Consider the following 144,179-nt stretch of genomic DNA (forward strand, 5'->3'; position numbering starts at 1 on the left):
CGAAGAGTCGTCGTGGAAGATCGCGACTCCTCTGATATTCGAGATGAGTCTGGCGAGAGAAAGATTATAATGCAGGAGAAGAAATACCAGATAACGTCTTCTGTTTTAAGCGGGCCCTCAGGTTCCTGTCCTGGTTGTAATGCGGTGTATTATTCTTTCATCCTTGTCATGTTCTGCAATTACTTCGAACTCTACATATTGATTTTCCTTGACCATGTTTGTTGATACCTTACATGCTTAAGCGATAGCTGGTTTCCTATGCTAAGGAAGACCTGGATTTGTCACACTGGATTCTGACCATAAGTAAATCTAAAAAAAAGTATTGGCTACTTAAGAGAGCACAGCAACGAGAAAACAAGTTTAGTAGGCGCACTCAACAGTGCCGATTGTAAATGTAATTTCGCGACGTAAAATTAAATTTCGAAGATTTAAGTTCCAAAATCCAGATATTGTTATGAGGCGTACGGTAATGGAAAGCTGCAGATTTATCTTCAGCAGACCGGGCTGTTTAAGGTGTACGTAGTGCACGGTATACGCGAGTTTTCGCATTCTGGCCCCGTTGGAATGCGTCTGCAGCGGTTGCGATTGGACCCGTCACCTCAATCTCAGCAGCGCAACACCGAAGCTACTGGGCTACCGCAGTGCGTTGCGTCCCGCGACCAGAAACAAACATTGGCGTACGTAACACTGCTTTTCAACACCCTAGAAATATAAAACACAAACATAGCAGTTTCACTCCAATGCTGCATGAACCACTGCACGAACAATTGCACGAACCAAGGTTCGTAGTTTCATCGACTGAATCAACTGCAGTAAACATTCGCGTACTCTTTAAATTAGCAAGAACTGGGTCACGCGCGCACGGGCAAACGTGAACAGATCTCATTCAATGACCGCGAACACTCGCTGTCACAGCGTTGGTGTGATGAAGGGCGCTAACAGGGCGGACGGAACGCTTCTGCTGCCTCTTCCTTCGAAGCGTGTCCAAAACTTGAAATTTCGCTATCTGAGCGCCCCCCAGCTTTGCATCCATCGGAAATTATCTCCAAGACAGAGCGAGGGTGGCGCGAGACCGGGCTAGAGCAACGGCCGGAGGACAAGCGCGCTCCACTAGCGCCTCCCACCCCCGGCTTGCGCGCATTTTATCACGTGACCTCCTATAAATACTTGACTTTGGGCGCCCATCCAGCCCGGTTCATCCTCGAACACTTCCTTTAATGCACGCAGCCAACGGCGCGGGACAGGATCTTATCGCACTTTATACGTAAGCTCACGGCAACACCGACAGATATATTTCGACGCTTGTGTCCCTGTACTTGCTATCGCAAAATTCGCAATAAACAGAAAATTTTACAAAGGACCAACAACGCTGCTTCTCAACGTCGTGATACAGCGGTGAACGATATTTCTGGAAAATGCGTTGCTAAAGCTCCGCCAAATGACTACGCTCGCATTTGGCGATAGCGGAACACATCATCATCATCATCATCATCGGCCTGGTTACGCCCACTGCAGGGCAAAGGCCTCTGCCATTCTTCTCCAACAACCCCGGTCATGTACTAATTGTGGCCATGCCATGCCTGCAAACTTCTTAATCTCATCCGCCCACCTAACTTTCTGCCGCCCCCTGCTACGCTTCCCTTCCCTTGGGATCCAGTCCGTAACCCTTAATGACCATCGGTTATCTTCCCTCCTCATTACATGTCCTGCCCATGTAATGAGGAGGGAAGATAACAGTCGCAAGGAATTGCGGAGGAAATACCTGAGTTCTGGCAGCTTCAGGTGCACTAGATTATTCAGTAACATCGGCGGCTTTATAGTTCCACCTTACATCAGAGCAAACTGCACTCGACAGAAGTCAAGGGCAGCCGCACCGTTATAGCTATGCAGATTAAGCACAATTACGCCGCGTCTTCACACTTCGAGCACGCTCCAACAGCCCAACGATAGATATTTCAAACGTAACCACACTCGGACGAGCAAATTTTGCTTCTGCGAAGTGAACGTAGCGGGCATTCCAAGACGCGTGTTAAATTCATGGCTGTTTCATTCGTGAACATCGCTTAAGTGACGAAAAATTATCAGTGAGCAAAACAGTTTTTATTTCAACGCGAGGAAAGAAAACCGAAGCTAGCGCAACTGTTTTGCTCAGTTGTACAGATACAAAATGATCCAAAGCCGAAGCCGTCAATAGCATGACGCCATTTTGCAGTTGGGCTGCACCACGCGCGAGTACGTTGTCGTTGAGTGGTTTTGAAATCGCTGCGTTAGGCGCGACTGCAACCAGGCGTTGCGGCAAGTTACGGTGGGAACTTCTGTCCGTGCTGTGTGATTGCGACGAGAAGGACCGCCGCCAGCAGCGGCGTGTCGCCGGTTTCGTCTTGGCCGACATCGAGCAAGTGCAGCTTGCCGGACCGTCACAAGCACCCGAAGTGTTGCGGCTTGCACTGCGTCTTTCATTGTGATATGAGAGATCGCAACGCACAGAGACGGTCAGATGCATACGAAAGACTACCAGTGGGGAGTGACCTGTGCCATATTTCTCTTAACGTCTCAGGTAAGCATATCAGCTTTTGTTCCGAGTTTACAAACGGCGCGTACACTCTTAGGCAAAGTTACACCCTTTGGCTTGCCCCTTCTGCCACACAACAATAATCGTTATCTGCCTTGATGTGTTTCCTTTAATTAACGCTGCGAGCCCGGTACTTCCCAGTAACGAACGGCACGCGCGTTATCTGCATAGAACAGTTTACACCCTTTGGAGTGCCCCTTCTGACAACGCGCGTGCCGTTCATTACTGGAAAGTTCCGGACTCGCAGCGTTAAAGAAAGGAAACGCATCAAGGCAGATAACGATAATCGTTGTGTGGCAGAAGGGGCAAGCCAAAGGGTGTAACTTTGCCGAAGAGTGTACTCGGCCCGTCCGGTATGGCTTAAATTTGCGCCCTGTTTCTCTTGGCAGTTTACAGACGTTTCTTAGACATGCGTGCGCGTATGTATGCGAAAATACTACTGGCAGACAGAAGCCTCAGGAGAGCATCTGAAATTATAGCAAAGCTGTACTGCCAGGGGAAACGCCATTCTTAACGACTCTAGTGATGAATAGTCTGTCGCATCGAAAAATTCATAGAATATCAAGTACTGCGTAGCTTGAAGTCTAGATACAATAGAAGCACCAGTGTAACTTTAACTGGCGAAGATAGGTCGTCGAAAACATTGGAGACAGCTTGTGTATTCTGAAGATTTACTAGCGCTTTAGGTATGTTACCGCGAATAATAAAAGCGCTACAATGCTCTATTGAGCTTGAGGCGACGTGGCAGCACAGTTATTTTCGTAGCGGTAAGGCGGCTGCATTCATAAGCGAACAGACGCAACGCTTTAAAAGCGCTGAAACAGAACAAATTTATTGTGCATTTGGCTGCAAGTCGGAAACACCTTAGCTCACAATCTAAGCCGATTTATAAGTGTTATTATTTTTATGTAATCTTTATTTTCACACTTGTCAATATTTAAAAGCGTGAATTTGCTGCAACCTTTATATAGTAAATCCAACCAGGCTTAAGAAACCTGGCTGTGTTATCTGGAAAATTTGTAGTATTGCTACTGGATTTTCAATTCTGAGTCCGGTGTTTTATGAAAAAAAGGGTCTCTTTAGCTGTAGTCTTATGTTAGTGCATATATTTGGCAAGCAGAAATGAGTTGATTGCAAAGTTGTACCTTTGCAAACAACTCCCAGTGAGCTGCATATGAACCCAAGTTTATTCTGTCTTCGCTATTGTAATGTGCATATAAATTTTTAAGTATATACAGCTGTAGTTGGCTTACTCGCTGTAGCGTATTTTGTAAAAGTAGAAGGCTATGATTATTTTACTGTTTTCATGCAGAAATACCTTTTTTCTTGTACCAGGAAACGCTCACAGCATTGAATGAAATGAAGTGTGGTGTATAATTCTACTAATTTGATAAAGGAAATTTCGTCTGCCTTGTTACAGAGATTAGTTTACTTTCTTTTACTAAACAATGCGTTGTCTCCTCTGCTATTGCTGTTCTGTGTATTTTTGTAATTTTGAAATGTACTTTATTTTAGTTATTCAAGAAATGGCAACAGCCAGAAGTCGCCATCTTATCCAGCACGTTATGGGTGAGACAGATCGCAGCAGGCACTTTCCCATATTTCATTAGCATATGATGCTATTTGTTGTAATTTTTGTGCCCAATTTTCTTGCCTTTATTCATTTTAGCACTATTGTGCAAATGGTAATACTTTTACATTGAGATAGAGTAATTGCCCAAAGGCGAGACATGGCTGGAGTAGACGACACACATAAGCTTCCTTTGTGCGTATCAGTTTTGTGCAGTTACTCTGTCGTTATCTACCAACAAGGCCAAGTTCTTCATCAGCTACATTTGATAATTCTCCGTTATTACAATTTCATTGATACAACATTGAAAGTACAGAGGTACACAAAAAGACAGAGACTTGGAATGATGAAGAGCCATAGAACATGGAGCATCGCTGGAGGCAATGTTTCAACAAAAAGAAGGAGATAAGTTTTCTTCTCAAAACGTTGGCTCCAGTAAAATTTCTTGTTCTATCACTATTTACGGTTAAAATACAGCATTATTGCTCTTGCTGAAGTATTATGCATTATGGAATAAAAATTAACAGGGTCAGATGTCAGGAATGTGAAATTTCTTGTGTATTCTAATGCTAGAACGAAAGCCAGAAAAACAACGTGTAGAGAACCACATTGTTATCTTTCACTACCCAGTTTGGCCAGCTTCATTCAGAGCTTGCACTTTGTTGCATTAGCGATCACTGGAATTTGCTAATTAAATTAGCTGCGTTATTTACTTATGTTTAGAGATCTTGAACTTGTTTTAATGCTGCTTAACATAATGCATGTAAATATATACAATGACATATTAAGAAGCTTGCAGTTGACTAGCAGGTCACTTGATGGTATAAGCTCAGGTTTCCACTGAGATTCCCTGCACAAATCGGATGCATTCTTTTTTTGTCATTGCTTAGATTTTCATAAACATAAGTACCATTTCTTCTTTGTCGACGTTCTTGTTGTGTTGTAGGACCTAACTTTACCTTTATTGGTAGTCATATCCATGTTACCAGGGACAGCAGCATTTTTCTTCTAAATTGTGACATGGTAGGACTTAGAACATTTGTGCAAATTTGCTGCAGGTACACCCTTGTGGCTCCCGCCCCTGCATCATACCACCGTATCCTGACTACGTCCGTTAGGGAGTTGGAAGCCTTTGGCGGCTCCTGCCACTGCGTCCTGCCACCACCATGTCCTGACTGCATCCATTAGGGAGTTCGAAGCCTTTGGCGGCTCCTGCCACTGCGTCCTGCCACCACCGTGTTTCAACTAAGTCCACTAGGGAGTTGGCAGCCTTAGTACTGATGCCAAGCAGGCTGAAACCGACAGAAAGATTAAGGTAAGTACATGTAATTAAGTGGCAACTGTTTTTTAGTGAAGTGGCTTGTAGCCATTCAGCAAAGAAAGAATTAACTTCGAAGCAGTGTAGACTCTCTGCTATCGGTGAAGGAATGCTCAAGTCCATGCATTTTATATGCAAACTTCTTAATCTCCTCCGCCCACCTAACTTTCTGCCGCTTCCTGCTACGCTTCACTTCCCTTGGAATCTAGTCCGTAACCCTTAATGTCCATCGGTTATCTACCCTCCTCATTACATGTCCTGCACATGCCCATTTCTTTTTGTTGATTTCAACTGAGATGTCATTAACTCACGTTTGTTCCCTCACCCAATCTGCTCTTTTCTTATCCTTTAACGTTACACCTATCATTCTTCGTTCCGTAGCTCGCTGCGTCGTCCTCATTTAAGTAGAACCCTTTTCGTAAGCCTCCAGGTTTCTGCCCCTTACGTGAGTACTGGTAAGACACAGCTGTTATACACTTTTATCTTCAGGGATAATGGCGACCTGCTGTTCATGATCTGAGAATACCTGCCGAACGCACCCTAGCCCAATCTTATTCTTCTGATTATGTCAGTCTCATGGTCCGGATACGAAGTCACTACCTGTCCTAAGTAGATGTATTCGCTTACCCCTTCCAGTGTCTTGCTACCTTTCGTAAACTGCTGTTCTCTTCCGAGACTGTTAAACATTACTTTTATCTTCTGCAGATTAATGTTTAGACCCCCCCTTCTTCTCTTCCTCTCCAGGTCAGCGAGCATGCAGTGCAGTTGGTCCTCTAGGTTACTAAGCAAGGCAATATCATCAACGAATCGCAAGTTACTAAGGTATTCTTCATTAACTCTTATCCCGAATTCTTCCTAATCGAGGTCTCTGAATACCTCTTGTAAATACGCTGTGAATACCATTGGAGAGATCGTACCTCCCTGCCTGGCGCTTTTCTTTATTGGAATTTTGTTGTTTTTTTAAGGAGGACTATGGTTGCTGTGGAGCCGCTATAGATATCTTTCAGTAATTTTACACACGGCTCGTCTACACTCTGATTCTGTAATGCCTCCAGGACTGCTGAGGTTTCGACTGAATCAAACGCTTTCTCGTAATCAATGAAAGCTATATATAAGGGTTGGTTGTATTCCGCACATTTCTCGATCGCCTGATTGATAGTGTGAATATGGTCTATTGTTGAGTAGCCTTTATGGAATCCTGCCTGGTCCTATGGTTGGCGGAAATTTAAGGTGTTCCTCATTTTATTTGCAACTGCGTTAGTAAATACTTTGTAGGCAGCGGACAGTACGGTGATCTGTCTATAATTTTTCAAGACTTTGGCGTCGCCTTTCTTATGGATTAGGATTATGTTAACGTTCTTCCACGGTACCAGTACGCTCGAAGTAATGAGGCATTGCGTATACAAGGTGGCCAGTTTTTCTATAACAATCTGCCCACCATACTTCAACAAATCTGCTGTTAGCTGATCCTACCTAGCTGCTTTCAGCCTTTTCATAACCCCCAAGGCTCTCTTTACTTCTTCCGGCGTTACTTGTGGGATTTCAAATTCCTCTAGGCTATTCTCTCTTCCAATATCGTCGTGGGTGCCACTGGTACTGTATACATATCTATAGAACTCCTGAGGCACTTGAACGATCTCTTCCATATTAGTAATGATATTGCCGACTTTGTCTCGTAACACATACATCAGGTTCTTGCCTATTCTTAGTTCATTGTTCACTGCTTTCAGGATTCCTCCGTTCCTGAGAGCATGTTCAATTCTACCCATATTATACTTCCTTATGTCAGCTGTGTTACGCTTGTTGATTAACTTGGAAAGTCTTTCAGTTCTATTCTAGCTGTAGGGTTAGAGGCTGCCATACATTGGCGTTTCTTGATAAGATCTTTCGTATCCTGCCACAGCTTACTGGCATGCTGTGGAAGGGTGTTACCACCGACTTATATTGCGCATTCCTTAATGATGCCCATAAGAACGTCGTTCATATCATCAACACTAAGGTCCTCTTCCTGACTTAAGGCTTAATACCTGTTGTGTAGGTCGATCCGGAAATCCTCTATTTTCCCTCTCAGTGCTAGCTCATTGATCGGCTTCTTATGTACCAGTTTCTTTCGTTCCCTACTCGAATCTACGCTAATTCGAGTTCTTACCATCCTATGGTCACTGCAGCGCACCTTGCCGAGCACGTCCACATCTTGTAAGATGCCAGGCTTAGCGCAGAGTATAAAGTCTATTTCATTTCTAGTCTCGCCATTCGGGCTCCTCCCCGTCCACTTTTGGATTTCTCGCTTGCGGAAGAAGGTATACATTATCCGCATATTATTCTGTTCCACAAACTCTACTAAGAACTTTCTGATGCCATTCCTAGAGCCTATGCCATATTCACCCACTGACTTGTCTCCAGCCTGCTTTTTGCCTACTCTGTGATTGAAGTCGCCCATCAGTATAGTATATTTTGTTTTTACTTTACCCATCGCCGATTCCACGTCTTCATAGAAGCTCTCGACTTCCTGGTCATCATGACTGGCTGTAGGGGCATAGACCTGCCACCCTCGAGACTGCAACCGAAACCTGCCACCAACGAGACCTGCTAACGAGACCTGCCACCCTCTCGTTAATGCTATGGAATTCCTGTATTTTACCAGCTATATCCTGTGTTCCACCCCGCCGCAAAGCTCCTGCTCCTGTTTCTGATTTTGTGTGGAGGAATTTTGTAGGCTTTTCTCCTCAGGCCTAATTACGCCTCCCGGCCTAGTTACTTCATGCTCTTTCACCGCACGGTTTTCCGCGTCAAAACACAGCGCCGAGGAAATCGGAACAATTTCCTGCAACGGCCTAATTATGCCTCTAGAGCTAGCTACTTACTCCTCTTTCTCTTCCTTGTGTTCCGCGTCGTAACACAGCGCCTATCCTCTTTCTGATCTTCTCTCGAGGAAACTGGTGGGATTTCCTCCTCGAGCTAAACTGCACTTCCCCAGCGAGCTACTTTCTCCTCTTTCTCCGCGCTGTGTTCCGCGTCGAAACGTAGCGCCTGCTTATTCTTCCTGATTTTCTGTCGTGGAAATCTGACGGATTTCTTCCTCAGGTCTATTTACGCCTCTCGACAAAGTTACCTTGTCCTCATTCACTGCACTGTGTTGCGCGCTGCCACAAAGCTCCTACTCCCCTTTCTGATTTTTTGTGTGGAGGAAATCAAAATGTGCAATAGCGCAAGCTCTTGGGCCAGATTGTGCATGATGAACTTGAAAAAGGGGGTACGTTTTCAAAACCTAGTAGGCATGAGCATTGGAGCAGTTTTTGAATTGCTGTACTGTTATTTCGAATCAACCCTGGTCGAGTTTAAGGGCCGCGTATTTTTACAAAAGAAAGGAATTTGTACAGGGTCTAGCGTTGCCCCAGTGCTATGGAGTATTTTCTTGCCAAAAATTCGCAACCTCATTGTCACATCCTTGAGCAACGATTATGTGGTCCGTGTGTTTGGATATGTTCACAATTTTTATATTTTTAAGGCTTTCACCAGAGGACATAGCAGATAGTATAGCACAGGGTATTTTATCTGGTTTTAAAGAATGTTCTCGCGGTTTAAATTTCACCTACGAACTGCCAGATGACAAAGGAATTCGATTCCTCGACCTACTACTGACCTTTCATGACAATGACCATGTCTGCTGGATGTTTTCACCCCGGACTAAAAAAGCACTAATGCCGTATGATTCCAATCAGTCTAAGCTAGTCAAGAGGGGTGCAGCGGTTGGATGTCTTCTGGACGCAGGGCAGAAGAGTTGCTGCCACCGCATGGCGTTTAGCCTGAAACAGCAGGTCGAGAGGTTGCTGGCAGCAGGTTTCCCTCTCTCAGTCATTAAGGCTGTTGCTGAAGCCAGTTCGCGGAAAGTAAAGGGTCTAGCAAGGCAGAAATCATCAGCATCAGAACGAAGAAGCAAATCGAAGTGACACCATACATTCATAAAATCTCCCCTCAGCATTAAGAAGTCGGCAAGGTGTAAGCGTTGTCTTTTCTGTACCTTGCGAATTGGCTAGCTTGTGCGGGAGGGTTGAAAACGAGGGGTAGAAGAGAGGGGGCTTGTAAAGCTAAACACGTGGCACCCTTCATCAATTGCAACACTGGGGTTGTTTACTGCATTCCGTTGGCTTGCGGTAAAGCCCTTGCAAGAACATAACCTATCCTTAAGCAGGGCCCAGGCAAGCAATTTGGCGGTTAATTACCGTGGCTGCAATAAGTGCAATAAAAGTGCGCCATTAATCGGTCGTGTGACCATTTTAGGGAAGCAAGAGGCCAGATACAAACGCGAAATCTTAAAAGCTTTTCACATGGGAAATGGCAAAGAAATTTCTGTCAGTGATACATCTTTGTGTTTAACAAACAAGGAACATGCTTACCTATGGAGTAGGTAAAATATGATTAATAAAAAACTGACATTTATGCAAAGGCTTTGGGAGGAATAGAAGATGCGCATGCGTCGGCAGTTTTCACATGGTAATGTATCTTCGAGTGTTATCTGTGCACAGGTCTTGGGAGGAGTTGGAAGTTGCGCATGCGTTGGAGGTTATGTGCGGCAATGTAAATTTCAATAAAGTACAGTTGAAAGTCCAGCGTCCGTCCGTGTCTAACAACTTTTCCATGTTCGCGCGTCCTTCGTGTTTCGCTGGTACCCCCTTTTTCAAGTAAATCAGCAGGATTTCCTCCTCTGGCCTTATTATGCCTCCCGGGCTAGCTACTTCATCCAATTCCTCTGCACTGCGGTCCTCGTGGCAACACAGCGCCTTCTCCTGTTTCTGATTTTCTGTCGAGGAAATTGGAAAGATTTCCTCCTACAGCTAAACTATACCTCCCGAGCTAGCTACTTCATCCTTTGTCTCTTCACTTTGTTGCGCCTCGTAATAGAGCGCCTACTCTTCTTTCTGATTTTCTGCCGAGGAAATTGGAAGGATTCCCTCCTGCAGTTAAACTATACCTCCCGAACCAGATACTTCATCTTTTTTCTCTACACTGTGTTACGCGTCGAAACACAGCGCCTGCAATTTTTTCTGGTTTTCTGTCGAGGAAATCAGAACGATTTGCACCTCCGGCATTTTTACGCCTCCATTGCTAGCTACTTCGTGCACTGCACTGTGTTCCGCGTCGCCACCGAGCTCCGGCTCCTCTGTCTGATTTTATGTGGAGGAAATCGTAAGGATTTGTTACTCTGGCCTAATTACGCCTCCCGAGCTAGCTACTTCATCCCATTTCTCTGCACTGTGTTTCGCGTGGCAGCACAGCGCCTGTTGCTCTTTCTGTTCTGCTGTCGAGGAAATCGGAAGGATTTCTTGCACCGGCCTAATTACGCCTCCTGATCCAGCTAATTCATCTTCTTTCACTGCACGGTGTCTTACGTCGAAACACAGCGCCTGCTACTTTTTCTGGTTTCCTGTGAAGGGAATTGGAACGATTTACTCCTTTAGTTCTCTAACACCTCCCGATCTAGCTGCTCGCCCTGTTTCTCTACACTGTCTTTGGCGTCGCCACACAGCTCCTGCTCCTGCTCCTGATTTTCCGTGGAGGAAATCAGAAGTGTTCCTACTCTGGTTTAACTACGCCTCCCGGGCTAGCTACGTCACCCTTTTTTCTCTGCACTGTGTTCCGCATCGTAACACAGCGCCTACTCCTCGTTCTGACTTTCGGTCGAAGAAATTGGAAGGATTTCTTTCTCCAGGTAAACTACACCTCCCGATCCAGCTGCTTCATCTTCTTTCTCTGCATTGTGTTCTGCGTCGACAAACAGCGCCTGCTACTTTTTTCTGATTTCCGGTGGAGAAAATCGGGAGGATTTCTTCCTAAGGCCTAATTACGCCTCTCGACCTAATTACCTTATCCTCTTTCTCTGCACTTTGTTCACGTGGCAACACAGCGCCTGCTACTGTTTCTGATTTTCTGTCGAGGCAATTGGAAGGATTTCCTCCACCAGCTAAACTATGCCTTCCGAGCTAGCTACTTCGTCCTCTTTCTCTGCACTAAGTTCCACGTCGCTACACAGCTGCTGCCCCACTTACTGATTTTCTGTGGAGGAACTCATCAGGATTTCCTTATTGTGCCTAAATACGCATCCAGAGCTAGCTACTTCTTCCACATTCTCTGCACTGTGTTTCGAGTGGCAGCAGAGCGCCTGCTATTATTTCTGCTTTTCTGTCGAGGAAATCGGAAGGTTTTCCTGCACCGGCCTAATTACGCCTGCCAATCTAGGTACTTAATATACTTTCTCTGTACTGTGTTGTGCGTCGACAAACAGCGTGTGCTACCCTTTCTGATTTCCTGTGGAGGAAATCGGAACGATCTGCTCTTCCGGCATTTTTAAGCCTCCAGAGCTAGTTACTTCTTACTCTTTCTGTGCACTGTGTACCGTGTCGAAACATAGCGCCTGTAAACCTTCCTGATTTTCATTCGATGAAACCGGTAGGATTTCCTAGTCCGCCATGAGTACACCTACCGAGCTGCTACAACAACCTTTTTCTCTGCACTGAGTACCGCGTTCTCACACAGCTCCTGCCGCTCTTTCTGATTTTGTATCGAGGAAATTGGAAGGATTTCCTCCTCTGGCCTTCTGACACCTCTCTATCTAGATACTTCAACCTGTTTATCTGCACTGAGTTCCACGTCGCCGCACAGCTCCTGCTCCTGTTTCCGACTTTCTGTGAAGGAGATAGAGAATAAAATTTTTGTGTCAAAGTTGAGGGGAGTTTTCGTTCCCAGAGGAGTGGGCTAGCCTGGCCTCTGCTTCGGCGCGATGCTATCAGCCCGTTGTGCCAACCTTATCAGGTATTGCGGGTTGGACGTTTTTGTCTTCGTCTCCCAATCTTGCTGTGAAGGAGCTCGAATCAGAAGGATTTTCTACTCAGACTTAATGACGCCTCTGGAGCTAGCTGCTTCGTACTGTTTCTCTGCATGTGTTCAACGTCGCCACACAGCTCCTGCTCCTGTTTCTGATTTTCTGTGAAGGAAGTCAGATTTCCTCCTGTTGCAGCTTCCACGGGGCGGCCGGACGAAAGGTTTACGGCATGAGGCCTAAACGGCCGGGGCGCGCAGCGCCGCAAGAAAGAGCCGGACTGCTTCGGTTGGGGACCAGACAAGTATTCAATGTTTATTTCTGAGGAGGCAACTTACAGGAGGCAACTTACAGGAGGCAACTTACAGCGTTTGGCGCTGAGTGGCGCCCTGATGTAAAGACCCAAAACCGAAACCAGAAGTTACGTATACCACACCTCCTCCAGCTAAACTATGCCTCCCGAGCTAGCTACTTCGTCCTCTTTCTCTTCACTCTTTTCAAAGTCATCACACAGCTCCTCCTCCTCTTTCTGATTTTCTGTACGGCAAATCAGAAGGATTTCCTACTCTGGCCTAATTCACCTCCCGAGCTAGCTACTTCGTCATCTTTCTCTGCACTGTGTTTCGCGCGGCAGCACATCGCTTGCTACTATCTCTGATTTTCTGTCGAGGAAATCGGAAGGATTTCCTGCACCGGCCTAATTACGCCTCTCGACCTAGATACTTCATTCTCTTTTCACTTCACTGTGTGCCGCGGGACAACACAGTCCCTGCTACTATTTCTGGTTTTCTGTTGAGGAATTTGGAAGGATTCCCTCCCGTGCTAGCTACTACGTCCTCTTTCTCTGCAATGTTTACGAAGTATCCACACAGCTCCTGCTCCTCTTTCTGATTTGCTGTGCAAGAAACCGGAGAGATTTCCCACCCTGGCTTAATTATGCGCCCCGAGCTAGGTACTTCATCCTCTCTCTCGGCACTATGTTTCGCGTGGCAGCACATCGCCTGCTGCTCTTTCTGATTTTTTGTCGAGAAAATCAGAAGAACTTCCTGCTCCGGCCTAATTACGCGACTAGAGCAAACTGCTTCACCTTCTTTCTTTGTACTGTCTTGTGCGTCAACAGCACCTGCTACTATTTCTGATTTCCTGTGGCAAAAATCGGTAGGATTTCCTCCTCAGCCTAACTACACCTCTCAACCTAGTTACCTGATTGTTTTTACTGCATGGTGTTCTGCGTCCAAACACAGCACCTGCTACTTTTTCTGGCTTTATTTCGAGGAAATTGGAACGATTTGCTCCTTCGGCATTTATACGCCTCCAAAGCTGAACACTTCATGCTGTTTCTCTGCAATGTGTTCCGCGTCGAAACATAGCGCCTGCTATTATTCCTGATTTTCATTCGATGAAGTAGGAAGGAATTCCTCACCTGCCAACGGACCAAGGTCATCCTGTTTCACTGCACTGTGTTCCGCGTCGGGACACAGCTCTTGCTCCTCTTTCTGATTTTATGTGGAGGCAATAAGAAGGATTTCCAGTTCTAGCGTATTTACGCCTCCCTAGCTAGCTACTTCATCATCTTTCTCTGGACTGTGTTCCGCGTCGTAACACAGTGCCTACACTTCTATCTGATTTTCTGCCAAGGCAATTAGGAGCATTTCATCTCCCAACAAAACTATACCTCCCGAGAAGGCTACTTTATCCTCTTTCTCTGCACTTTGCTCCGCGTGGCAACACAGGGCCTGATCCTCATTCTGATTTTCTGTGGAGAAAATTGGAAGGATTTCCTACATTGGCCTAATTACCACTCTCGATCTAGCTACTTCATCCTCTTTCTGTTTACTGTGTTCCGCGTGGCAGCACAGCTACTGCTATATTTTCTGATTTTTGGTCGTGGAAATCGGAAGGGTTTCCTGCACCGGCCTAATTACGCCTCTCGACCTAGTTACTTCATTCTCTTTCACAGCATGGTGTTCCGTGTCAAAACACAGCACCTGCTGCTTTTTCGGGTTTTTGGCCAGGAAAAAAGAATGATTTGGTCCTCCGGCATTTTTACACCTCCCGAGCTAACTACTTCATCCTCTTTCTCTGCGCTGTGTTTCGCGCCGACACACAGCTCCTATTCCTCTTTCAGATTGACGTGTGTGCTTATCTTTATCGGGCTACCATGTTTCGCCGCCTAACAAATGTTATCGCACAGCGCAGGACGCGCCTGCATCTAAGAGAAGTTTCTCGAATGTTGTCGATGGTTCCGTCCACTGTCTTTCACCGCAACTTATGTAATCTGATTGCATGTATGCGCGACGCGAATGGTGTGGAACTTTGTGGAAGACCCTCGGGTCCGAGCGGGTAATCTGGAACATTCGACGACTTATCTATAAAAGCTGACGCGCTTGACCCGGTGATCAGATTTTCGACGATCGCGGACCGTGTTCGCCGCTATCGTTGTGCTATAAGTGTAGCCTGTTTTTCTGCGCACAGGTTCGCCCAATAAAAGTTAGTTTTGTCTTTCACAGTATTGCTACTGTGCTCTTAACTTCCCCACCACGTGGCATCTGGTGGAGGTGCTTTTCGTTCATGTACCGGACGCTCCTGACAAGCCGTGATGCAAGCCCGGACCGCAAAGACAGCACCAACGTAGTCCCTGACCATCGAGCAATCCACCGTCTTCAACAACTGCCCCCGGAGCACGGGCTTCTACCGGAGAAGACCAAGAAGATTGTGACCAAGGCAACCCTAATGGGAGCCCCAGCGTCCCCCATCGTGCTGCAGCAGCTCAGCGAGCCTCCGACGTTCCGCGGTTCAACGTTCGAGGACCCGGAAAGCTGGCTTGAGACATACGAGAGGGTCGCTGCTTTTAACAACTGGAACAGCGACTACAAACTGAGACATGTCTTCTTCGCATTGGAAGATGCTCCCAAGACGTGGTTCGAGAACCGAGAAGCCACCTTAACGACCTGGGAGCTGTTCCGAAGCGGTTTCCTGCAGACATTCGCAAGCGTCGTACGCCGAGAACGAGCCCAAGGGCTATTAGATACCCGGGTGCAACTACCAAATGAGACCACCGCGATTTTTACAGAACAAATGAACCGCCTATTCCGCCACGCCGACCCGGAAATGTCTGAGGAAAACAAAGTCCGCCTATTCATGCGTGATGAGAAGGAGGAACTTTTTGCCGGAATGGTACGAAGCCCACCGAAGACCGTCGACGAGTTTCTTCGCGAGGCCACCAGCATCGAGAAGACACTCGAGATGCGAAACCGGCAATTCGACCGCCGCACTCGACATACTCGACATACTACGCCGGAGTTCAGTCACGCGTAACCGACGACCTACGCGAGACTATACGAGCTGTCGTGCGGGAGGAGCTACAGAAGCTGTTCCCATCATCACAGCTTCAAGTCGCTTTGATTGTTGCCGCCGTACGTGACCAGGTCCAACAACAACTCGGAGTAGCCCCTGAACCGCCGCAGCCTCAGCCGCAAGCAAAGAGCTACGCCACCGTCGCCCGCCGTCAAGGTCCCATTCCACGACACGCCAGGGCCCCGTAACGCCGCAATTCCGTCGACCACCACCACCACCGCCAGCACGCCCACCCGTCGCCCAGCGCAGCTACCCGAGGAAGACAGACGTTTGGCGCGCTCCTGACCACCGCCCCCTCTGCTACCACTGCGGAGAAGCGGGTCACGTCTACCGACGAGTCCCGTACCGGAAGATGCGACTGCGCGATTTCGCCGTCAACGCTCCGCGCCCGCAGCAAGGCGAACGCCCTCGCGATATCGCCGGCTACCTCGCCGCTACCCAGTGGAGCTCTCGACGACCGTCGCGTTCGCCATCACCAGGCCGGTACCTGTCGCCGCAGCGCCGACCATACACTGGCCGGGGCCGGTCAGCGAGCCCATATCCGGAAAACTAAAAGCAGCAACCGATGGAGGTGCGGTTGCTGTTCGTCGAACTGACGAAGATCCTCCGCCGCCGACGAAGACACCGAAAAAAATACCTCGACGACATAACGACACGCCACCGTCCCGACGAAGTCTGGAAGCAAAGAATACGACGACGAAAGACGACCCGACGACGCGACGTTCCAGCTTCAGTTCAACACGACGCAGCCGTGATCCGACGCCAAGACCTAACTGCAACGCTAGACAAAGAACCACCGACCTCGACGTGCTTCTCGACGGCCACGCAGTTACGGTCTTAGTGGACACAATGGCCGATTACTCCGTCATGAGTGGACACATCGCCGCCCAGTTGAAGAAAGGTAAAACTGCATGGGAAGGCCCTCAAATTCAAACCGCTGGAGGACACCTCATTACGCCGACTGGAATCCGCACGGCAAGAATAACCGTTCATGACCGGACTTACCCTGTCACCTTCGTTATCCTCCAACAGTGTTCACGAGACGTCATTCTCGGCTTGGACTTCCTGAACCAACACGGCGCAATCATAGACCTGAAGTCAAAATCGATGACGCTGTCGAAAGATCAATCGGTACCGCCGGATAGCTTTCGTAGTCAACACGCCTTGAGTGTTCTCGAAGATCAAGTGAGCATCCCACCTCGCACGAGCATTGTTATTTCGGTCGGCACCGAAATATCCGCTGACGTAGAAGGCGTCATCGAAGGCGACCAACGTCTACTGCTCGACCGTGAAATTTGCGTCGCTAGAGGAATCGCTCGACTGCATGGAGCAAACACGAAAGTGTTGCTGACAAACTTCAGCCAGGAGTTCAAGCACATCAACAAGGGCACGACGATCGCATACATCGAGGAAATTCTGGAAACCAGCAATGCGTTTGTCCTCTCGGATTCTGGCGCATGTACTCCGGCGACCGTAGTTCCCGAACCAGACTTCGACATAAATCCAAGTCTCCCCATGGTTAAGCAACAACAGCTGAGAAGCTTACTTCGACGATACAAAGAGTGCTTGTCGACGTCATCAAGGATTCGACAAACGCCAGTCGCAAAGCATCGCGTAATAACCGAGGAAGGTGCTCGACCACTCCGCCAGAGCCCTTATCGAGTTTCTATGCGAGAACGTGAGGCTATAAGGCACCATGTGGACGAAATGCTGTGCAACGACATCATCCAGCCGTCCAAAAGCCCGTGGGCATCTCCTGTAGTCTTGGTGAAGAAAAAGGACGGAACCCTACGTTTCTGCGTCGATTATCGTCGTCTAAACAAGATCACGAAGAAGGACGTATACCCCCTCCCACGAATAGACGACGCATTGGATCGGCTCTGCAACGCTAAATACTTCTCGTCGATGGACCTCAAGTCTGGCTATTGGCAAATAGAAGTCGACGAAAGAGATCGCGAAAAGACCGCCTTCATCACCCCAGACGGCCTCTACGAGTTCAAGGTTATGCCATTCGGACTGTGTTCGGCGCCTGCAACGTTCCAGCGCGTGATGCACACCGTTTTAGCAGGATTGAAGTGGCAGACCTGTCTCGTTTACTTGGATGACGTCGTCGTCTTCGCCGGAAATTTCGACGATCACCTCAGGCGACTTATTACAGTACTAGAGGCGATCCAGTCATCAGGGCTTACTCTGAAGCCAGAAAAATGCCGCTTCGCTTACGATGAGCTTCTGTTCCTAGGCCACGTGATCAGCATATCTGGTGTCCGTCCAGACCCGGAAAAGACAGCTGCCATCGCACAGTTCCCGCAACCCATCGACAAGAAGGCAGTGCGTAGATTCCTTGGCATGTGTGCCTACTACAGGCGCTTTGTCAAAGACTTTTCACGCATCGCTGAGCCGTTGACACGTCTAACTAAATGTGATGTTGAGTTCAAGTGGGAAACGCCGCAGGCCGAAGCATTTGAACAACTCAAACGACGCATGCAGTCTCCGCCGGTACTTGCGCACTTCGACGAGTACGCAGATACAGAAATCCATACTGACGTCAGTAGCCTAGGCCTCGGTGCCGTTCTAGTCCAGAGAAGAAACGGAGTCGAACAGGTGATAGCTTACACTAGCCGGTCTCTGTCAAAAGCGGAAGGCAACTATTCCACGACCGAAAAGGAATGCCTCGCCATCGTTTGGGCTGCAGCTAAATTTCGGCCTTATCTTTGTGGCAGGCCATTCACGCGTTGTGTTGGCTAGCGAATATAAAGGATCCCTCAGGACGACTGGCGCGGTGGAGCCTCAGACTACATGAATACGACATCACTGTAACCTGCAAGTACGGACGGAAACACTCCGATGCCGATTGCCTATCACGCGCTCCCATTGACCGGCCGCCGCAAGATGACGAGAATGAGGACGCCTTCCTTGGAATAAAAAGCGCGGAAGACTTCGCTGAACAGCAACGGGCAGACCCGGAGTTAAAAGGCCTCGTCGAATATTTGGAAGGGCACACCGACGTTGTGCCCAGGGCATTTAAGCCCGGATTATCTTCCTTCGCGCTTCAAAACAATCTACTCGTGAAGAACTTCTCACCAGTCCGCGCGAACTACCTTCTTGTTGTTCCGTCGGCGCTACGTCCAGAAGTACTGCGCGCCCTACATGACGATCCAAACGCCGGGCACCTCTGAATCTCCCGGACGCTATCGACGATACAGGACAGGTATCACTGGCCACGCTTGATCATCGACATCGTCCGTTACGTCAAGACATGCCGAGACTGTCAGCGACGCAAGGCACCACCCACAAGGCCAGACGGATTACTACAGCCGATCAAGCGTCCTTGCAGACCTTTTCAGCAGATCGGGATGGACTTGTTGGGACCGTTTCCGTGCGTCAATAACCGGAAATAAGTGGGTCGTCGTGGCGACGGACTACCTTACCCACTTCGCTGAAACTAAAGCCCTGCCGAAAGGCAGAGCAGCCGGAAGGACAAAATTTTTCGTCGAAAGCATTCTCTTGCGACATGGCGCCCCAGAAGTCCTCATCACCGACAGAGGAACGGCCTTTACAGCGGAACTCACCCAAGCCATTCTTCAGTACAGTCAGACAAGGCACAGGAGGACAACTACTTACCACCCACAGACGAATGGTCTTACGGAGCGCCTGAATAAAACCCTCGCCGACATGCTAGCTATGTATGTCGACGTCGAACACAAGACCTGGGATTCCGTCCTGCCGTACGTAACCTTCGCTTACAACACGGCGGTGCAAGAAACAACACAGATCACGCCGTTCAAGCTAGTATACGGCAGGAACCCGACGACGACGCTGTACGCCATGCTGCCGCACGTCACTGACGAGGAGAATCTTGACGTCGCTACTTATCTCCAGCGCGCCGACAAAGCCCGACAGCTCGCCCGCCTGCGGATCAAGAACGAACAGAGAACCGACAGCCGACGCTACAACCTCCGACGACGCTTCGTCGAGTACCAGCCCGGCGACCGTGTTTGGTTATGGACCCCGATACGCCGACGAGGACTGAGTGAGAAGCTACTGCGACGCTATTTCGGACCCTACAAGGTCATCCGACGTATTGGCGCACTGGACTATGAGGTCGTGCCAGACGAAATTTCGCATTCACAACGGCGCCGCGCACGATCTGAAGTGATCCACGTCGTGCGTCTTAAACCCTTTTACGGACGCTGACGAACTTCTTATTTTGTTGTTTTCGTTGCTACCAGTGCTTTTTCTTTATTACTTTCGTAGGAGTAGGTGAATTGTCTCCGGTCAGAAAAATGTGTAGATCCGCCTCCTTGCCATGAAACTTCACAAGGATGTCAGCCTTGCCTTCGACTTTTTTCAGTTCCCCGGAATAGCTTCGCAGAAACACTTGCGACGGCTGCACATTAACCGAAGGCAGAAGCTATAGGAGCCGCGACTTGGCAATGACGGAGATGCTTGCCCCCGTGTCCACTTCCATGCGGAGCGGCTTGCCGCAAACGTCAACGGTGACGGTGAAAGGCGGAGGTGGTTCGGCGTAGTTAATATGCCACATGTCGCAGACTTCTGAAGGCGAAACTGCAACGGCATCTTCATCCACCAGCCTAATTTGGACTCTAGAGGTAGCTACTTCATACTGCTTCTCTGCAATGTGGTCCACGTCGCCACACAGCTCCTGCTCTTCTGTCTGATTTTCTGTGGAGGAAATCAGAAGGATTTCCTACTCTCGGTTAATCGCTCCTCCCGAGCTGGCTACTTCAGAATCTTTTTCTGCACTATGTCTAGCGTGGAAGCACACTGCCTGCTACTCTTTCTGATTTTCTGTCGAGGAAATCGGAAGGATTTCCGGCACCGGCCTAATTACGCCTTTCGACCTAGTTACTTCATTCTCTTTCTCTGCACGGTGTTTTGCGTCGAAACACAGCGCCTCCAGCTTCTTGTGGTTTTCTATCGAGGAAACCGGAACGCTTTGCTCCTCCGGAATTTTTACGCCTTTAGAGCTAATTACTTCAGCCTCTTTCTAAGCACTCTGCTCCGCGTCGCCACACAGCTCCTGCTCTTCGTTCTGATTTTCATTGGAGGCAATCAGAAGGGTTTCCTATTCTGACTTAATCACGCCTCCCGAGCTAGCTACTCCATTCTCTTTTATTGCACCGTGTTCCGCGTGGACACACAGCGCCTGTTAGTTTTTCAGGTTTTCTGTCGAGGAAGTCGGAAGGATTTCAACCTTCGCCATGAGTACATCACCCGAGCTACGTACTTCATCCAGTTTCTCTGCAGTGTGTTCTGCGTCGCCACACAGCTCCTGCACCTCTTTCTGACTGTCTGTGGAGGAAATCACAAGGATTTACTACTCTGGCGTAATCGCGCCTCGCGACCTAGCTACTCCATCCTCTTTCTCTGCACTGTGTTCCGCGTGGTAACGCAGCGCCTGCTACTCTTTATGAATTGCTGTCGAGGATATCGGAAGGATATATTTCTCCAGCTAAACTATGCCTGCCGAGCTAGGTACTTCGTCCTGTTTAACGGAACGCTGTTCTGCGTCGCCATACAGCTGCTGCTCCTTTTTCTGATTTTCTGTGTAGGAAATCGGAAGGATTTCCCACTCTGGCCTAATTACTACTCCTGATTTCTCTGCACTGTGTTCCACGTCGTAACACAGCGTCTATTCCGCTTTCTGATTTTCTGTCGAGGAAATTGGAAGGATTTCCTCCTGCAGCTAAACTATACTTCCCGAGCTAGCTCGGGAGGCTTAATCACGCCCACGAGCTTGCTAATTCGTCCTCTTTCTTTGCATTGTGTTCCGCGTGGTAGCACAGCGGCTGCTACTATTTCTGATTTTCTGTCGAGTAAATTGGAAGGATTAGCTGGAGGAGGAAAGGGTGATTTCCTCCTCCAGCTAATCTATACCTACCGAGCTATCTACTTCGTCCCCTGTCTCTGCACTGTGTTCCGTGTGGCAACACACTGCCTGCTACTCTTTCTGATTTTTTGTCGATGAATTCAGAAGCATTTCTCCCTCCGCCATGAGTACACCAACCGAGCTAGTTACTTCAACCTCTTTCTATGTTCCGCGTCCCCACACAGCTCCTGCTCCACATTCTGATTTTCTGTGGAGGAAATCAAAAGTATTTCCTACTCTGACCTAATTTTAGAATTAATCTGTCAGCATGTTCCACTCCAGAGCGTTTATTCTTATAATCAAGCCCCCTTGTATAACGCGTTCCGTAATGTGCTCTCAAATAGGAAGAGACGCCTTTTTCGCAACGCTAAACGGAAGAAAAAGCCTGCGCATTGGCTTGCATATAAAAATGCTGCCTCTAACTACTCAATTACTGCTAAAAATAATAAGCACAAATTTTTCAGCAGAACCCTGCTATTACTATTAAAAGCCAATCCAAAGCGCTTTTGGAGCGTTGTAAAGTGTAAACGTGAAAATAATATTGCATTAACACAGGCTTGTAGTCAGGTTTTCAGCTATCTTTGCGCAGACGTCTTGAACAACACGTTTGTGGAATCATTTGCGTCTACCGCGCCTAACAACGAACGCCTCGTCCTAGAGCGCTGTGACTTTCCTCCTATCGACCATATTATATTTGATGCAACAGGAATTAAAAAATAATCGGAAAATTGAAAACCACTTCTTCCTGCAATGTCGATGAAATTACAACCAAATGATTAATTAGCACACTTGAATATTCGTCTATCATATTGGAATATCTATTCTCGCAATCATATACCTTCAAAAAGTACCTCAAAAAGTACTCAGTAATCAGTACCTTCAAAAAGGGTGATCCTAATGATATGAATAATTACCGACCCATCTCCGTCTTACCCATATTTTCAAAAGGCTTGGTGAAGCTTATCCATTATCAGCTTTGCTCGTTCTTTAATTTAGACCAATTTATTTGAGATTCTCAATATGGATTTAGAAAGAACAAATTGACCGAATTAGCTTTGCTTAAACAGAAAGAATTTATTTTGTCCGAATTTGGAAGAACTTTGTACTAGTTATTTATGTCGACTTTTCTAAAGCATTTGATTGTATTCATCACTTAACTTTGCTGAAAAAACTAGAAATTTATGGAATCCGAGGGCATTTTCTTGAACTTGTCAAATCATATCTCAGTTTTCGACAGCAGTTCGTTCAAATCGAAACGTATCGTTCTGAATCAAAATCCATAGTTAAAGGTGCTCCTTAGAGAAGCATTCTTGGTCCGTTTCTTTTGAACATTTACATCAATGATCTCACTAACCTCTGTACTAAACCTAAATATGTTTCGTATGCCGACGACGCTTGTATATTTCTATCTTCTCCAGATTGCCATATCTAACACAATGACGCGAATTCTCTCCTTACCAAGCTTAAAACCTGGTCAATAGTAAACCATCTATACATAGATGTTAAAGGGAAGCTGAAACACTTTTCGAAAAGAATGAGTTCTTCACGGCATTCTACAGTTTTGAGTCCCCTGAACACGAATATCTGGTTATAAAAGGGCGGAAACAAACGCAAGCGGCTGTTTTTTCAAGAAAACGCGCACAAGCGCCTCAGGGCATCGCGCGAACCCCGCTGTTGCCCGTGATTGGTCGGGGCCATTGTGACGTCAATCGCGGCAGTCGCCGGTCGGCGCCACCGCATGCCGCCGTTTCAGGTACGTAGCACGCTGTTCTGTTCTGGCTTCATAGCTGAGTTGTAAGCATTATGGAACGTTCTCGCTGTTTCGGACAGCTTGTATTTTCGCCGTGCATGTTCGAACCGACAGCTGATACGGATAACGATGGCGGCAATGGCGGTAACGGTGGCAACGACGATGCTGAGTGTGCGAACAGCGAGAGCGATTTGTGCTCCTTCTCGCGCGTTGGAAATCTTAGCTGGTACGTATGTTTTTTTTCATATAGCTGCACGTTCCAATGACGGGAGAAAAAAATGCGCTAAAGTGTCACTGGGAACTTGCTACTGGAAGAATGCCGAAGCACTAACTTCTCATTAGATTGTAAACACGGGTGCAATTCCGCGATGTCATGCACCTTGCCGCTGCTTGTCTAAAGTCCCGTCGTCTTTTGAGTGTTGATACACGATCGCGAACATAAGTGGCGCGTTTCAAACCGCGCACATGCAGTGCTGCGAGGTACAATTACGGAAGTTGCTTATCATACACATCCAGAGATGGCCAGAGGTATTATATGTGCAATATTCATACTATGGTTCGACGACTTTGCGATTGGTGGCTCGATCAAGAATCGGTATGCGTGCTTCATGCTAGTGTTGACATAAAGATATTAGGCAGTTTTAGCACCGCCGTGTGGTTAACGCGATAACTGCAACCGTACGTCGAATGTCACTAGGCAAGCCTATACTCCATTTCATGCCTCATGTGCAACGCTGTGGAAACTACGCACAAAGTCCGGTCACCAAAATTTATTACTGCGCGCGTTTCCGTCTATGCTTCGCAGCGTGCCAGCGGCGTTTGCTCGCGCGAGCATGCACGTGAACCTGCCGCGATGGGCAGCTTCACGAAAGAACATTTTACGAAAATCGCAAAAGAAAACAAACGTGAGCGGCGGCAGATCTCTCGTAGCGTCGTTCAGTAAAGCGCAGGACGGAAAGAGGCATGCCAGTACATGCCAGCACGCCGGTCCGGCAGCTCAGTCGCCGCGAATGACGTCACTCTCGCTGGTTCTCTCCTCTGGCAACTACCTCACCCGGCGCTTCGGGATGCGATGGGGGCGTGTCCGCGGGGGTGAATTAGAAAGCGATTTCCGCCCCTTATATTAACAAAACGAAGAAAAAAAATTCGGAACCGTAAATTATTAGGTCTGTTCTTCCCAATCCCAGCAATTCGTGGAAATTGAAAACCGTTTCAGCTCCCCTTTAATAAGACGAAAGCTGTAATACTTAGACGTAAATCAAGGCAGCTAAATTCTCATGTAAGCTTAATTTATGTAGCGCCACCAATATAAATCACAAATAATATTAAAATTCTGGGTTTTACAATTTCTTAGTGCATGCTATGGGATGGTCGCATTGATGCTGTTCTAACTAAGTTAGCTCGAGCAGTCGGCATTATTTCCTATTAGGGATCATATCTCCCGTATCAAGTAAAGATGCTGCTTTATAATACCCTGTTTTACTCTCATATTAATTACTGTTTCTTGGTCTGGGGCACAACCCAGTATACAAATTTCCAAAAGCTCTTTATACTTCAAAAAAAGCTTATAAGAGTACTTTTTAATCTACCATACAATAGTCAATCGCAAGGTCTTTTGTCCGAAGCATACATATTAGCAGTAATCAATCTTTACAAGTATAAGCTAGCACTTGCATTCCAGCGCGAACTAAAATATCATCTTGAATCTCTGCATTAGTTGTTACTGAAAAAGAGCACTGTGTTTTACCCTACCCGTCATAAAGAGGAGTGGATTGTACCAACTTCTACAACCACAATGAAAAAGTTATCCTTCACACTTCCAACTCTATTAAACAACTGTAAAAAATCCGGGACTGTCCTACTTAAAATATCTAAACGTGAATTACGACAGCTTCACTGCACACATCCTTAGTAACTCCACCTGTATTCCTATAATGTGTATACTTAATCCTGTGTTTACTGTACAGCATTATACCCTCTGCACTTGTTGTATTGATTGTAGTTCTATTTTCTTTGTTTCTATTTTGATTTCTTTTATGAAAGGATCCTGGTATTTTTGACTCTGCTAAATTGCGAAGAGATTACACGTATACATGTGCGTGTCCTTCCCTGCTTTGCTGTTGTCCTGTAGAAGGGGGCTGCGGACCTTTGTCAAGCGGCCGCTTACAAGCAGCTTTTACCCACAACCTTCTCCATCATCACGATGGAAATAAAAAAATATTATTATTATATAACTCTGGCATGCTTCCGCTAGATTGGAAAACCGGAAAAATGCACAAATCAGGTGACACTCATAATCATTTTAATTATAGACCAATTTTTCTCACCTCACTACTTCGTAAAATTATGGAACATGTAATCTACATGCATCTCATTAACTTCTTTGACTACAATAATTTCCTTACTCCTCACCAGCATGGGTTTAGAAAAAAGGGCTCTTGCGAAACACAGCTTGTAACATTTACAAGCGATTTGCAATCTATAACTTTGACGCGGGCTTCACGACGGGCTGTATATTTTTGTATTTCGCTAAGGCATTTGAAAAGATCTGTCATGCTCTACTTTTACACAAGCTAAGCATTTTAAACATGGACCCTGCACTTAATTGGATCTGTAGCTTTCTTACATCGCGCATCAGTTTGCTTCTGCTAATGAATCTAATTCATCGATGTCTGCTCAGGCGTCCCTCAAGGATCTGTCCTGGGCCCACTTTTCTTTCTTACATACATTAATGACGTACCTACAAATATTTCATCAACGAATATTTCATGCAGACGATTGTGTCATATACCGGAAAATTTCCCATGACTGTGATTGAACAGCTCTACAAGCTGACTTCAATAAGATAACTGATTGGTGCAGTACGTGGAAAATGCAACTTAACATTAAGAAGTGCAAAACTATGAGAGTTTCTCGTACTAACTCTTGTTCTCCTAAGTATTCTCTCATAAATATACCACTCGAACGTGTGACTTCGTATCGTTATTTAGGAGTGACCATAACTAACAATTTGTCTTGCAAATTGCTTAGTGATATTATAGTGTCCAAAGCTAACAGCACTTTAGGGAACCTGCGCCGAAACTTTTCTCGTGCACCATCACCATTAAAAGAATTACTGTATACCACATACGTTCGCTCGCAACTTCAGTATGCTTCATCAATATGGGATCCCTGGCATACAACACTAATACATACGCTGGAAGCTATACAAAACCGCTCAGCCCGTTTCATCTCAAATAACTTCAATCGGACAGCAAGCGTAACACATATGAAAAGTTTCTTAAGCCTGCCTCTCTTAGAGCTAGCTAGCTCCTTCTTCCACATTCTCTGCACTGTGTTTCGAGTGGCAGCAGAGCGCCTGCTATTATTTCTGCTTTTCTGTCGAGGAAATCGGAAGGTTTTCCTGCACCGGCCTAATTACGCCTGCCAATCTAGGTACTTAATATACTTTCTCTGTACTGTGTTGTGCGTCGACAAACAGCGTGTGCTACCCTTTCTGATTTCCTGTGGAGGAAATCGGAACGATCTGCTCTTCCGGCATTTTTAAGCCTCCAGAGCTAGTTACTTCTTACTCTTTCTGTGCACTATGTACCGTGTCGAAACATAGCGCCTGTAAACCTTCCTGATTTTCATTCGATGAAACCGGTAGGATTTCCTAGTCCGCCATGAGTACACCTACCGAGCTGCTACAACAACCTTTTTCTCTGCACTGAGTACTGCGTTCTCACACAGCTCCTGCCGCTCTTTCTGATTTTGTATCGAGGAAATTGGAAGGATTTCCTCCTCTGGCCTTCTGACACCTCTCTATCTAGATACTTCAACCTGTTTCTCTGCACTGAGTTCCACTTCGCCGCACAGCTCCTGCTCCTGTTTCCGACTTTCTGTGAAGGAGATAGAGAATAAAATTTTTGTGTCAAAGTTTGGGGGGAATTTTCGTTCCCAGAGGAGTGGGCTAGCCTGGCCTCTGCTTCGGCGCGACGCTATCAGCCCGTTGTGCCAACCTTATCAGGTATTGCGGGTTGGACGTTTTTGTCTTCATCTCCCAATCTTGCTGTGAAGGAGCTCGAATCAGAAGGATTTTCTACTCAGCCTTAATCACGCCTCCGGAGCTAGCTGCTTCGTACTGTTTCTCTGCATGTGTTCAACGTCGCCACACAGCTCCTGCTCCTGTTTCTGATTTTCTGTGAAGGAAGTCAGATTTCCTCCTGTTGCAGCTTCCACGGGGCGGCCGGACGAAAGGTTTACGGCATGAGGCCTAAACGGCCGGGGCGCGCAGCGCCGCAAGAAAGAGCCGGACTGCTTCGGTTGGGGACCAGACAAGTATTCAATGTTTATTTCTGAGGAGGCAACTTACAGGAGGCAACTTACAGCGTTTGGCGCTGAGTGGCGCCCTGATGTAAAGACCCAAAACCGAAACCAGAAGTTACGTATACCACACCTCCTCCAGCTAAACTATGCCTCCCGAGCTAGCTACTTCGTCCTCTTTCTCTTCACTCTTTTCAAAGTCATCACACAGCTCCTCCTCCTCTTTCTGATTTTCTGTACGGCAAATCAGAAGGATTTCCTACTCTGGCCTAATTCGCCTCCCGAGCTAGCTACTTCGTCATCTTTCTCTGCACTGTGTTTCGCGCGGCAGCACATCGCTTGCTACTATCTCTGATTTTCTGTCGAGGAAATCGGAAGGATTTCCTGCACCGGCCTAATTACGCCTCTCGACCTAGATACTTCATTCTCTTTTCACTTCACTGTGTGCCGCGTGACAACACAGTCGCTGCTACTATTTCTGGTTTTCTGTTGAGGAATTTGGAAGGATTCCCTCCCGTGCTAGCTACTACGTCCTCTTTCTCTGCACTGTTTACGAAGTCTCCACACAGCTCCTGCTCCTCTTTCTGATTTGCTGTGCAAGAAACCGGAGAGATTTCCCACCCTGGCTTAATTATGCGCCCCGAGCTAGGTACTTCATCCTCTCTCTCGGCACTATGTTTCGCGTGGCAGCACATCGCCTGCTGCTCTTTCTGATTTTTTGTCGAGAAAATCAGAAGAACTTCCTGCTCCGGCCTAATTACGCGACTAGAGCAAACTGCTTCACCTTCTTTCTTTGTACTGTCTTGTGCGTCAACAGCACCTGCTACTATTTCTGATTTCCTGTGGCAAAAATCGGTAGGATTTCCTCCTCAGCCTAACTACACCTCTCAACCTAGTTACCTGATTGTTTTTACTGCACGGTGTTCTGCGTCCAAACACAGCACCTGCTACTTTTTCTGGCTTTATTTCGAGGAAATTGGAACGATTTGCTCCTTCGGCATTTATACGCCTCCAAAGCTGAACCCTTCATGCTGTTTCTCTGCAATGTGTTCCGCGTCGAAACATAGCGCCTGCTATTATTCCTGATTTTCATTCGATGAAGTAGGAAGGAATTCCTCACCTGCCAACCGACCAAGGTCATCCTGTTTCACTGCACTGTGTTCCGCGTCGGGACACAACTCTTGCTCCTCTTTCTGATTTTATGTGGAGGCAATAAGAAGGATTTCCAGTTCTAGCGTATTTACGCCTCCCTAGCTAGCTACTTCATCATCTTTCTCTGGACTGTGTTCCGCGTCGTAACACAGTGCCTACACTTCTATCTGATTTTCTGCCAAAGCAATTAGGAGCATTTCATCTCCCAACAAAACTATACCTCCCGAGAAGGCTACTTTATCCTCTTTCTCTGCACTTTGCTCCGCGTGGCAACACAGGGCCTGATCCTCATTCTGATTTTCTGTGGAGAAAATTGGAAGGATTTCCTACACTGGCCTAATTACCACTCTCGATCTAGCTACTTCACCCTCTTTCTGTTTACCGTGTTCCGCGTGGCAGCACAGCTACTGCTATATTTTCTGATTTTTGGTCGTGGAAATCGGAAGGGTTTCCTGCACCGGCCTAATTACGCCTCTCGACCTAGTTACTTCATTCCCTTTCACAGCATGGTGTTCCGTGTCAAAACACAGCACCTGCTGCTTTTTCGGGTTTTTGGCCAGGAAAAAAGAATGATTTGGTCCTGCGGCATTTTTACACCTCCCGAGCTAACTACTTCATCCTCTTTCTCTGCGCTGTGTTTCGCGCCGACACACTGCTCCTACTCCTCTTTCAGATTGACGTGTGTACTTATCTTTATCGGGCTACCATGTTTCGCCGCCTAACAAATGTTATCGCACAGCGCAGGACGCGCCTGCATCTAAGAGAAGTTTCTCGAATGTTGTCGATGGTTCCGTCCACTGTCTTTCACCGCAACTTATGTAATCTGACTGCATGTATGCGCGACGCGAATGGTGTGGAACTTTGTGGAAGACCCTCGGGTCCGAGCGGGTAATCTGGAACATTCGACGACTTATCTATAAAAGCTGACGCGCTTGACCCGGTGATCAGATTTTCGACGATCGCGGACCGTGTTCGCCGCTATCGTTGTGCTATAAGTGTAGCCGGTTTTTCTGCGCACAGGTTCGCCCAATAAAAGTTAGTTTTGTCTTTCACAGTATTGCTACTGTGCTCTTAACGTCCCCACCACGTGGCATCTGGTGGAGGTGCTTTTCGTTCATGTACCGGACGCTCCTGACAAGCCGTGATGCAAGCCCGGACCGCAAAGACAGCACCAACGTAGTCCCTGACCATCGAGCAATCCACCGTCTTCAACAACTGCCTCCGGAGCACGGGCTTCTACCGGAGAAGACCAAGAAGATTGTGACCAAGGCAACCCTAATGGGAGCCCCAGCGTCCCCCATCGTGCTGCAGCAGCTCAGCGAGCCTCCGACGTTCCGCGGTTCAACGTTCGAGGACCCGGAAAGCTGGCTTGAGACATACGAGAGGGTCGCTGCTTTTAACAACTGGAACAGCGACGACAAACTGAGACATGTCTTCTTCGCATTGGAAGATGCTACCAAGACGTGGTTCGAGAACCGAGAAGCCACCTTAACGACCTGGGAGCTGTTCCGAAGCGGTTTCCTGCAGACATTAGCAAGCGTCGTACGCCGAGAACGAGCCCAAGCGCTATTAGATACCCGGGTGCAACTACCAAATGAGACCACCGCGATTTTTACAGAACAAATGAACCGCCTATTCCGCCACGCCGACCCGGAAATGTCTGAGGAAAACAAAGTCCGCCTATTCATGCGTGATGAGAAGGAGGAACTTTTTGCCGGAATGGTACGAAGCCCACCGAAGACAGTCGACGAGTTTCTTCGCGAGGCCACCAGCATCGAGAAGACACTCGAGATGCGAAACCGGCAATTCGACCGCCGCACTCGACATTCTCGACATACTACGCCGGAGTTCAGTCACGCGTAACCGACGACCTACGCGAGACTATACGAGCTGTCGTGCGGGAGGAGCTACAGAAGCTGTTCCCATCATCACAGCTTCAAGTCGCTTTGATTGTCGCCGCCGTACGTGACCAGGTCCAACAACAACTCGGAGTAGCCCCTGAACCGCCGCAGCCTCAGCCGCAAGCGAAGAGCTACGCCACCGTCGCCCGCCGTCAAGGTCCCCTTCCACGACACGCCAGGGCCCCGTAACGCCGCAATTCCGTCGACCACCACCACCACCGCCAGCACGCCCACCCGTCGCCCAGCGCAGCTACCCGAGGAAGACAGACGTTTGGCGCGCTCCTGACCACCGCCCCCTCTGCTACCACTGCGGAGAAGCGGGTCACGTTTACCGACGATGCCCATACCGGAAGATGCGACTGCGCGATTTCGCCGTCAACGCTCCGCGCCCTCAGCAAGGCGAACGCCCTCGCGATATCGCCGGCTACCTCGCCGCTACCCAGTGGAGCTCTCGACGACCGTCGCGTTCGCCATCACCAGGCCGGTACCTGTCGCCGCGGCGCCGACCATACACTGGCCGGGGCCGGTCAGCGAGCCCATATCCGGAAAACTAAAAGCAGCAACCGATGGAGGTGCGGTTGCTGTTCGTCGAACTGACGAAGATCCTCCGCCGCCGACGAAGACACCGAAAAAACTACCTCGACGACATAACGACACGCCACCGTCCCGACGAAGTCTGGAAGCAAAGAATACGACGACGAAAGACGACCCGACGACGCGACGTTCCAGCTTCAGTTCAACACGACGCAGCCGTGATCCGACGCCAAGACCTAACTGCAACGCTAGACAAAGAACCACCGACCTCGACGTGCTTCTCGACGGCCACGCAGTTACCGTCTTAGTGGACACAATGGCCGATTACTCCGTCATGAGTGGACACATCGCCGCCCAGTTGAAGAAAGGTAAAACTGCATGGGAAGGCCCTCAAATTCAAACCGCTGGAGGACACCTCATTACGCCGACTGGAATCCGCACGGCAAGAATAACCGTTCATGACCGGACTTACCCTGTCACCTTCGTTATCCTCCAACAGTGTTCACGAGACGTCATTCTCGGCTTGGACTTCCTGAACCAACACGGCGCAATCATAGACCTGAAGTCAAAATCGATGACGCTGTCGAAAGATCAATCGGTACCGCCGGATAGCTTTCGTAGTCAACACGCCTTGAGTGTTCTCGAAGATCAAGTGAGCATCCCACCTCGCACGAGCATTGTTATTTCGGTCGGCACCGAAATATCCGCTGACGTAGAAGGCGTCATCGAAGGCGACCAACGTCTACTGCTCGACCGTGAAATTTGCGTCGCTAGAGGAATCGCTCGACTGCATGGAGCAAACACGAAAGTGTTGCTGACAAACTTCAGCCAGGAGTTCAAGCACATCAACAAGGGCACGACGATCGCATACATCGAGGAAATTCTGGAAACCAGCAATGCGTTTGTCCTCTCGGATTCTGGCGCATGTACTCCGGCGACCGTAGTTCCCGAACCAGACTTCGACATAAATCCAAGTCTCCCCATGGTTAAGCAACAACAGCTGAGAAGCTTACTTCGACGATACAAAGAGTGCTTGTCGACGTCATCAAGGATTCGACAAACGCCAGTCGCAAAGCATCGCGTAATAACCGAGGAAGGTGCTCGACCACTCCGCCAGAGCCCTTATCGAGTTTCTATGCGAGAACGTGAGGTTATAAGGCACCATGTGTACGAAATGCTGTGCAACGACATCATCCAGCCGTCCAAAAGCCCGTGGGCATCTCCTGTAGTCTTGGTGAAGAAAAAGGACGGAACCCTACGTTTCTGCGTCGATTATCGTCGTGTAAACAAGATCACGAAGAAGGACGTATACCCCCTCCCACGAATAGACGACGCATTGGATCGGCTCTGCAACGCTAAATACTTCTCGTCGATGGACCTCAAGTCTGGCTATTGGCAAATAGAAGTCGACGAAAGAGATCGCGAAAAGACCGCCTTCATCACCCCAGACGGCCTCTACGAGTTCAAGGTTATGCCATTCGGACTGTGTTCGGCGCCTGCAACGTTCCAGCGCGTGATGCACACCGTTTTAGCAGGATTGAAGTGGCAGACCTGTCTCGTTTACTTGGATGACGTCGTCGTCTTCGCCGGAAATTTCGACGATCACCTCAGGCGACTTACTACAGTACTAGAGGCGATCCAGTCATCAGGGCTTACTCTGAAGCCGGAAAAATGCCGCTTCGCTTACGATGAGCTTCTGTTCCTAGGCCACGTGATCAGCATATCTGGTGTCCGTCCAGACCCGGAAAAGACAGCTGCCATCGCACAGTTCCCGCAACCCATCGACAAGAAGGCAGTGCGTAGATTCCTTGGCATGTGTGCCTACTACAGGCGCTTTGTCAAAGACTTTTCACGCATCGCTGAGCCGTTGACACGTCTAACTAAATGTGATGTTGAGTTCAAGTGGGAAACGCCGCAGGCCGAAGCATTTGAACAACTCAAACGACGCATGCAGTCTCCGCCGGTACTTGCGCACTTCGACGAGTACGCAGATACAGAAATCCATACTGACGTCAGTAGCCTAGGCCTCGGTGCCGTTCTAGTCCAGAGAAGAAACGGAGTCGAACAGGTGATAGCTTACACTAGCCGGTCTCTGTCAAAAGCGGAAGGCAACTATTCCACGACCGAAAAGGAATGCCTCGCCATCGTTTGGGCTGCAGCTAAATTTCGGCCTTATCTTTGTGGCAGGCCATTCACGTGTTGTGTTGGCTAGCGAATATAAAGGATCCCTCAGGACGACTGGCACGGTGGAGCCTCAGACTACATGAATACGACATCACTGTAACCTGCAAGTACGGACGGAAACACTCCGATGCCGATTGCCTATCACGCGCTCCCATTGACCGGCCGCCGCAAGATGACGAGAATGAGGACGCCTTCTTTGGAATAAAAAGCGCGGAAGACTTCGCTGAACAGCAACGGGCAGACCCGGAGTTAAAAGGCCTCGTCGAATATTTGGAAGGGCACACCGACGTTGTGCCCAGGGCATTTAAGCGCGGATTATCTTCCTTCACGCTTCAAAACAATCTACTCGTGAAGAACTTCTCACCAGTCCGCGCGAACTACCTTCTTGTTGTTCCGTCGGCGCTACGTCCAGAAGTACTGCGCGCCCTACATGACGATCCAAACGCCGGGCACCTCTGAATCTCCCGGACGCTATCGACGATACAGGACAGGTATCACTGGCCGCGCTTGATCATCGACATCGTCCGTTACGTCAAGACATGCCGAGACTGTCAGCGACGCAAGGCACCACCCACAAGGCCAGACGGATTACTACAGCCGATCAAGCGTCCTTGCAGACCTTTTCAGCAGATCGGGATGGACTGGTTGGGACCGTTTCCGTGCGTCAATAACCGGAAGTAAGTGGGTCGTCGTGGCGACGGACTACCTTACCCACTTCGCTGAAACTTAAGCCCTGCCGAAGGGCGCGCAGCCGGAAGGACAAAATTTTTCGTCGAAAGCATTCTCTTGCGACATGGCGCCCCAGAAGTCCTCATCAGCGACAGAGGAACGGCCTTTACAGCGGAACTCACCCAAGCCATTCTTCAGTACAGTCAGACAAGGCACAGGAGGACAACTACTTACCACCCACAGACGAATGGTCTTACGGAGCGCCTGAATAAAACCCTCGCCGACATGCTAGCTATGTATGTCGACGTCGAACACAAGACCTGGGATTCCGTCCTGCCGTACGTAACCTTCGCTTACAACACGGCGGTGCAAGAAACAACGCAGATCACGCCGTTCAAGCTAGTATACGGCAGGAACCCGACGACGACGCTGTACGCCATGCTGCCGCACGTCACTGACGAGGAGAATCTTGACGTCGCTACTTATCTCCAGCGCGCCGACAAAGCCCGACAGCTCGCCCGCCTGCGGATCAAGAACGAACAGAGAACCGACAGCCGATGCTACAACCTCCGACGACGCTTCGTCGAGTACCAGCCCGGCGACCGTGTTTGGTTATGGACCCCGATACGCCGACGAGGACTGAGTGAGAAGCTACTGCGACGCTATTTCGGACCCTACAAGGTCATCCGACGTATTGGCGCACTGGACTATGAGGTCGTGCCAGACGAAATTTCGCATTCACAGCGGCGCCGCGCACGATCTGAAGTGATCCACGTCGTGCGTCTTAAACCCTTTTACGGACGCTGACCAACTTCTTATTTTGTTGTTTTCGTTGCTACCACTGCTTTTTCTTTATTACTTTCGTAGGAGTAGGTGAATTGTCTCCGGTCAGAAAAATGTGTAGATCCGCCTCCTTGCCATGAAACTCCACAAGGATGTCAGCCTTGCCTTCGACTTTTTTCAGTTCCCTGGAATAGCTTCGCAGAAACACTTGCGACGGCTGCACATTAACCGAAGGCAGAAGCTGTAGGAGCCGCGACTTGGCAATGACGGAGATGCTTGCCCCCGTGTCCACTTCCATGCGGAGCGGCTTGCCGCAAACGTCAACGGTGACGGTGAAAGGCGGAGGTGGTTCGGCGTAGTTAATATGCCACATGTCGCAGACTTCTGAAGGCGAAACTGCAACGGCATCTTCATCCACCAGCCTAATTTGGCCTCTAGAGGTAGCTACTTCATACTGTTTCTCTGCAATGTGTTCCACGTCGCCACACAGCTCCTGCTCTTCTGTCTGATTTTCTGTGGAGGAAATCAGAAGGATTTCCTACTCTCGGTTAATCGCTCCTCCCGAGCTGGCTACTTCAGAATCTTTTTCTGCACTGTGTCTAGCGTTGAAGCACACTGCCTGCTACTCTTTCTGATTTTCTGTCGAGGAAATCGGAAGGATTTCCGGCACCGGCCTAATTACGCCTTTCGACCTAGTTACTTCATTCTCTTTCTCTGCACGGTGTTTTGCGTCGAAACACAGCGCCTCCAGCTTCTTGTGGTTTTCTATCGAGGAAACCGGAACGGTTTGCTCCTCCGGAATTTTTACGCCTTTAGAGCTAATTACTTCAGCCTCTTTCTAAGCACTCTGCTCCGCGTCGCCACACAGCTCCTGCTCTTCGTTCTGATTTTCATTGGAGGCAATCAGAAGGGTTTCCTATTCTGACTTAATCACGCCTCCCGAGCTAGCTACTCCATTCTCTTTTATTGCACCGTGTTCCGCGTGGACACACAGCGCCTGTTAGTTTTTCAGGTTTTCTGTCGAGGAAGTCGGAAGGATTTCAACCTTCGCCATGAGTACATCACCCGAGCTACGTACTTCATCCAGTTTCTCTGCAGTGTGTTCTGCGTCGCCACACAGCTCCTGCACCTCTTTCTGACTGTCTGTGGAGGAAATCACAAGGATTTACTACTCTGGCGTAATCGCGCCTCGCGACCTAGCTACTCCATCCTCTTTCTCTGCACTGTGTTCCGCGTGGTAACGCAGCGCCTGCTACTCTTTATGAATTGCTGTCGAGGATATCGGAAGGATATATTTCTCCAGCTAAACTATGCCTGCCGAGCTAGGTACTTCGTCCTGTTTAACGGAACGCTGTTCTGCGTCGCCATACAGCTGCTGCTCCTTTTTCTGATTTTCTGTGTAGGAAATCGGAAGGATTTCCCACTCTGGCCTAATTACTACTCCTGATTTCTCTGCACTGTGTTCCACGTCGTAACACAGCGTCTATTCCGCTTTCTGATTTTCTGTCGAGGAAATTGGAAGGATTTCCTCCTGCAGCTAAACTATACTTCCCGAGCTAGCTCGGGAGGCTTAATCACGCCCACGAGCTTGCTAATTCGTCCTCTTTCTTTGCATTGTGTTCCGCGTGGTAGCACAGCGGCTGCTACTATTTCTGATTTTCTGTCGAGTAAATTGGAAGGATTAGCTGGAGGAGGAAAGGGTGATTTCCTCCTCCAGCTAATCTATACCTACCGAGCTAGCTACTTCGTCCCCTGTCTCTGCACTGTGTTCCGTGTGGCAACACACTGCCTGCTACTCTTTCTGATTTTTTGTCGATGAATTCAGAAGCATTTCTCCCTCCGCCATGAGTACACCAACCGAGCTAGTTACTTCAACCTCTTTCTATGTTCCGCGTCCCCACACAGCTCCTGCTCCACATTCTGATTTTCTGTGGAGGAAATCAAAAGTATTTCCTACTCTGACCTAATTTTAGAATTAATCTGTCAGCATGTTCCACTCCAGAGCGTTTATTCTTATAATCAAGCCCCCTTGTATAACGCGTTCCGTAATGTGCTCTCAAATAGGAAGAGACGCCTTTTTCGCAACGCTAAACGGAAGAAAAAGCCTGCGCATTGGCTTGCATATAAAAATGCTGCCTCTAACTACTCAATTACTGCTAAAAATAATAAGCACAAATTTTTCAGCAGAACCCTGCTATTACTATTAAAAGCCAATCCAAAGCGCTTTTGGAGCGTAGTAAAATGTAAACGTGAAAATAATATTGCATTAACACAGGCTTGTAGTCAGGTTTTCAGCTATCTTTGCGCAGACGTCTTGAACAACACGTTTGTGGAATCATTTGCGTCTACCGCGCCTAACAACGAACGCCTCGTCCTAGAGCGCTGTGACTTTCCTCCTATCGACCATATTATATTTGATGCAACAGGAATTAAAAAATAATCGGAAAATTGAAAACCACTTCTTCCTGCAATGTCGATGAAATTACAACCAAATGTTTAATTGGCACACTTGAATATTCGTCTATCATATTGGAATATCTATTCTCGCAATCATATACCTTCAAAAAGTACCTCAAAAAGTACTCAGTAATCAGTACCTTCAAAAAGGGTGATCCTAATGATATGAATAATTACCGACCCATCTCCGTCTTACCCATATTTTCAAAAGGCTTGGTGAAGCTTATCCATTATCAGCTTTGCTCGTTCTTTAATTTAGACCAATTTATTTGAGATTCTCAATATGGATTTAGAAAGAACAAATTGACCGAATTAGCTTTGCTTAAACAGAAAGAATTTATTTTGTCCGAATTTGGAAGAACTTTGTACTAGTTATTTATGTCGACTTTTCTAAAGCATTTGATTGTATTCATCGCTTAACTTTGCTGAAAAAACTAGAAATTTATGGAATCCGAGGGCATTTTCTTGAACTTGTCAAATTATATCTCAGTTTTCGACAGCAGTTCGTTCAAATCGAAACGTGTCGTTATGAATCAAAATCCATTGTTAAAGGTGCTCCTTAGAGAAGCATTCTTGGTCCGTTTCTTTTGAACATTTACATCAATTATCTCACTAACCTCTGTACTAAACCTAAATATGTTTCGTATGCCGACGACGCTTGTATATTTCTATCTGCTCCAGATTGCCATATCTTACACAATGACGCGAATTCTCTCCTTACCAAGCTTAAAACGTGGTCAATAGTAAACCATCTATACATAGATGTTAAAGGGAAGCTGAAACACTTTTCGAAAAGAATGAGTTCTTCACGGCATTCTACAGTTTTGAGTCCCCTGAACACGAATATCTGGTTAAAAAAGGGCGGAAACAAACGCAAGCGGCCGTTTTTTCAAGAAAACGCGCACAAGCGCCTCAGGGCATCGCGCGAACGCCGCTGTTGCCCGTGATTGGTCGGGGCCATTGTGACGTCAATCGCGGCAGTCGCCGGTCGGCGCCACCGCATGCCGCCGTTTCAGGTACGTAGCACGCTGTTCTGTACTGGCTTCATAGCTGAGTTGTAAGCATTATGGAACGTTCTCGCTGTTTCGGACAGCTTGTATTTTCGCCGTACATGTTCGAACCGACAGCTGATACGGAAAACGATGGCGGCAATGGCGGTAACGGCGGCAACGACGATGCTGAGTGTGCGAACAGCGAGAGCGATTTGTGCTCCTTCTCGCGCGTTGGAAATCTTAGCTGGTACGTATGTTTTTTTCATATAGCTGCACGTTCCAATGACGGGAGAAAAAAATGCGCTAAAGAGTCACTGGGAACTTGCTACTGGAAGAATGCCGAAGCACTAACTTCTCATTAGATTGTAAACACGGGTGCAATTCCGCGATGTCATGCACCTTGCCGCTGCTTGTCTAAAGTCCCGTCGTCTTTTGAGTGTTGATACACGATCGCGAACATAAGTGCCGCGTTTCAAACCACGCACATGCAGTGCAGCGAGGTACAATTACGGAAGTTGCTTACCATACACATCCAGAGATGGCCAGAGGTATTATATGTGCAATATTCATACTATGGTTCGACGACTTTGCGATTGGTGGCTCGATCAAGAATCGGTATGCGTGCTTCATGCTAGTGTTGACATAAAGATATTAGGCAGTTTTAGCACCGCCGTGTGGTTAACGCGATAACTGCAACCGTACGTCGAATGTCACTAGGCAAGCCTATACTCCATTTCATGCCTCATGTGCAACGCTGTGGAAACTACGCACAAAGTCCGGTCACCAAAATTTATTACTGCGCGCGTTTCCGTCTATGCTTCGCAGCGTGCCAGCGGCGTTTGCTCTCGCGAGCATGCACGTGAACCTGCCGCGATGGGCAGCTTCACGAAAGAACATTTTACGAAAATCGCAAAAGAAAACAAACGTGAGCGGCGGCAGATCTCTCGTAGCGTCGTTCAGTAAAGCGCAGGACGGAAAGAGGCATGCCAGTACATGCCAGCACGCCGGTCCGGCAGCTCAGTCGCCGCGAATGACGTCACTCTCGCTGGTTCTCTCCTCTGGCAACTACCTCACCCGGCGCTTCGGGAAGCGATGGGGGCGTGTCCGCGGGGGTGAATTAGAAAGCGATTTCCGCCCCTTATATTAACAAAACGAAGAAAAAAAATACGGAACCGTAAATTATTAGGTCTGTTCTTCCCAATCCCAGCAATTCGTGGAAATTGAAAACCGTTTCAGCTCCCCTTTGATAAGACGAAAGCTGTAATATTTAGACCTAAATCAAGGCAGCTAAATTCTCATGTAAGCTTAATTTATGTAGCGCCACCAATATAAATCACAAATAATATTAAAATTCTGGGTTTTACAATTTCTTAGAGCATGCTAAGGGATGGTCGCATTGATGCTGTTCTAAGTTAGCTCGAGCAGTCGGCATTATTTCCTATTAGGGATCATATCTCCCGTATCAAGTAAAGATGCTGCTTTATAATTCCCTGTTTTACTCTCATATTAATTACTGTTTCTTTGGTCTGGGGCACAACCCCGTATACAAATTTCCAAAAGCTCTCTATACTTCAAAAAAAGCTTATAAGAGTACTTTTTAATCTACCATACAATAGTCAATCGCAAGGTCTTTTGTCCGAAGCATACATATTAGCAGTTATCAATCTTTACAATTATAAGCTAGCACTTGCATTCCAGCGCGAACTAAAATATCATCTTGAATCTCTGCATTAGTTGTTACTGAAAAAGAGCACTGTGTTTTACCCTACCCGTCATAAAGAGGAGTGGATTGTACCAACTTCTACAACCACAATGAAAAAGTTATCCTTCACACTTCCAACTCTATTAAACAACTGTAAAAAATCCGGGACTGTCCTACTTAAAATATATAAACGTGAATTACGACAGCTTCACTGCACACATCCTTAGTAACTCCACCTGTATTCCTATAATGTGTATACTTAATCCTGTGTTTACTGTACAGCTTTATACCCTCTGCACTTATTGTATTGATTGTAGTTCTATTTTCTTTGTTTCTATTTTGATTTCTTTTATGAAAGGATCCTGGTATTTTTGACTCTGCTAAATTGCGAAGAGATTACACGTATACAAGTGCGTGTCCTTCCCTGCTTTGCTGTTGTCCTGTAGAAGGGGGCTGCGGACCTTTGTCAAGCGGCCGCTTACAAGCAGCTTTTACCCACAACCTTCTCCATCATCACGATGGAAATAAAAAATATTATTATTATATAACTCTGGCATGCTTCCGCTAGATTGGAAAACCGGAAAAATGCACAAATCAGGTGACACTCATAATCATTTTAATTATAGACCAATTTTTCTCACCTCACTACTTCGTAAAATTATGGAACATGTAATCTACATGCATCTCATTAACTTCTTTGACTACAATAATTTCCTTACTCCTCACCAGCATGGGTTTAGAAAAAAGGGCTCTTGCGAAACACAGCTTGTAACATTTACAAGCGATTTGCAATCTATAACTTTGACGCGGGCTTCACGACGGGCTGTATATTTTTGTATTTCGCTAAGGCATTTGAGAAGATCTGTCATGCTCTACTTTTACACAAGCTAAGCATTTTAAACATGGACCCTGCACTTAATTGGATCTGTAGCTTTCTTACATCGCGCATCAGTTTGCTTCTGCTAATGAATCTAATTCGTCCATGTCTGCTCAGGCGTCCCTCAAGGATCTGTCTTGGGCCCACTTTTCTTTCTTACATACATTAATGACGTACCTACAAATATTTCATCAACGAATATTTCATGCAGACGATTGTGTCATATACCGGAAAATTTCCCATGACTGTGATTGAACAGCTCTACAAGCTGACTTCAATAAGATAACTGATTGGTGCAGTACGTGGAAAATGCAACTTAACATTAAGAAGTGCAAAACTCTGAGAGTTTCTCGTACTAACTCTTGTTCTCCTAAGTATTCTCTCATAAATATACCACTCGAACGTGTGACTTCGTATCGTTATTTAGGAGTGACCATAACTAACAATTTGTCTTGCAAATTGCTTAGTGATATTATAGTGTCCAAAGCTAACAGCACTTTAGGGAACCTGCGCCGAAACTTTTCTCGTGCACCATCACCATTAAAAGAATTACTGTATACCACATACGTTCGCTCGCAACTTCAGTATGCTTCATCAATATGGGATCCCTGGCATACAACACTAATACATACGCTGGAAGCTATACAAAACCGCTCAGCCCGTTTCATCTTAAATAACTTCAATCGGACAGCAAGCGTAACACATATGAAAAGTTTCTTAAGCCTGCCTCTCTTAGAGCTAGCTAGCTCCTTCTTCCACATTCTCTGCACTGTGTTTCGAGTGGCAGCAGAGCGCCTGCTATTATTTCTGCTTTTCTGTCGAGGAAATCGGAAGGTTTTCCTGCACCGGCCTAATTACGCCTGCCAATCTAGGTACTTAATATACTTTCTCTGTACTGTGTTGTGCGTCGACAAACAGCGTGTGCTACCCTTTCTGATTTCCTGTGGAGGAAATCGGAACGATCTGCTCTTCCGGCATTTTTAAGCCTCCAGAGCTAGTTACTTCTTACTCTTTCTGTGCACTATGTACCGTGTCGAAACATAGCGCCTGTAAACCTTCCTGATTTTCATTCGATGAAACCGGTAGGATTTCCTAGTCCGCCATGAGTACACCTACCGAGCTGCTACAACAACCTTTTTCTCTGCACTGAGTACCGCGTTCTCACACAGCTCCTGCCGCTCTTTCTGATTTTGTATCGAGGAAATTGGAAGGATTTCCTCCTCTGGCCTTCTGACACCTCTCTATCTAGATACTTCAACCTGTTTCTCTGCACTGAGTTCCACTTCGCCGCACAGCTCCTGCTCCTGTTTCCGACTTTCTGTGAAGGAGATAGAGAATAAAATTTTTGTGTCAAAGTTTGGGGGGAATTTTCGTTCCCAGAGGAGTGGGCTAGCCTGGCCTCTGCTTCGGCGCGACGCTATCAGCCCGTTGTGCCAACCTTATCAGGTATTGCGGGTTGGACGTTTTTGTCTTCATCTCCCAATCTTGCTGTGAAGGAGCTCGAATCAGAAGGATTTTCTACTCAGCCTTAATCACGCCTCCGGAGCTAGCTGCTTCGTACTGTTTCTCTGCATGTGTTCAACGTCGCCACACAGCTCCTGCTCCTGTTTCTGATTTTCTGTGAAGGAAGTCAGATTTCCTCCTGTTGCAGCTTCCACGGGGCGGCCGGACGAAAGGTTTACGGCATGAGGCCTAAACGGCCGGGGCGCGCAGCGCCGCAAGAAAGAGCCGGACTGCTTCGGTTGGGGACCAGACAAGTATTCAATGTTTATTTCTGAGGAGGCAACTTACAGGAGGCAACTTACAGCGTTTGGCGCTGAGTGGCGCCCTGATGTAAAGACCCAAAACCGAAACCAGAAGTTACGTATACCACACCTCCTCCAGCTAAACTATGCCTCCCGAGCTAGCTACTTCGTCCTCTTTCTCTTCACTCTTTTCAAAGTCATCACACAGCTCCTCCTCCTCTTTCTGATTTTCTGTACGGCAAATCAGAAGGATTTCCTACTCTGGCCTAATTCGCCTCCCGAGCTAGCTACTTCGTCATCTTTCTCTGCACTGTGTTTCGCGCGGCAGCACATCGCTTGCTACTATCTCTGATTTTCTGTCGAGGAAATCGGAAGGATTTCCTGCACCGGCCTAATTACGCCTCTCGACCTAGATACTTCATTCTCTTTTCACTTCACTGTGTGCCGCGTGACAACACAGTCGCTGCTACTATTTCTGGTTTTCTGTTGAGGAATTTGGAAGGATTCCCTCCCGTGCTAGCTACTACGTCCTCTTTCTCTGCACTGTTTACGAAGTCTCCACACAGCTCCTGCTCCTCTTTCTGATTTGCTGTGCAAGAAACCGGAGAGATTTCCCACCCTGGCTTAATTATGCGCCCCGAGCTAGGTACTTCATCCTCTCTCTCGGCACTATGTTTCGCGTGGCAGCACATCGCCTGCTGCTCTTTCTGATTTTTTGTCGATAAAATCAGAAGAACTTCCTGCTCCGGCCTAATTACGCGACTAGAGCAAACTGCTTCACCTTCTTTCTTTGTACTGTCTTGTGCGTCAACAGCACCTGCTACTATTTCTGATTTCCTGTGGCAAAAATCGGTAGGATTTCCTCCTCAGCCTAACTACACCTCTCAACCTAGTTACCTGATTGTTTTTACTGCACGGTGTTCTGCGTCCAAACTCAGCACCTGCTACTTTTTCTGGCTTTCTTTCGAGGAAATTGGAACGATTTGCTCCTTCGGCATTTATACGCCTCCAAAGCTGAACACTTCATGCTGTTTCTCTGCAATGTGTTCCGCGTCGAAACATAGCGCCTGCTATTATTCCTGATTTTCATTCGATGAAGTAGGAAGGAATTCCTCACCTGCCAACCGACCAAGGTCATCCTGTTTCACTGCACTGTGTTCCGCGTCGGGACACAGCTCTTGCTCCTCTTTCTGATTTTATGTGGAGGCAATAAGAAGGATTTCCAGTTCTAGCGTATTTACGCCTCCCTAGCTAGCTACTTCATCATCTTTCTCTGGACTGTGTTCCGCGTCGTAACACAGTGCCTACACTTCTATCTGATTTTCTGCCAAGGCAATTAGGAGCATTTCATCTCCCAACAAAACTATACCTCCCGAGAAGGCTACTTTATCCTCTTTCTCTGCACTTTGCTCAGCGTGGCAAAACAGGGCCTGATCCTCATTCTGATTTTCTGTGGAGAAAATTGGAAGGATTTCCTACACTGGCCTAATTACCACTCTCGATCTAGCTACTTCATCCTCTTTCTGTTTACTGTGTTCCGCGTGGCAGCGCAGCTACTGCTATATTTTCTGATTTTTGGTTGTGGAAATCGGAAGGGTTTCCTGCACCGGCCTAATTACGCCTCTCGACCTAGTTACTTCATTCTCTTTCACAGCATGGTGTTCCGTGTCAAAACACAGCACCTGCTGCTTTTTCGGGCTTTTGGCCAGGAAAAAAGAATGAAAAAAGAATGAAAAAGAATGGTGCTGCGCTACAATTGCCATTGAATGTGTTCATGTCATACGGTCTTTGTTGCTTTTGTCGGGTGATGTAGAAACTAACCCTGGCCCTCCCGGTATTGAAGACGTAATGTCTGAATTAGGAAAGCTAGCTTCTGGCCAGTCAAAACTTATTACCGAAGTACTAGACCTAAAAAGCAAGTTACTAACAACAGACAAAACCCTATCGGATTTAAGTAAACGCATGACTGACTTAGAAAGGCATTACAAAGCCATTTCAACACTACGAAGTGACCTTGATACCATAAGAATAGATGCCACCCAAATGGCAGGTCAGATCGCACGCCTTGCTACCCAGATGGATGATAACGAAAACAGGTCACGCCGTAATAATCTAATATTTTATAACATCTCCGATCCTAACCCGAAAGAAACATTTGCAGAATCTGAAAAAATCGTCATCCGCCACTGCACTGAACACTTGAACTTCGTCATTGATCCCAACCAAATTGACCGTGCGCATCGCCTTGGACGCCATACAGAAGGCCGCGCTCGGCCACTTATAGTAAAATTTAATCATTTCAAAACTAAAGAGTCTCTACTTTCTAATGGCCCTAAATTTAAGGGAAGCAATTTCAGCGTCGGAGAAGATTTCCCTCAACCCATCAGAATTGCTCGTAAAAACCTTATTGCTTTCGCTAAATCGCAATCCACGTCCTATTCTCTCCGCTTCAAAACATTACATATAGGTACCAAACGATACGTGTTTGACCATTCCACAGAGTCTGTTAAGGAAATATCGTAGCAATTGCCCAGTCATCAACATGTGCCTTCCCATCCTCGGCCCGCCCCGCGATCAAACTTGTTCCTTTCCGCTATTTTCACTAACATACGGAGCTTCATGCCAAAACGTGACATTATTTCTAATCTGGTTTCGTCATCTTGCAGTAACCTTCTAATATTAACGGAAACATGGCTTACAGGAGACGTAACGGACAGCGAAGTGCTCGCTGAACTACCGAATTTTCAACTGTTCCGAAACGATCGCAAGGGCACGAGGGGGGGAGGGGTACTCGTCGCCGTAGACCAAAATATATCATGTACATCTGTTAACACTATGTCCGACCTTGAAATCCTATGGCTTAAATTCCATGCCGCACCCTATTCAATTTTACTTGGCGTTTGCTATAAGCCCCCTCATAGTACTCCAGACTTCTCTTTCAAACTGAATAACATCTTAAGTGAAATAACCACCAAACACCCCAACATGCATGTAATTCTATTTGGAGACTTTAATTTTCCTAATATCGATTGGTCAAGCCGGCCTGCACCAACGGCTACATCAAGGGAATCGAACGAGTTCCTTGAGGTATGCCTCAACTTTAACTTATCGCAAGTGCTCACAGAACCAACCCGTGTCACCAATAGCTGCCAAAATATTCTAGACCTTGTCTTAACAAGTAATCCTGAGAACGTGTCATCCATCGCGTATCTTCCCGAAATCAGTGACCATAAAGTCATTCATGTCGACTTCGTAATTAAACCCGTTTTCACCCCGACTGTTAAAAAGACTATTCGCTTGTATGAAAAGGGCAATTATGAAGCAATTAATCATGAACTAACGCAATTTTACCCCAGTTTTGCAAGTGCCTCTCCTTGTCATACCATGGGTGAAAATTGGCAAATTTTCAAAGAGAAACTAAACAATTTAGTTGCCAAATACATTCCCCAAATTAGCATTCATTCCAATTCAGCACAACCCTGGTTCAATAAAGCACTGAAGCGATTAGAAAACAAGAAAAAACGTCTCTTCCGAGCAGCTAAGTCCCGTAACACCCCTGACGCATGGAAAAAATACAAAGCCGCTGAAACTGCCTATCTGGAAGCCATACTTCATGCCAAACGCTCATTCTTTTATTCTGATGTGCCAAACATGCTTAAGAACGACCCAAAAAAATTCTGGCAAATCTTAAGCCCACACGACACGCGAACTATTACCTTATCAAATGAATCAGGTGATTCCCTAACCGACGCTGAATGCGCTCACTTGTTTAACGCAACCTTTGCATCAGTGTTTACTCAAGAAACTGAAATGTCATTTTCTATTCATCATGCGAACTTTCAATGTACCATGCCACCTATTACATTTTTTCCATCCGGCATTACATCCCTCATAGACAATATCAAACTTTCATCGGCAGCTGGTGTGGACGATATTACGTCTAAACTTCTAAAAAACACTAAACATATTTGTGCAGCATATCTCTGTCTTCTATTTACACAGTCAGTTTCAACAGGCGTGCTGCCTCCAGATTGGAAGCACGGAAAGGTCGTTCCAGTTCACAAATCGGGCAACAAACACTCCCCATTAAATTATCGCCCCATCTCATTAACCAGTGTACCCTGCAAAATCCTTGAACATATCATCTACACACATATCATGGACTTCCTTGATGCCAACCATTTTTTTCATCCTGCGCAGCATGGCTTCAGGAAAGGCTTTTCCTGCGAAACACAACTAGCTATGTTCGTTCACGACCTGCATGTAAACCTTGACTCTAACTTCCAGACTGACGCCATCTTCCTAGATTTCGCCAAAGCTTTTGACAAAGTTCCTCATGAGCGTCTACTACTAAAACTTGCCGCATTACATCTGAATACCAATATCTTAGCATGGATTAAAGAATTCTTAAGTAACCGTTCACAATCAGTCTTTGTCAACAATCAAGCATCTAACTCTACCCCTGTAACCTCAGGCGTACCCCAAGGGTCAGTCCTTGGTCCACTACTATTTCTAATTTACATTAATGACCTACCAATGCATGTATCTTCTAACATCCGCATGTTTGCAGATGATTGTGTAATTTATCGTAAAATTAGCAGTGTTTCCGATAACACGTCCCTTCAAAACGACCTGCGAAGTGTACAGGAATGGTGTAACCTTTGGCTAATGGAACTAAACCCTAACAAATGTAAGACTGTCTCCTTCCACCGCCGCAGAAATCCACTTGTTTTCTCGTACCAAATTGCTGACGTCAACCTTGAATTAGTTCCTTCCTACAGATATCTCGGAGTAACCCTGTGTAGTGATTTAACCTGGGAAACGCACATTAGGAACAACATTTCATCTGCTAACAAAACACTCGGGTTTTTAAAACGCCACTTGCGCCACGCCCCCCAACATGTAAAATTACTAGCCTATCAGTCTCTCGTCAGGGCGAAATTAGAATATGCATCCCCCATTTGGAACCCTCATCAAGTATATCTCATCAATCAACTGGAATCGCTTCAAAATCGAGCTGCAAGATTTATTCATTCTAAGTACTCCTACAACATCAGTATATCCGCACAAAAAACAGAATCTGGCTTATCATTGCTTGCATCTCGCCGCCGCATTGCTAGTCTTTGTCTTTTTCACAAGTTCTTTTACAGCTCACTTGGCAAAGCACCATACATTCTCCCCCCGGCACGCATATCCAGCCGCACCGGTCACCCGCAACAAGTCGCGCGCCCACGTACACGCACTGTCACTTTTTCGTCTTCTTTCTTTTTTCGTGCAGCAACTGACTGGAACGGCCTTTCCAACGACATCACAGTCATAACCTGTCCTAGCACATTTTTAAACACCGTAACAAATTATCTTACCCTGTAATAAAATATGGCCTTCAATTTTTTATGTATGTATGTACCCACCCCTTATGTAATACCCCTTCAATGGGGCCTTTAAGGAAATAAAATGAAATGAAATGAAATTTGGTCCTGCGGCATTCTTACACCTCCCGAGCTAACTACTTCATCCTCTTTCTCTGCGCTGTGTTTCGCGCCGAAACACAGCGCAACGCTAACTGCAACCTAACTGCAACGCTAGACAAAGAACCACCGACCTCGACGTGCTTCTCGACGGCCACGCAGTTACGGTCTTAGTGGACACAATGGCCGATTACTCCGTCATGAGTGGACACATCGCCGCCCAGTTGAAGAAAGGTAAAACTGCATGGGAAGGCCCTCAAATTCAAACCGCTGGAGGACACCTCATTACGCCGACTGGAATCCGCACGGCAAGAATAACCGTTCATGACCGGACTTACCCTGTCACCTTCGTTATCCTCCAACAGTGTTCACGAGACGTCATTCTCGGCTTGGACTTCCTGAACCAACACGGCGCAATCATAGACCTGAAGTCAAAATCGATGACGCTGTCGAAAGATCAATCGGTACCGCCGGATAGCTTTCGTAGTCAACACGCCTTGAGTGTTCTCGAAGATCAAGTGAGCATCCCACCTCGCACAAGCATTGTTATTTCGGTCGGCACCGAAATATCCGCTGACGTAGAAGGCGTCATCGAAGGCGACCAACGTCTACTGCTCGACCGTGAAATTTGCGTCGCTAGAGGAATCGCTCGACTGCATGGAGCAAACACGAAAGTGTTGCTGACAAACTTCAGCCAGGAGTTCAAGCACATCAACAAGGGCACGACGATCGCATACATCGAGGAAATTCTGGAAACCAGCAATGCGTTTGTCCTCTCGGATTCTGGCGCATGTACTCCGGCGACCGTAGTTCCCGAACCAGACTTCGACATAAATCCAAGTCTCCCCATGGTTAAGCAACAACAGCTGAGAAGCTTACTTCGACGATACAAAGAGTGCTTGTCGACGTCATCAAGGATTCGACAAACGCCAGTCGCAAAGCATCGCGTAATAACCGAGGAAGGTGCTCGACCACTCCGCCAGAGCCCTTATCGAGTTTCTATGCGAGAACGTGAGGCTATAAGGCACCATGTGGACGAAATGCTGTGCAACGACATCATCCAGCCGTCCAAAAGCCCATGGGCATCTCCTGTAGTCTTGGTGAAGAAAAAGGACGGAACCCTACGTTTCTGCGTCGATTATTGTCGTCTAAACAAGATCACGAAGAAGGACGTATACCCCCTCCCACGAATAGACGACGCATTGGATCGGCTCTGCAACGCTAAATACTTCTCGTCGATGGACCTCAAGTCTGGCTATTGGCAAATAGAAGTCGACGAAAGAGATCGCGAAAAGACCGCCTTCATCACCCCAGACGGCCTCTACGAGTTCAAGGTTATGCCATTCGGACTGTGTTCGGCGCCTGCAACGTTCCAGCGCGTGATGCACACCGTTTTAGCAGGATTGAAGTGGCAGACCTGTCTCGTTTACTTGGATGACGTCGTCGTCTTCGCCGGAAATTTCGACGATCACCTCAGGCGACTTACTACAGTACTAGAGGCGATCCAGTCATCAGGGCTTACTCTGAAGCCAGAAAAATGCCGCTTCGCTTACGATGAGCTTCTGTTCCTAGGCCACGTGATCAGCATATCTGGTATCCGTCCAGACCCGGAAAAGACAGCTGCCATCGCACAGTTCCCGCAACCCATCGACAAGAAGGCAGTGCGTAGATTCCTTGGCATGTGTGCCTACTACAGGCGCTTTGTCAAAGACTTTTCACGCATCGCTGAGCCGTTGACACGTCTAACTAAATGTGATGTTGAGTTCAAGTGGGAAACGCCGCAGGCCGAAGCATTTGAACAACTCAAACGACGCATGCAGTCTCCGCCGGTACTTGCGCACTTCGACGAGTACGCAGATACAGAAATCCATACTGACGTCAGTAGCCTAGGCCTCGGTGCCGTTCTAGTCCAGAGAAGAAACGGAGTCGAACAGGTGATAGCTTACACTAGCCGGTCTCTGTCAAAAGCGGAAGGCAACTATTCCACGACCGAAAAGGAATGCCTCGCCATCGTTTGGGCTGCAGCTAAATTTCGGCCTTATCTTTGTGGCAGGCCATTCACGCGTTGTGTTGGCTAGCGAATATAAAGGATCCCTCAGGACGACTGGCGCGGTGGAGCCTCAGACTACAAGAATACGACATCACTGTAACCTGCAAGTACGGACGGAAACATTCCGATGCCGATTGCCTATCACGCGCTCCCATTGACCGGCCGCCGCAAGATGACGAGAATGAGGACGCCTTCCTTGGAATAAAAAGCGCGGAAGACTTCGCTGAACAGCAACGGGCAGACCCGGAGTTAAAAGGCCTCGTCGAATATTTGGAAGGGCACACCGACGTTGTGCCCAGGGCATTTAAGCGCGGATTATCTTCCTTCACGCTTCAAAACAATCTACTCGTGAAGAACTTCTCTCCAGTCCGCGCGAACTACCTTCTTGTTGTTCCGTCGGCGCTACGTCCAGAAGTACTGCGCGCCCTACATGACGATCCAAACGCCGGGCACCTCTGAATCTCCCGGACGCTATCGACGATACAGGACAGGTATCACTGGCCGCGCTTGATCATCGACATCGTCCGTTACGTCAAGACATGCCGAGACTGTCAGCGACGCAAGGCACCACCCACAAGGCCAGACGGATTACTACAGCCGATCAAGCGTCCTTGCAGACCTTTTCAGCAGATCGGGATGGACTTGTTGGGACCGTTTCCGTGCGTCAATAACCGGAAATAAGTGGGTCGTCGTGGCGACGGACTACCTTACCCACTTCGCTGAAACTAAAGCCCTGCCGAAGGGCAGCGCAGCCGGAAGGACAAAATTTTTCGTCGAAAGCATTCTCTTGCGACATGGCGCCCCAGAAGTCCTCATCAGCGACAGAGGAACGGCCTTTACAGCGGAACTCACCCAAGCCATTCTTCAGTACAGTCAGACAAGGCACAGGAGGACAACTACTTACCACCCACAGACGAATGGTCTTACGGAGCGCCTGAATAAAACCCTCGCCGACATGCTAGCTATGTATGTCGACGTCGAACACAAGACCTGGGATTCCGTCCTGCCGTACGTAACCTTCGCTTAAACACGGCGGTGCAAGAAACAACGCAGATCACGCCGTTCAAGCTAGTATACGGCAGGAACCCGACGACGACGCTGTACGCCATGCTGCCGCACGTCACTGACGAGGAGAATCTTGACGTCGCTACTTATCTCCAGCGCGCCGACAAAGCCCGACAGCTCGCCCGCCTGCGGATCAAGAACGAACAGAGAACCGACAGCCGATGCTACAACCTCCGACGACGCTTCGTCGAGTACCAGCCCGGCGACCGTGTTTGGTTATGGACCCCGATACGCCGACGAGGACTGAGTGAGAAGCTACTGCGACGCTATTTCGGACCCTACAAGGTCATCCGACGTATTGGCGCACTGGACTATGAGGTCGTGCCAGACGAAATTTCTCATTCACAGCGGCGCCGCGCACGGTCTGAAGTGATCCACGTCGTGCGTCTTAAACCCTTTTACGGACGCTGACGAACTTCTTATTTTGTTGTTTTCGTTGCTACCAGTGCTTTTTCTTTATTACTTTCGTAGGAGTAGGTGAATTGTCTCCGGTCAGAAAAATGTGTAGATCCGCCTCCTTGCCATGAAACTTCACAAGGATGTCAGCCTTGCCTTCGACTTTTTTCAGTTCCCCGGAATAGCTTCGCAGAAACACTTGCGACGGCTGCACATTAACCGAAGGCAGAAGCTGTAGGAGCCGCGACTTGGCAATGACGGAGATGCTTGCCCCCGTGTCCACTTCCATGCGGAGCGGCTTGCCGCAAACGTCAACGGTGACGGTGAAAGGCGAAGGTGGTTCGGCGTAGTTAATATGCCACATGTCGCAGACTTCTGAAGGCGAAACTGCAGCGGCATCTTCATCCACCAGCCTAATTTGGCCTCTAGAGGTAGCTACTTCATACTGTTTCTCTGCAATGTGTTCCACGTCGCCACACAGCTCCTGCTCTTCTGTCTGATTTTCTGTGGAGGAAATCAGAAGGATTTCCTACTCTCGGTTAATCGCTCCTCCCGAGGTGGCTACTTCAGAATCTTTTTCTGCACTATGTCTAGCGTTGAAGCACACTGCCTGCTACTCTTTCTGATTTTCTGTCGAGGAAATCGGAAGGATTTCCGGCACCGGCCTAATTACGCCTTTCGACCTAGTTACTTCATTCTCTTTCTCTGCACGGTGTTTTGCGTCGAAACACAGCGCCTCCAGCTTCTTGTGGTTTTCTATCGAGGAAACCGGAACGCTTTGCTCCTCCGGAATTTTTACGCCTTTAGAGCTAATTACTTCAGCCTCTTTCTAAGCACTCTGCTCCGCGTCGCCACACAGCTCCTGCTCTTCGTTCTGATTTTCATTGGAGGCAATCAGAAGGGTTTCCTATTCTGACTTAATCACGCCTCCCGAGCTAGCTACTCCATTCTCTTTTACTGCACCGTGTCCCGCGTGGACACACAGCGCCTGTTAGTTTTTCAGGTTTTCTGTCGAGGAAGTCGGAAGGATTTCAACCTTCGCCATGAGTACATCACCCGAGCTACGTACTTCATCCAGTTTCTCTGCAGTGTGTTCCGCGTCGCCACACAGCTCCTGCACCTCTTTCTGACTTTCTGTGGAGGAAATCACAAGGATTTACTACTCTGGCGTAATGGCGCCTCGCGACCTAGCTACTCCATCCTCTTTCTCTGCACTGTGTTCCGCGTGGCAACGCAGCGCCTGCTACTCTTTATGAATTGCTGTCGAGGATATCGGAAGGATATATTTCTCCAGCTAAACTATGCCTGCCGAGCTAGCTACTTCGTCCTGTTTAACGGAACGCTGTTCTGCGTCGCCATACAGCTGCTGCTCCTTTTTCTGATTTTCTGTGTAGGAAATCGGCAGGATTTCCCACTCTGGCCTAATTACTACTCCTGATTTCTCTGCACTGTGTTCCACGTCGTAACACAGCGTCTATTCCGCTTTCTGATTTTCTGTCGAGGAAATTGGAAGGATTTCCTCCTGCAGCTAAACTATACTTCCCGAGCTAGCTCGGGAGGGTTAATCACGCCCTCGAGCTTGCTAATTCGTCCTCTTTCTTTGCATTGTGTTCCGCGTGGTAGCACAGCGGCTGCTACTATTTCTGATTTTCTGTCGAGTAAATTGGAAGGATTAGCTGGAGGAGGAAAGGGTGATTTCCTCCTCCAGCTAATCTATACCTACCGAGCTAGCTACTTCGTCCCCTGTCTCTGCACTGTGTTCCGTGTGGCAACACACTGCCTGCTACTCTTTCTGATTTTTTGTCGATGAATTCAGAAGCATTTCTCCCTCCGCCATGAGTACACCAACCGAGCTAGTTACTTCAACCTCTTTCTATGTTCCGCGTCCCCACACAGCTCCTGCTCCACATTCTGATTTTCTGTGGAGGAAATCAAAAGTATTTCCTACTCTGACCTAATTTTAGAATTAATCTGTCAGCATGTTCCACTCCAGAGCGTTTATTCTTATAATCAAGCCCCCTTGTATAACGCGTTCCGTAATGTGCTCTCAAATAGGAAGAGACGCCTTTTTCGCAACGTTAAACGGAAGAAAAAGCCTGCGCATTGGCTTGCATATAAAAATGCTGCCTCTAACTACTCAATTACTGCTAAAAATAATAAGCACAAATTTTTCAGCAGAACCCTGCTATTACTATTAAAAGCCAATCCAAAGCGCTTTTGGAGCGTAGTAAAATGTAAACGTGAAAATAATATTGCATTAACACAGGCTTGTAGTCAGGTTTTCAGCTATCTTTGCGCAGACGTCTTGAACAACACGTTTGTGGAATCATTTGCGTCTACCGCGCCTAACAACGAACGCCTCGTCCTAGAGCGCTGTGACTTTCCTCCTATCGACCATATTATATTTGATGCAACAGGAATTAAAAAATAATCGGAAAATTGAAAACCACTTCTTCCTGCAATGTCGATGAAATTACAACCAAATGTTTAATTAGCACAGTTGAATATTCGTCTATCATATTGGAATATCTATTCTCGCAATCATATACCTTCAAAAAGTACCTCAAAAAGTACTCAGTAATCAGTACCTTCAAAAAGGGTGATCATAATGATATGAATAATTACCGACCCATCTCCGTCTTACCCATATTTTCAAATGGCTTGGTGAAGCTTATCCATTATCAGCTTTGCTCGTTCTTTAATTTAGACCAATTTATTTGAGATTCTCAATATGGATTTAGAAAGAACAAATTGACCGAATTAGCTTTGCTTAAACAGAAAGAATTTATTTTGTCTGAATTTGGAAGAACTTTGTACTAGTTATTTATGTCGACTTTTCTAAAGCATTTGATTGTATTCATCACTTAACTTTGCTGAAAAAACTAGAAATTTATGGAATCCGAGGGCATTTTCTTGAACTTGTCAAATCATATCTCAGTTTTCGACAGCAGTTCGTTCAAATCGAAACGTATCGTTCTGAATCAAAATCCATAGTTAAAGGTGCTCCTTAGAGAAGCATTCTTGGTCTGTTTCTTTTGAACATTTACATCAATGATCTCACTAACCTCTGTACTAAACCTAAATATGTTTCGTATGCCGACGACGCTTGTATATTTCTATCTGCTCCAGATTGCCATATCTTACACAATGACGCGAATTCTCTCCTTACCAAGCTTAAAACGTGGTCAATAGTAAACCATCTATACATAGATGTTAAAGGGAAGCTGAAACACTTTTCGAAAAGAATGAGTTCTTCACGGCATTCTACAGTTTTGAGTCCCCTGAACACGAATATCTGGTTAAAAAAGGGCGGAAACAAACGCAAGCGGCTGTTTTTTCAAGAAAACGCGCACAAGCGCCTCAGGGCATAGCGCGAACGCCGCTGTTGCCCGTGATTGGTCGGGGCCATTGTGACGTCAATCGCGGCAGTCGCCGGTCGGCGCCACCGCATGCCGCCGTTTCCGGTACGTAGCACGCTGTTCTGTTCTGGCTTCATAGCTGAGTTGTAAGCATTATGGAACGTTCTCGCTGTTTCGGACAGCTTGTATTTTCGCCGTACATGTTCGAACCGACAGCTGATACGGAAAACGATGGCGGCAATGGCGGTAACGGCGGCAACGACGATGCTGAGTGTGCGAAATTGTTAGCCTGTCGAATTGAGAGTAAAGGAACGCTGTGTACAAGGTCAAAGCCAGGGCACCCCCTCCCCCACACCTGTCTGTCAATGCACGCGTGTTAGCCGGCGTGTCAAGGGCGTCAGAGACGCCCGCTGACAAAAGAAAAAGGAAGGAAGGAAGGAACGGAAGGAAAAAAAAGGGGGGGGGATACCCCAAAAAATCCAACTAAGTGCTGTTACCTATAGCTTGAAGTTTAGCATAGCGAATAGATTCTAAAGCTCCCTTTGAAACGTTTATGCCTATTGTTTGCAATGTCTTGAACTTATGGATAAGGTATGATTCTCTGCATTTTCTTTCTCGTTCAGAATGGAAATTTGACTGTAAGATGTAGAGCTTAAGTTCATCAAAGTTATGACCTGGTTGGTTGAAATGCTCGGCGACGGCTTTGGGAAGCTTTTTAGTTGTGTCCGTGCGATGTCCGTTTAATCTGACGTTCATTGATTGTCCTATTTCACCGATATATTGTTTCTTATAGAAGGAACATTCAAGCATATAAATCACATCCGAACTTGTACAAGTAAAGCTAGATTTGACTTCATGTGTATAACTATTTGCGGTGCTTTCAATTTTAATGTCAGTTTGAAGGTGCCTGCAGGTTTTGCACCTAGGGCGACAACATGCTTTTATTATGGGGGAATGCTGTTTGCTGACTTTTGCGTGCACTAACATGTCTTTAATGTTCTTGTTTCGGCGATAGGTAACCCTGGGTACAACCGGGAATGCTTTTTGCAGACGCTCGTTACTTGGTAATATTGGGTGGTATTTTCTTAGGATGTTGTTTATGTTTGGTAGTGCATTAGAATATTTTGTTATAAAGGCCGGCGGTCTGTCACATTCTAATGTGGGCTGTCTCTTCGCCAATTCCGACTGTCTCTCCAATCTTGACGCGGCATCATAAGCTCTATCGAGAACAACTTGGGGATAGTTCCTTTCTGCTAGCATTGATTTAAGGTCACTTAGGTGGTGGATATAATCGTGGACTTCGCTGCAGATTCTTCTTATACGTTTCGCCTGTCCGACAAAAATTCCTTGCTTGCAATGTTGCGGGTGATGACTGTTGTAGTCTAAATATTGCTGGCTATCTGTAGGCATCCGGTGAAGTGTCGTTCTCAGTTTTCCGTTTTCTATGTAGACCGTCGTGTCCAGGAAGTTGATCTGACTAGGAGAGCGGTGAGCAGTAAATTTAATACTCGGGTGAAAGCGATTCAAATGGCTAATGAGGTCGGTTAAGGCGCTTGTGCCGTGTTCCCATATTATAAATATGTCGTCAATGTAACGAAGATAGGTGTGGGATTTTAAAGGGTAAGATTTCAGCAGGTCTGCTTCAAGCTGTCCCATGAAAATGTTAGCATACGTGGGAGCGAATGGCGTACCCATGCTAGTGCCGAAAATTTGCAGGTAGTGTATAGAATCGAATTCGAAATAGTTGAGCGTGAGAACTGACCTAAGGAGCGACAAGTAAACTTCAGGAGCGTGCGCTTGGGGATTGATTGCGAGGGATCTAGAAAAGGCTTCAATTCCTTCACTCATAGGAATGTTGATGTAAAGGGCAGAAACATCCAAAGTGACTAAAACAGCGCGGTCGGAAAGGATTTGGTTGGCGTTGATGCCGTCGATAATTCGAAGGAAGTGCGGCGCGTCTTGAACGAAAGATGGGAGGGGAGTGGGTATGTTTGACAGCTAGTGATTTAAGAATTTAGATAGTGACTCCGTAGGTGTGTTGTTATTAGGCACAATAGACCGACCTGGGATTTCTGCTGTAAATATTTCTTCGACCGGAACTTTATGTATTTTAGGAAGAAGATAAAAGCGGCCTGCTGTTGCAAACAATAGACATAAACGTTTCAAAGGGATCTTTAGAATCTATTCGCTATGCTAAACTTCAAGCTATAGGTTTGATATCTTAAGCACTTAGTTTGATGTCTTGGCGTATCCCCCCCTTTCTTTTCCTTACCTTCCTTTTTTTTTTTGTCAGCCGGCGTGTCTGAGGCCCTTGACACGCCAGCTAACACGCGTGCGTTGACAGACCGCGGAGGGGGTGGGGGTGGGAGCGTGCCCTGGAGTTTGACCTTGTACACAGCGTTCCTTTACTCTCAATTCGACACGCTAATACATTTTCCCTCGTTTCCTCATCCTCCCACCTCACACCCTCTCCCTTTAGAAGAACCCCACCTATATATATTGTGGCCAGAAAGCATACGTCGCCTTGAAGAACCCAAGTCCACTTGTCGAAACGTTGTCTCCTGCATTCACCTTGTTCACGTTTTGCTCATCGACTTATACATCATGTAATACAAAAATGCAGTGGGAAAAAAAACTAAGCCGTGGTTTTAATAAGTGAACTAGAACATAGCTGATATCAACAGCTTATAGATAAGAAATTTTCATGGCTGAATTTTGAGGCACAATACAGTTCTGGAAGAAAGTATACAATATAAGCAAGTCTTACTCGGAAGAGAAAGCGAAGAAAAATGTCATGTTTAAAGCGCCATTAGATAAGCATGTATCTTTTTTTTTTAAATTTCTACTGATTGGCTTTCATTCACTATGCTCATGGCCGTCATGTTAGAGTTTAAAAACGAAGGAATAAGGTGTGTTAGTTTTTGCTTGCCGTAGTTCGTTCGGATCCTTTCAATGGAATAGGTGGTTTTCATACGAATATACGTGTGTGTCTACCGGGAGTAGGTATCCTGAAATATATCTGTGACCGATTTAATTTAATTGTAGATGACTGCCGCTAGTTTTTTATAAAATATATTGTCGAATTTTGATATGCTGTATTTATGGAAACGTGTAGCAGAAGGCGTTTGGCGCGGAACATTTTCGATTATACGCAAGATTCTTTTTTGCAGCCTGTGAATACTATCTTTATTTGTTTTTGTCGTTCTGCCCCAGATTAGTAGGCAGTAATGTATGCGCGAGTAAACTAAAGTGTAGTAAAGCTGCTTCGTCACCCAGAGGGGCTGTAAACATCTGATTTTGCCAATTATGCCAATGGATCGCGATATGGTGGGTGGGAAGATTATCTATGTGATTGGACCAACTCAATGTTTTGTGAAAGAAACGCCTAGAAATTTTTGAGTCTCGACGCGCTCAATTAAAGCTCCTTGGAATGTCAGCTGCGTATTGCGGAGAATACAATGGTTTCGAGGTTTTAAAATAATGTACTTTGTTTTCTTAATGTGTAATTTCAGCTTATTTGTTCTCAGTCATAGCGACAAATTGCTAGGCCAAAGGTTCGCTTCTTGTACTAGAGTAGACATATCCTGACCCGAAGAAAAGGTGTTAGTGTCATCGGCATATAATATAATCTCTGGTGTCAGAGGTACGTTTACGATGACATTTATATAAAATAAGAATAGAAGTGGCGCAAATATAGAACCCTGTGGACGCCGTACTTGATCTTGCCCATTTGTGACTTCGAGTGCTGCATATCTGTATACTGATATAGATTAGTAACGTAACCTTTTAATAAATCAAGGGTCGTACCTCTTATTCTATATTCATTCAGCTTTTGCAAAAGAATTTCATGCTTGTTCGAGTCAAAAGCTTTCTTAAAGTTGAGAAATATTCCAATTGTGGGACGTTTTTGCTCAAAATGTTCAATAATTTTATCTTTAATAGATAATAAGGCCTTTTCAGTACACTTGTTCTTCTGAGATCCATACTGATGTTCAGTTATAATTTTTTAAGCCACAAAAGTTTGCAATTCGTACATATTTGACACGTTCTATATTTTTTGAAAAAATTGGCAGAACAGAAATGGGCCTGTAGTTATTCATGTCATTTTCATTACCACCTTTGTGAGCAACGGATACTCTAGCAATTTACAATTTCTCCGGGAACGTTCCATTGCTCAAATTAAGGTTGCAAATATCTGCAAATGGTGCAAATGCAATTGCAATGCAATTGAATGCAATGCAAATGCAAAAAATGGTGCAAATCTGCAAATGGTGCAAATCTGCAAATGTGCTCTGAAACTGCTTTTACAGGCTCTGCCTTTGTATTGTCAAACCCCACAGCACATTTGTTACTTAAATTCTCTATCAGCGAGGCTACTTCCGATTCATTTGTGGGAGTTCGGAAAATAGATTCCGAGACGCGTGCTTTAATATACGATTTGCACGACTGGACAGCACCAAACTGAAATATCAGAAGCTCCTGAACTCAAAAAATTCTCAATGAACATATCGGGAAGTAAAGTTCCTGAACAAGATCTGCCCTCTATTTGAAGCTGAGAGATAGACTTCGTATTTTTCTTTTGCAAAAGATCGTTCACAGCGTTCCCAATGGCTTTCTGATCATTGACTATGTTTGCAAACTTTTTTTTCGTAGTAGCTAATTCGCGCCTTTTTAATAATAGATCCTATCTTATTTCTGACCTGCTTAAATTCAACCAAGTAGTCTAAGCGCTGTGTATTTATGAATTCAGTGAATAGCTTATCTCATCCTTTCATCCTTTTCAAAAGTGAAGCGTCTATCCATGGTTTTCTTGTCATCTTGTTTATTTGATGCACCATAATTGGAAAAGCTAAATTATAATGGTGTGTTAACTTTGTTATGAATATGTCGTAGGCATTCATAGGGTCAGTATTAGTGAAAATACAGCTCCAATCAGTTTCAGCTACAACATTCTGGAAATGCTTAATTGTTTCTTGGTTAATTTTCCTACGCTGTGTAGGATTTGCTGGATTTTGTTCTTTTACGCACAGAGGAAAAAATGCAAAAATCAGCAGGTGATAGCTGACTCCAGGTGTTAGAACCCCTGTGCATACCTTATTTTTGTAGTTAGTCAACATAAGTCCAGGGCAGATCCAGTCAACTGTGTTATCCTTGTAGGTACATGAATTGTGTTTTCACAGCCAAAGGAGAGCATTCGGTCAAAAAAATTTTGCTTGTTGTTGCTTGGTGATAGCATATCTATGTTGAAATCTCCTGTAACAATTACGCGTGCGCCATTCTGTTCACAGTGCTCAAGCATTTCACGCATGAAATTAAGGAAATCAGATACAGTTCCAGAAGGCGGCCTATATATAGCAACTACTAAAAGGCTTCCACATTTTATCATGACAGATTCAAAGTGACAGGATATTACAGTACATTCTTCGACAATATTCTATTTAACGCTGTCATGAAGATAAATCGATACACCACCACCCCTTTGGTTTTCCCTGTAGATTGATGCACAATTGTTGTTCGTAAATGGCACGGTATCATGGTTATCAGTGGACCACGTTTCAGTGAAAGCTAAGAAATCAAACTGGTGATTTAGGCTGTTCAAAAAGAAGTCAACACATTCTTTTTTTGTTTTGAAGACTTTGCGAATTAAGGTGAATTAGTGATAACTGTATTTTCTGGCGTGAAGCAATTTTCTGGAAGGCCTCAGCGTCATAGTAGTTTGTTATGATGGTGAAGAGAACGTAATCACTTCAAGCGATCAGGTGTCTTTCAGTTTATCGTATTTTTTCTAGGTCATGCACGGTTGCAATTTTAATCACCCTATCACTCGGGCTGCAGCGCACGAAAAGTTTGCCATTCTTATGCCATGCGAAATCGTACTTATCTTCAAGAGCCCTATTTTCATTTTCCAGAAAAGTTTCTTATTGCAGGCCGTGAGGTTTTCACTGAAGAATATAGCTGAATTTGCTTTCTTCAATTCCCCTTTCTTTGCAAGCCATTTTTCTTTAGTTTGACGAGATGAAAACCTCGCCATCACAGTATTGGGCTTGTCTCCCTTCCTCTCGTTTCTGAAAGCTAGTCTGTGGGCGGCTTCAATGTGAGACTCAGAAAGCTGTGGAAGCCCAAGACCAGTTGCCAGTTGGTTGAGCTTTACCAGAAGGTTCTCATTTTCCTGATAGGCCAAGCCATTCACTTCCAAGATTTAGGCGCCTGCTGTACTGATCTAGCTCGTTCAACTAACGCTTAAGTTTTTCCATGTCTGTTTCTTTAGCGTGGGCCTCAAGCTTCACAACCCGCTTTCTGAGGTCTGAGATGTCTACGGACTGCCGCATCATCTGAGCAAGAACTTCATCGTATTTACTGGACATAAGTTTCATAGATTCCTCAATGCTATCAATAGTTGTTTTAATTTGAGACAAAGCGTCAACCTTTGATTTGATGTCCAGCAGCTCAGTAAGCTTGCGATGAATTGCCGCGAGCTCTGAGGTGAACTTCTTTTCTAACGTCTCATTCTGCATTTCCGAGGAATTGGCGCCTCATGTCGACGCTTTGCAGGTCATGCATAACCAAGATTTTTTTTTTGCAGCAACAGACTTCTTTTTGTAAGCATTGCCAGTTAGCGAACGAACTTTTGTCGTATCCTTACCTATGTCTTGCCTATGTTTATGCACGTTTCTCTATCGCAGCGTTTTCATCAGCATCATGATCAAAAAGGTTCCAATGCATTTTGTCAATCTACTGCACATACGTTTTTCGAACCTCTTTACCGTGGTGTACATCACATTTGAATTTGTATCTTTTTCACCTCTGCTTGTTAGCATCGGATGTCAACTCAAAATTTGGAATTTTAACTGCTGTTATTTATTTTGTTTGAGTTACCTTTACCGATGTTTACTTTGTATTCTCTTAGCCCCTCCCCTCTAGAATATACTATATACCTTGAGGGTAAAATAAATGAAATGAAATGAAAAAACGCCTCCCGAGCTACCTACTTCATCCTCTTTCTCAGCACTGTGTTCCGCGCGGCAACACAGCACCTGCTACACTTTCTGATTTTCTGTCGAGGAAACTGGAAGGATTTCCTCCTCCAGCTAAACTATGCCTCCCGAACTAGCTACTTCGTCCTCTTTATCTGCACTGTGTTCCGCGTCGCCACATAGCACCTGTTACACTATCTGATTTTCTGTCGCGGAAATCGGAAGGATTTCCTGCACCGGCCTAATTACGCCTCTCGACCTAGTTCACCCTCTTTCACAGCACAGCGTTCCGAGTCGAACCACAGCGCCTGCTACTTTTTCTGCTTTTCTATCGAGGAAAACGGAAGTATCTGCTCCTCCGGCATTTTTACGCCTCCAGAGCTAACTAGTTCATCCTCTTTCTCTGCAATGTGTTCCGCGTCGCTACACAGCTCCTGCTCTTCTTTCTTATTTTCTGTGGCGGAAATCAGATTTGTTTGGATTGGATTCGAGCCATCTTTATTTGTGCCTCCAGTTGGCGCTTGCACGCCCCGACGAGAACTACGTCATCTACGAAGTCGCCGTTACTCGGCGTGGGTCTCCGCTCGCCGTTGCTGGCTCGCTGGGTCGCTGCCCTTCGAGCGCCCCGAGGACCTGCTGGACCGCCCAGAGCTTTCGTCTCGGTCCTAGCTTTTCGTGGCTGCCTCGAGCCGCTGTGGGATCCTTCTTGATTTGGCGTCTTCCGGATTTTTAACGCAGTTCCACGAGATGTGCGTGTAAACTGCCGTCTCCCTCCGGCAGACTCTGCACTTATCGGTCGATATGTCTCGGTGTACATGCGATGCACCAGTCCTGGGCTCGGTAGTGATCCGGTGTGGAGCTCTCTCAGTAGTACCACCTCCGCTCGACTCAGTCTCTGGTGCGGGGGTGGGAGAGTCCTGTGAGCCAGGAGATGGGCATTCGTGATTTCGTTGTAGTCCGTCATGGGGTTCTTGGTTCTGAACCACGTCGGATGGTCCGTCGCCGGGGCGCGTTTGGCTAGCGCTCGCGCATCTGCGTGTGCCATCTCATTGTGGTTCCTAATGCGTTCCGGCGCGTCGCCCGCATGCGCCGGGAACCACTTGTCCTACTTTTCTGTCTTGTAGTTTGGCCGCTCGCAGGACGCGCTCGGCCTCCCTGCAGATTTGGCCTTTGGCGAAGTTTCGCACCGCCTGTATCGAGTCACTCAGCACGGTGTGGCAGTCTCCGTCTGCGATGGCCGGAGCGATGGCTGCTTGCTCCGCTTGTTCCGCTCCGGCGCTTCTCACGCTCGCTGCCGTATTCGTGGCGCCGGTTGGCGCCTCTATGACGGCCGCTGCGAAGGCGTTCCGTTGGTATTCGGCCGCGTCCACGTACTGCTCGTGCTCGTCGTTGGCGTGCTGGTCGATGTGAGCTTTGGCCCTCGCCACTCTTCTTCCATTGTTGTTCTCGGGATTCATGTTCTTCGGTATGGGGTCGATTCTGGTCTGGCGTCGGACCTCTTCGGGGACGGGGAGCTTCATCCCCACCACGTTCGATCGTCCTATTCCCAGGTAGTCCAGTATCTTCATCCCGGCTTTGGTCGTGGACAGCCGCTCCAGTTTAGAGGTTCGTTGCGCTTCGGCTATTTCTTCGAGCGTATTGTGTATGCCGAGTTCTAAAAAGCTGGTCGTGCTCGTGGACACGAACAGGCCCAGCGCCGTCTTGTACGCTCCTCTGATGATTACGTTAATTTTGTTCCGTTCGTGTTGCGCCCTCTGTGGTAGGCTGCAACGTCCGCGACGTGGCTGACGATGAAGGATTGCACGAGCCTAATCAGGCTCTCCTCTCTGATGCCAGCCTTCTGGGAAGTGACTCGTTTGAGGAGTGGAATCGCGTTGGCTGCTTTTGCCGTGAAACGGGTGATGGTTTTGCCGTTTCTTCTGTGCTTTTCGATGACCATGCCTAGGATCCTAATTTTGCCGACCTCGGGGATCAAGTTGCCGGATTTGGTTACGGTTCTGACTTTTTCGTATTCGCGTTGTCTGGTCTTGCCTCTGCTGTTTTTGGTAGGTGTGAGTATCAGAAGCTCCGATTTGCTCGGCGAACATCTCAGTCCGGTGCCTCACAGCTGGTTTCCCAGTCCCAGTCTGGTCCCAGCAGTTCCGCAACAAGTCCTCTCGAGAAGCCTTTAATCGCAGATCGCGAGTCACTAAACACCAAAACTCTTCTTGAATCAATTAGTGCTAGAGCAATAGCCACCTGTTAGGCGATCCCCGGATCTTTGGTATAAATGGAATCGGCATTTACAACGCTCCCTTTCCGATCTATCACCACCACCGAATAAGCATTTTTACCATTATTAATGCGTCGTCAGCAAACACAGACTCCTCTTCCTGATCCTTTGCCTCTCGCAACAAAGCCCTAGCTCTCGCGATCCACCTCCCTACATTGTGCATGGGGTGCACAATCCGCGGAAATGGACGAAACATCATATTTGCCCTAAGGTTCACGTTCACCTCGTGTAGGGGCGCCCTATCGTGCGACACAGCCACCGATTATTAAATTGGCTCTAAAATACACCTACCCGTTGGTGTATCTAGCAACCACTTCCTCTGTGCAGTACGCTGAGCCTGGGCAAATTCATCTAAAGTATTATGCAAACCCAGTCGTAACAACATATCGTTTGACGTAGTCAAATGCAGACCAAGCGCAGCCTTGACGGCTTTTCTGATTAATGCTTCCAGTTTAAGTTTCTCCCCCCTTCTCCCTGAATTTTGGTCGAGGAAATCAGTTCCTTCCAGCACTCCTCTGCGGAGATCTTGAATTAGCGAGAAAGCCCGCCTTCGCTAAACGGTAACTGCCTGCCTCGTCAGCGCTGTCTCAGACTAGGACCTGCGGCACCTCTCCCGACATCAACGCAAACAACTGCTCCCGCCAGGTTTCCTGGTGAATCAGCGCTCCTCACTAATGCAAAACTAATCAGGTAGAGACCGATGTCATCGCGTGTTGCGTACAGTTGACTCAAACTGGTCATCTTCACGCTTTCTGTTTGTGGCGGCGCGCTGCGTCTTAATATCGCGATGTCTAGTCTTATTTCCATGAGCTGAATTTCATGCTGCCTCATCTCTTCCTGCCACATGATCTCTTCTGCTATTTCTTTCCTCACGCGCTCAATTTTTTACGTTCTTTCTTTCTTCTCGCATTTCTCCTCTTCTCTCTTGCTCTACCTATGCTTAAAAGCCATAGCTGCCAAGAGCAACAGCTCCTGTTTCTGTAACACTGTAATATCCATGCTTTTAATGAGCTGGCCAGAACCTCCCTTGCATTGCCCGCGCACTCGGTAACGATCAATTACAGCTCATTGCCCGATAGACCACTGTCCTTATTGTCCGGCAAAACGTAGTCACTGAAGCACTCACCTAAGTCGTGCTTGCGAAGGTCATGTCTCCTGGAGCAACCTTGTCAGGTCAGCCGATCCCAGATGGTGGAACTGCTTTCTGCTGCTCTTCCTTCCAGTTTTCTCGAGTCGTTCAAGACTCCACCCCATTACCGTGGCGGTTGTGCGTCCCTGAGTCAGGAAGAGGAGCTCTGCTGATCCCGGATTTACAGAAGTCATTCTTCCGCCCGTAGTTTCTTTCGACCTTGCGAAGTTCGTGCCTCCTGGAGCCAAGTACAGAGGTCGGATGATCCGAGATCATTGAGGATGGCGTTGTTTACACCACCGCTACCCCCCGTTTCTTGCGGCTATGGTGGCGTTCAGGGCGTGGAATTCACCAAGCCCATCGACTACGACGTCATGTTGTGGAAAATGAAGGATAAAGGGTTAATTTAGCTTAGGTACATGGCTGCAGTATGGAAGCCCACTTCATTCAGGAGCAACTGAAACGTCTCAATTCACATCAGGACCCTCTGTCCTTACTCTCGAAAAGTCTCTGCTTTGAAATCTGTGGAAAGAAATCATACGGCGACCCCTGGTTCGTTTGTCCTTGTCCCACCCCGTTCTTTGTTCTATCTACCTGAGAAAGGGCGGGATCGGGGTCTTTCGTGAAACCCTGTTACATTCGGTTTAGACGCTGTCTTTCTTCTTTGCTCAGTCTGCCAGGTGAAGGACGGCTGAGGTAATTTCGTGCAAACGTGCAAGAGCTGGTTTACACGCTGTCTTGACGGCTCCATAAGTGCCGAGGGATAGGCGGTGATTTGACTCGTCTAATTAACTGCACCTATCCATTCGTTGTCGTGGTTTGCTCCCGCTCATCAGTATCTCCGTTTTCCAGGTAATGGCGGAGTGAGCGCTTTTAGTCGTTGTCCACGCCAAGTTGACATCTTTATAGGAAGTACGGTTGTTTGACACGTGGCAAACCTTCGATTAACACGGTTGGTCGTGTTCTTCTTTAGGGGCACATTCTACTGGAATCTTTGTCAACTCTTATGTGGAAGGAGTTGCAAAGTGGAATGTTATAAGTTAATGACGTGGTTTATCAATCACTTAACAACGTAGCACTGGCTGAGCACAGCAAGAGTCACAGGGCAATTGGCTAAGAACCATTTCATTGCAACATGCATACCTGCCTACTCTCCAAAACTTTTCCTTAAGGTGACCTAGGGCTCCTGCTACATATTTATGAATGGGATCAATAAAGTCTGATACATTTTAAAGAAGTGTTAGGACGTCAGAAGGTAATTTGTCAGGTCATGTTCGTACTACGATCGCACAGTGCACCACTCACAATACCAGGCTGAACATTTTCAACTATAGAAAATGTTTATTTAGCATGGATTCTATTCAAGAGAGACTTCCAGAAATAGGCTGGTGTTTTTTGTGTGCATACCTAGCCTGGCAGAATGTGCGACTGCAGCTGGGCACTTTGCACCAAGGTTCAGCGCATGCCCCATGGCAAAACGCAGGAGCAGCGTTATGTGAAGCTACAAATTTTCAAAATCAGCTGTCGACTTGCTGGCGTCAAAATTTGTTTACAGGCCCATCGCTATGGCCTTCGTTCACATTCCCGCTGTTTGCACTTTAGAACGCTTTCAACATGTCATTGGTCGTCACTTATAACATCTTCATTTTGTCGATAAGTGCGACATAATCATTGGCCTCTGCATAAAGTGCTGTGTTACAGCAAGCAGCCTACTAGCTGAATGATTCCTGAAGCAGGACTGCAGCACTCGGTGACATTTGTATGCTCTTCAAGTGCACCACTAAACCTACGGTTAATTGATGGATGAATGGATGTTATGAGCGTCCCCTTTGGAACGGGGTGGTGGGCTGCGCCATCAAGCTCTTGCTATTATACTGCCTAATATCCTACCTAGGATAAACAACAAAGAAAAAGAAAAAACACACTATGAACTCTCAGAACCAAATTTTTTGATCCCCTAATGCGAACTGCGCTTTTGTAGGTCCCCGTTTTTTGTCGTTTCCCTACTTTTCTTCCACCAATACTCCAATCTCCTCTTACTAATCCCTATTGCTGACATGCTTACTTTTCCACTGCTCTCGCTGAACCCAAGGGTTTCAAGGAGGCCAGTGGTGCTTAAATCGACTACTGGGCAGACGTCTTCACATTCTAATAAAACATGCTATATCGTTTCCCTAGCTTTACCGTAGCAAGCACATGCTTTTTCTTCCTTCTTATATCTCGCGTTATAGGTGCGTGTTCCAAGGCATCCCGATCTTGCTTCGAAAAGTAACGAGCTTCCCTTTGAGTTATAATAAATTGTTTCTTTCCTGTTTTCGTTTTTACCTCTTAAGTAGTTACTCATGGCAGGTTTCTTTTCCTCCGAGTTCAGTGTCCAGCTGAGTGCCCTCTTGTGGGGTCAGACTGGCAGCGATAGGTCGAATTCGTTATTAAGTAACAAATCAGCCGTCGATGCACCTTCATTTCCTTGTTGTACAGGCAAATTCGCTGTAGTGGTCTTTGTTGTTTAGGCATTTATAGCACACAATAAAGACAGGAAGTCGATGGGGACACAGTCACTCCCTTGTTACACATAATTTTCTCTCAGGCGTTCATTGTAGAGCCAACACTTTTGTTACTGCGTAAATGAACGACCACAAAGAGCACATGAGGACAGGCATCTGTCCTTGTGTGCTCTCTGTGGTCATTTGTTTGCGCATTTATAAAACTGTTTACCAATATGAACCAGTTCGTCCAACACCAAGTTCTTCAGAGCTACCATTGTAGAGCATATGAAATTCCCTTGCAAGGAAAAACTTCTGGGGTTTTACATGCCGAAACCAATTTTTGATTGTGAGGCACACCGTAGTGGAGGACTCCGGAAATTTCGTCTGCCTAGGGATCTTTAACGTGCATCAAATCGGGTGTTCTCGCATTTCGCTCCCATCGAAATGCGGCCGCCGGGGCCGGGATTTGATCCCGCGACCTCGTGCTCAGCAGCCCAACCCCATAGCCACTGAGCAACCACGGTGGGTCTGTTGTAGAAGGATCGACATTTGGGTGAGTTGGTACTGGTTGAACATCTTGAAGGGGCAGCGGAATAAGATGATGACATCGTTTTCTGCAATCGTCTTATTGCGCTGCCCCTTCAAGATGTTCAACCAGTACCAACTCGCCCAAGTGTCGATCCTTCCACAGTATAATTCTCATTACGTATGATTGTGCGAAGCTGCCATATAATTCTCTCATGGGGCAGGCAGACATTTTGCAAGGGCATGGTAGTTGCACCAATCACTCAAGTGTTCTCGCATTGGCGTGTAATGTAGACATTACTATGACAGAAAAATATATATCTGTGGCAGCTTTAGACTGGAGAGTTGTTCATTTGTGAGCCACATATTCTAATCACACCACCATGAAAATTCCATTGAAGTGACAAATTAAAAGCCCATTATGCAGCTCACTGCACATGTATTAAGGCAATGACATGGCCTTTGCACAACCGAAGGACTAGACTTCGTTATGGAATGCTGTGCCAGACAGTGAAAACGTGTATAGAATGAGGTGCACCACTTTTTGCAAGCTTCACAGAAGGCTACACTTGTATTGCAAGCTTTAATATGGTGCGCGGGAGAGTATAAAGGCAGGTTTCGTTTTATGTGCACTAAGATTCTTCATGGGATAAATATGATTGGAATGCTTGTCAGAGGGAATTTTAGGGAATTTACATGTTACATATGGTGTCAACACATTATTTTAAATTATATTGCAGTGGTAACAGCTTGTGTGAATGCATTTATCAGACTACTTACTAGATTGCATTTCTTATCTGAAAAGTCTCGAGTTATCAAAAAAGATGCTCTTTCCTGGCAGCTACAAAAATATGTTTTAAAGTTTGAAAATACCGCAACGGCAGCAGAAGGGACAGACGAGAGAACAGGGCGCTTACTTCCAACAGATTGTTTTCTTTCAGAAAGCACAGCATATTTTATAGCCACACATTAGCACATCAACCGTGCGCAGAACACTGCGACAAAGGCATACAATAATCAACATGGCATCTGTGGCCAGAGGTATCTGACCTTGTCAATTAGTGCAACAGATGATGTGCTGACGCACTCATCTTTTAAACATAGAATGTTTCCCACTTCAATTATTTCACGCGTGACACGATCGCTGTGTTTTCCAATGGTGTTGCATTTTTTTCTATCTTGGCTTACATCCACACATGCAGAAGCGGGTAGAAAGTCAACCCTGTTTAAACCATTTGACGTAAATTGCCCTAATGACGCTAGTGGGGCGAGCTATCCGACTGGCTGCCCAGGGCGCGTTATCGACATTTTCCAACTTTATGGTCAACAAATGTTGTTTGTGATAGTTGTAACGATAGTTAATTTGTTTCTATAAAAAGAAAGTAACAGAAAGAGAGAACACAAGGAGAATTTCTCAATACACTTAAGCACTTCCAGCATAAAGCAAGTGTCGTCTGCTTGCGTTACGTGTTCCGTGTTGACAAGAGCTCGGCGGTCAGGGTTAATCTCGATCTTTATTTTTGCAAGCACAATGGTTAGCACTTTTTATGTTGTGGGTCGCAAACGTAGCGACTCGCAATAACTCAAGGTGTGACATCGCGTCTCCCTCCAAGGCAGCAGACGAGCGGAGGGGTTACAGCGCATCGGACTGTCGGCAACCCATCGGTGCTAGGATTTGCGCGTATGCGGCCATCACTTCACTTTACGCCAGAGGATTACTACCACAATTAGCGGCGAGAATTCGGAGTGGCACCCTCTCGCGAGTGACGTCGCGGCCTGGACGCCGCTCGCTCTGACTCGCTCGGCTGCCGCGCGCTCTCGCTCCCTTCCTGTATTCTTGTCGTATACGCGACTCGAACCGTACTTATCGAAGAATATGTCGGCCTCTTTCTGCTGCCTTGCCTGAACGACAGTTCCTTCTTCTAAAACGCGTGAGTCGAGAAAATTTGCGGCTTCGATATCGCAAGCTATGTAGTGTTGAAATGATCTACTGGTTTTGCAATGCATATATGCGCCATGTCTCTCCATAAATTTTGAGTAAAAAGAATGTATGTAAACTCAATACGCGAAGTTGTGTATGATGCTTCACTGAACATTTACCATTGCCTTAGTGTTTACCTACGAGAGACATTGCATTTTACATCAAAGAAAAATCTTGGTAGTAGGCGTCATATTATCCATGTTAGAAAGACACTACCCCGCGAAGTTGTCATCATGACTCTTATTACTCTGGTCAGTTAGTTGTTCTAGTCAAATATGGCCACTTTATTATTATTTATTATACGAAGCTTGAATTGGCTTTACTTCAAAAACTGCCCCTTAAAACAAACGTGTGAAGAAGCACCTAAATTTCAGAAGCAGTTAAAAAAGCAAGTGTTGCTGGTACAATCTAAACTGCAGTGTTAGGTCCTCGTGTTACTACAGAGCGTTCCTTTGAGGAAATGCAAAAATTCGATAGTATAACATGAACTCTTCGTCATGAGCAAACCTGTTTTAGCAAATTAAAATCAAGGTAACAGTTGTAGAAGTCGTAGATTGCCAGCGTTTGTGACATACCTGGTGAACCGCGGCAGGTATTGTATCATAACTGGAATCTTATGTGCTATGTTTTTGCGGTTGTCGATCCGCGCATGAAAAACCCGCAACAGGCTAGCCTGCACTCCTTCGACTGGCACTTTAGCGTTGCCTTTGAGAACTGTACCGTCATCTATGGAATAAGCTCTTCAAATAAATTTTCGCGAACCAAGATGTCATAAAAATATATTTGAGACTACAGCCATGAGTATACAAGCAGATGGAACGAGAGCCAACATACAAAAACACAGTAGAAGGCGCCTGGACATCGCCGGAACTGTAGCAGAGACAGTGGAAAGACAGGCGCGAGTCAGTGCCATGACGACACACCGAGCGACGCTCGCCGTGCCCCAGTGGTTCGTTCTCGGGGCTAATAGTGTTTCGCGTGTCCGGTATTCGGGTAAGAGCAAGCTCTAGCGGACTGGGCCTGGCCCTTTGACCGTCCAGGTTTATGCTATGAGCAGAGCCCGAACGTGAACGGTCTACACGTTGTAGCCACCTGGTGGCACGAGCTCAGCCAAACACAGTAGCTTTAACGAAGTGTATTCTACTTTCTGCTGATGTAAATTTTCCTCAAGGGCCTAATCGTTAACATTGTTTTTGTAAATATCTTACACTTATTTAGAGAAATATTAGCTCTGTATTTGCTGTAAGCTCTGCTCCACCAGGTGTCTGGGCCATTCAGACCAATCAGGCAGCTCACGTACGTCTGCGCTAAAGTTTCTTCATCAGCTAGAGTGCACGCCTCCATCCATCCGCCAAAACGCCCATCACGCCTGTGGTTGTCGCAATACTGGACACGCTTGGTGCTGTGACAGAATGCTCGCAACACTTTGTTGCTTCGATAGCTCTCGCTTAGGGTCGACTGCCCAGCTGGTGGCGGAGAGGTTGGGGAGGCTTCTCACGCTTGGTCCTACACAACCGGAAGTAGATGGCATGACGTGCCATCATGACGCAGCACCAGTGAAGGCGGAGCTTAGCCCCGATCACTCATCGAACAAGTTGGAGAAAATGCATGGCCATGGAGGAGGGTAACTTGTAATCGTCCGCAGCTCTTTTAATATGAGACGCTTCACATAAATTGTGGTGCGAGTTATTTACTATAGCTGTACCCTACGCGTCTAGAAGATTTGACTAAACTGTTTAAGGGGCGCTTTAATGAAATTCTGGTGTTTCACATGTCAAAACCGGGATATTATTCTAAGGCACACCGTAGTAGGGTTAATTTTGACCGCTTTGGGTTTCTTAACATCCACACAATGCAGAGTTTGTGGGGATTTTTGCGTTTCAACCCGCATCGAACTGATACAGCCAGTATTACGTCCTTTGACCTTGCGATCAGCATCCCAATGCTGAAGCAATTACACCACCACGATGGATCTTCCAAAGTAGTGGTGCACAAGTGATGAAAACGTACGGAGTACTGTAGTGCCTGTGACGACACTAATCGAAGGGGTAGCTATGACAAAGATATCGCGTAGGATCTGCTTAAGCAACACCACCGGGTGTACCAGTGCAAGGAAACTGGGCCAAAATGTTCCTTTTTTCTGTTTGTTCCTCAACACAACTCTGTTCAAATCCATTTCTGAGCAACAGCTTTTGCAAAACTAAACCGTGCACTGAAATTCTGTAGGAGTATTCCATTGAGAAAATGCTATTGCATCACAAAGGCACTTGAAATCATTTCACCGAGGCAAAATACAATAAATATTTGAACTAGAAAACATGTATGTGACATTCATTTTGATCATATTGACACGTGTACTTGTCTTTATCGGGCGACACGTTTCACCACCTAACAAATGTTATCGCACAGCGCAGGACGCGCTTGCATGTGTTGGAAGTTTCTGGAATGTTATAGATGGTTCCATCGGCCTTCTGTTGTCGCCGAATTGTGTAATCTGATTGCATGTATGCGCGACGCGAATGGCGTAGAACTTTGTGGAAGGCATGCGGGTCCCAGCGATTACTCTGGAACATTCAACGACTAATCTATAAAAGCCGACGTGGTTGACCCGCTAATCAGATTTTCGACGGCCGCCGATCATGTTCGCCGCTGCCATTGTTCTTTGAGTGTAGCCTGTTTCTGAGAGCACAAGTTCGCCAAATAAAACGCTCGTTTCGTCAATCACAGTTCTGCTGCCATCTTAGCTGTCACAAGCGTTCATGTACCGAACGCCCCCGCAAAGCCGCGATCCGAGCCCGAAGCCCGAGGACAAAACCAACATCACCCAAGACCAGCGTGCTACCCGCAGACTGCAAGGACTGCCCCCAGAGCACGGAATTCTACCTGAGACGACAAAGAAGATCGTGGTCAAAACAACCCCAATGTCTTCCCCAACGTCCCCCGTTATCCTAGAACAACCTCGGGACCCACCGACCTTCCATGGAGCAGCGACTGAAGACCCGGAAGCCTGGCTGGAGACCTACGAACGAATCGCGACTTTCAACAACTGGGACACCGATGACAAGCTGCGGCATGTATACTTTGCCTTAGAAGACGCCGCCAGAACCTGGTTTGAGAACCGGGAGTCGACCTTGACAACATGGGACCTGTTCCGGAGCGGCTTCCTGCGCACCTTTACGAGCACACTGCGCAAGGAAAGGGCCGAAGCCATGCTTGACACCCGAGTGCAGCTACCTAATGAGAACGTTGCCATATTCAGGGAAGAAATTAACCGTCTCTTCCTCCACGCTGACCCGGATATGCCCGAGGAGAAGAAAGTCCGCCTTCTCATGCGGGCTGTGAAGGAAAAACTTTTCAGCGCAATGATACGAAGCCCACCGAAGACCGTAGAAGAGTTCTTTCGGGAGGCCACCAGTATCGAGAAGACACGCGAAATACGAAACCGGCAATGCAACCGCCGCACGACCTCTACCAATTACATAGGAATTCAATCACTGGCCACCGACGAGCTGCGCGAGACTATCAGCGGTCGTACGGGAAGAGCTGCAGAGGTTGTACCCCAGGTCGCAGCCTCACGTAGCCTGAATCGCTTAAATCGTCAAAGATGAGCTTGAGCGATAGCTTGGAGTTCCTGAGCAGCAACCAGAATCACCGCAGCCCCAGCCGGAAGCTATGACCTACGCCGCTGTCGCCCGCCGTCAAGACCCCCCTCGACGACCACGCCAGGCCCCTATAACGCCGCAATTCCGCCGTCCAACGCCGCCACCGCCAGCCCACCCGACAGTCGCCCAGCGCCGCTACGCGAGGAAGACGGACATTTGGCGCGCTTCTGACCGCCGCCCCCTCTGTTACCACAGCGGAGTAGCGGGTCACGTCTAACGCCGATGCCCTTACCGGGAGATAGCACTGCGAGGGTTCACCGTGAGCGCGCCGTGACCACAGCTTGGTGAACGACCTCGCGATATCGCCGACTACCTTAGCACCACTCAGTGGAGCCCTCGGCGACCATCCCGTTCGCCGTCACCACGCCCGGGGCCACTCGGCGAGCCCATATCCGGAAAACTAAAAGCAGCAACTGTTGCTCGTCGAAGTGACGAAGATCCTCCGCCGCAGCCGAAGACGCCGAAAAGACTACCTAGACGACATAACAACGAAATGCCGCCGTCCCGACGAAGTCCGCGAGCAATGAATACGATGACGAAATGCAACCGGACGACGCCGCGTACCAGCCGCATGTCAGCGCGGCTCATCTGTGATCCGACGCCAAGACTGAACTGTAACGGACGACAAAGAACCACCGACCTCGACATGCTTCTCGACGGCCACACGGCCGCCGCCTTAGTAGACACAGAAGCCAATTACTCCGTCATGAGTGGACAGATCGCCGCCCAGTTGAAGAAAGTTAAAACTGCATGGGAAGGCCCTCAAATTCAAACCGCTGCAGGACACCTCATCACGCCAACTGGAATCTGCACGGCAAGAATTACCAGTGATGACCGGACTTACCTTGCCACCTTCGTTATCCTCCAACAGTGTTCACGAGACGTCATTCTCAGCATTGAGTTCTTGGACCAACATGCCGAAATCATCGACCTCAAGTCGAAGTCAATAATGCTGTCGGATGATCGAGCGATACCGCCAGAGAGCTCTCGTAGTCACCATGCCTTAATCGTGCTCGAAAGTGAAGTCAGCATCCTGCCTCGCTCCAGCATTCTAATTTCCGTCGGCACCAAAACACCTGTCGACGTAGAAGGCGTCATCGAGGGGGACCAACGCCTACTGCTAGACCGTGAAATTGAAAGAGGGATCGCTCGATTGCACGGATGGAAAACTGAAGTGTTGCTGACAAACTTCAGCCAGGAGTTCAAGCACGTCAACAACGGCACGACGATTGCGTACGTCAAGGAAATTCTCGAAACCAGTAATGCGTTTGTCCTCTCGGATTCCGACGCCTCTACCCCGAGGACCAGGGCTCGCGAACCAGACTACGACATTAACCCAAGTATCCCCATGATTAAGCAAGAAAAGCTCAGACGTCTGCTGCGACGATACAAAGGCTGCTTTTCAACGTCATCAAGAATTCGACAAACACCAGTCGCAAAGCATCGCATAATCACCGAGGAGTGCGCTCGACCACTCCGCCAGAGCCCTTACCGAGTTTCGCCACGAGAACGTGAAGCTATAAGAGAACAAGTTGATGAAATGCTGCGCGAGGACATCATCCAACCGTCGAAAAGCCCGTGGGCATCCCCTGTTGTCTTGGTGAAGAAAAAGGACGGAACCCTACGTTTCTGCGGCGATTATCGTCAACTGAACTAATAATAATAATAATATTTGGGGTTTTACGTGCCAAAACCACTTTCTGATTATGTTGCACGCCGTAGTGGAGGACTCCGGAAAATTTGACCACCTGCGGTTCTTTAACGTGCACCTAAATCTAAGCACACGGGTGTTTTCGCATTTCGCCCCCATCGAAATGCGGCCGCCGTGGCCGGGATTTGATCCCGCGACCTCGTGCTCAGCAGCCCAACACCATAGCCACTGAGCAACCACGGCGGGTCAACTGAACTAGATCACCGAAGCAGGACATATACCCGCTCCCACGGATAGAAGACGCATTAGATCGGCTCTTCAACGCAAAATACTTCTCGTCGATGGATCTCAAGTCTGGTTACTGGCAAATAGAAGTCGATGAGAGCGATCGCGAAAAGACCGCCTTCATCACGCCTGACGGCCTGTACGAGTTCATGGTCATGCCATTCGGACTGTGTTCGGCGCCTGCAACGTTGCAGCGCGTCATGGACACGGTGTTAGCAGTATTGAAGTGGCAGACCTGTCTTCTTTACTTGGAAGACGTTGCCGTCATTGCCGGAAATTTCGACGATCACCTTAGGCGGCTTGCGACAGTACTAGAGGCCATCAAGTGATCAGCGCTCACTCTTAAGCCAGAAAAGTGCCGCTTCGCTTACGGTGAGCTTCTGTTCCTAGGCCACGTCATCAGCAACTCTGGAGTCGGGCCCGACCCGCAGAAGACAGCTGCCATCGCAAAGTTCCCGCAGCCCATCGACAAGAAGGCAGTACGGAGATTCCTTGGCATGTGTGCCTATTACAGGCGCTTTGTCAAGGACTTTTTACGCATCGCTGAGCCGCTGACACAGCTAACTAAAAGTGACGTCGAGTTCAAGCGGGAAACGCCGCAGGCCAACGCATTTCAAGAACTCAAACGACGCATGCGGTCACCGCCCGTACTTGCGCACTTCGACGAGGACGCCGATACCGAAATCCCCACTGACGCCAGTAGCCTAGGCCTGGGTGCCGTCCTAGTCCAGAGAAAAGATGGACATGAACACGTGATAGCTTACGCTAGCCGGTAGTTGTCAAAAGGTGAAGGCAATTATTCTACAACCGAAAAGGAATGTGTCGCCTTTGTTTGGGCTACAGCGAAGTTTCGCCCTTCCAAAGGCAATCCAAAGTCGTCAGCGACCATCGCCTCATCTTGGCTAGCAAATTTAAAGGGTCCTTCACGACTTTCTGGCGCGGTGGAGCCTAAGTCAGCAGGAATGTGATATCACTGTAAGTTATTAGTCAGGACGAAAACATTCTAATGCCGATTGCCTATCACGCGCCCCCATAGACTCGCGGCCGCAAGATGACGAAGATGACGACGCCTCCCTTGGCATTTAAAGCGTGGAAGACCGCTGAACAGCAGCGAGCAGACCCGGAGTTGAAAAACCTCGTCGAGAACGCGACGATTGTCTTCGTTCTCGCTTAAAAACAACCTACTCGTAAAGACGAACTCACCAGTGTGCGCCAAAGACCTTCTTGTTATTCTGTAAGGACTGCGTCCAGAAGTATTGCACGCCCTACATGACGATCCGACCGCTGGACACCTCTGATTTTCCGGACACTATCGAGGATACAGGAAAGGTATTATTGGCCGCGCCTGACCGCCGACGTCGCCCGTTATGGCAGAGCATGCCCAGACTGTCAGTGACGCAAGACGCCACCGACAAATCCAGCGGGATTACTACAGCCAATCGAGCCTCCTTGCCGACTATTCCAGCAGATCGGGATGGACTTGTTGGGACCCTTTCCGACGTCAACGACCGGAAATAAATGGATTGTCGTGGCGACGGACTACCTCACCCGCTTCGCTGAAGCTAAAGCACTGCCGAAGGCAGCGCAGCCGAAGTGGCGAAATTCTTTGTCGAAAACATCCATCTGCGACATGGCGCCCCAGAAGTTATCACCGACAGAGGAACGGCCTTTACAGTGGAGCTCACCCAAGCACTTCTGCAATACAGTTAGACAAGGCACAGGAGGACAACCGCCTACCACCCACAGACGAATGGTCTTACGGAGCGTCTGAATAAGACCCTCGCCGACATGCTAGCAATGTACGTCGACGTCGAACACAAGACCTGGGATGCCGTGCTGCCGTACGTAACATTCGCGTACAACACGGCGGTGCAAGAAACAACACAGGTCATGCCGTTTAAGCTAGTTTACGGCAGGAACCCTACGACGACGCTCGAGGCCATTCTGCCGCACGTCACTGACGAGGAGAATCTTGACGTCGCTACCTATCTCCAGCGCGCCAAAGAAGCTCGACAGTTCGCCCGCCTACGGATCAAGAACAAGCAGCGTACGGACAGCCGACACTACAACCTCCAACGACGCTTCTTCGAGTACCAGCCCGGCGACCATGTTTGGGTTTGGACCCCGATACGCCAACGAGGATAATGGAAGAGGAAATAGTCTAGAGGAATTCGAAATCCCGAAGGTAACGCCGGAAGAAGTAAAGAAAGCCTTAGGAGATATGCAAAGGGGGAAGGCAGCTGGGGAAGATCAGGTAACAGCAGATTTGTTGAAGGATGGTGGACAGATTGTTCTAGAGAAACTGGCCAGCCTGCATACGCAATGCCTCATGACCTCGAGCGTACCGGAATCTTGGAAGAACGCTAACATAATCCTAAACCATAAGAAAGGGGACGCCAAAGACTTGAAAAATATAGACCGATCAGCTTACTGTCCGTTGCCTGCAAAGTATTTACTAAGGTAATTGCAAATAGAATCAGGAACACCTTAGACTTCTGTCAACCAAAGGACCAGGCAGGATTCCGTAAAGGCTACTCAACAATAGACCATATTCACACTATCAATCAAGTGATAGAGAAATGTGCAGAATATAAGCAACCGTTATATATAGCTTTCATTGACTACGAGAAAGCGTTTGATTCAGTCGAAACCTCAGCAGTCATGGAGGCATTACGGAATCAGGGTGTAGATGAGCCATATGTAAAAATACTGGAAGATATCTATAGCGGCTCCACAGCCACCGTAGTCCTCCATAAAGCAAGCAACAAAATCCCAATAAAGAAAGGCGTCAGGCAGGGAGATACGATATCTCCAATGCTATTCACAGCGTGTTTCCAGGAGGTATTCAGAGACCTGGATTGGGAAAAATTGGGGATAAAAGTTAATGGAAAATACCTTAGTAACTTGCGATTCGCTGATGATATTCCCTTACTTAGTAACTCAGGGGACCAATTGCAATTCATGCTCACTGACCTGGAGAGGCAAAGCAGAAGAGTGGGTCTAAAAATTAATATGCAGAAAACTAAAGTAATGCGTAACAGTCTCGGGAGAGAACAGCAATTTACAATAGACAGCGAGGCACTGGAAGTCGAAAGGGAAGACATCTACTTACGGCAGGTAGTTGCGGCGGATCCGGATCATGAGACGGAAATAATCAGAAGAATAAGAATGGGCTGGAGTGCGTTTGGCAGGCATTCCCAAATCATGAACGGCAGGTTGCCGTTATCCCTCAAGAGAAAAGTATATAATAGCTGTGTCTTACCTGTACTCACCTACGGGGCAGAAACCTGGAGGCTTACGAAAAGGGTTCTACTCAAATTGAGGACGACACAACGAGCTATGGAAAGAAGAATGATAGGTGTAACGTTAAGCGATAAGAAAAGAGCAGATTGGGTGAGGGAACAAACGCGAGTTAATGACATCTTAGTTGAAATCAAGAAAAAGAGAAGGGCATGGGCAGGACATGTAATGAGGAGGGAAGATAACCGATGGTCATTAAGGGTTACGGACTGGATCCCAAGGGAAGGGAAGCGTAGCAGGGGGCGGCAGAAAGTTAGGTGGGCGGATGAGATTAAGAAGTTTGCAGGGACGGCATGGCCACAATTAGTACATGACCGGGGTTGTTGGAGAAGTATGGGAGAGGCCTTTGCCCTGCAGTGGGCGTAACCAGGCTGACGGTGATGACGATGATGATGACGAGGACTGAGTGAGAAACCATTGCGACGCTATTTCGGACCCTACAAGGTCATCCGACGTGTTGGCGCGCTGGACTATGAGGTCGGGCCAGACGGCATTTTGCATTCACAGCGGGGCCACGCACGATCTGAAGTGGTCCACGTGGTGCGTCTTAAACCCTTTTACGGACGCTGACGAACTTCCTTATTTTGTTGTTTTCTTTGCTACGAACGCTTTTCTTTATTACTTTCGTTTCTTTGCAGCATCGGGTCGATGCTTTTTAAGAGGGGGATATTGACACGTGTACTTGTCTTTATCGGGCAACACATTTCACCGCCTAACAAATGTTATCGCACAGCGCAGGACGCACTTGCATGTGTCGGAAGTTTCTGGAATGTTATCGATAGTTTATTCCGCTGTCTGTAGTCGCCGAATTGTGTAATCTGATTGCATGTATGCACGACGCGAATGGCCTAGAACTTTGTAGAAGGCATGTGGGTCCCAGCGATTACTCTGGAACATTCGAAGACTGATCTATAAAAGCCGACGCGCTTGACCCGCCGATCAGATTTTCGACAACCGCCGATAGTGTTAGCCGCTACCATTGTTCTTCGAGTGTAGCCTGTTTTTAGGGCACGAGTTCGCCCAATAATATGCTCGTTTCGTTAACCACAGTTTGCTACCTTGTTAACCGTCACTACCACGCGACAATATTGCTCTTTGCCAAACAAAAAGCAAGGAACCTATGAAACAAGTTCTACCAGCGAACTTAAAGTATAGTATTAGAATAGGTACTACCAGCTGGCAGAGGTATTCCAATGACGCCAACTCACGCGGAAAAGCAATTTCATAGAGTACAAGTTATGCACAGGCTTTCGCGAACACTACAGTGATGGTCACACTTGTTAGTTAATAACTGAATTCAGCTAAGGCCAGTTTAGTAACATGCAAAACTATGATAACATATTAAAGTACACTTGACCATCTGGACTTCGCTGACGGCTAGAATTGTATGGTACATAGCATAATATGAGGGCCGGTAGTGTTTGTTTAGAGAAGCACACAGGTGCAACATTGCCGAGACCCACGGCCATGGATATCATGCATGCACACACGCTGGCATAAGAACTGTTGCTTGGGCAAACAATAAATTTTGAATGTTGTACTTGCTACACACGGGCCGCTTTCGGCCCCGATCAGGCTCGATAGCGATCGCAAGTGCCCGTGTCACACCCGCATTACAAATGACAAGTGCCGCCGGCTAGAACAATACTGGCACGTGCAAGGCATACGCTATAGCACACGTCAGTTCGCGACGGCAACTTAGCGAAAATTTACGTTTTACATACATCCAGCAAGCAAGAAATGTAATGAAATGAAATCAAATGAAATGAAATGAAAGTTTATTTCCATCTTGTAAGGTACAGATCTTGTAAGATACAGATGGAGAGGTGGAGGAAAAAAAGTTGTCCATTGAACAGCTTGACAAGTCCCCCATCCCTCATTTGGACAGAAGCAGCATCACATTCTTTCATTCAAATATACGCATGTATACCGTACATACATATTATTGCACATCATATACTTTACTCAAGAAGTCACGAAGATTATCAAGGAAAAATACACATATAAAGGTCATAGAAGTATTACAAATCAATCACATACATCAGCCGGAGCTCATTGAGAGACGAAGAGAAGAGATTGAAACCAACCGAATTGTAATAGTTTAGGAGTGTGGGTAATGTATACCTCAGACACTGTTTCCCATAGTTTGACCGTGGTGTCGGTACTGCCCAGTCTTCAAAGTGTCTTGTGCTATAATGTGGTGGTCTAGTTTGCAATTGGGCGAGTTTATGCAGATTAAAAATATTCTTATAGACTTCTGCCTCATAGACACGACTTAATCGATATTTGTACAAATTATACGCTGGAATTACCCCGGTGTTCATGAAGAAAGTTATAGTCGATGCAGTGTCGGGAGCATTATATGTATGTCGGAGATATTTTTTCTGTACTAAGTGAATATGCTCTAGATTGTTGGATGTCGTGTTTCCCCACACTAACTGACAATAGTTCAAGTGTGAATAAAAAAGGGCATTATATAGCAAGAGTTTAATGCGCGTAGGAAGAATGTACCTTAATCGGCCTATTACACCTGTTATTTGGCTCATATTATTTGGCTCAGTAGACCATATTGTATGTTTTTCTGTTGCGGTAGTAGACCGCAACAGAAAACCGTACGTGTGAGGTGAAAATTTTGCACAGCGCACTCACCTGCCAGAGCGAAAATAAAGGCTGGGTAGTAACTTTGATTGTCACCGTCCTCGCTCCGCCAGAACGGTTTTGGCTTTCTCAAAATCTTGATATTTTGGAAAAAGAAACTTTGATAAGCCTGGTGGGAAAAATTGCCCGATATTTGTTGTGCTACTTCCGTACGCTAGCATCGTAGCCTAGTGTGGCCCAGCCGTACAACCAAGGAGGCTATGACTGTTCCAACCATACTGACTTTGGATTGGTTAGGCTGTGTTCGGCTGCAGCACCACACAACAATCGGCTTCGTCAATGGCGCATGGACGAAAGAAAACAACTCTGTCGCGAGATAGGGGCTTCAAGATTAAATTTCGCTTGTCGATCTTAAAGGAGTAGCGAACTCATCATTCCATTTTTTAACGCGATAGCGTTAAGGAGCTCGTGTCGCAGAAAAGCCGGTGTCGTCGGCGTCGGTGTCGGCGTCCGCGGCGTTGGCCGTGAGCGATAAATCACGGCAGGCACTTCATAAATAAAAAGCAACTTCCAAGATGGGCTGGGTGGGAATCGAACCAGGGTCTCCGGAGTGTGAGACGGAGACGCTACCACTCAGCCACGAGTTCGACGCTTGAAAGCGGTACAAACGTGCTTCTAGTGAACGCGGTGTTGCCTTAAAAACGTGCCGTAGAAAGTTATACTGCGGTGTATATCGGTAATTATGAGCATGTAACTTACAGAAGTCGCATTTACACGAGTAGCGAAGTAAGTTTCCGCTACATTTCTTCAGCGCTTACCGCACACGCAGAGCCATCTTGCGGCAAACACAGAAGACCCCCTCCTCTCAATGTACGGCGCTGCCCCGACAGGTGGCGCGCCATGCGCGCATTGGGGCTGTGCGCGGACCGGTGCCAGGCGCGTCGCGGCTCCGACTCCCTCTCCCCTGACGACGCTTCGCTGTGCTCCCACGCGGGTTGCAGAATCAAGCGCCGTTCCTTTCTTTAGATCACTATCTCTCTATCTCTCTGCCCGTGCCGATCACAACGTTTGGCTGGCGTAGATCGTCTCCCCCTCCGAGACACCGAGTTCTTTGGTTCGTTCCGTTTGCTCAGGCGCACGTTTCGTTGCCGCGCCGAACACTGCGTTGCTCGACGCTCTCCGTGTGATAGGTGGCCGCAAAGTCCGATGCGGGGCGCCTCGTAAGTGATCCCTGTGCCGTAGCGCATTGTCTTACACCCCTTGGAGGGTCGATGGGAACGCTGTCGCGTTCCACTCTTGAAGGCGAAGCTTAAGCGTCCTCCAATTTTTTTTGTGTGCGACCAAAATTTAGGTAACACAGGATGCACATTATGTACAGGCAAGATTTTCAAGCGAAAGGTCTATGAGGAGGCGCCATCCAAATGTCGTGTATTCTATGTTAAACGCAATGGGCTAACGAATTGCTAGTATGTTAATGTAGCCTCGAAGCTTTATCAAATTGTAGCAGCATTGACTAACGTGCACGCTTAGGCGAGTGTTATGCGTAAACAAACGTGACCAAGATTTATGCAGTGAGTTCCTTCCTGTGTTTTCATTCAGAAAGCGACCGTTTACATTTTGCCGAATGGAATAGATAAACGCCCGTTAACTGGATTTTTTGTATTCAGTTTGTTTTCTGATTGTGTTATAGAGGGTTGTTACATTTTAATTAATGTCTTGGCACAGTTTTGTCAGTTTGTGTGGGCATATATATATATATATATATATATATATATATATATATATATATATATATGGTGGCGAATAATTATTGCCCCCGATATGCGCTGTGCCTCTTCCGGCGAGAAAGTCATCGTACTTGGGGCCATGGTTATTAATTAGCAAAACGTGAAACCGCACATACACGTGCACAAAGGACAATTTTTCACTCGCTCTAGCACTGCCAGCTGCTGCACACCATTTGCTCATTCCTGTACTGCGTGTTCGTTGCAAATGAGTACGGTTCAATTGCTGCGCTGCCATTTTCTTCTTCTGCATTTTGTTTCGCCGGTAAAACCATTTTGATTTGAGACACTGTATCGGGTTCTTGTATGTGTCGAGTTCGGTGTATCGTTCAACAATTCGTTCGATGCAATCAGGAGAATAGTGCGGTACATTGCGTGCTATACTTTTTGCCTTCCGCTTCACATATATTTCTCAATCCCTTTGTAATTTTTTGCTGTTATCGCTGGAGTTTGTTTCGGCCATTAATTTTGAACACTAGTGAAAATGGCTTGTTATAGCGCCGCAGGCTGAGTGAGTCAAACGGAACACAACTTCAAGTACAAAAGAGCGGTTAAAACAACGTATACAAGGTCAACCTATCACTTTCTGTCACTTTGTATATAATCACGCAATCAACCTTCGCCAAGCTGTAGCCGTTCAACACATGGATGGATGGATGGAGTAACATTATAGAAGGGTCCTGCGAGCTACGGGGCGCAAGGTCCCATAGAGCGGGCTACTCCCACGTTGGGACAGGGAGTTGTAACTCCCTGGCCGCATCGTGGGCTCGCTGGACGGCCCAGAGCTACTCCGCCAGGTCAGTGCTGCGTAATGCGTCTTGTAGCCTGGCGGAGTCTTAATCCTTGTTTGCGTGGGTCCGACCACACGGCCAGAGCAAGTGATGTACGTCTAGTGTGCTATGGCAATTTTCGCAATATGATGTTTTGTATAGGTCAGGCATGTAGTGGTGTAGTCTGTTCTGCGTGGGGTACGTGTTTGTTTGAAGCATTCTGAACGTCAGGGCTGGAGGCCTGGTGAGCTTATTGTGAGGTGTGCTGTATATTCTGCGGTCTAGATAAAAGTGCTTTATGATCTCGTTATATGTGGAGGGAGGGTCCCGATTCTCGCTGGGATGGTCACGACCAGAATAGGAGGCGTCGCGGAAGGTTAGGTCTCGCGCGCTCCTGTGAGCCATCTCATTGAGATTGCGAGGGGCGCCCTCGATCTCTCCGAGGTGTGCCGGAAACCAGCAGATGGTGTGATGCTGCAGTGGTGCGGATGTATTGATTATTTGTAGTGCTTGTCTTGCAACTGCTCCTTTCTGAAAGGCTTTGACGGCCTAGCGTGAATCGCTGTAGACGTGGGTGGTGGTCGGGTCTGTGAGCGCGAGTGCGATGGCAACCTGTTCTGCTATCTCGGACTCGTGGGTCTTGACTGTGAGAGCGTTTCTCACTTGACCTTGCTTAGTGATCGTGGTGGCAACGAAGGCTTTCCTGGTTGGGTACTGTGCCGCGTCAACGAAACAGGCTAGGATCTTATCACGTATTTCGCGCAGGATGAACGATCCACGTACCAGCCTTCTGGGTTGATGGTTCGTGGTGTTCATGTTCCGCGGTAGTGGGCGAACCGTGTAAAAGTTGCGTGTGTCCGTCGGAACGCTTTCATATAGATTCTCGATTACTGTGGTGTCATGACCTAGTTTGGCTAGGATGTCTCTACCCGGTTTGGTTCCAGAGAGTCTTGTCCATTGAGCCCGTTCTTGAGCTTCGGCGATTTCTTCAAGTGTGTTGTGTACCCCCAGTTGCAGCAGGAGCTCTGTCTCGGTGTTCTTGGGGATTCCCAGCGCCAATTTGACTAGCTTCCTCAGTCGTACATTGAGTTTGTCCTTCTCCGCTACCTTCCATCTGTGCATAGCCGCCTCGTAGGTGAAGTGGCATAGCGCAAAGGCGTGTGTTAGCTTGAGAAGATTTTCTTCCTTAAGGCCGTGTTGTCTGTTGGCTACGCGTCGTAGGAGATTCAATGCATTATTTGACTTTGTCACGATCTTCTCCACTGTAGCGGCGTTAGAGCCGTTGCTCTCAATGAACATCCCAAGGACTCTGATTTTGCTGACGTGTGGAATGGTTCCTCCGTCTTTTGTTCTGACAGTAATGACGTGTGTGCCTCTGATTTCGTTCTTTGGTTTGGGACCGCTCCTCGATGGTTTGTAGACTAGGAGTTCCGACTTCGCAGGCGAACATCGCAGGCCGGTGGGAGCGAGGTATTCCTCGATCACGTCGATCGCTTTCTGCAGAGCACTTTCAATTGATCCCAGGCTACCTCCGGGAACCCAGAGTGTTACGTCATCGGCGTATATCGTGTATTTGACGTTCTCGATTTGATCCAGTTTCTTGCCTAGGCCGGCTAACGCAAGGTTAAAAAGCGTCCGAGAGATGACAGAACCCTGCGGGGTGCCCGTGCCTCCGAGTTTGTATTTCTGGGACTTGGCTTCCCCTAGACGGAGGGCGGCCGTTCTGTCGCTCAGGAACGATTTTGTATAAGCGTAGAGCCTCGTGCCGAGGTCGAGGTTGGAGATCGTGTCGAGTATGTAGTCGTGTGATAAATTATCGAATGCCTTTTCGAGGTCTAGCCCTAGGATTACTCTCGGGTCTCTCGTGTCTGCGTCAATGATCTGATGCTTGAGGAGCTTCATGGCGTCTTGGGTGGATAGCCCGGGTCTAAAGCCGATCATTGCTGCGGGGTAGACATCTTTATCTTCGAGATGTTTCGAGAGCCTGTTTAGGACCGCGTGCTCGGCTACCTTGCCGACGCAAGACGTCAGCGAGATAGGTCTGAGGTTATTGATGTTGGGCGCCTTGCCAGGCTTTGGGATGAGCACGATAAGGGCCGTTTTCCAGTCTTCTGGTAGTGCTCCATTCCTCCAGATTTTGTTGATTTCCTCTGTGAGGGTTTCGATTGAGGTTTCGTCGAGGTTTATAAGTGCCTTGTTAGTTACGCCATCCGGCCCCGGCGCTGACTTGCTGTTTAGGTTTTGAAGCGCCATGCGTATCTCTTCGGTTGAGAAGTCCCGATCAAGCTCTGGGTTGGCTTTGCCGCGATTTGCATCGGCGGTCGTGCCTCTAGCATTTTTGGCCAGCGGGAGGTACTTGTCGGCAGAAAATGAGCTCATTTTCCGTAGTAATTTTGAGTTCCTCGTGCATGATCTTGTTCAGCGTACGACCCTGGTCCGCTTTGGTTTTGGTTCTATCTAAAAGATGTTTGAGCAGGTGCCGCGTCGTCCCGCTGTTGATACGGCCGTCCGCGGCGTCGCACACCTCGTTCCATTGCTGGTTAGATAGTTGCGTGCAATATTCTGCAATCAGCCGGTTGAGGGAAAAAATTCTTTTCCTGAGCCGTCGATTGTGTCTTTGTTCTTTCCATCTCCTGGTGAGCGATTGTTTGGCTTCGAGCATGTGGGCCAGTCGGCTGTCCATGCTTTGAACAGGAAGATCTGTCTCTATTTCCTTCGTGGCCGCCTTAATGTCGGCCTTTAGTTGCGACGTCCATTGTTCCATTGATTCTTTGCCTGTTCGGCGTTCGTGTCTGAACTCGCTGAACTTGTCCCAGTCGATGTACGTCATTTTTCTGGGTCCTCTGGATGGGGTGTCAATTGTTGTCTCAACAATGTGATGATCGCTGCCCAGATCCTCGAAGAGGTTGTTCCACTGATAGTTTGGAACGTTGCGGACGAAAGTGAGATCTGGCGTTGTGTCGCGGTTGACCGAGTTACCCGTTCTTGTGGCGTACTCGGCGTTCGTGATGAGCGTTAGGTCAAGTTCATCGGCGTCGCTTAGCAAGTCCTTGCCTTTGGCTCTGCTGGCGACGTATCCCCAGGCCGTATTAGGGGCGTTGTTGTCCCCGGCCACGATCACGGTGTTGTCACCGGCACGGTTGCGGGCGAGCTGGAGTATTTGCTTAAATTTTTGTGCTCTGTGCTTGGGGCTGTTGTAAACGTTTAGGATGAATATGCTCTTGGCGTTCTTGGCTCTAGGGAAGACTTCCGTGAGAATGAATTCGCAATTGCCGCGATCGTGATTAATGTTGTGTGTTGTGTGGGCTAGCTTGTTGCTGACCAACGTGGCGATACCTCTACATTTGTGTTGCGGTGTCGTTGCGGTCACGTCATAGCCGGGTAGCGAGGGTGTAGCGGTATTTGTCTCTTGTAGGAGAATGACTTGGGGTTTGTCTTTTTTGGCTCGAATGTATTGTTGCAGGGGGGCCTTTTTACGGACGTAGCCCCTACAATACCATTGCCAAAGGCGAAACGTTTCAGTTTGCACAGCCATCTTTGTTGTTGGCGTTGGGTGGCCTTTGTGAGGCCACGTTGTTGCTATGTCCATCGAGCGACGACGCCCGAGGTAGCTTGGTGATAGTAGGCTGTGATGTCACAGACGGGTGGTCTGCCATTTCTAGCGCGTTGAGCCTTGCACCATGGATGTTGATCGTCTCCATCATGTGGTTGATCTGTAGCGTTATCCTGTCGTAACCTTCCTTGAGGGTCCCTACTGTCGTCGCGAGTTTGCCTTGCCCTTCCTTTAGTGACGCGACGGTAGTTGCAAGCCCGCTGAGCAGTTCCCTGATTTCCCTAATGTCGCTGTCCGAGCTCGATGGATGTGTGTTTGTCACGGCTTTTCTCTTATGCGGATTGCGCGTGGATTCCGCGACCGGTACTTCCACTACCATGGGTTCTGATGTGACTTCGGTTTGATTAGAGTGGGGGGGTGGTGGCGTTTTGAGTTGTCTGATTTCCTCGACAGGTTGAGTGATGGTTTGCCTTAACTCTTTGTTTTCGTATTCTAGTCTTTTAATCGTATTTGCTCTTTCTACTTGCTCTGGCCGTGCCATCGGACTCACCTGGCTGGCGGCCTGCTGTTGGTGCTGCTGTTCTTGTCGCTCCTGTTGTTGGTGCTGCTGAACTCGTTGGGCCCACGTCAACCGGTCATCACCGCCAACTCGTGGGCTGGGGGCGAATCGTATCCTTGACGAGGATCGCTGGCTCGGGTTCCTGGAGCGTCCTCGCGATCGTAACGACAGGCGACCGCGGTTCCTCGATCTCGAGCGGCTCCGCTTGCCGGACAAGCGAACATCTGCGTTGGCGGCCACGTTGTCGGTAATGGCGCTACTCTCGGCGTCCTTGAGCGGCGGGAAATCGTGCTGACTCAGGGCGATTGACCCTGATCTCGTGGTGCTTTTGCTTGCGTTTGCTGCGATTTTTCTTTCAACTCGTCTTCTTCGGACGACCTAGGGGAGTTGGAAGCGGTTCTTGCATTCCTTGCTTGCCGTGACATGATTTCCCTCGCAGAGCGCACATTTGATCGAGGTGCACACATGACCTGCGTTAGGGTTAGCTAGTCCACAGCCTTTGCAAATTGCGTCGTCGGGCGAGGGGCATACGTCGGCACGATGGCCGAGTCTGCCGCACACATGGCACATGGCGATCTGCTTGCGGTAAAGGGAACACTTGATCAGGGCGTTGTCCTATCTCACATAGTTCGGGACTCGAAAGCCGTCGAAGGCGGTGATGACCGTGCCAGTGTCCTTGATTCTCTTTGCCGCCAGAGCGAGCGGGTTGCGTTTGTTGACGATCTTGCGGTTTATGGAGTCCTGCGTCTCATCGAGCGGAACCCCTCTTATCACGCCTTTGCATGTTTCGTGCGGCGCCGTCCTATATGCAGTGGTTTCAAACGTTTGCTCTCCTATGGAAATGCTGCGGATCCTTAGGTATTTTGCTGCGTTCGCTTCGGACGGTGTGCTGACCACCGTGATGTTCTGCTTCAAATTGGGGCATATCGTATCCTCGCTTCGCTCGGTAGATTCGATGCAAGCAGCCATGCAAATTGCTTTGGTGACCGTAAGTTGGCCTACCCACAGCTAGCTATTGAAAAGATTGCACCCTTGCATGGGTAAATTATCTTGCCCGACAACGATAATCGGCATCTGTACTGCCCGCATGGCCTTTCTTTAGGAATGCCCGCCCTGTTCTTCCAGGTCATGAAGGACATGCGCGTTTTCATGCAGCGTGAGATTCTCGCCACGAAAGTAGCAAGCGCAGAGCTTACAGGAAAAGAAGCGCAAGCAAGGCACATGACGATAATCGTTGGAGGACAAGATAAAAACCCCAAATGGTGCAAGCTTTTTAAAAGTGTCACGTGTACATTGCCCAGTTTAAACGAAGGTGTACGCGACCACACACAATGTTAACAGGTAGCTGTATAAGCTACATATATATAGATATTTTCATCACATCAACAATCCTTTAAATCCACACCTCAGCCTACCTACATGGAGATCTATCTACGCGTCTGTAGAACCATAAAAACGTCCCAGTCATCACAAAAAAGAAACACGAACCACAACGACATGCTCTGATTTTTGCTGGTAGCTTAGCTGAATAAATTAAATGTATTATTTTTGTGCTTTGTTGACCTTGGTGCTCGCATCTTGAGCCCCTTCAATCATTGCGTTTCGTAGCAAACTACAGCCTCCAAAAGAATTAATGAAGGGTTGAAAATCGAGCATGTTGGCACATTTTCAAGGTTATCAAAAGGAGCGCCAAGTAGACACAGGACGTGGTAGCAACCTATTAACACAATCAACCGTGGCCAACGCTATTAATGTCGCGTACTACCATTTCTCCACTGAACATTCCGCTTTAATCATTCCCCTTCGCCACCTAAAAAAATTGGATGGCAGTGCTGACCCTCGACAGAAACAATCACTGTGCTTTATTGCCACTGTGCGCAAATTGTCTGGAAACATAGTGTAATCTTTACTTATGGACTCGCGCTGTACCCAACTAGGAAAGTAGAGGAATAACTGTGAGTCGATGGTGGTTTCAGAATACGGTGTACATTTGGAATAGTCGTGGCGCAAAACAAGGAACGTAATCGATTTTGCAGTAATAGATGCTTATCGGGTTTGGTGGTTTGTTGGCCGGAACCACAGGCTTCAACGACGGTAATAAGCACTGATGTGATTCTAAATAGCGAGCGCTACCACCCCCTTTTCAATGAAGATGTTCATAATATACATCTATACGCACATTCTTCCATTCATCTAGCCACTACATTTAATTTGCCTAAACTATATGTCTAACAGCCGTCAACAATCGTAGGCCTATTTACGCTCGCACAGTCGGTGCAGCAGCGTAGAAATATGTGGGATCCCGCCCCTCAAAGCGGCGCAAGCAGTACCTGGATAGTGACAAGTTCTTCCAGGTACCTGTGTCAAGTCTTTACAGGCGACTAAAGGACCACGCCACAGCAACGTCAAATGTCGCGAGCACAAGTCGCTGCGATGGCGACGACTGTGCGGCTTCAGCAGAAACTAGCGCATCGTGTTTTGCACACAGCGATAACGACGATAACGACGGCATCAATAGCCGTGCGGGTACAGCTCCGTGCAGTTCTGCGTCGAGTAGCACGCACACACATTGACGACGAGCATGGGAGCTCTGAAGGTAGTAGTGAGGAGAGCGATGAGGGGGGGGCTTTGCGGAGGCACAGTCTGAGGATGGAGACAATCGCCAGTTTTCTGGCTTTAGCGAGGAAACCTTGTGAGGCTCACAAGTCACGAAAGCTGGCGCAATTGAAAAAGTTATGGCATATGCCATTGCCCACGTCTCATTTGGACGGCACTAGGCGATCTTTCAAAGCTTATTAACTTTCTCTTCGGTGCCAGTGTATTGCCGCACAGCGAGTACATGTTTCGCAAGCTTTGGAGCAAAGGAGGAGAACAAGTGCTACGGTACTATTATGTATGCGTAACATGCAGCGCAGTAACGACTCCACAAGGCAAAATGGCACAGTGCCAAATTTGCGGCCGTAGTGAAAGGCTTCAGGCCCTGAAATAGCAAGGCTCATTTTTTATCGTCTTTGACTTCCACAACAGCTCAGATTTTTGATAGAAAAATCCAAACCTGAGTTAGAGTCCATATTGGTAAAATCACGACTGCCGGCATCGAACTTAAGTGATACCACAAATGCTCGGTGTTATGCTAAACTTAAGAAGGCAAGAAGCCTTGCAGATCATGACTTGAAACTGGCCATAAACACCGATGGAAGCACAGTCTTCAAGTCGTCAAAAACCTCTGTGGCCTATTCAGTTCATTGTTAGTGAAGCGCCACCGCACTTGTGGTTCAAGCACCTGGTACTTGCAGGATTTTAGTTTGGCAAGTCACATTCAAACATGCAACTCTTCCTTGACAAGTTCGCGCAAGAAGTGAACAGCACGAAACCAGTGGCATGGACTTACCAGAGCAGGGTGCACACGTCTAAGCCTTTCGTTCTGTGTTGTTCTGTGGACGCACGTGCAAAGGCATCTGTGAAAAACATGGTGCCTTTCAATGGCTACATTGGAAGCCCCTGGTGTCCTATAAGGGGCGAGCATGTGGAAGGATAGTATAAAGGTAGAAAAACCTAATTGTTGTCCTGTCCATTTCCTTATCATTGTTAACTGATTGCTTAACTGATACGGTGCTGCACGGAGCGTTTCTTATTGCAATTGAGTCTACTTGGCATCTAATTTCTTGATCGTGATTGCCTCCCGTGCGTAGGCTGCAAGTGTCAATTGCAGTAAAGCACTGAGATCCGGATTTGGCGCAATCATAAATGCCCAGAATAAATTTTGCTATTTGTTTCTGTGTTGTCTAAGGTAGATGATATTGCATATGACATTCTTGACTGGTGCCAAAAGAGCGGCCCATTGAACTAGATGCGCGAGTAGATCACAGTGGCTACGTTTATGTTTTAGCTGATCGACTGATTTCACCACATTCAAAGCACATGTACCAGGGCCCTGTCAGCACCATGATGACAGCAGTCCGTGACGCTTTCACACTGTACTCATGTTCAAGGCAACATTAAGGTGAATGCTGAGAGCAAGGCCATTGAGGATTTTTGTAGTGCCGTTTAGTGCGTATTTGGGAGAGTGCAGGGCTCGTGCTTTGCCCCACTTCAATTGTAGAGTCTTTTTGTTCTCGCTTCCCTGATTATTGATGTCGAGGTCAAATTTTGTCGCGCAACATACGTAAAATGCTTCTTACCATAGTTGACATTCAGCTTGCCAAGGACTACTACTATGGGCATGCTTTGTGGCTGCAGTGTAATAGTTGGTTTTATCTGTTTTACCACTAGTGCCTAATTGCACTTACTGTGCTCATTCATAGTAAATTGCACCACAGCCCTCAATTCGCTTGGCCACCGACCAAACTTAAAGAAGCGGTGAAACACCTCTGACAAAAAGAAAAACAAAAGACAGTACAGCCTGTCCTTTGCAAAAGGACAGACGAAAGCCCGTCTTGTCGGGACGAAACATCTCAAAGAAGACATACACCAACCGAGTAAAACTTTTAAAAAATAAAACAAGACATTGCGGTTTCCATACGGAAGCCTTGTTTCTTTAAGCAAGGCTTTACGGCTTAAGACAGAAAGCTGTATTTGGTTGGTGTATGTCTTTCTTTACCAACATCTCCTTTACTAAAGAGGCTTTATTTGGTTGGTGTATGTGCTTCTTTGACAGCATCTCCTGTACTAAAGAGATTTGTCTAACATGAATTTACTTTTATTCTGCGTCATTGCTCCCAAACCCATCAAATGACTGAAACGTTTGAGTTCGATCAAAAATTTGGTTCCTTGTACTCGGGCTTTAGGGGCGTGAAATCTTCTGACTGTACAGCACCAGCAGCAGTTAACAATTCACCTGATTCGCTGATGCTGCTCCACAACCTCAATATTGAAAGATGTTTACCACTGCATAGAAGTGCATGCTGTCTGGCTGTCACGTCAAGTACACGGCAGCTACCAAAGCACTGCACAACAAGTCTACATCGGCATCCGTGACCTGTTACAACTGATGCATCTGACATAACTAATGACTGTAAAAGGCTGTGCAAAGTTATGAAAAATATGGCGCAGCTGGTGCCACTTCAAGCAGCAGCAGACATGCGGATAAACAATGCATTTTGTCGTCCTCACTAAATTGCAGAGTTTTCTTTATTCCACAAAAAGATGACATTTAATAAAGGAAAACCTGAAGTTCGTGGAGTAGTGAACAGGGTGGAGAAAGGAGGAAGGCAGTTCTCGGTAGTTGGCGCCAATTTAAGTCTCAGGAACAGTGGAGGTGGATAGGGGTGCTTGCTGGTAGTTTTAAGGTATGTATGCTTAGGCTGGGGAAGTACAAATTAACAGAAGTAGGATATGTTGTTGGCACTATATTTAGCCAAACATAAGCTATCACTGACACATATATAATTCTCATTGACTCCTAATTCTGGCAAAATGAAATAGTGTAACAAATGTTTGCATTAGGTGTTTGTGTCGGTTTGTTTACTTTCACGAAAAGTGTGTCCTCTGGTGCAGTTGTATGTTTTTGTGGGTTGTATGCAATGTGAGAAAGGTCTAATGTGTTTCTCTTATTCTTAGTATGCAATTGTAGTGTTGTTATGTCATGTGAATATTGCATTACGGTTAAAAAGTGCGAAGAAATAATACAAGAAAGACGTACAGGACAAGTGCTGTTCATTTTTTGTTGCTGTTTTCCTGTAATGAAGCCATGCCCACAAGTTCTAATTCAGACCCTTTTATTTGCACGTTAGCTATGCTATCACTGATGTGCTCTATGACAGTGTTGATATTTTCTTTTTACATTTCTTTGTCATTGTTTAATATGTTTTCAGTTGCATTATTCTGTTAGTATTCTTGATTAAGCCCTTCAAGGAGTATGAAGTGTCCTTGCGCTCTCATGAACAGTGCTTGTGAGACCAGTCAAGCTGTTTATGGCTGCTTTTAGTCAAGTGTTCATTTCTAGTGTATAGTGGAAAATAAAATTGCAGTTGAACTGGGCAGCACGTCAGCGGCATGAGCGCTATGTAGTGCTCCTAATTTTAGAATATTTTTGACCATTAAACTTTATCGCGAAATGAAAGGTTTCGCTGCTAAATATTACAAAAGACGGAGCAGAAAACAATACATTCCTTTCTGACTATTATTTCTTGCTCTGTCAATTTAAAGCGAATTGGAAAAACTCACTCAAATCTCATTGTTTTCACAAGTTCCTGCTGCTTCACATTGAATCGAACCCAAGCTGGCCAACTTTCACCATTTTAACAAATAGGTGCTTGTATTTCTGCCAGCAGTTGGTTAGTTGGATGAATGCAATACCTGCAGCTCATATTCTGAGAATTTATTTGCATGTCTTTTGGGCGGTATGCTACTTTGATCTAACAATGCTATGAACTGGTTTGACTAGCACAACGCATACTTTCTTTATAGGTTTGGGACTCATGAACGGTCAAAGGGCTGAGTGAGTGCACTGTGTACTTCAAGGTGTCACTAAAGAACAGACTGAGGCGATCCTGTCTTCTGTGAACAACAACCAGCACGTCTATGTTGGTAATATAGCAACTTGAAGTTGAATGCAGTTTAGTTCAATGTTGCTTGATCATTCATGTGTGATTTGTATATTCTGGTGCATAGCTTGGAGTGTGGCGTGACTGCCTATATGGAGGACGGCAGAATAGCAGTCATCAAAAATGCATTGTGTGTCCAGTATACGAAACAAAAAGCTGGCTAAAACAAAAGTCACTGCTTCTTATGAACACAGCTTGAGGTCCCCGTTATTCACAGACACTAGCAAGTCCTTCTGTATGTAATCATAAAGAAGTAATGGTTAAAAGGTTAACAAAAACCCGGGGCACTTCGCCGACCAAATAAAGATTTAAAAGAAAAGAAGACGTTTCGGCTCCCACACGGGAGCCTTAGAAGACACGAATACGCTGTTAGAAGACACGAATACGTATGTTCAACTTGACCGGGATCCAACACCCAAGGTGCAAAGAGACTACCAGAAGCTTCTGGCCGATGTCTTTCGTGTGGTCCCCCCTGAACGCAAGTCACTGTATTTTACATTACTTTGTCATAATGGTTCGGCCCCTGCTCTTTATGGCCTCCCCAACGTTCACAAGCCAGGCGTTCCCATGCGTCCAATTGTAGATTTCACTCGTTCACCCCTGCACAAGCTATCAGGATTTTTACATCGTGTCATTTCGCCCCTCGTCGGACAACGTGCCACTCACATACGCAATTCCTACGACTTGATGGACAAAGTCCGTGACGTCGTACTGGACAAAAACGACATCCTGGTCTCTTTTGACGTGAAATCGCTTTTTACTAGTGTGCCAACGGAACTGGCCGTGGATGTATGCAGTACCGCTCTGGAGTCGGATGCCACTCTACCCGAGAGATCGCCCATTGATGCACCGGACCTGGCTCGGCTGTTACAGTTCTGTTTAGCAAATACGTACTTTACGTTCCAAGAGTGTTTCTACAAACAGGTCCACGGAACGGCTATGGGAGCTTCTATATCGGTAACCACCGCTAACTTGACAATGGAAGCACTTGAAAGTCGAGCACTCGCTTCGTTCAGCCCTGCTCCGAAGGCATTCTTTCGCTACGTGGACGACTGTTTTTGCATCATTCATAAAGAAGCAGTTCAGTCGTTCACTTCACACCTGAACAGCATGGAAGCAGCGATCCAGTTCACGGTAGAAGAGGAAGTCGACGGCAAGCTTCCGTTCCTTGATATGCTGATTGAAAGAAAGGGGCCTACTTTGTCGTTCGCAGTTTACAGAAAGCCAACTCACACAGGACGCTACTTGCATTTCGGCTCCTTGCAACCTGCTTCTCACAAAAGGGCAGTGGTTTCGGCGCTTCTACGACGCGCGGAGAAAATCTGCACGAGACAAGAAGACTACGCAGCCGACGTAAGCGTGGTACGGCGGGAACTATCAGCCTGTGGTTACCCGTGCTCTTTCTTGAATGCTGTCGAACGACAAATGGCACGTCCACAGTTACCCCATGTTGCCTCTAGTCAAAAGCGCGCCGGAATACCCTATATCCCATCCACGAGTGAAGCTCTAAGCCGTATTCTGCGTTCATACAATGTTCAAGTGGCACATATTCCAAACCAGAAACTACGGCAATCACTCGTCAATGTTAAGGACAAATTACCAAAAGAGAAATTCCCTGGTACGGTAAGACTGGGACGATAAGAGATTGACAAGGCGCTGCGATGCGAACAATTGGCCAACTATTCAGTAAAGTGTGTTGCTGTCAGAATAGGCCAACAACGACGCAATCGACAGGCGCGAGTTCTCGTAGCGTGACTGTCCTTGTCGATGGCACTGACAAAATGATTGTTTACCCTGATTGCTCAACTAGACCCCGAGCGATCAGCCACCGAACCGATAGCGCGATATCCACAGCGTCTTTGCTTGTACAAATAATTATTACCCTGTTCAAAATTAGCTTAAACATGCCTTGAAACTCGAAATGCCCAAGCTGGCTGTGCGCATGAAATTTGAGCCAAAGTTGATCCTGTTTAGGGGAAGTTGGGTTAGGCCTGGCCCTGTGAAGGTCATGCACCCGCTAACTGTAGACTTGAACATAAAACTGGCTGTGTTCCGAGGCTCCGAAGATATTCAGCATTTTCCCAGATCCAGCTTTCTGTAAACTTTTGCGGTATACTGTATGTTTAGCAGCGTGTTTGTAGGAGTAAGTTTATTTAGGCCAATTACAGACAGGGGACCCTGATCACGAGAACGAAATTTACCAAAGAATAGAAACAGATTAAGGGGTGCTTAATTAGAATTACGAATGGATGCCAGGGTAAGTGCAGTTGAGAAATGCAGAATGTTAGGTGGGGTGGTAAAATGAGAAAATTTGCAGACACAAGTTGGAATCAGCTTGCACAAGACAGAGTAATTGGATATTGCTGGGAGAGGCCTTTGTCTTTCCCCCATTGTACATAAGGGCAAGTAGGGACAGCTGGGCTAGTTGGTTGTGATTAGCATTATGAAACATCGTTCCAGCGCACAATTGAACACGGACGAGAAGAGAAAGACAACACTTGAAGTCCAACACTTGAAGACAATTTAGTTGAAGTCCGGCGTTCATGTTGTCTTTCTCTTCTCGTCCGTGTTCAGTTGTGCGCTGGAACGATGTTTTATAATGCTACATAAGGGTAGGTTGGTGATCATGAAGATGATAGCACTTGTGAGGTCCTGTGTTATGTAATGGTGTTCATGATATACATTGTGTCTCTATGTGTACTTTTTGCAGCTTGCTGCACCAGTTTCCATGTAAATTTGCCGTCGTAGCTGTAGTTCCATGTGCTTTTTTCATCAACGTGAATCATTGCATCGAATGACTAGTCGTCGCTCTATTCAAACCATGTCGCCACAGGCAGGGTCTTTTGTTTTCCGGTTTCATATTTCTGAGAAACTTGGAAAGAGGGAGCGAGTAAAAATTTGTAGAGTGTTTTAGTTTACCGAGAAATTGAGGTTTTGGCTACCTGGCAGCCCAATGTATAGGATGTTCTTAGTAACTTTCATAAATGATTGAACACATGTGATCACCTCTTTTTGGATATCAACATATTTAAATTTGCAAAATACCTCACTGGTACATGTAATAGCAAAGAACTATATGCAAATCACGTGTCTTTTTATTTGTACAAATGCTCCTTTTCAGGCATAAAAAAATTAACTAACAATAAGAGAGACATGTTTGCCATTGCCGTATTTATTTTGTATGCTGCACTTAACAAAGAAAAAAGTATATTTGTGACCATTGTGCGATGCTTTTCCTTGTCTTGCATGCCCTTGTTGATGTTGATTATCACAAGATCATTTCAGTGTTCATTCCAAAACCTGTTAGGCCTTTAGTCCGTTTCTGTAGTGTGTTATTTATTTGCTATAGCACCATATGTTCTTGCAACAAAATTATTTGAATGCCAGCTAGCCAAGTCGGCCACCCTTATTTTGAACGGAACTTAGTTTAGCAAATTGTCTAGAACGTCACATCTATCATTCACAATGCAGAGCATTGTCAGTGCTGCATTCAATTCTTTGTGCATTACCACCATTTAGAACAGAATTCGACTTTGGGCTAGTTGGATTTCTGCTAGCTTTCCCACTTAGTTTTTCTGTGCCAGAACCGCATTGCACCACCATTTACATGTGTGAGATGTGTTTGAAATGCAATGCAACGAACCATTGTCATAGTCATGTAAATACCATGACTTCCGGTGCTGTCAACTCTAACTGTGACACAACTGCTTTTTATTTAAGCACACTTCGTGGCTGCATAGCTTATGACATGCATGCACATGAGGTGCATGATAGTTATGCAGTCATGCATTATACCAACACATGCACATTAAGTATTAAAAAAGGCGTCATAATTGACCTTCGTGGTAAGCTTGATATTTAGAGTCACATCCGGAAATGTAGCTGTAAGCATGAAGATGGCAATGTACTTCGTTGATTTTGTTGAGACGTTGTGCTCTTGGTAATTATGTTGTTTTATAGGTGACTAACTCCACATTATTGCTGTTTCCAGTTGCGACTTAGAGTCATGGGTGCTTACCATAAAGCCCTCACACTGCGTAACCAGGCTGCCGCACCCGCTCAAAGATCGTTGCCACTGGAAGGCATCTGAGTGGAGGCAATCGATATTGTTTTATGCACTCCCTTGCCGTGATGGTATTCTGCATATCGAGTATTGGAACCACCTGTCTCGGCTCTCGGAAGGCATCCACATCCTTCTTCAGGAAGAATTGGGTGCCCGTGACATTGAATGAGCAGGTAATTCTTATTTGACCGTGTTATTCGTAATACTGCATTGAATTCTGAAGCACTGCAATTTTATAGTGTGCCTATCTGCTTAGGCACATGTGCATAAAGTTCTGCAGATCCCACGCACTGTTGCAATCAATGTAAGCGAAGCTTTCTGTGTGGGTTCCATGGATGGACGAAAATTAGCGGTGATTTATGGTGAATTCCTAATTACTTCAACCTTTAGTCCTACACGAGGGTGGGGAGTTGATGTTAAACAATAGCTTGCGCACTCCACTGCTGTTTGTCTGCGTAGTACACATAACACACATGGCACATAATACCGTGGCAGAAGCAGTAAATTTGAATTGCATTACGGGGCTGTACGTGCCAAAATCGCAATAACATTATGAGCCAGGCTGTAATGGCGGACTCCGGATTAATTTTGATACCGCGGTGTTCTTTAACGCGCCCCTAAATCTAAGTGCTCAAGCGCTTTCTTTTTCTTTCGCCCCCTCCAAAGCGCGGCTGCCGCGGTCGGAATCAGATCCGTGACCTCGAGCAATGCCATAGCCGCAAATCTACAACGGCGGGCACAGCAGTGTTGATTTGATGTGTGATCGCTTCTCTCGTGTCACCAAGGCCCTGCGGTGCGCTTTAATTAATGCGGCTCTGCTTCGGCACGCCCTGCGTAAGTTGTCCGGTAGACATATTTGCATGGTTTTATTTTTCAGATATAGCAGAAACACACCGTACCATGCCTTGAACTTAAGTGTATCTGGTTTCCTCGCAACCACTGTCGTAACTATGGACCATTTAATCGGGCGAGGAGGAAAGTTTGCGCAATGAGCCTTTCCTCCTCTCTGGCTTGTGTGAGTCGTCGCGGCGCTGCTTGTACGTTGTGCTATTGCGTGCTGCGGAACCATTTGGAGATGTTTTAGCTTGTTGTCTGTGAAATGTACGTGATGTCAGTGCATACAAAAGCATCGAGTAACCACTGTGAAGCATTCGGCACAGCAATCATTACAATATACGGAAATATCTCTTAAGTGCGCACACAAGCGACGTGCCTCTTCAGCCGCGGTGGCGTACGTGTTGTGAACTATTTTGATAAGATCCGTTTGCATTCGACAAAGAGAACCGGCGTCTGTGAATTGCCAGCGTAAATTGGAAAATCATCTCACTATCCGACCGCTTGGCGTGGGAATTAAAAGTAAAAGTGCTTGCTCGTGACGGCTAACCCAATGCATCTACAACACGTCTAAGTGCCAATGGTTATAAAATATTTGCGTCAGTCGCCGGCATCCTTCTCTTGGATTTAAAGTCTAGTAGACTTGAACTCCACAAGATGGATGCCGGATGAGAAGGATGATTTGAAGTATACTAGCATTGAATTCACTATCCTGCTGTCTGAGGCTGATGGCTTTTCTCAAAGCAGCGATCACTGCAGTTCGTGAACCTTCATAACACATATAAGCTTTGTGCTTTGGCATTGCGTTTTTACCCTGTAGAACAGTAATATCCGAAGTGGATGGAATAAAATGAACCTGGCAACCATTTGCAAGAACATAATTTCTATAAGACAAGTGATTGCTAGGATGAAAGGGAGAACACAAAAAAAAGAGTTGTGGTTCTCTTCTTTTCCGAGAAAAAAAAACAAAATGTGCTAACGACGCAATAAAACCTCGCATGGCCATGCCCCATGCTTGGACCATGTGGAAAATCTTGCTTCGGAAAATCCCACAGTCCACAGATGCTCACTTGACCACTTGAAAAGCGTAATTCACATTGTACAGTATACTGTTATTATAAACCATAACTAGTTTATTCCTGGGCAGATACCTCGCCCAATGGGCGAGGTATATAGCCATGAAATCTATCTGCAGATAACAATTTGAACGCCTGTCGAATTAAACAGTACAACGTATTCCGTAACAGAAGAGTACCCACGCTTTAGGGATTGTTCTGTGCTTCGGAAGTATGCATTGCTGCTAAACCATAGCTTAGAATTAGCGAGAATGCCGCAGTAAGGTCACATTAGTGAAACGAATTTCCAGAAATTCAAAACTGATATCCGAGGCTGACAATAGCCTTGTGGGATGTCGGGTCTGCCGAAGGACGGATTCCAACATAAAAACGCAACGCTTCTTTATTCGACTAACGATGGCAGCGGACGGGCATACCAACGCTACGTTCGTCTTAGTAGCGGAAGATGGAAGGCGGTATTTCTCAGCCAGGCAGCCTGTTTTTATAGCCACCGTCGGTGACGCATACCTCGGGTGATGTGGCGGTGGCGCTATGTTTTATCGACCATGCAGTCCAGCGTGCAGCTGTGTTATGCCGGGACAGATGTTAAGAAGACGGAGGGTACGCAGAAATGTGCGCGGAGTGTGTCGCCACATCACCCCCCCTCGCCCCCCCCCCCCCACCGCGGAGTGGAGAGCCCTCAGCGCTCGAAAAAATCTGGGCAGCGTACGCGTCCGAAGCGTGCAGGGACTAAAGCAGGCTGCGATGTCAACGATCGTGGATGGACATCTGTGGGTGTACTGGTATTCCCTGGTTCGGCGGAATCAGTGTAGGCTGGCTTCAGCCGGTCGATAGAGAGGCGGGCGGCGTTCCCTTTAATGCACAGGGTGAAGGTTTTGTCGTCGCGACGGAGAACTGGGTAGGATCCGCTGTAAGGTGGCTGTAAAGTCCGGCGGACGATGTCCTCGCGGTGAAAAGTGTGCGAGCACGTTGCCAGATCCTTGAAGACGAAGGGGGCGGTGGTACAGTGGTGAGCTGCAGGTGACAGGCGGAGGGCAGCGATGGTGCGTCGGAGCCGGGCGATGAAATCGGTGGGATCTGACGTCGCGGTGGTGGATGGCGGTGCAGCGAGAAATTCGCCTGGGAGACGGAGGGGTTCGCCGTAGACGAGCTCTGCGGGTGTAGCCTGACTGTCGGGATTGAAGGTGGCGCGAAGGCCTAGGGTGACGGCTGGGATAGCTTCAGGCCAGGTTGAGTCCGGGTGGCGCAGGATGGCTGCTTTGAACTGTCGGTGGAAACGTTCGATGATCCCGTTGGCGCATGAGTGGTAGCTAGTGGTGCGCGAGCGTTCGAACCCGATGTTCAGCCCGAGCAGCCGGAAAAGGTGCGATTCGAACTGTCGTCCTTGGTCGGTGGTACCCGCCGTGGTTGCTCAGTAGCTATGGTGTTGGGCTGCTGAGCACGATGTTGCGGGATCGAATCCCGGCCACGGCGGCCGCATTTCGATGGAGGCGAAATGCGAAAACACCCGTGTGCTTAGATTTAGGTGCACGTTAAAGAACCCCAGGTGGTCAAAATTTCCGGAGTCCTCCACTGCGGCGTGTCTCATAATCAGAAAGCGGTTTTGGCACGTAAAACCCCAAATATTATTATTATTGGTCGGTGGTGACGCGGCGAGGGGGCCCGAAGCGTGCAATCCAGCCGGCGAAGAAGGCCGAGGCGACGTCTTCCGGAGTGATTCCCTCGAGGGGCCATGCCTCAGGCCATCGAGTGTACCGATCGATGGCGGTGAGGCAGTAGCGATAGCGTCCTGCTGGAGGCTGGGCCCTATGACATCAAGGTGGACCTGTTGAAACCGACCAGAGGTCTAGGGGAATGTGCCGAGGGGTGAAGTGACATGCCTGGTGACTTTAGCGCGCTGGCAATGAATGCAGGAGCGCGCCCAGGTGCGGCAATCCCGCTGCATGGAGGGCCAGACATAGCGGTCAGCCACGAGGCGTGCAGAGGCGCGAATGCCGGGATGGCTGAGATTATGTAGCTGGTTAAATAGGCCATGGTGATGGGAAACGGGAACCTAAGGCCTGCTTCGTGCTGTTGATATGTCGCAGTAGATAGACTTTGTCGATTCAGGTGTGGGGACTTGCTGCAGCTGTAGCGAGGACCCGCCCTTAAGAAGCTCCTGCAGTTCAGCGTCCGTAGTCTGAGCCTCGGCGAGGACATCAGCTGTTATCTACGAAGCGCTAATAGCTGCCACACGTGAAAGCGCGTCGGCGACTACGTTGTCCTTCCCGCTGACATGTTGGATGTCGGTGGATCCGGATGACGGCGGATCCGGATCATGAGATGGAAATAATCAGAAGAATAAGAATGGGCTGGGGTGCGTTTGGCAGGCATTCTCAGATCATGAACAGCAGGTTGCCATTATCCCTCAAGAGAAAAGTATATAATAGCTGTGTCTTACCAGTACTCACCTACGGGGCTGAAACCTGGAGGCTTACGAAAAGGAATTGAGGACGACGCAACGAGCTATGGAAAGAAGAATGATAGGTGTAACGTTAAGGGATAAGAAAAGAGCAGATTGGGTGAGGGAACAAACGCGAGTTAATGACATCTTAGTTGAAATCAAGAAAAAGATATGGGCATGGGCAGGACATGTAATGAGGAGGGAAGATAACCGATGGTCATTAAGGGTTACGGACTGGATCCCAAGGGAAGGGAAGCGTAGCAGGGGGCGGCAGAAAGTTAGGTGGGCGGATGAGATTAAGAAGTTTGCAGGCATGGCATGGCCACAATTAGTACATGACCGGGGTTGTTAGAGAAGTATGGGAGAGGCCTTTGCCCAGCAGTGGGCGTAACCAGGCTGATGATGATGATGATGATGATGATGGTCTAGAGGAATTTCCCACATACCTTTTCTTCTTGCCACGCTCTTTCCATGCATATACACGCGCTGAACCATCCCCCGGCGCGGTGTGCCAGACAGCAGTGGGAAAGTCGAAAGAAGAGGCGAAGAAAGCTTCGATGTAATGAAGAAGCCTAGGTGGCCACAAATAATCTTGAGTGCCCTACATTTGGCATTCCTCATAGCCTACTGCGCAGTTGGTGGATGTGAAAACGCATAGGTTAATTGCAAATTCTGTTGTGTAATGTAAGGAGAACTTAGATTAAGCAAATAATTATTGCAGTGTGTTAATGTTATTTTGAAGAGCTGTTAAACACTTGCAACGTCTTAATGCAATGTTTTCTTTTCCAGAGGCGCTCCTGAGCAATTTCGTATGCCGCTGCGAGACATTATACGGCACAGCATTCATGACAGTCAATGCCCATGCCCTACAGCACTTGGCAAACTGTGCTGGCTGAGTTGGACCACTTCGGTGTTTGCATATGAGGGGAGGAGGGGCATGAAAGCCTTGTGCCCCTAGTGTCAGCTGCAAATGGGCTGCCACGGCAGATAACTCAACGAGTCATCACGACATGAAAGCTAAATCAGCTGTTAAAAGTCCCTTGTTATGTATTCTAGAAAGAGTGCTTTGCAACGAGTTTATTGGATACCCACCCATAAAAAAGCATTACACGTTTGCAACTTGTCTTTCATTGGAAGGGGAAAAATTATAGCTCTCAGTGCTAATGTACAGGACAAAGTTCACCATCTTGTGGGATATCCACAACAAGGCAGTGGAGTATGAGCATTTCATTATGAAGAAGCAAGTATTTCACAGCACTGCCTACCAAAGGTCATCAAAGTCTGACACAAGGTTCATCAGAACAAACAGTGGCTGCTACAAATGCATCGAAAAGGTAGTCTTTGTAGAAGAGGCAGACGTTTGTGCTTTCTTCTGCAGGCCACTAATTATTGCTGACGCAGCTACAGTGCCTCCTCACATTAAGGAATTCTTCTTGTCACGGAGAGAAATTTCGATATGTTACTTCCAGATGAGGTGGCTCAGATCTTTATGTATATCTATTTCACAAATGAAGGAAAAACAGTTTTTTGTGACTTGCCAAACAAAATTGAAAGAGACTGAATTTTGTTGTGAATGCATGTAGAGAGAGAGCCCATAACGAGACGACAATTTTTCACTCAGGTGGGAGAGGGATGTTAACACCGATGCACATCACTAGGTACACATGCTACGCTGTCGTCTCCATAGACAGGCAGTGACATTGTGCTAAGTTATGTCTGCTCATGGCATTACTTTCATATAAGCCTCCATTGACTGCAGCAGTTTTGCTGTGGTGGACATAACATCTTTGTGTTTAGTTCTTTTCACTCCTGACAAGTCGATTAACATCAAAGCGCTTCTTCATTTCAAATTTGCACAAGTTCAGGTAGTTGACCAGCATATTTACAGTTGCGTGCTCAAGCAGTTATGGGATGTGGTTAGAAGTAAATGCCTTACTGGGTGAATGTGCAGTTGGCTTGTGCACCACAGCCGTACCTTTGCCCACACAGCACTCAGCATGCCCCCCTTTTTGACAAAGCGTGGGATGACAACCACACAACGTCCTTGCTCCTCAGATCTTGCCCCCTGCAACTTATCTTAAAGGCATAACTTTTTTCTGCAAAGCGCGCAAATTTCAGTCATCTTTAATGACCAATTCATTTCTAACAGCTTTCATTTTTGAAATATCAGCTGTGCGTTTCCTATTTTCTGCTGCCAATTACTGTCACTTTTCCCCGTCTTTAGTATATCAATGCATGGCCATAAAAAACTACATGAATAGTCTTATTTTTTGGCGTGGAACCCAAGCGGTGGTTTTCTTGCTCTCCATGTGGTAGCTGGCGTTGAAGAATGGCAATTGCTGAGGCACAGGCTGCAATGTGTTTCTGTCGAGCCGTATCGTTGCAAGGAAGGTTGCCAAAGGCTCAAGTTATTTATTACTCGCTATGATGAGCACAACTTGGATAAAGCTCCGAACATCACATGCTAGAGCTCGCCTGGTCTAATTGTTTAGTTGAACGGAACAAGCATCCAAAAACACAATTCCTGCAATGACAATTCTGCAGGCCTTCACTGAATCATGCAACTTTGTGCTGCCGTTTTAAAAATCTAGGGGAACCAGATTTTTGCTGGTTCCCGCCAACAATGCCCCCCAAAAATAACACTATAGTTTTTGTGAATCTGGCACAATCTAGAGGCGCTGCGTTCATACCAGAATAATTACACTTTCATTTGTAATCACACATTTCCTTGGGACGAAAAGGGTTAAAAGAAAGCCTCTAGAATATAGAGGAGGTAAAGAGAAAAACAGATGAAGCACTGAGGGCACTCGGACAACTGTACTGTGTCTCGGGCAAAGTACTTTGTGGGTGATTAATATTTGGCAATGCTTCAATAAATGGCCGAATAAAAAAGCCATTCTAATTCATTTTGGGTCTCGTAAATGCAGCATAGTTTAGGAGGTGCGTGACAAGAACGCTAACACAAGTAGTTGGATAGTTCCCCTGAGCTGGTGGAACATTGTACTGAATGAACAGTGCACACATGGTGAAAACGTGATTTTAATTCATGCCATTGCAGCTTCAGCATTTCTTGTGCTTTATCAGGAAATGTGACTATGATGCATTAGATATACTAAAAGCCCAGTCTATGCCTCATCTCAAGTAGGCTTAAAAAGTTGTGTTGGAAAAGCAGCGTGGTTAAAGTAGCCAGTATGGGGCAGGCCGAATGAAAACATCGAGGAAATTCCAGGATTTCTCTGCAACAAAGTAAAAGACAAGGAGAATGAGTTACACCTTAAAATCAGCAATGCCGTACAGGACCGAACAAATCCTGAATAAGAAGACCAGAATTCCGAAGAAATGTGGCGTAGAAATGGACGTGACTGTTTATGGATTTAGATTAATTACAATTGAGAACATCACTGACATTCTAGCAAAGATGTCAATGATGTCAACCATCGGCTTTGATGGTTTGGCCAGGTATTGAAGCATGATAGCTGCTTTTTAACAACTAAAAGCTGGGCTAGCGGATCTTCAATCTTCATTCACATTGAAACTTCTGTGCAAAATGGACATGGAACAACAAACACATGGACATTGGTATCCGTGTTTACTTTGTTCTCTTTGCCCTTTTTGCACCTAAATATCAATATGACAGATTTTATATTGGCAAATAGATATGAACAACTAGCTTTGGTGGCAAGAAGGACAGTGATCTGCCTTAGAGGTGCCAATACAATATGTACAAATCTTTAAGCACTAGGGCCCTGAACGAAGGCTGGGTTGCTGAGAGGGCAACATAGAGGGAACTGACCAAGAACATTGATCTAATTTAAAACTATAGCAGTAGACAGAAGGATAATGAAGGTGGGAATGGTAATTAGGTATTCTCTGTAAATGTTCATTGTATTCTACATAATGTGAAAGCATAAAAAACGAAAGTTTTTATCGAACTATTGTAATGCTGGTAACAGGTGACACAGTCATAGTGATAATTTGATCGAACATATTATATGAGATGCAACTGTAAATGTGGGGAAGATTATGGGTCAGTGAGTGAACGGGCAGAGCCGATATTCTAAAAGACTATAAGAGAATGAAATGCAGCTTGCCAGGGCATGTAATATGTAGGGCAGGTAACCGGTCGACCATTGGAATTAAAGAATGTGGGTGCCAAGAGAAGTGAAGCGCAGTCGAAAATGGCTGAAAATAATGTGGGGTGGTTAAATTAGAAAATTTGCAAGTGCAAGTTGTAGTCAGCTAGTGCAAGATGGATAATTGGTGATAACTTGGAGAGGCATTCATTCTGCAGCGGGCATAAAGAATATGCTGATAGCTATGGCCATTTCATTGTGCGCAACAAAAAAAGATAATTCTTTTGTAAACAGGAGGCAGTTCTATTTCATCTATTTTAACAAATGTAGTTTTACTAAATTTTGTTTAAGCTGTCCTATCTGCATTTGATTGGCCTGCATTGTAAATAGCTTGTGTTGTTGGGTGCCTGTTTTCATCCTTTAGTGTAATTTGACATTCATGCTCGACTGTAGAGGGAGTACTAGATGGAATAATGTTTTAACATCAAATGCCCAAATGGCATTAAAGTCGGTATTGCATGTTCTGTAATAACAAATATTGCCCATTGTCTTCATTCCATGATTCTTGTTTTGAACTTGTTTTGTTTTGAGCTATGGAAAGAAGAATGATAGGTGTAACGTTAAGGGATAAGAAAAGAGCAGATTGGGTGAGGGAACAAACGCGAGTTAATGATATCTTAGTTGAAATTAAGAAAAAGAAATGGGGCATGGGCAGGACACGTAATGAGGAAAGAAGATAACCGATGGTCATTAAGAGTTACGGAATGGATTCCAAGGGAAGGGAAGCGTAGCAGAGGGGGACAGAAAGTTAGGTGGGCGGATGAGATTAAGAAGTTTGCCGCGACAACATGGCCACAATTAGTACATGACCGGGGTAGTTGGAGAAGTATGGGACATGCCTTTGCCCTGCAGTGGGCGTAACCAGGCTGATGATTATGATGATGATGAAAACTTTCTTTTGAAGTGCTGAAAAACTTTTTTCAGATAAGAATTTTCAAGCATAGTTGTTGGCTTGGTCCTGTAATTTTCATGATTCACTAAGTGGTATTATGAAGTGCCTGGCAATATAGTCATATATGCTTTTATTCTGATTCATCTGCTACTCGCCATGGTTCCTTAGTAGCTTTGATGTTGGGCGGCTAAGCATGAGGTCGTGGGATCGAATACCGGCCATGGTGGCGGCATTTCGATGGGGGAAAAGTACGAAAATAGCTGTGTACTTATTAGACTCAGATGCGCATTAAAGAACCCGAGGTGGTCCGAATTTCAGGCGTCCCTTACTATAGTGTGCTTCATAGTCAGATCGTGCTTTTGGCACGTAAACTGCCATAATTTAACTTAATTTACTTCATAAGCTTGGTGTCCTCAGGAACGATGCAAGGAAACTGAAACAACTGTTTTTTTTCTCTCGCAGTTTAGCGCTATGTGTGCTCCTAAATTGTGTCTTTCAGTGAAGTCATTAGATTACAGCCTCTTGGAATGCTGGCATATTCATTTGTGCTTATGAAGTGGAAGCGTACAGAAATTTGTGCTATTAGGCTATAATATTTTTGCCCAATTTTCAGTACAGTCTGAGGTGCTGGCCTTCTCAATATGTTTCAGTGCCATGAGCAATGCCTCTTCTTCGGTCACATGTGATGTACTGTTGGTGCAAGTTTGAGAAGTGTATGAATAACAAATTGCATTTAGCTGTTATAGGTTCTGTCGGTAGAGGATAGTGCCAGTTCCAAGTGTTAAACATCCATGCTGAAGTCAGGAAGCATGAGAACATGGTCTGAATAGATGGCCTTGACTTAGTTATCCTAGACTTAGTGAGCTACAGTAGTTCATTTGTGACGAATTTATGTTGCTTCGCGTCGCTTTGGCAGCTTAAACTGCTGCCCTATAGGATCGCAGTTTTCATGTGACAAGCCTGTTATATGCTGCTGCAACGCAGTGTACATTCAAATTGCAATGAAAATGTTCAAAATTTTCGGCATTCATTTTATGGTATTTTACTCCAGTGGCCGCTGACAGGAGCTTACAAAATGAAATTCTATGAGAACTTTTTGCAGTGTGGCAGCCTAATCCGGTTTTCTTATTCTCATATTAAATGATCGGCGCAGTGCACTTTTTGTGGGAGGGAGAGATAGAAAAAGAAGGATGTTTATTAATAAATAATGAAAGGCAACCCCTTTGGAACTTGTGGTGAAGTGTTCATATTACGTGAATTGTTTCACTCCACAGCTATAGGATCAGGCTGTCGTATATGGCGTTCTGGTGGGTAGGGGTACCTCTTGGAAGGGTAATCATTTACCGTGCGAATTGAGCTCTGTATCCCCGCAAGGAAGGTCTTGTGCGGTAAGGAGAGCGCATGGCATTTCTATAGCAAATAGTCGGCTGGTGCTGGTTGATCCGTGTCGCAAGTACCACAGGTTGGGTCTAGCGGCTTGTAAAGGTATTAAGCTCTGAAGGGTAAGCTGAGTCTACAATTCTTGTGAAGGTTCAACTTACAAACATTTCAGCGCATGGGAAAATAACAGGCTGGTCAATGTGACCAATGGTTTGCAAATGCTACTTGCTCTTTAACTGTACAAAAGGGGTAACATCCACCGGGCCAGTTGGTACATGTTTGACGGAAAAAACCAGTCACAAAGCACAAAGGACAGTGCATTGTCAGAAAACAACAGTTCTTCTTAGGTTCTTCTGTGTCTCTCGACAATACATCCAAAATCTACAGGTGCAGACTTGCAGCAATTTATATACTGTTGCTAACTTCAGCATGCACCTCTACCTTTCCGATTAGGATATTTTTTCAATTATGAACAGTAACAATATTCACGTTATTTATTAATTCACGTTACCCCTAAAGACCCTCTAGGAGAGGCTATTACATAGGGGGGGGGGGCGATACAGCTTTTAATAAACGCAATACATTTCAGTAATAAGTGCAATAAAACATAAGGCAGAACACAAAAAGGAAAAAAACGAACACAAGAACAGCAAATTTTACACATTTCCGTCACAGCGAAGAAACACTTGGAATTTTGTGATGTCAGTTTCTCTTGATGCTGATGGCTGATGGTAATTTATTCCATTGGATGATAGTACGGGGAATGAATGAATTGGCGTAAGACGAGGAATGACACATCACACGTTTCATATTGAAAGAATGATCACGGCGCGGAAAGATGACATGACCCGCCGTGGTTGCTCAGTGGCTATGGTGTTAGGCTGCTGAGCACGAGGTCGCGGTATCGAATCCCGGCCACGGCGGCCGCATTTCTATGGGGGCGAAATGCGAAAACACCCGTGTACTTAGATTTAGGTGCACGTTAAAGAACCCCAGGTGGTCGAAATTTCCAGAGTCCTCCACTACGGCGTGCCTCATAATCAGAAAGTGGTTTTGGCACGTAAAACCCCATAATTTAATTTTTTTTAAAGATGACATGAGGTGACTGAAACAAATCACTTCGAAGGGAGGAATGGGGATAAAGTTTAGGGAAAAGTGTTAAACTACAAGTTTCTGGCGATATGACAAATTTTTCAGTTCGGCACGTTTATTTAAGGCTGTAAAACATGTGATGGGTGAGTAGTCTGAAAATATGAAGCAAACAGCGCGTTTCTGCAAGGATTCGATGTTATTGATAACGTAGGCTTGCTCAGGGTCCCAGATCGCCGCAGCATATTCGATTTTAGGGCGTATTAGAGCTATATAAGCCAGTTTGCTTAACGTGCATAGGGGCGTGTCTGAGGTTACGTTTGAGAAGGCCAGTTGAGCGGTCAGCATGCGCTAGGGTGAGATCGATATGGTGATGCCATGGTAGGTCAAACTGAAGGTGCACATCAAGGTACTTGTATGTTATTGTTAGTTCTACAGCATTATCGTTAGGAATATAAGTGGTTGGAACGGGATTTGTGCGACGAGTGAAATATATCTGTTTTGTTTTAGAAACGTTTAATGACATTGGCCAGGATGAGCACCATAAGCTTACTGCGTTGAGATCAGATTGTAGAAATTGGCGGTCACCGTCCCTAGTAATGTTACGGTAAATTACGCAGTCATCAGCGAAAAGTCGAATTATAGATGTCACACAGGCAAGTATATCATTATTATAGATTAAAAAAGCAAAGGTCCAAGCGCACTTCCTTGTGGTACACCAGATGTCACAAAAGTAGAGGACGAATTATAATTATTAACCGAGGTGAACTGTGTTCTAGATGACAGAAAGTCCTTAATCGAAGCGAGCGCGATAGGGTGGATGTTAAGCTGTGCTAGTTTCAATAGAAGTATGTGATGAGGAACCCGATCAAAAGCCTTTGAAAAATCTAGAAACACTGCATCGATCTGAAAGCCCGCGTCAAATGATAATTGTAAATCGTTAACGAAGCCAGCTAGTTGAGTGTCACATAAAAATCCCTTGCGTAAACCGTGCTAATAACGGAAAATAATGATATGATCTTCGAGGTAGTTAATGATTTGGCTGTGAATGATATGCTCAAGAAGTTTACAAACGGTGCTGGTTAACGAGATTGGTCGACAGTTCAATGGAGAGGAACGCTCACCTGATTTAAGTATAGGTAAAACTTTGGCTATCCTCCAGTCATTAGGAATTATTCCATATGACAATGATTGCGAAAACAAACAGGAAAACACAGCGCAAATGCTTTAAGATGTACTCTTAAGTATCTTATTGTTAAAGCAGAGGTGATCCGAACTACTAGTAATTTTAAGATTGTAATATATAGCTAAGATATCTGTTTCATCAATCACAATTTCAGGCATGCAAATGTCATGGATTATGTTTAAGTCAGGGGATGAGCTAATGTTTTCTTTGGTGAATACTAATGAAAAGGTGCCATTAAAAACCTGAGCACATTCAGACTGTTTAATTATGACGCAGTTACAGTCGGTAAGCAAAATGTCAGGATGAAAGCTAGGATTTATGATGTGCCAGAACTTACGAGGGTTGTTGGTTAGCAGAGGTGATAGGTCGTGATTGAAAAACTGCCGTCGAGGGGATCTTAGGAGTGACTGGTAGTCCTTGTCGCATTTCTTATACTTGTCCCACGCGCTTAGAAGACCATTTTTTAGTGCCTGCGGTAAAATCGCTTTTTCTTATTATTCATACGTCGTAACATCTCATTAAACCATGGTGCACTGCCGCTACATTGGATGGTCATAAGTAGAACGAATAAAAGTACTCTTGAATAAATCCCAACTCTGCTGAACAGTGCGCAATAAATATTGATTCATGAACTGGATGGTGAAATAATCTAATTCGGAATTTATTTTTGCACAGTTAGCTCTGTTGTAACATCGTATTTGTTTATTAGCAGCTTTGTTTTCGTTAAAGGAACCGGTAATGCGTTCTGTTATTACGTCAAGATCCGAAATGCCATCTAGATGAATAATGTCAGAACAAATTTCGGGATTACTCGTTAATATTAAATCTATAATGTTGGCAGTACACGATGTGCGACGTGTGGGAATGGTAATAAGTTGTGCTAGTGAAAAATCAAGACATGACTGAAGAAGCATGTTAGCTTCGGTTTCACTCGCTGTGATGGATTGTGAGAACCAGTTTATGCTAGGGAAGTTGAATTCTCCAAATATGAGTAAAGTACAGTTAGGGAAATGCGTACATATTTCACACAGAATTCGATGAAATTTAGACGAAAAACTATCATTCATATTAGGGGGACGGTAAACAGCACCAATAATTGCATATGTTGAACAATATTTAAAACAAACCCGTACACATTCAAGAAAAGAACTAATCATCACAGGCATGGTTAGCAAAACATCCCTTATCCCCAAGAGTACACCACCTCCTTTACGGTACTGTCTGTCGCAACGGAAGATGTTAGAACGTGTCTGGCTGACAAAAATTGACTTACCAGGAATACAATCAGTCAGCCATGTTTCGGTTAACGCTACAAGTGATGCGGAGCATGAGTCGATTAGTGAAGAGATAGCGACATCCTTCGATGCAACACTTCTGATGTTAGTGGAAAGGAAAGAAATGGTTTTGGGAGCATTACATGGCGATCTTTGAGGAAAATGGAAAGCGTGGGTATGATATATCGGCACTTTCTGTGAATGAACATCAGCACCATTAAATGCGCCTGAGGTACTCTTACATATTATTCTGTTTGCCCCCAGCAAAGCAAAGGATTAGTGAGTTTGTTTGTCTACAGTATTTTTTATCATTGCATTGTAGCATTAAAGTCTAAAACAGTTCAAATTCTCGAACATTCCTTGTTTACCTAAATTGAAAAGATATTGTTTTACCTGTAATATATATTTTGAGTGTAAGAAATGTGGAATAAACAATGCTGACAAGATGAAACTTCCTGGGGAACTTCTTGGTCTAGTTGGTGTTTACTGAAAGACATGTATTTACCTAAACAAAGACGTAGAATAGAAAGGAACATTATGGCCTCACGCCGCCGATTTCGAAGCACACCACTATGTTGTAAAATACGGCCACTGTTTTATTTGCTAGGGCACGCTGTCGGGTTAGTTGGTTTGTATTCATAATAGACACAGCGCAGTGCAGTATGACAGGGAAGAAGATTAAGAAGAGTCATGCATAGTGCTATTGCGCTGTGTATGCGTCTTCCTAATCTTGGTCCCTATCGTATTGCACTTTCTGACAAAAGATGCGGTAAATAAGTTTCAAACTGCACAGAACCTAAAGTGAGGTCTTGGTGGAAATGAAAAGACCAGAATTTCTAGTGATCGAATCGAATACATTGTTTGTGGTTCATATAGGAATCGCCAAGTTTAGATTGCCGGGAAAAGTAGTGAGAAATGGGACATTGTGAAACTTTACATTTTTGGCAGCAGTGACAGTGGTGTACGCATGCTTTTACAAGCATCCAGTGCATTTTCCAAAGCGCAGCACCGAGTGTTTATCGAGAACTTCCGAGCACTGCTGATCGGCTGCGGAAACCACTATCTTATCGACGCATGCAAAAGAACACGACGACTGACCACAAGCGACGACTGGCGGACGAAGCCTCAACTGGTCACGGCTTCTGGTTCTCATATATCCGGCACCGCCCCACGGATCGGCATTTTGGCAGCAGCGACAGTGGTGTACGTAGGTTTTAGAAGCATCCATTGCATTTTCCAGGTTGGTGCACATGTTTCTGCATTGATCTGGCATTGAACTGTCTGATTTAGAGCAGTATTCAAGGATAAACAATGTAGAGATCAAAGGCATTCCATGCACTCAAGGTGAAGATTGCAACATAATCATTCAGACAATCGGAGATAAAATTGGCTGTCCTGTCTCACCCATCGATCTGGAAGTCGTTCACCGCGTTCCAACCAAAGATGAAAACAAAAAAAACGTGATCACCCGGTTCTACTCTCGAACAAAGAAAGCAGACTTCGTCAGCAAGGCGCGAAAAGCGAAGCTTTGCCTCAGTGACATCGGCTTCTCTGGACTAGTTCAGGACACTAAAGTGTATGTCAACGATCACTTGACATCGCAGAACAAAGCACTATTATCTAAAGCCCTGTCATTAAAGAAGGCTAAGAAATGGAATTTCTTCTGGACAGATAACTGCCAGATTAAAGCCCGCAAGAGCATCGGTAGTAGGGTGTTTCGCATTGCTGACGAATCTGACTTGGCTGTATTTACTTAACACAGCTCTGTACCTTGGGAAACTTTTCAGAAACCCTCGCTAATAACAAAAACAAACATGTCCGCGTATTTTTCAACTAACCAATTAAATGAACTAAAAACTAATAGTTCATGCTCGGCCGTTCATTTCAACGCACGAAGTTTGCGGAAACACTATGACGACTTTAATTCCCTTCTGTCAACGCTCTCTTTTCGATTTACCATCATTAGCTTTACTGATACTTGGCTCTGCAATGACGACAAAAACTTATTTTCCTTCCCTTCTTACTCAGCCGAATACTGTCATAGACAAACTAGCAGTCATGGTGGTGTGGCCGTTTACGTATCATCACATCTTAGCTATAAACGTCGTCATGACCTCGACTTAAAGCTAACTAACTGTGAATCTGTTTGGTTAGAATTCAATCATCCTTTTCTTCAGGCTGATAACAGAAACTTTATTTTTGGTTGCATTTACAGATCACCGTCTTCATCTTACATTGACTTTTGTTCTGCCCTCGATCAATCCCTAGAGAAACTATCATTTAATAACAAGAATGTAGTTATTTTGGGCGATATCAATATAAACCTTCTGGATGACACTTCCCCTACCTTCTCCCTTTATAGCAACTGTTTTCAGAGTTACGGTTTTGAATGTTTGGTAACGCTACCTACTCGTTGTAATAAGATAAATGAGGGCACACTACTAGATCATGCGCTAAGCAACATGATGTCACCGCCAGAGGCTGGTATCCTTGATGTCGACATAACAGACCATTATCCTATCTTTATTTTCCTCAACTCAGAGCCGCAGTCACCCACTATTTCATACTTCAGCTGCGTACTGAACAAAGATGCCTTTTTGGAATCTGTGACTACAACTGACTGGTCTGCTGTCCTTGAAAATAATGATCCGCAAGAAGCCTTTTCTCAGTTCTCCGCAATTTTGTTATCATTAATCGATTCACATACCGTCAAGAAAAAATGCAAGAAAATCCTCTCCCTTCCTCAAAACCCTTGGTTAAATGCTAGCATACTAGCCAATATGCGGAAACGTGACAACCTATATAAAAAAACTAAAAGGCAACCTTTTAATGTCGCGCTCTCTGCACGATACAAAAAATTTTGCAACGCACTCAACAGCAAAATAAAGAATGCGAGGAAGACCTACTATGAGCACAAACTTGGTCAGTCTGGCAGCAACTCGAGGCAAAAGTGGCAAGTTTTAAATTCATTTTTGCGCAGACATGAACAACTCTCATTCATCGATACCATCAAAAACGATCACATTACATATGATCAACCATTTCAGATAGCAAGAGCGTTCAGTGATGCCTTTTTTCCGGACAAACCAGTCATCAGTAGCCGTCCTTTGTCACTGAATCGTGTGCCGCATTCATTTTTTCTTTACCCTACAACTCCCCATGAGGTTCTTGATGTCATTCGCAAGCGGAAAGTAACCAGTGCCGGTCTTGATAATATTCATCCTAGTAACATAAAACTAATTGCTCATCTCATATGTGATGTTTTATGTTTTATTATCAATTTAATATTCAGGACCGGCATTTTTCCATCTGGCCTGAAACGAGCAAAGGTAATTCCAGTTTTTAAGAGAGGCGATCGTTCTTTACTAACAAATTACCGCCCAATATGTATACTTCCATTCTTTAGTAAAGTGATTGAAAAGTTGACTGTTACTCGATTAACCAATTACCTGTCTAAATTTAATATTCTTTCCAATTCTCAGTATGGTTTTCGTCCTGGCTATTCAACCGACCTTGCACTTATCTTCCTAACGGATCGCTTAAAAGAAGCTATTGATAAAGGGTTTTTTGCTGGTTCAGTTCTTATTGATTTTACGAAAGCTTTTGACACTATTAACCATCACATTTTGTTTTTAAAGTTGGAAGCTCTAGGCATAACTGGGCCAGCGCTAATGTTACTACGAACCTACCTGCAGGATAGACATAACATAGTTAAAATTTCTAATGTTTTTTCGGAAGCCAAGGTTACTAACCTAGGGGTACCGCAGGGTTCGATTCTGGGACCTTTATGATTTTTAATTTACATTAACGATCTGCCTGACTGTCTAACATCCTCACAATGTGTGTTGTACGCCGACGACACAACCATAATTAACTACGATAAAAATATTTCGTCCTTAGTTACTAAACTAAATAATGACTTGGCTAAGGTTACAAACTGGTGTATAGATAATAATCTTGTTATTAATCCCTCGAAAACCAAGTTTATTGTATTTAATTCCCCCCAGAAACCATTTTGTTCAGTTCCATTGCTGATTCTTGGTTCCCATTTAATCCCTTCTAGCACTCATTGCTCATTCTTAGGGGTAGAACTAGATTCTAACCTCAAGTTTCATCATCATATCTCGAATATCAAAAAGAAAGTTGCTTACGGCATTCGGTTATTAATTAGAGCCCGCCAATTTTTTAACTGTTCTACACTTGTGTCACTATATTACGCTTTTATACACTCACACATTAACTACTCGTTAATATGTTGGGGAAATACATACAATACTCACCTCAGTTCACTTCAAACTTTGCAAAACCAAGCAATTAGAATAGTCACCTCTAGTCCCTATAATACTAGCGCTCTCCCATTGCTACACCGTAATAACATTGTGTCTGTCAAAAAAACTGTGAAGTATAATCTGGGTATATTTATTTTTAAGTTATTGAATAATGAAGTTCCTGCATGTATAATTCCTAAAACCTGCCTGATCAACACTAATGTCACTAGATTTGCTTTGCACAATAATCTAATTTTACCTCAAGTGCGCACCAACTATGGCAAACAATCAGTTCATTTTGCTGCCTTTTCATTTTGGAATTCCATACCACTTTGTGTCAAAACTTCGCGTTCAACATCCGTATTTAAAAAACACCTCAAGAACTTTCTTCTAACAGAAAATATTTAACGTTAACTTCTTTTTTTCTTCTTTTTTTTTCTCTTTTTCTTCACCCTTATTACTTCAAATATTCTGCTATTCTGATACCTTTCTTTTTTATTAATAGTCATGTGTATTTCAAAGTTGTTTTGTTGTTGTTTCTACTGTTGCATTTATGGTCATGTATATTTGAAATTCTTTTTTTTTTGTGTGTGTCTTGCATGTTTGGGTAAAATTACCTTTACTGTTCAATTCGTTTAGCTCATTTGGTTTTACTGCATTTGCTCCTTGCAATTGTATAATTTCCTTCGTTAGATTTCTTGTAACTAACTCGTAATCTTGTTATGCATTCTCCAGTACTTACTTTCTTCCATGTTTGCTTATATATGATTTTAATGTAGTTCAATTCGTTGCTTTAGAAAGCGCATTTTTATAAATAACAGGAGGTCCCGATACAGTCATTGACTATGGGACCTCCTTCTGTATATTATTTGTTTTTACAACCTGTAATCTATAATGAATAAAATCAATTTCAATTTCAATTTCAATAGCTAGAATAATACTTAGCCGCTGGCGCTGCTGCCCTGTGCCCTTTCTTTCCTGTGTGTGCTTGTTGTACGTTTCCTGTCAAAAGAGTTCGCAAAGCTGGTACAAGATTTTAAAGGACAAATTAGAGCCGAGTGGAAAAGCACAAAGGATGCTGTCGAACTAAGCATGCGCACATAACCGCGAAAAGTGCGTGCAGAAATTGAACAAATAAAAATATAGCTTATAGTAATAATAATAATCTATGGTGTTGGGCTGCTGAGCACGAGGTCGCGGGATCGAATCCCGGCCACGGTGGCCGCATTTCGATGGGGGCGAAATGCGAAAACACCCGTGTGCTTAGATTTAGGTGCACGTTAAAGAACCCCAGGTGGTCAAAATTTCTGGAGTCCTCCACTACGGCGTGCCTCATAATCAGAAAGTGGTTTTGGCACGTAAAACCGCAAATAATAATAATAATAATAATAATAATAATAATAATAATAATAATAATAATAATAATAATAATAATAATAATAATAATAATAATAATAATAATATGCCTTTATTTCCATAAACGTACCATTTATGGGGGAGTTAAGGAAGAAGTTGCTCGCAGCAACTTGACGGGCCTTAAACCCGGTCTGAGGTCAGCAGCAAAAGGCACAGGCACTGATTTAGAATCGACAAAACAAATACATAAGCGAAAAAACAATGACAAGTTGGCTTAGACAGTATGGCAGCAAACAGAAGTGCAATGAAGAAAAAAAAGAAAGAAACACATTACAAATCATAAAAACTACGCCAATCCACACTGTACAGTATTGTACAAAAGAAGCAGCAATACAACAAAGTAATCATTGTAGGAAAGAATAAGACAGGATTTGACAGAGGCTAATATCAAATTGAGATGTGTCACGACAGTCTACTTAAGAAAACAGTCACAAACAACCCATTAAATCGTCTTCAAATGTCACTGAAAGGCTCATATAAATACAATCCATGACAGTAAGGGACATCTATGCCATGATATTTAGGCGTGTTTAATAGGCGTGGTAAGCGATGGTACAACATTTGAAGAGCATAGTTAGTGCGAGGGTGCGGCACATACCAGTGTTCAGGTGACCGTGTACTGTATTCTGTTCTGTTTGTATTTAGTTGTGCTAACGATGTGATGTATGTCTGGCTTTGTTTTACTTCTTTACGATAGGCTAGTAACAGCCACAACTGCAACAGAGAAAGCAGTGTGAGTAAATTCAACTGTTTGAATAGAGGTGCAGTGCGAGCGTCTACTGGAGCATTACAGATACTACGTATTGCCTTTTTTTGATGCAAGAATAACCGGTTTATGTTTGTAGCAGACGTCGTACTCCACACGAGGCAGCAGTAGTGTACGTGACTCAGGAAGAGAGCGTTTTACAAAAGAAGTTTGACCTTGCGTGGCAGCGGCCCCAGCTACTTGCGCAAGTTTGCCTCCAAGGAAGTCGATGTGATTAGTCCATACCATATGGCTGTCAAAAAAGACACCTAACGTCTTCGCAGACTGAACAAGCTCAATTCTTGAAGAACCTATTATAATGTCGGTCTCTAAGCTCACACCTTTATTTTTTTGTTGAAATAAAATAGCTTTTCTTTGTCACTGTTAATTTTTTAGCCATTATCCTGTGACCATCTGTGTATTTTTTCAAGAAGAGAGTTTGCAGTTGAAACCAGCCTTTCAACGTTGTTCGATGAAAAAAGCAGCGTAGTGTCATCTGCATAGATGATGTATTTAGGTTCACTATCGACGAGAACAATGCCATTAACGTATATGTTGAAAAGCAGGGGGCCCAATATGCTTTCTTGGGGAACACCAACTGTTACTTCGTTGAACTGGGAGCAGATGCCATTAATTTCAACAAGTTGATTCCGCTGATTTAAATAAGATTTCACTATATCCAAAGCAATACCACGAATACCGTAGTACTCTAGCTTCTTTCACAAAAGTTCATGGCTAATAGAGTCAAACGCTGTACGGAAGTCGATAAGAACCCCGAGCGTGAGCAGCTTGTTTTCAAAATTTCGCAATGTTTGTTCCTTTTGTGTTAGTAACGCGCGTAACCAGATGACGAGAACCTTGCGCAGCTCCTGACCAAAGTTGGCGAAGCTATCCCAGAACCCACATCAGCCTGCGACGTCGATATGTGCCACAGGCTGCCGACTAAAGCGAAAGCTAAAACTAACATCATTGTCCAGTTTCAATGCTGCGAAAAACGAAACAAGGTTCTCAACGTTGCTCGAAAAAAGAAGATAACGGACGCTACCATCGGATTGTTGAAGGATGGTGGGCAGATTGTTCTAGAAGAATTGGCCACCCTGTATACGCAATGCCTCATAACCTCGAGCGTACCGGAATCTTGGAAGAACGCTAACTTAATCATAATACATAAGAAAGGCGACTCCAAAGACCTGAAAAATTATAGACCGATTAGCTTACTGTCAGTTGGCTACAAACTATTTACTAAGGTAATGGCAGATAGAATAAGGAACACCGCAGACCTCTGTCAACCAAAAGGACCAGACAGGATTTGTAAAGGCTACTCAGCAATAGACCATATTCACACTATCAATCAGGTCATAAAAAATGTGCGGAATATAACCAACCCTTATATATAGCTTTCATTGATTACAAGAAAGCGTTTCATTCAGTCGAAACCTCAGCAGTCATGGAGGCATTATGGAATCAGGGTGTAGACAAGCTGTGTGTAAAAATACTGAAAGATATCTATAGCGGTTCCACAGCCACCGTAGTCCTCCAGAAACAAAGCAACGAAATCCAAATAAAGGAGTCAGGCAGGGAGATACGATCTCTCCAATGCTAATCGCAGCGTGTTTACAGGAGGTATTAAGGGACCTGGATTGGGAAGAATTGGGGATAAGAGTTAAAGAGGAATACCTTAGTAACTTGCGATTCGCTGATGATATTGCCTTGCTTAGTAACTCAGGGGGTCAATCCCAATGCATGCTCACGGCGTTTGGCAGGCATTCTCAGATCATGAACAGCAGGTTTCCATTATCCCTCAAGAGAAAAGTGTGTGACGACACACTCCGCGCACATTTCTGCGCACCCTCCATCTTCTTATCATCTGGCCCAGCTTAACACAGCTGCACGCTGGACTGCATGGTCGATAAAACATAGCACCACCGCCACGTCACCCGCGGTATGCGTCACCGACAGTGGCCGTAAAAACAGGCTGCCTGGCTGAGAAAGACCGCTTTCTACCTTCCGCTACTGGGACGAACGTAGCGCTGGTATGCCCGTCCGCTGCCATCGTTAGTCGAATAAAGAAGCGTTACGTTTTTATGTTGGGATTCGTCCTTCGGCAGACACGACATCCCACGTCTGGTGACCCGGACATCGAACAAGAACGCATCGCCATGGAGGAACAAGACGCCCTTCAACGACAGCTGGAACTTCTCAACAGACAGCTTCACGCACAGCAAGAGGTAATCTAGAAGCAAGAGCAAGAGCTTCAGGAACGGCACGACCAACCCGATGGTTAAGTGCTGCAGCATCCTGCCGGCTCCGCCGAGGACATCAGAACCCCGGCAGAGGCATCCCGCACGCTGCCCCGCACGGCGTCTGGCGTGTCGCTGTCAAGCTTCCGCCGTTTTGGGCCGACTCGCCCGAGGTATGGTTCGCCCAAGTCGAGGCCCAGTTCTCCCTCGCGCACATCACACAAGACCAGACCCACTACGATTATGTTGTCGCCCACCTCGATGCCCGCTACGCCAGCGAGGTCCGGGATATCCTCACCAACCCACCAACGGCCAACCTTTGTGAACACCTCAAGACGGAACTCATTCGCCGCCTGTCACTCTCGGAAGACCAGAAGGTGAGACAACTTCAGTCCGCAGAAGTTGCCGAGCGCAAGCATTCGCAGCTCCTCCGCCACATGCGTGCTCTCGCGGGCAACATGGAAGTCCAGGATTCCTTACTTCGAGTACTTTGGCTTCAATGACTTCCACCGCACGTCCAGGCAGTTCTGCAGGCTCAGCTTACGCTACCTCTCGACCAACTCGCCGGGATCGCTGATCGCGTCATCGAGGTCTCGTTGCCGCCGTTGTCGCCCACCGTCCAGGCTGTCGCCGCACCGCTGAACACCATAGAGCTTGCGCGGCGTATTGGCGACAATAACCGACAGCTCAGCTCCATTCAACGACGCCTGGATCAACACTTGCCGAGGCGCCACTCGCAAAGCCGTGGCCAGAACACTACCCTGTCGCAGCAGCATGGTGACGACGACCGGTGTTACTACCATAGACGCTTCGGGGACAGAGCACGGCAATGTCGACCACCCTGCTTCGCTAGAAACCAGGGAAACGCCAACGGCAGCTCGTAGCCACGGCTGCGACCTTCCAACCTGGAGGCCGTCGCATCTTCGTCACCGACCAAATTACAAAGCAGCGGTTCCTTGTCGACAGCGGTTCCGACATTTTCTGCTACCCGCGAGCCCACCTTCAAGGTCCCGTCCTTCTACGTCTTTCGAGCTGAGCGCGGCAAACCGGTCCACTATCAAAACTTATGTCTCGCTCCGCCTGCACGTCCAGATTAAAAACCTTCGCCGTGAGCTTCATTGGAATTTTGTCATCGCCGACGTCACAGAGCTATCATCGGCTCAGACTTTTTGGCGCACTACAACCTCCTTCCGAACTGCCGCCACGCCTGTCTCATCGACGCGACAACAGGACATTCTGCGCCAGGACAGCGAACGAGTACCCACCAACCAAGCATCAAAACACTCAGTGTCGAACATAAGTCACCGTACCACGCCATCCTCGCCGAATTGCCCGCTTTGACGCGCCCCAGCGGGTTACCACGCGACGTGCAGCACACCGCCTTGCACTACATCCGGACCACCCCAGGCCCCTCGGTTTTCTGTCGCGCCCATCGCCTTGCCCCGGACCGCATGCCCATAGCCAAAGCAGAGTTCGAAGCCATGCTCCGGAAGGGAATCGCCCGCCCCTACGACGGCCCATGGGCCTCACCACTTCACCTCGTCCCTAAGAAGACCGAAGGCTGGCGGCCCTGTGGGGACTACTGTGCCCTCAACGCCCGCACAATTCCGGACAGGTCCGCCGTTCACCACGTACAGGACTTCGCCCATTGCATTTCCGGCTGCCATGTTTTTTCCGTGCTAGACTTGGTCAAAGCCTACACGCAGATATCCGTCAATCCGGCCGACGTCCCGAAAACTGCAATTATTATTCGTTTCGGCTTGTTCGAACTTCCCTTCATGAGCTTTGGCCCGTGGTATGCTGGACAAACCTTTCAACGCTTCATCGACGAAGTCGTCCACGGCCTCGACTTCTGCTTCGTCTATCTTGACGACATCTTGGTCTTTTCCCGCAACACCAACGAATACCACAGGCACCTTCGTCTGCTTTTCCAACGCCTGGATGACCACGGCTTACTCGTCGATCTCCCAAAGAGCACGCTCGGTGCTTCAGTCGTCAAATTCCTCGGCCAGGAAGTCTCATCAGCGGTAACTCGACCCTTACCTCAACGCATCTGACATGCAAAATTACGCTCAACCAACCACCGCTAAAGACCTTCGCCGTTTCCTCGGCATGCTGAACTTTTCAAGGTGTTTCATACCACACGCTGCCGACTACCTGGCTACGCTCCATGATGCCTGGGCTGGTCTACGGGGAAACCAAACCGCCACGTGGACACCGGCTTTAATGGAACTTTTCGAAAAATGCAAAGCTGCTCTTTGCACCGCCACACTTCTCTCCCATCCTGTGCCAGACGCTCCCTTGGGGCACTTCACGGACGCCTCTAGCATCGCCGTAGGCGCCGCCCTTATGCAGCACCTAGACAACAACTGGCATCCCTTGGCGTTCTTCAAGAAACTCTCAGCTCGCAAAACGAGCCCTTCTGCAGTCCCACCGACGAAACCACGACCCCCGCGCCGTCGAGTTCACCAGCTTACTACAGAGAACTTCTAACGATATACGAAGCAGTTCAGCACATTCGCCACATTCTCGAAGCAAAACACTGAACTATCTACACCGACCATAAACCTGACCTATGCCTTCTCTCAGCGCCGCGACAAACTCCCGCCGGTCCAGCAGAACCAGCTCTCGTTCATCGCCCAGTTTACCACCGACATCCAACATATCAGCGGGAAGGACAACGTGGTCGCCGACGCGCTTTCACGCGTAGCAGCTATTAGCCCTTCGCAGGTAACAGCTGATGTCCTCGCCAAGGCTCAGACTACGGACGCTGAACTGCAGGAGCTTCTTAAGAGCGGGTCCTCGCTACAGATGCGGCAAGTCCCCATACCTGAATCGACAAAGACTATCTACTGCGACATATCAACAGCACGAAGCAGGCCTTACAGGCCCCTTTCCCATCGCCGTGGCCTCTTTAACCAGCTACATAATCTCAGCCATCCCAGCATACGCGCCTCTGCACGCCTGGTGGCTGACCGCTGTGTCTGGCCCTCCATGCAGCGGGATTCCGCTCCATCCGCGCGCTAAAGTCACCAGGCATGTCACTTCACCACTCGGCGCATTCCCTCAGACCTCTGGTCGGTTTCAGCACGTCCACCTTGATATCATATTGACCTTGCCTCCAGCTGGACGCTAGCGCTACTGCCTCACCGCCATCGATCGGTACACTCGATGGCCTGAGGCATGGCCCCTCGAGGGAATCACTGCGGAAGACGTCGCCTCGGCCTTCTTCGCCGGCTGGATTGCCCGTTTCGGGCCCCCTCGCCGCTCACCACCGACCAAGGACGACAGTTAGAATTGCATGTTTTCCGGCTGCTTGGGCTGACCATCGGGTTCGAACGTTCGCGGACCACCAGCTACCACCCATGCGCCAACGGGATGATCGAACGTTTCCACCGACAGTTCAAAGCAGCCATGATGTGCCACACGGACTCAACCTGGCCTGAAGTCATCCCAGCCGTCACCCTAGGTATTCGCGCCACCTTCAAGCCCGACATTCAGGCTACACTGCAGAGCTCGTCTACGGGGAACCCCTCCGTCTCCCAGGCGAATTTCTCGCTGCACCGCCATCCACCACCACCGCGACGTCAGATCCCACCGACTTCATTGCCCGGCTCGGTCACACCATCGCTGCCCTCCGCCCGTCACCTGCAGCTCACCACTGTACGACCGCCCCCTTCGTCTTCAAATGATCTGGCAACGTGCTCGCACACTTTTCTCCGCGACGACACCGTCCGCCGGCCTTTACAGCCACCTTACAGCGGACCCTACCCAGTTCTCCGTCGCGACGACAAAACCTTCACCCTGCGCATTAAACGGAACGCCGTCCGCGTCTCTATCGACCGGCTGAAGGCGGCCTACATCGATTCCGCCGAACCAGGGAATACCAGTTCACCCACAGACGTCCATCCACGACCGCCGACATCGCAGCCTGCTTCTGTCACTACACGCAGCGGACGTCGCGTACGCTGGCCAGATTTTTTCGAGCCCTGCGGGCTCTTCTATCCGCGGGCGGGGGGGGGGTGATGTGGCGACACACTCCGCGCACATTTCTGCGCACCCGCCGTCTTCTTGACATCTGGCCCGGGATAACACAGATAACACGGCACGCTGGACTGCATGGTCGATAAAACATAGCGCCACCCCCACGTCACTCGAGGTATGCGTCACCGACGGTGACAACAAAAACAGGCTGCCTGGCTGAGAAATACCGCCTTCTACTTTTCGCTACTGGGACGAACGTAGCGTTGGTATGCCCGTCTGCTGCCATCGTTAGTCGAATAAAGAAGCGTTACGTTTTTATGTTGGGATTCGTCCTTCGGCAGACACATCCTACAAGTGTATAACAGCTGCGTCTTACCAGTACTCACGTACGGGGTGGAAACCTCGAGGCTTACGAAAAGGGTTCTACTTAAATTGAGGACGACGCAACGAGCTATGGGAAGAAGTATGATGGGTGTAACGTTAAGGAATTTATTTATTTTTTATTTATTTAACCATGCTGCAGACCAATTCTTTGGCCCTAGCAGGAGGGGCATTTTCGGAATGACAAACAATAAATAACAGCAAAAAATTCGCAATGAGTTAAAGGGGCAAAAGCAACAGCGCTAACACAATGAAGAATCAATTTTCAACAAAACAAGAAGAACCAAAACTGACAGAATAGAACTAAACCAGCAGCAAATACTTACATTTATACAATTGCAAGTATCTATTGCTCACAAAAGAAACGTTTCAGTTCTGCCGAAAAGTCTTCGGCCTCGATAACCCTTGGTGGCAACTGATTCCTCTCTTTAACTGTTCTAGGGAAAAAACTGTATTTGTAGAAATTAGTTTTCGCTAAAATAGGCCTCAGTGAATGTTCTGCTGTGGGCCTTGTTTTCCTAGTAGCAGCAGGTTGAACGTAACTTGATTCAGATAGGGCGATTTTTCGGGACATAAAATTGTGAAGTAACAAAAGTCCGTTTATTTTTCTACGTATCTCCAATGTTGTAATGTTATTACGTTTCACCAGAGACGATGGTGAATCCGTCCTTCTATATTTTACGAATATAAACCGCACAGCCTTTCTTTAAACACCCTCAAATTTTATATCTTTCTTAACATAGGGGTCCCACAGCGCAGACGTGTACTCTAACTTCGACCAAACCCATGCGTTATAAGCTAGAAGCCCAAACCTTATAGGATCATGTCTAGTTTCCTCTTAAGAAAACATAGGTTTTGAAAAGCTGACGCACAGATGTCTGAAATGTGCACACACCATGAAAGATACGGGTAAGAGTTACCCCTAGGTACTTATATTTATCAACCTCCTTTATAGTGCTGCCGTTAATATGGTAAGTGAAGGTACTCGGACATTTTTTCCTTGTTACACGCAGAAAAACAGTTTTTTCCCTATTCAATTCCATGCCCCAGTTCTCGCACCGGTCGTGAATTGCCAGAACAGTTGCTGGTAAAGAGGCGTGGTCATTTGCATTCTAGATTGTTATAAAAACCACACAATCATCAGCAAATATTCTGATTGAGACATCCTCTGGTATTACCTTCGTCAAATCATATAAAGTAGGAACAACAATGGCCCTAACACACTCCCCTGTGGAACCCCCGAAGTAACTGGCAGCACACTGGCAGAAAAATCCTGCACTTGTACAAACTGTTGCCTATGATTAAGCTACGCGGAAATCCACCTAACAACAAAAAGTGGAAGTCCAATGTTCTCCACCCTAAACAATAATTTATTATGCGGTACCTTGTCAAATGCCTTGCAAAAGTCCATAAACAATACATCTACTTGGCCAGTCATGTCAAGAACACTAAACAAATTATGCAATGTTGATACCAGCTATGTAACTGTAGACATACCCTTTCTGAACCCGTGCTGATGAACCGATAAAACTTTATGTTCGGAGAGGAAGACTTGTATGTGCTTAGCAATAACATGCTCTAACATCTTACAGCATTGACTGGTCATTAAGACAGGGTGGTAGTTAGAAGGCAGAAGACGGCTGCCCTTTTTGTGTATGGGAACTACTCGCGCCAGACGCCAAACATTGGGTATTTCGCCCATTTCTAGTGAAAAGTTAAAGAGCTCTGTTAGGTACCAAAAAATTTGTTCGGCATATTGCCTCAAAAATAGGTTCGGGACACCGTCCGGCCCAGTAGCTTTACGCGTATCAACATTTAAAATCAACGCCAAAACCCCTTGGCCCGTTACCCGAATGCCCTGCGGGATGTCCGATGCGGTGGTTCGTGGCTCATATTGACACATGTACTTATCTTTATGGGGCGACACGTTTCGCCGCCTAACAAATGCAATCGCACAGCGCGGGACACGCCTGCATGTATCCGAAGTTTCTGGAAAGCTATCGATGCTTCAATCCGGCTGTCTATTGTCGCAGAACCTTGTGTTATCTGAATTCATCGTGTGACTCGAATGTTATAGAACTTTGTAGAAGGCACGCGGGTCCGAACGACTAGTCTGGAACATTCGACGACTGCTGTGTAAAAGCGGACGCGCTTCACCCGCTGATCAGATTTTCGACCATCGCCGACCGTGTTCACCGCTATCGTTGTGCTATAAGTGTAGCCTGTTTTGTGGGCACAGCTTCGCCCAATAAAAGTTAGTTTGCATTTCACAGAATTGCTACTGTGTTCTTCAACGTCACCACCACGTGAAATCTGGTGGAGGTGCTTTTCGTTCATGTACCGGACGCCCCCGACAAGCCGTGATCCAAGCCCGGACCGCAAAGAGAACCCCAACGTAGTCCTGGAGCATCGAGCAAGCCGCCGTCTTCAACAGCTGCCCCCCGGAGCACGAACTTCTACCTGAGAAGACCAAGAAGATTGTTGCCAAGGCAACCCCAATGGCAGCCCCAGCGTTCCCCATCGTGCGGCGGCAGCCCAGAGAACGTCTGACGTTCCGCGGATCAAGATTCGAGGACCCGGAAACCTGGCTCGAGACGTATGAGAGGGTCGCTGCATTTAACAGCTGGACCAGCGATGAAAAACTGCGACATGTCTTCTTCGCATTGGTAGACGCTGCCAGGACGTGGTTCGAGAATCTAGAAGCCACCTTAACGACGTGGGACTTGTTCCGAAGCGGCTTCCTCCAAACAATCACAAGCGTGGTGCGAAAAGAGCGAGCCCAAGCTCTACTAGAAACCAGAGCGAAGCTGCCAAATTAGACGATGGCGATCTTTACGGAGGAGATGGCCCATCTTTTCCGGCACGCCGACCCGGAAATGTCGGAGGAGAAAAAAGTCCGCTTCCTGATGCGGGGCGTCAAACAAGAACTTTTCGCCAAGTTCAAGCACATCAGCAAGGCTCGACGATCGCGTACATCGAGGAAATTGTGGAAACGAGCAATGCCTTTGTCCTCTCAGACTCTGCAGCATCTACTCCGCCGACAATAGTCCCCGAACCAGACTTCGACGTAAATCCAAGCCTCCCCAAGAGCAAGCAGCAAAAGCTCAGAAGTCTTCTCCGACGATACAAGGACTGCTTTTCGACTTCATCGAAGATTCGACAAACACCAGTTGCAAAGCATCGAATAGTAACCGAAGAGTGCGCTCAACCACTCCGCCAGAGCCCTTACCGAGTTTCCGCGCGAGAACGTGAAGCTATTAGGCAACAAGTCGACGAAATGCTCCGCGATGACATCATCCAGCCGTCGAAAAGCCCGTGGGCAACTCCTGTTGTCCTGGTGAAGAAAAAGGACGGAACCCTACGTTTCTGCATCGATTATTGTTGTCTGAACAAGGTCACGAAGAAGGACGTATACCCCCTCCCACGAATAGACGACGCACTGGATCGGCTCTGCAACTCTAAATACTTCTCGTCGATTGACCTCAAGTCTGGCTATTGGCAAATAGAAGTCGACGAAAGAGATCGCGAAAAGACCGCCTTCATCAGCCCAGACGGCCTCTACTGTGCTCGGCGCCTGCAACGTTCCAGCGCGTGATGCACACGGTTTTAGCAGGATTGAAGTGGCAGACCTGTCTCGTATACTTCTGTGACGTCGTTGTCTTCACCGGAAATTTTGACGGTCACCTTAGGCGGCTTACATGAGTACTAGAGGCCATCAAATCATCTGGGCTCACTCTGAAGCCAGAAAAGTGCCGCTTCGCTTACGACGAGCTTCTGTTCCTAGGCCACGTCATCAGCACATCCGGAGTACGTCCCAACCCGCAGAATACAGCGGCCATCGCAAAGTTCCCGCAGCCAATCGACAAGAAGGCAGTGCCTAGATTCCTTGGCATGTGTGTCTACTACAGGCGCTTTGTCAAGGGCTTTTCACGCATCGCTGAACCACTAACGCATATAACCGAATCTGATGTCGAGTTCAAATGGCAAACATCGCAGGCCGACTCATTTCAAGAAGTAAAACGACGCATGCAGTCACCGCCGGTACTGGCACATTTCGACGAAGACGCCGATACCGAAATCCACACTGACGCCAGTAGCCTAGGCCTCGGTGCCGTCCTAGTCCAGAAGAAAGACGGACATGAACGGGCGATATTGTCACGTGGTGGTGACTTAAAAACGCAGTAGCAATACTGTGAAAGACAAAACTAACTTTTATTGGGCGAACCTGTGCCCACAAAACAGGGTACACTTATCGCACAACGATGGCGGCGAACACAGTCGGCGATCGTCGAAAATCTGATCAGCGGGTCAAGCGCGTCGGCTTTTATGGATCAGTCGTGGAATGTTCCAGATTAACCGATGGGACCCGCGTGCCTTCCACAATGTTCTGCACTCACTGTTCGCGTCGCGCATACATGCAATCAGATTACACAAGTTGCGGTGAAAGACAGTGGAGGGAACCGTCGATAACATTCCAGAAACTTCCTTTACATGCAGGCGCGTCCTGCGCTGCACGATAACATTTGTTAGGCGGCCAAACGTGGTCGCCCGATAAAGATAAGTACACGTGTCATTACCCCCCTCTTAAAAAGCATCGACCCGATGCTGCAAACAAACGAAAGTAATCAATAAGCACTCGTAGCAAAAAAACAACAAAAAAATAAGGGAAGTTCGTTAGCGTCCGTAAAACGGTTTAAGACGCTCCACGTGGACCACTTCAGGTCGTGCGCGGCGCCGCTGTGAATGTGAAATGCCGTCTGGCACGACCTCATAGTCCAGTGCGCCAATACGTCGGATGACCTTGTAGGGTCCGAAATAGCGTCGCAGTAGTTTCTCACTCAGTCATCGTCGGCGTATCGGGGTCCATACCGAAACACGGTCGCCGGGCTGGTACTCGATGAAGCGTCGTCGGAGGTTGTAGTGTCGGCTGTCGGTACGCTGCTGGTTTTTTATCCGTAGGCGGGCGAGTTGTCGGGCTTCTTCGGCGCGCTGGAGATAGGTAGCGACGTCAAGATTCTCTTCGTCAGTGACGTGCGGCAACATGGCGTCGAGCGTCGTCGTCGGGTTCCTGCCGTAAACCAACTTCAACGGCGTGATCTGTGTTGTTTCTTGCACCGCCGTGTTGTAAGCGAATGTTACGTACGGCAGGACGGCATCCCACGTCTTGTGTTCGACGTCGACGTACATCGCTAGCATGTCGGCGAGGGTCTTATTCAGCCGCTCCGTAAGACCATTCGTCTGCGGGTGGTAGGCCGTTGTCCTCCTGTGCCTTGTCTTACTGTAGTTCAGAATGGCTTGAGTGAGCTCCGCTGTAAAAGCCGTTCCTCTGTCGGTGATGAGGACTTCTAGGGGCACCATGTCGCAGCAGGATGTTTTCGACAAAGAATTTCGCCACTTCGGCTGCGCTACCTTTCGGCAGTGCTTTAGTTTCAGCGAAGCCGGTGAGGTAGTCCGTCGCCACGACGATCCACTTATTTCCGGTTGTTGACGTCGGAAAGGGTCCCAGCAAGTCCATCCCGATCTGCTGGAAGGGTCGGCAAGGAGGCTCGATTGGCTGTAGTAATCCGGCTGGCCTTGTCGGCGGTGTCTTGCGTCGCTGACAGTCTCGGCATGTTCTGACATAACGGGCGACGTCGGCGGTCAGGTGCGGCCAATTATACTTTTCTTGTATCCTCGATAGTTTGCGGGATAATCCTAGGTGTCCAGCGGTCGGATCGTCATGTAGGGCGTGCAATACTTCTGGACGAAGTCCTGACGGGACAACAAGAAGGTAGTTGGCGCGGACTGGTGAAAAGTTCTTCTTCACGAGTAGATTGTTTTGAAGCGTGAAGGAAGATAATCCGCGCTTAAATCTCTGGGGACAACGTCGGTGTGCCCTTCCAAATATTCGACGAGGCCTTTTAGCTCCGCGTCTGCCCGTTGCTGTGCAGCGAAGTCTTTCGCGCTTATCATTCCAAGGAAGGCGTCGTCATTCTCGTCGTCTTGCGGCGGCGGGTCAATGGGGGCGCGTGATAGGCAATCGGCATCGGAGTGTTTTCGTCCGGACTTGTAGGTTACAGTGATGTCGTATTCTTGTAGTCTGAGGCTGCACCGCGCCAGTCGTCCTGAAGGATCCTTTATATTTGCTAGCCAACGCAACGCGTGATGGTCACTGACGACTTTGAATGGCCTGCCATGAAGATAAGGGCGAAATTTAGCTGTAGCCCAAACGATGGCGAGGCATTCCTTTTCTGTCTTAGAATAGTTGCCTTCCGCTTTTGACAGCGACCGGCTGGCGTAAGCTATCACCTGTTCGACTCCGTTTCTCCTCTGGACTAGAACGGCACCGAGGCCAAGGCTACTGGCGTCAGTATGGATTTCTGTATCGGCGTACTCGTCGAAGTGCGCAAGTACCGGCGGCGACTGCATGCGTCGTTTGAGTTCTTCAAATGCGTCGGCCTGCGGCGTTTCCCACTTGAACTCAACATCACATTTAGTTAGACGTGTCAACGGCTCGGCGATGCGTGAAAAGTCCTTGACACATGCCAATGAATCTACGCACTGCCTTCTTGTTGATGGGTTGCGGGAACTGTGCGATTGCAGCTGTCTTTTGCGGGTCTGGACGGACACCAGATTTGCTGATTACGTGGCCTAGGAATAGAAGTTCATCGTAAGCGAAGCGGCATTTTTCCGGCTTCAGAGTGAGCCCTGATGACTTAATGGCCTCTAACACTGTCGCAAGCCGCTTGAGGTGATCGTCGAAATTTTCGGCGACGACGACGACGTCATACAAGTAAACGAGACAGGTCTGCCACTTCAATTCTGCTAATACCGTGTCCATGACGCGCTGGAACGTTGCAGGAGCCGAGCACAGTCCGAATGGCATAACCTTGAACTCGTAGAGGCCGTCTGGCGTGATGAAGGTGGTCTTTTCGCGATCCCTTTCGTCGACTTCTATTTGCCAGTAGCCAGACTTGAGGTCCATCGATGAGAAGTATTTAGCATTGCAGAGCCGATCCAATGCGTCGTCTATCCGTGGGAGGGGGTATACGTCTTTCTTCGTGATTTTGTTCAATCGACGATAATCGACGCAGAAACGTAAGGTTCCGTTCTTTTTCTTAACTAAAACTACTGGAGTGGCCCACGGGCTTTTCGACGGCTGGATGATGTCGTCGCGCAGCATTTCGTCGACTTGGTGTCTTATGGCTTCGCGTTCTCGCGTCGAAACTCTGTAAGGGCTCTGGTGGAGTGGTCGAGTGCACTCTTCTGTTATTATGCGACGCTTTGCGACTGAGGTTTGTCGAATCCCCGATGACGTCGAAAAGCAGTCTTTGTATCGTCGAAGGAGACTTCTGAGCTGTTGCTTCTTAATCACGGGGAGACTTGGATTTATGTCGAAGTCTGGCTCGGGAACTACGGTCGTCGGGGTAGATGCGACAGAATCCGAGAGGACAAACGCATCGCTGGTTTCCTGAATTTCCTCGATGTATGCGATCGTCGTGCCCTTGTTGATGTGCTTGAACTCCTGGCTGAAGTTTGTCAGCAACACCTTCGGGTTTCCTCCGTGCAGTCCAGCGATCCCTCTTGCGACGCAAATTTCACGATCGAGCAGTAGACGTTGGTCGCCTTCGATGACGCCTTCTACGTCAGCGGGTGTTTCGGAGCCGACCGAAATGACAATGCTGGAGCGAGGCGGGATGCTGACTTGATCTTCGAGCACCCTCAAGGCGTGGTGACTACGAGGGCTCTCCAGCGGTATCGCTTGATCTTCCGACAGCGTTCGACTTCAGGTCGATGATTGCGCCGTGTTGGTTCAGGAAGGCCATGCCGAGAATGACGTCTCGTGAACACTGTTGGAGGATAACGAAGGTGGCAGGATAAGTCCGGTCCAGTCGGCGTAATGAGGTGTCCTCCAGCGGTTCGAATTTGAGGGCCTTCCCATGCAGTTTTAACTTTCTTCAAATGGGCGGCGATGTGTCCACTCATTACGGAGTAATTGGCCCCTGTGTCCACTAAGGCGGTAACTGCGTTGCCGTCGAGAAGCACGTCGAGATCGGTGGTTCTTTGTCTGGCGTTGCAGTTACGTCTTGGCGTCGGATCACGGCTGCGTCGTGTGGAACTAAAGCTGGAACGGTGCGTCGTCAAGTCGTCTTTCGTCGGTGTACTCTTGGCTTCCTGACTTCGTCGGGACGGCGGCGTGTCGTTATTATGTCGTCGAGATGGTCTCTTCGTCGTCTTCGTCAGAGGCGGAGGATCTTCGTCAGTTCGACGAACAGCAACCGCACCTCCATCGGTTGCTGCTTTTAGTTTTCCGGATATGGGCTCGCAGAGCGGTCCCGGGATGGGCCGGTGTATGGTCGGCGCTGCGGTGACCGGTAGCGGCCTGGTGACGGCGAACGGGATGGTCGTCGAGGGTTCCACTGAGTGGCGGCGAGGTAGTCGGCGATATCGCGAGGTCGTTCGCCAATTTGTGGTCGCGGCGCGTTAACGGCGTACCCTCGGAGTCCCATATCCCGGTATGCGCATCGGCGGTAGATGTGCCCGGCGTCTCCGCAGTGATAGCAAAGTGGACGGTGGTCGGGGGCGCGCCAAATGTCAGTCTTCCTTGGAACGCCGCGTGAGGGGACGGCTTGGCGTGCTGGCGGCGGGGGTGGGGGTGGACGACGGAACTGTGTCGTCACTGGGCCCTGGCGTGGACGCGGAGGGGGTACGTGACGGCGGGCTACAGCGGCGTACGTCATCACTTGCGGCTGAGGTTGCGGCAATTCAGGGGCTACTCTGAGTTGTTGTTGGACCTCCTCACGTACGGCGTTGGCAATCGACGCCACTTGAGGCTGTGATGACGGGAACAGCTTTTGCAGCTCCTCCCGCACGACCGCTCGGATAGTCTCGCGCAGGTCGTCGGTGGCCAGTGACTGAACTCCTACGTAGGTTGTCGAGTTAGAGCGGCGGTTGAATTGCCGGTTCCGCATTTCCAGTGTCTTCTCGATGCTGGTGGCTTCGCGAAGAAACTCCTCGACGGTCTGCGGTGGGCTCCGTACCATTCCGGCGAAAAGTTCCTCCTTTACACCACGCATCAATAGGCGGACTTTCTTCTCCTCGGACATTTCCGGGTCGGCGTGGCGGAATAGGCGGCTGATTTCTTCGGTAAAAATCGCTGTGGTCTCATTTGGTAGTTGCACCCGGGTTTCTAATAGCGCTTGGGCTCGTTCTCGGCGTACGACGCTTGCGAATGTCTGCAGGAAGCCGCTTCGGAACAGCTCCCAGGTCGTTAAGGTGGCTTCTCGGTTCTCGAACCACGTCCTGGCAGCGTCTTCCAATGCGAAGAAGACATGTCGCAGTTTGTCGTCGCTGTTCCAGTTGTTAAAAGCAGCGACCCTCTCGTATGTCTCAAGCCAGCTTTCCGGGTCCTCGAATGTTGAACCGCGGAACGTGGGGGGCTCCTTGGGCTGCTGCAGCACGACGGGGGATGCTGGGGCTGCCATTGGGGTGGACTTGGTGGCAATCTTCCTGCTCGTCTCAGGTAGAAGTCCGTGCTCTGGGGGCAGTCCTTGCTGTCGGCGGCTAGCACGCTGGTCTTGGACGACGTTGGTTTTGTTCTCGGGCTTCGGGCTTGGATCGCGGCTTTTGCGGGGGCGTTCGGTACATGAACGCACGAGCACCTCCACCAGATGTCACGTGGTGGTGACTTTAAGAACACAGTAGCAATACTGTGAAAGACAAAACTAACTTTTATTGGGAGAACCTGTGCCCACAAAACAGGGTACACTTATAGCACAACGATGGCGGCGAACACAGTCGGCGATCGTCGAAAATCTGATCAGCGGGTCAAGCGCGTCGGATTTTATAGATCAGTCGTGGAATGTTCCAGATTAACCGATGGGACCCGCGTGCCTTCCAAAATGTTCTGCACTATTCGCGTCGCGCATACATGCAATCAGATTACACAAGTTGCGGTGAAAGACAGTGGAGGGAACCATGGATTACATTCCAGAAACTTCTTTTACATGCAGGCGCGTCCTGCGCTGCACGATAACATTTGTTAGGCGGCCAAACGTGGTCGCCCGATAAAGATAAGTACACGTGTCAATATGCTCGCCGGTCACTGTCAAAAGCGGAAGGCAATTATTCTGCGACTGAAAAGGAATGCCTCCCCATCATTTGGGCTACAGAAAAATTCCACCCTTACCTATGGCAGGCCATTCAAAGTCTCAGCGACCACACTCGTTGTGTTGGCTAGCTAACCTAAAGGACCCTTCAGGATGGCTGGCGAGGTGGAGCCTCAGACTACAAGAATATGATGTCACGGTAATCTGCAAGTCCGGACGAAAACACTCAGACGCCGACTGCCTATCACGCGCCCCCATCGAAACCCCGCCTGAAGACGACGAGGATGACGACGCCTTCCTCGGAATAATAAGCGCAGAAGACTTCACTAAACAGCAACGAGCAGACCCGGAGCTGAAAGGTCTCGTCGAGTATTTGGAAGGGAACACTGACGTAGTACCTGGGGCATTTAGGCGCGGATTGTCTTCGTTCACATTACAAAACAACCTGCTCGTAAAGAAGAACTTCTCACCAGTCCGCGCCAGCTACCTTCTTGTTGCTCCGTGAGAGCTGCGTCCAGAAATACTGTACGCCCTACATGACGATCCAACCGCTGGGCACCTTGGATTCTCCCGTTGTCGAGGGTACAGGAAAGGTATTACTGGCCGCGTCGGACCGGCGACGTCGCTCGTTACGTCAAGACATGCCGAGACTGTCCGCGACGCAGGACACCACCGACAAGGCCAGCAGGATTACTACTGCCGATCAAACCTCCTTGTCGACCATTTCAGCAGATCGGGATGTATTTGTTGGGACCGTTTCCGGCGTCAACATACAGAAATAAGTTGATCGTCGTGGCGACGGACTATCTTACCCGCTTTGGTGAAACTAAAGCTCTTCCGCAAGGCAGCGCAGCCGAAGTGGCGAAATTTTTGGTCGACAACATTCTGCTGCGACATGGTGCCCCAGAAGTCCTCATCACCGACAGAGGAACAGCGTTTACAGTAGAGCTCAGGCGAGCCATTCTGCTGTACAGCCATACAAGCCACAGGAGGACAACTGCCTATCACCCGCACACGAATGGTCTCACGGAGCGCCTGAACAAGACCCTCGCCGATATGCTAGCAATGCACATCGACGTCGAGCACAAGACGTGGGACGCGGTCCTGCCGTACGTAACCTTTGCTTACAACACGGCGGTGCAAGAAACAACACAGATCACGCCGTTTAAGCTGGTTTACGGCAGGAACCCGACGACGACGCTCGACGTCATGCTGCCACACGTCACCGACGAAGATAATCTTGACGTCGCGACCTTTCTTCAGCGCGCCGAAGAAGCCCGACAACTCGCCCGCCTACGGATCAAGAGCCAGTAGCGTACCGACAGCCGACACTACAACCTCCGACGACGCTTCGTCGAATACCAGCACGGTGACCGTGTTTGGGCCCCTATACGCCGACGAGGACTGAGCGAGAAGCTTTGGCGTCGCTATTTCGGACCGTACAAGATCATCCGACGTATTGGCACACTGGACTATGAGGGCGTGCCAGACGGCATTTCGCTGTCATAGCGGCGACGCTCACGATCTGAAATTGTCCACGTGGTGCGACTTAAGCCGTGCTACCACCGTTGATGAACTTTGGGACTTGGCGTAACTAACGTTTGGACTTTTCTTTTTGTTACTTATGTTTAATAAGCGTCCTTTTGCGTTTCGCTCGCTTATATTTGTAGTATCGAGACGATGCTTTTTAAGAGGGGGGTATTGGCACGTGTACTTATCTTTATCGGGCGACCACGTTTCGCCGCCTAACATATGCAATCGCACTGCGCGGTACACGCCTGCATGTATCCGAAGTTTCTGGTAGTTATCAATGCTTCTATCCGGCTGTCTGTTGTCGCCGAAGGTTGTGTTATCTAATTTCATCGCGTGACGCGAATGGTGTAGATCTTTGTGGTAGGCACGTGGGTCCGAACGATTAGTCTGGAACATTCGACGACTGCTGTGTACGAGCGGACGCGCTTGACCCGCTGATCAGATTTTCGACGATCGCCGACCGTGTTCGCCGCTGTCGTTGTGCTATAAGTGTACCCTGTTTTGTGGGCACAGGTTCGCCCAATAAAAGTTAGTTTTGTATTTCACAGTATTGCTACTGTGTTCTTCAACGTCACCGCCACGTGATAATATTCTTCATACTCAGAAAATACAATTTGAAAGTACTCGCTAAAGGTCTCCGCTATGCTAGAACGATCTGTCAGAATGACACCATCGACATTCAATTTTGACACTTCGACTTTTGTGTTCCCTAAGTAGCGCCAGAACTTGGATCGTTCTTAATGAATTTCGCAAGGCTGTTGTCGAAAAAAAATATTCCTAGCTTGCCTGATTTTCCATAACAAATCGTCTTTAAGGTGTCTGGACTGCTCGGATCCTGTTTTACGTTTCTTCCACCAGCGTTTTAATTTTCTTTTACTCTGAATTATTTCTCTGGTGATCCATGGATTAAATCTACGCTGACGGAGCGCTTTTAGTGGCACAAAGTTTTCGATACAGTAGTGAATAACTTTACAATGCGCTTCCATGCTGCCTCTATATTACTTATAGGACGAAATAGATGAGTATCCAAATGGACTATTATGGCCACATCATCCGCCCGAGCAAAGTCCTTGAAAACTTTTATCACAGAAGCATTTCTTTGCCTATCAGTGTATTTTACTCATGAGTAGAAATTTAATTTGTGATCTGAAATACCCTCCTCAACTAGCAGAGTACCTCCGCCGAAAAATTTCACTGATAAATAACAGATCTAGGACTGCATTTCCTCTTGTGTATACTTTAACGACTTGCTCGAGGTTAAGGGAAAGCATAATGTCCAATATGGTGCCTCCAGGGGAAAAGAGCAGATTGGGTGAGGGCACAAACGCGAGTTGAAGATATCTTATTTCAAATCAAGAAAGTGAAATGGCCATGTGCAGGACATGTAATGAGGAGGGAAGATAACCAACGGTCATTAAGGGTTACGGACTAGATTCCGAGCGAAGGGAAGCGTAGCAGGGGGCGGCAGAAAGTTAGGTGGGGGGATGAGATTAAGAAGATTGCACGGGCGACATGGCCACAATTAGTACATGACCGGGGTAGTTGGAGAAGTGTGGGAGAGGCCTTTGCCCTGCAGCGGGCGTAACCAGGCTGATGATGATGATGATGATGATGAATGCTCTTCAAGGAAACCGATTACATGCTTATAGACTACGTCTTAAAAAAATTTACACGTTGTCGAAGTCAGAGAAATTGGTCGGTAGTTTTTTATGCAATTCTTGTTTCCCGATTTATGTAAGGGTTTGATTATTGCTGTTTACCAGTCATCCGGAAGCATGCAATACTGAAGTGATTTACTAAACAATATTTTCAAGTATTTCGCACACCACCCGGCATAACGTTTTAAGAAAGTGTATGGTATGTCATCTGGACCGGAGGATATTTTTTGTCATCAATTTTTAACACTAAGTGACGTATACCATTGTCAGAAATACTATCGGGAATGGAAAGCGAATTCATGTTAAAACAAGGCAGACACCCCTCACCCGTTGGTAATACACTACTGAAATGATTGTTAAGAGCAGAACGTACTACCTGCTGATCGTGTACACTCTCACCGTCTATTATAAACATATAGGACAGGGAAGAAGAATGTCTCATCGTCCTCCAGAATCTCCCTGGAGACGTTTTCATGAAACTAGGAAGCTGTACATTAAAGGAATTCTCTTTATCATTTATGATCATTTGTTTTAATTTATTTATGCTTCCTCAATGACCCTTTCGGAATTGGAGCTACTTTTCAATTTTGCGGAATTTTTAAGCCGTTTAAGCGTGTGTTGCTGGCACAACGTCTCACGGGGAATCCAGGGATTCCGATGCGTAGCCTTCCTCGCAATTTTCGGGACAAACTTTTGCATAGAGTTGAGTATAATGCCTTTAAATAAAAGCCACAGATCATTCATGCTAGCTGTGTTATTTTTAATGTCGTCCACATGAAATGCTAGTGTGTCAATTACAGACGCGTCATCTGCGCGAGAAAAATTTGGGTAATACTGAATCTTATTTTTGCTGCGAGAGGCACATTGCAATGACAATACCACTGCTTGATGATCTCAAATGCCGTCTGTGACCATGCATGAGACATCATGTTGTATATTTACACTTACAAAAAATAGATCGAGAACTGCATTTGAATCTCTGTGGGTTCTAGTGAAATCCTTAACTACCTGTAATAAGTCAAAATTCAAAGCAATATCAATCATTTCACTATGAATATTTGGGGTGGAGCGGGACGTGAATGTGCTCCAGGCGACATTTGGCAACTTGAAATCGCCGGTTAGGATTAGTTTATCTGCTTATTTTATATGGGTGTACATATATTCTCTTTGGCATTCCCAGTTTGCAACAGGCGAGTCAGCGGGCGTGTATATGGCACCAAGAATGTATTTGACGTTGCTAATACAAAAGGTGCATAAAACACTTTCCACTCCCGAGGTGTCCGGCATTCTTAAGATTTGAAGGGAATGTTTAAAAAGAATAGCTCCGCCCACTCCTCTTCTCTCGCGGTCTTTTTGCATTATTCTGTAGTTTATTGGGCAAATTCGCTGTCACATATATCCTCATTTAACCACGTTGCCCTCAATACGGCAATATCGAAGTCAAGCGAGCAAAAGATGCCTTCAAGCTGTTCTACTTTGTGGACAACGCTGCGGCAGTTAAGGTGTAAGATGGTGATGGGTGATTGGCAAGTGTTAGCGTGTCATTTGCTCCTTCTTTTTAGCTTACAGCGCTTGTCCTTCTCCGCATCCCACACAAACATTTCACCATATATGCTGCATTTATCAACAACTAGTTACCTTTGGAGCCCTGATCACGTTCTTTTTTTGAGCTTTGCATAATTTTTTTTATCTCCTGAACTTTCAAAGAAAAATCTTCTGTTATAGAAAGCGTTGTCCCTTTAAGCTTTTTGCACCCTTTCAGCACTGAACTTTTATCGCGATAGTCTTAGAATCTTAGGATCATGGGGCGTGCTTTTTTTTCTTTCCTAGTCTGTGACATCTTACTTCGTTATCGATAGTAAGTCCAAGCCTTTCCTTGAAAACATCTTATTTGATCTCATTGAAGATACTATTGTTCTCTCCCTGTCTTGTTCATTTAGGCCATACACGATCAAATTGTTTCTTCTACCTCTGTTTTCTTATTCATCGACTTTACAAAGCAAGCTGGAGACCTTATATTCCAAATCAGTTACTGTTTTCTTGACATTAATAACATCGGTTTGTAATAAACGTAAAGTACTCAGTTGAGCTTTCAAGCTGAGCATGCGCTCTTTTAAATCAGCGATATCTGTTCCGATTCTACTCTGTTTAGCCAGTACATCATTGAGAGAGGCAGTCATGCTACTTTGGCCAGGTAAAAGTTGCGACACTATTTCCTTTTCCGTTGAGCCAGGGTTTGACTCAACGTGGCCGCATTCCAAAACACTCATTTTGAACGATAACAAAGCTGTCAAAGCACTATTTACAGTTGTCAGTCTACTACGCAAACAACTGTGTGGGCAACACAGCAGCAGCAGGAATCGGCTGCCTGCAGAAATAACGGAAGCTGTAGATCTAAAAATGCTGGGAGAATCTTGTAAGCACGGCCTCCGTTAGAAATGGATGCATTTCCTGTCAGGAAACTCACATGAATTTTTGCTCCTCCTATTTGGGTATGTTCACTCTATTGCTTGTCAGCGAGCATTTACTCGGTGTGTACATTAATCTTTTGGTTGTTAGATGTTCTCGCTTTTCTTGTTCGTCCTATGTGTTCTCTGGTGTTATTTGCAGCCAGGCTATTCATTATTTTTTTAGACTGCAGCAAGTCACTTTAATGGCCCTTGTGATGCTTATGTGTACCTTATAAAATCTTTTATTTGTCCAATGTAGCAAGGATGTATAGTGTGAAGCAGTAAGAACTGGGTACACTAACTTCTAATTGAAAGTTTTATTGTGAAAATGCAGGGGTCTATAAAGGTTACCAGAAAGTAGTACAGCAATAAAACCTGATAAAGACAAGTACTTAATGTACCCATACATAAAAGTGGGAAAGGGAGAAAATACATATTGATATACAAGTCCCGGAAAGAGAAAACATTGTGATCACCAAGTGTGCATGTGGCTACTTTCCAGGAAACTCATTTTTTTCGAATGGCATGGAACTGGAAGAGTCTGCTTGCATTAGCAAGCTGTTAGTCTGTTTATTGGAATAACAACAGTGATTGTTGAAATGTGCTGGCATGCAGGATTGGCAATTGTAATGATTTTTTCCTGCACTTGTAATTTTTCTGAATTTTCTTCCCGTAGCATTCTTATTTATGTTCAGCTGCATCAAGCACCAATTTTTATCTATCCTTCAAAGATGTCTTTCTTTTTGGGGGGAAAACACGTGGAAGGCGGGAGATTGAAATTCAAGATGATGAGCAACACGAGAACAAGGTGAAAGTAAGAGCCAACGTTTCCACAAGTGGACCTTGAAGAAGACAAGTTCACTTGTCGAAATGTGGGCTCCTGCTTTCACCTTGTTCTTGTTTTGCTCATCGTCTTTTTTTTTCTGGTAATTTGTATAGCTTGCCACATTTTAACAATTGAACCTCAGTTTAAAGTTAGCCCTCATCTATCTCTACTGTCATGCACTCTTGTAATGTCTCTATTGTCATGCAAGCTATGCACGCTTGCAGCATTTCTCTGTCTCTCTCTCTGTCTCTCTCTCTCTCTCTCTCTGTGTGTGTGTGTGTGTGTGTGTGTGTGTGTGTGTGTGCGTGTGCGTGCGTGCGTGCGTGCGTGCGTGCGAGCGTGCGTGCGCGTGCATTTGGATGTGAAATTGGGCCCTTGGGCAGAGGTATCATTCGTCTCCTGTGCAGCCTTATGAATTCATTAACTATAATGCAACAGAAATACGATGGACAAGAAGGAAATGAACACAGAGAGCGCTTCGTTATTGTCTGTTGTCTATGTTTTGCACTTTAGTTAATAATGAATACACACAAACTCATCTAGTTTTCAGTTATTATGTCGGGCTTATACGCCCGCTCGTGTCCTGGAATATCTGCACGACTATGTAGCCTGTAATTCAATTTCTGGTCATGTGCTTAGAAGTCGCGTGTTAATCTCCTGATTTTCCTGGCAATCTTCTGCGATGAGCAGGCCCAGACAGTTTCTGGTGAATCCATGCAGTGTGTTGTGCAGGGTGTAATCTGCTGTACAAGTGCTGTTTTGATTGCTTTCAGTTCAGCTTCTCTAGGTGTAGGATGACCTGGAATGGTACTCACTTATATGGAGCTTAGTTTTATGTAATGTCATACTACTGTCACACTGCTATTGCTGTATCAGTTTACTATGTGTGCCTGATGTTTGCTTGCATACTCATGATTAGCAACCTCCTCTGTGTTTGGAAGTAGCAGAGTCTCCTGGCCTAATTTTTTGCCCCCATATTTCACGATATGGGCCTGTTGTGTTTCAAGTTCAGATGCTCCCGAGGTTGTTTCTGAAGGGAGGGGTAGTCGTCCTTGCATCTCATATGCTAGCTGCCATAGTATCTTGGCACCAGGTTCTGAGCTCTTGAGGCAAAGAATTTGTGCTGCGGGCTGCAACTCTACTCTGTCTAGGTGCTTGTTCGTTTGCTCTTTCTCATAGAGGTCTTCAAGCCTGGTAAAGTCGGAAATACCTGTTGTTACCCTATGCCTGTAT

The 144,179-nt window shown here is 46.9% G+C and overlaps 1 long non-coding RNA gene across 1 annotated transcript; it reads left to right on the plus strand.

The window, feature by feature from the left end:
* Positions 1-38,233: 38,233 nt before the first annotated feature.
* Positions 38,234-104,433, plus strand: LOC142567820 (uncharacterized). Its single transcript, XR_012825243.1, has 4 exons — positions 38,234-38,275; positions 94,851-94,970; positions 98,979-99,223; positions 104,193-104,433. It is a non-coding gene; the product is annotated as an uncharacterized LOC142567820 (long non-coding RNA).
* The last annotated feature ends 39,746 nt before the right edge of the window (positions 104,434-144,179 follow it).

Source organism: Dermacentor variabilis, unplaced genomic scaffold (genome assembly GCF_050947875.1).
Source record: "Dermacentor variabilis isolate Ectoservices unplaced genomic scaffold, ASM5094787v1 scaffold_14, whole genome shotgun sequence".
In the NCBI taxonomy this organism is placed as follows: domain Eukaryota; kingdom Metazoa; phylum Arthropoda; class Arachnida; order Ixodida; family Ixodidae; genus Dermacentor; species Dermacentor variabilis.